The sequence below is a fragment of the Trachypithecus francoisi genome, unplaced genomic scaffold (genome assembly GCF_009764315.1).
Source record: "Trachypithecus francoisi isolate TF-2019V2 unplaced genomic scaffold, Tfra_2.0 Lachesis_group17, whole genome shotgun sequence".
Taxonomy (NCBI): Eukaryota; Metazoa; Chordata; class Mammalia; order Primates; family Cercopithecidae; genus Trachypithecus; species Trachypithecus francoisi.
In genome coordinates, this window is record NW_022681462.1 from 42385965 (window position 1) to 42530143 (window position 144179).

At 44.6% G+C, this 144179-nt stretch overlaps 2 long non-coding RNA genes and 1 pseudogene across 2 annotated transcripts; 1 reads left to right on the forward strand and 2 right to left on the reverse strand.

Annotated features, from left to right (window-relative positions):
* The first annotated feature begins 9051 nt into the window (after positions 1-9051).
* Positions 9052-74414, forward strand: LOC117062216. Its single transcript, XR_004428260.1, has 2 exons — positions 9052-9383; positions 74103-74414. It is a non-coding gene; the product is annotated as an uncharacterized LOC117062216 (long non-coding RNA).
* On the reverse strand, positions 9201-13215 carry LOC117062220. The gene is made up of 2 exons (XR_004428263.1): positions 12614-13215; positions 9201-10101 (listed from the first exon to the last, which is right to left on the reverse strand). It is a non-coding gene; the product is annotated as an uncharacterized LOC117062220 (long non-coding RNA).
* A 45728-nt stretch (positions 74415-120142) lies between the features above and the next one.
* LOC117062207 lies at positions 120143-122600 on the reverse strand (annotated as a pseudogene).
* Positions 122601-144179: the final 21579 nt, after the last annotated feature.

Consider the following 144179-nt stretch of genomic DNA (forward strand, 5'->3'; position numbering starts at 1 on the left):
TCTGGTTCCTTCTGGCTGTAACTCTGAGGTCTCTGTTTTACTGCTGGCTGTTAGCTGGGGGTTGCTCTTAGTGCTTAAAGACCTCCCGAAATCCTGACCCAGGACCACAGGACCCTTTCCTGCTTTGAATCTCTGACTTCCTCTTCTGCTTTCAGCCAGAGAAAACACTCTGCAATTTTTTTTTTTTTGAGACAAGGTCTCATTCTGTCACCCATGCTGGAGTGCAATGGCATGATCACAGCTCACTGCAGCCTCTCTGAGTAGCTCGGACTACAGGCATGGACCACCATGTCTGGCTAAATTTTTAATTTTTTTCTGTAGGTAAGGTCTCACCATGTTGCCCTAGCTGGTCTTGAGTTCCTAGATTCAAGTGATTCTCCCGCCTCAGCCTCCCAAAGAGTTGGGATTTCAGGTGTGAGCCACCACACCTGGCCAATGACTTGCTTTTAAAGGGCTCACCTGACTGGGTCAGGCCCACTCATCTATTCTCCTTATTTTGTGGTCAATTAACTTGGACTTTATTGTACTTACAAAATCCCCTCACAGTATTACCTATTACTAGTGTTTGACTGAAAAAGCAGAGACAGGAATCTTGGGGAAGCATCTTTAGAATTCTGCCCACTGCACTGAGGTTCAGAGAAGTTAGGTGATTTTTCCAAGGTCATACAACCAGCAGTGGAAGCCAGATTCAAACCAAGGTATTCTGGCCCCCAGAGCCTGTGACCTTAAATAATACCCTAAAGTGTGACGAGAATCCAGTGCTGCCTTGGAAATCGTGCTGGGCAGATTTTCTGACAATCTGATGTAGTCATGCAGGTGAGATGCACTGGGTTACTCTGTTCATAAGGACTGGAACTATCCATGGTGCCTTGTCTACTCACTCCCATCGCTTCCGATGTAACTGAAGACAGATATGACCAAAGAAGTCAGGACTCTGCTTTTCAATGGATTGAACCCACGGATGCTGCACCATTTTCCACGAGTCAGCAGCATCATTTCCAGGTTTTTGCTGCCCCCAGAACTTGGTTACCCCTCAAATCCTTTCATCATCAGCGTGAGTGAAATCAATGTGACCCCCATTAACAAGAATATTATTATTGTGCACATGAGAATTAAGCCCAAAATGCAATCTGTGCTCACTCAGGTTTTGTGATGGATGGATGCAGTAGTATGCTGGCAGTGACTTGTTCTGGGTTTTGGAACTGATTTACTCATCTCTACCCAACTCACTTTCAGTGAGAGCATGCTGGTAGTTTACAATTGGCAATTGAGGGAGAATTTACACTAGAGAAATCAGCAAACACTAGAAATTAGGGTTTGCTTTATTCATCTATATTTGGAGAAGTGATTGTTAAACATTTGCCAGCACACCTCTGGATAGATGGATGGTAGATGGAAGTGGTGAGAGCCAAGAGAGTTCAGGGATTCCAGCTTTCATAACCAGAAGCATGGACATTCTTGGGATGCTTAAGGGGGTGTGGAGGGAGGACCCCCAGCATCAGCCCAGGAGAATGAGTCTTGTGAGCTGGGAGATGAAGTCTCTAAAGAAGTGAGAAGGGAGGCGGTTTGAGCTGGGAATCTTGGCAAATAGCCCTAGGCCAGAGGCAGAGGGAAGGAGAAAAAAGAACCATCAGGGCCAGGAAGATCAGTGGAAAATTGGAGGCCTTACAGAAAGCGAGTGGCTTGCTTGAGCAGAATGATGCCTCATGAGTTTCTTAAAAAGGAAAAGGTAGGGGTAAGGGGCTGTTTATCTGTTAATACTTCAACCCACTCTCAGCACCCAAATAATAGGGTGGGTGCTTCAAATCTTGGTAGCTATATATATAAGAATACTTGTAGGAGTTGTTTAATTTGGGACCTTATAAAGACAATAGAATGGCTTATTGAGAATCACTAAACCAACACCCTGTAATGAAAATACTTTTTAGCTCATATAGATCAAGACACCAAACTTGACTATATAAATAGAGAGATATACCATGTTCATAGATTGGAAGACTTAACATAGTGAAGAAGTAGATTCTACCCAAATTCATTGATAGATTTACTGCAATTCCTTTCAAAATCCAAGGGGGGACATTTTGTAGACACAAATGAGCTGACACTAGAATTCATATAGAAAAAAAAAAAAACAAGAATAGCCAAAATAATTTTGAAAAAAGAAGAATAAAGTTGGAGAAATCATACGATCTGATTTTAAGATTTGACATATAGCTGTAGTAATCAAGACTGTGGTATTGGGAAAGGAATAGACTGGTAGATTAATGGAACAGAATTGAAAGTCCAAATATAAATACACATAACATGGTCAAGTGGTTATTTTTGGTTTTTTTAGACAGAGTCTCACTCTGTTGCCCAGGCTGGAGTGCAGTGGCACGATCTTGGCTCACTGTAACCTCCCTCTTCCAAGTTCAGGCAATTCTCTTTCCTCAGCCTCCCGAGTAGCTGGGACTACAGGTGTGCACCACCACGCCTGGCTAATTTTTTCTATTTTAGTAGAGATGGGATTTCACCATGTTGCCCAGGCTGGTCTCGAACTCCTGACCTCAGGTGATCTGCCTGCCTTGGCCTCCGAAAGTGCTAGAATTACAGGTGTGAGCCACCATGCCCAGCCAGCCAAGTGATTTTTTTACAAAGTCCTGAAAGCAATTCAATGGAGGAAAGATAGACTTTTCAACAAATGGTATTTTATTGGATATCCTCAGTCAGAAAACTCCTCAATCTAAACCTCACATATTGTGAAAAATTAACTTAGAATTGCCAATATGCCTAAATATAAAATGTAAAAGTCTAAAACTTTTAGAATAAAAAATCTTCATTACTAGGGTTAGGCAAATATTCCTTAGAAGACCTAAAGCACTATCCATAAAAGAAAGATAACATCAATTGGATTTCATCAAAATATTTTATTCTGCAAAAGATATTGTTAAAGAGGATGAAAAGACCAGATATAGACTGGGAGAAAATATTTGCAAATTACGTATTTGATCTAAAAAGTTGTACCTAGAATGTATAAAGGTGGTTCTAAACTCAACAGTAAGAAAACAAAGAATCCTATTAAAAAGTGGAGAAAAGAATGGTATAGACACTTTGCCAAAGATACACAGATGGCAAATGAGCACATGAAAAGATGTTCAGCAGCATTAGTCATTATGGACATGCAAATTAAAGCTATGTGGAGATACCACGACTCACACGTTAGAGCAGCTAAACTAAAAATACTGACAATACCAGCAGGGGAAAGGATGAGGATCAACTGGTCTCTCATGCATACATTGCTGGCGGAACTACAAAATGGATTGTATGGTCACTTTGGAGAAAGTTTGACAGTTTCTTATAAGGGTAAACATACAGTCACCCAGTAGTAGTACATTAACTATTTACTTTAGACAAAAGAAAAACTTACATCCATACAAAAATGTGTACACAAATGTTTACAGCAGTTGTGTTTGTCATAGCCAATGTGGAAAACAAAACAAATTTCCCTCAACATGTGAATGGATAAACAACCTGTGGTATATCCATACAATGGACTAGTTCTCAGAAATCAAAATAAATACAATCCCACAATATCACCAAAGGGGACTTCAGTTTTGTCTGTAATGTTTTAAGGTTTTTAGTAGACAATTTTCATGTTCTATTTGTTGTTGAATTTTTAAAATTGATGTTTCTTTTATTACAAAGTATGAAAACTACAAGAGCATACCTCCCTGCCTGGTCAATGTTCTGTCATGTAGACAGACTCTCCTTCACCAAGCCCAAACCCTCTCCTTGAGCAGTAGGTTCTAGCCTTCTATCTACTCCACCAAATTCATTCTCACTCTCTCTTGCAACATCAATTTTTCTCTTTCTACTAAATTATTTCTATCAATAAGTACACAGATGGGCTGTTGTTTTTCCCATCTTAACAAATAAGGAAATCTCTCTCGACCTCATTTCCCCCTCCAGCTATAGCCTTATTTCTAGAAAGCAGCGTCTGTTCTGTCTTCATTTTCTTTCCCCTTTTTCTCCTTACTCAGTTCAGAGCTTCACCCCCATTTCCCCAACAATTCCTTTTTTTTTTTTTTTTTTTGCCAAATCCACAGATGCTCTTCTGTCTTCACCTTACATGGCCTTTCAGCAGTGATTATGCAGGTGATCAGTCTCTCCTCCTTAAAACACCTTCTTCACTTGCCCTTGAAGGTTCTACACTCTCCAGGCTTCCCTCCCACCTCACCAGCCCTTACTTCCCCACTCCCATCTTTGCTGGCTCCTCCTCACTCCCCGACCTCTTAAAGCTGCAGGGCCCCAAGGCTCAGTTCCTGCTTTCTTTTTCTACATTCATTTCTGTGGTGAATTCATGCAATTTCCTTACTTTACAGACTATATTACATCCAATTTAAGATGCACTCAATTATAAGATGCACCAGTTCCGGTAAGGAAGAAAGAAGCACTGCCAATCAAACTCTTTTATTTATTTATTTTTTTTGATATGATGTCTTGCTCGGTAGCCCAGGCCGGAGTGCAGTGACACAATCTCGGGTCACTGTGACCTCCACCTCCCAGGTTCAAGCGATTCTCCTGCTTCAGCCTCCCCAGTAGCTGGGATTACAGATACTCACCACCATGCCCTGCTAATATTTGTATTTTTAGTACAGACGGGGTTTCATCATGTTGGCCAGGCTGATCTCGAACACCTGACCTCGTGATCCACCCACCTCGGCTTCCCAAAGTGCTGAGATTATAGGCGTGAGCCACTGAGCCCGGCTGCCAATCAAACTCTTACATCCTGTCATCCCAATTTCAGATGTCTCTTTGTTCTCAGAGTCCCTCAACTGCTCTGGAGAGAGTGATGCTGCTTCTCCTTCCCAGCACCCCTCTGGGAAGGGGAACAGGGTTCACACCCTTCCTTCTATCCTTTTTCTTCTAACTCTCTTCAGCACCCAGCCTGTGCAATCCTTATGTGAACTTGGGATGGTATCGCCTGTTACTACACCTAGCTTTGCCACATATGGTTGTACACATACATACACTTGTATGAATTTACTCCATTAGGTTGTGCAGTATATAATCTGTACAACTATACATTGTTGCCTGACTTCACCCATTCTTCCAAGGCTTTTTATTTTTCTCTTTATAATACTGTCTTAGTTCATTTTTTGTTGCTATAACTGAACACCTGAGGCTGACTAGTTTATAAAGAAGAGAAATTTATTTATTTATTTATTTATTTATTTTTGAGGCGGAGTCTCGCTCTGTCGCCCAGACTGGAGTGCAGTGGCGCAATCTCCGCTCACTGCAAGCTCCGCCTCCCGGGTTCACGCCATTCTCCTGCCTCAGCCTCCCGAGTAGCTGGGACTACAGGCGCCCGCCACCTCGCCCGGCTAGTTTTTTGTATTTTTAGTAGAGACGGGGTTTCACCATGCTAGCCAGGATGGTCTCGATCTCCTGACCTCGTGATCCGCCCGTCTCGGCCTCCCAAAGTGCTGGGATTACAGGCTTGAGCCACCGCGCCCGGCGGAGAAGAGAAATTTATTTTTTAACAATTCTGGAGTCTCGGAAGTCCAAGGTTGAGGGGTTGCAACTGATAAGGGGCTTCTTATTGGTGCGGACTCTCTGCAGAGTCCTGAGATGGCTCAGGGCATCAAACAGTGAGAGGACCCACTAGAGACGGCCAAAGTGGCTTTCATATGAGACCCACTTTTGTGATAACCCATTAATCCGTTAATGTATGAATGGGTCCATTCATGAGAGCAGAGCCCTCATGACCCAATCATCTCCCAAAGGCCCCACCTCTCAATATTTCTGCATTGGGAACCAAGTTTCCAACACATGAACTTTTGAGGAACACATTTAAACCACAGCAAATACTTTGTCCTGGACTTTTGAAACTTTAGAGCAAGAAGGAGACTCTTTAGTTCTGTGCATTCTTCCCTGTTATTTCTTCCCTGAGGCAATCACTGTGGCCTTGAGCTTTTTGCTCCAGTTGGGCACCCCTGAGCTTACCACTGTGGCTAGAAAAAAACGTGCCCTAACTGACATAGGCCTGGGAGCCCATCTGGAGCCATTCACAGTGGCAAGGGGTGGCCCTTGTTTTGCTTAACTGACGAGAACACTCCCCTGGCTATGAGGGTGGAGTCCATCTTAACCAAATGTCAAGGTTGCTACCAGTGGGGGAGGGATGGAATGAATGTGGGGGTATCCATTGGGTCTGCTCCACAGGTTCAAAGGCAGGGATGGTGTTACTGGGATGAAAGAGACTTGAGCCTGTGTTTAGGTCCACAGACAGGAAGCGATTAAAGATGTTGGAGGGAAAGAGCCTAAATTTGGTTAGAAGCAAAATCCCAGAGAACAAATGAGGTGTAGCGGGGAGGGTCTAGATTTGAAATGAAGGCATGAAACTTCTCCTAGATGGAGGATGATGAAAAGACCTGCTATGAAGGTCTAAGTGAAGGAAGCGATGTGAGAGCCTCTGACGGTCTTGTGTCCTCCAGGTAGGAGCAGCACAGCTGGAGTTATTGGCAGTGTGGGCAGCTTCATGGTACTTTCTGGGAAGTGTCCAATGTGTAATTTTAATTGACTCTTTTCATTAAATAGAATTGATATTATTTTAAGAGATTGATCACTTGAAAATTAGGATTTTGATTCACTTCTCAAATGAAGAGAAAGTGCCTTTGCCTCATGTATGTCTGCAGAGTTTGGAAGAATACATCATGAGCTCAGGGAATGTGTGTGCAAAGATGTTTAAAAAGTCACTTGTAGGAATTTGCCTGGCTTGGTGCTTAGGAATGTGAACTCTGAAGCCAGGAGGACTGGGCTCACATCCAGGCTTTGCAACCTTGGGCAGGCTCCTGAACTCCTCTGTTTCGTTGCTAAAAAATGGGCAAGATATCACTGTATGTTTGGTGTAGACCTACTAGAAGGATCAGAAGACTTAATATTTGTGTGTGTTTTGGAGAGTTACTGGCACATATTAGATAGTTTTACTGCAAATCATCATTATTTATAATAATTCTATGACATGGTGGATTGTACATTGTCTTTAGAAATGAAATTTGTTTTGTTTTCCTAATTTCGTGAAACCTACATTTTTCCAGGGCTATTTTCGTTGGGGAAAGAGCATGCAGATGTTCAGTGTTTTCAATGTAGCGGTGTTTAAAATGTCATCATTGTTTCCTTTCTGGTGGGATATTCAGAGCCAGCTTAAAGAGAATCTACTCCAGAAAGTTCCATATTAGCAATTATGTGGGGGCTGGTGCTCATATGCCTTAATGAATGATTTATTTATTAGTATGTTGGGAATGGCTTCCCCCTTCTCACACTAGCATCTTTTCCCCACTTTCCGGCCCATTTCCAAATGAGAAGGGCTGAAGTCAATCAGGAATTAAGATTTAGCATTTCTGGGATTATCTTCGAATGAGACACTGCACTGGGGGGACACAGTTTCACTCATCCTCCATGGTGGCAGTCCAAATTGCTGCTTCGGGAGCAGGCCTGGCTGTGTCTAAGGCCTCAGAATGTTCCAGAAGTCTCCCGTAACAGTGCCATTGTGGAAGAAACCACTTCTAATGTGGCAGGAAGGTGTGGCCCTGCTTGGAGCCCATGTTTTCTAACTATTTCACGTTTCTTTCATTCATCCCTGGTGTTATTTGTTGAAATTAATTTTTGTTTTCAGTTCTCCCAGGAATTAACGAGTTAACTTAATAAAAGTCTTCATAAAGAAGGTAAAGGCTGGCTTTCCACATAGAGAACAAACATAACCACCCACATCTCTGCAGAGATCCTGGTCAATGCATTCTTCTAGTGGGGCTGCCACACGCTTGGGGCCTCAGACAAGCCCCTTGTGGATGAGAGGGACTGGGCTGAAGACTGTCTCTGGGGCTGTGCCTCCTCCCTGTTCTCCACTCTCCCCCTAAAGGAAATGCACTGCAATGAATTGCACAATAAAGGCACTCCTAAATTCTGGAAAACCAGCAGGCTTTGAACTCTCCTGGGGGAAAGAACCATAAAAAACAAAACTGCAAGGAATGAGACTATTTTGCCAAATGGCCAATATGCTACAACTTTCATAGGGAACTCACCGCACTTGGTATTGCCTGATGGAAAAAAATGCCCTGAATTTCCCGATAAAAGATCTGAGATGTGGCAAAGGAATAAGCATTTTTTCCCTAAGACAAATCTAGCTGTAAATGGAAACTGGGTCTCATGCCTCCAACAAAATATTATTTCCTTATTTACTCTAAACCTTTAGGAGTATCAGAATATAGCCTACATAGCATCAGGTACAAAGCCAAAAAAGGCTTCAAGGGCACCATTGTTCATCCATGACCTTGACTATGTCACCCCCCAGAAACCTTGAGTTGGGCAAATGTGATCACAGCAGCCTTTGCTGGCTTCTTGAGCAGCTGCTAAGGATCACATGGATTCTGCTCACACCCAGTGCTTCTCATAATTTAAAAATGCTTGAAGCTGTGGGAGGCTGCCTGGCCCTCTGCATTATTCAAAAGAAAACCAGGAGGCAGCGACAATTCTTGATTCTTGCAGATAAACATTTTCCAACAACTATTAAGAGGTAGATTGCTCTACCTTCATTTAATTCCTTGGTGGTTTACTATTGGGATCTAGCATATTCTTGAAGTCTGAAAGATGGATAGAAAAGATGTAAGTCGTGTAAAGTTAAAAACTGGGCACCAACCCCCCTTACAGACAGCTTTGAAGAGATGATGATTTTAGATCCTGTGAATTGTTGTGTCAGAGGAACATATGCAGAAGAAAACAGGCACCAAAATGGTTATTACCAGAACAAAGTAAACCTGAACACCTAGAAGAATAAGAAAATATGTCATCCTTCTCTCCACTCTGAACTGCCTTGAAAAGAGCAAGAATTTCATACATGAGCCTGTAGCACATTACAAAATCTTAGTATGTATTTGAAATTCAAATGCACACAAAGTTCATGCATTTTATTTTCCAGTTGTTCTCAAGACTCCTAAATAAAGCATTTCCCCTGTGTGGGCGACCCCTGGGTCCCATGTGGGGTCAGTGTTTGGGTCTCTCTGAGAGGATCAGGAAGGCTGCCCTTCCAGGAAGGGCTGCAGGGACCCTGGGAACCGGACCAGTCCAGCTCACAAGTATGAAGAGAATGTCGGGAGAGGAAGTGGTGGCTATGAGTCAGCATGAGTCATCTCGTTCCAATGAGAATGAAGGCTGAGGTGTGCGCCTTTTTTTTTTTTCCTTCTTAGTCGTGTGTACATCATTGGGAATGGAGGGAAATAAATGACTGGATGGTCGCCACTTTTTAAGTTTCAAATTGACATTCTAGGCAAGCGGTGCCTGAGCCCGTGCGTGTCTTCAGATGTTCACAGCACAGTTCCTGGGAAGGTGGAGCCACCAGCCTCTCCCTGGTGAGTATGTTTCTGTCATTTTTAGGGTCGCTTCTGCAGTTTGCCTTGGAGTCTGGGCTGTGGGAAACGCTGCTGCGTCCTGGCAGGGACACTGCGTTTCTTTCAGACTTTGAAGATCTGTCGTTTTAGAAAAGTGGCTGCCTCTGCCCCCAGCCCTGTGGTTACTGTCCTGTGGTGTGACTGTCAGGAGGTGTTTCTCGGTCCTTCATTGCGAGAATGTAGATGCCGGTTGCACATTCTGTTGTCTTGGAAGAAACTGCAGTGCTTGGCTGGAAAATAAGCTGCTCGGGATTCCTCTGAGAAGCCAGAGTGAAGCTCAGAGATGGAAGTGGGTCTACTTGTGCTAAGCCAGGGTTGCTGAGGTTGGGTGAGCTTCCGCTTCTCAGAGGTGGAGGAGAGGCAGCTCCTGAGCCATTTCTGGCCTCGTGGTCGGAGCTGCCCAATTTCGGTGCAAGAAATACCAAAGAGGCAGAACTTTGGCTGCCTTCTCTAAAAGCATATGAATGATTGCAGGAGCTTATTTTGCGTCCTTTCCTTTTCCTTAACGTTGAAAGTCACAAACTGTAGTAAAATCAGGAAGAACATAAAAATGCTGGGGGCTAGCGCTGGGGGTGGGGGACTGGGGAGGACTGAGAAGGGGGCACTCAGTCTTTGAGGCCTGACTTGATCTTGATAGGTATTTCTCAGGCTGTTAGTATTCCGATGAACCTTAGCTTTACTGTCAAGTAAAATACAGGAAACATTTTTTTAAATGTTGTTCTAGTTACTGTAAATGAAACGGTTAAAATGTCATAAATACCTTATGATAAACATTTTTTCAAATTTGCTTAAAAAGCAACACATCAGTAGGCAGGGTATGACAGGGAGATTTTTCAGTACAGTCATTTGAGTGTGTGGGCTTCCTGGGTTAATAATGAGTCAGCACCCAATTTCTAAAATTGGAGCAGCTAAGAGAATGTTCAATCTGCCCCTTAGCACAGCACAGTGGCTGGCCGGCCCCCCGTAGGAAGGCTTGGCTGGTGGATATTTGGTTAAAATTGACTTAGGATGCCCCTCCTTGTGTAAGTGACCAGCTCCCAGCTTGGGTCCCAGCTCCTCTGGGCTACTGCTGAGAGACCCCCTCTGCTAAGGGATCTGTCTCCAAGGCAGGAGTTAACACATTTGGCTTCCAACCTTTGGCTAATGTTGACGATTTTTAGGTTGTCTTGAGGGAGCAGGTTGAACATAGTTCTGAAATGAAAAATCTAGTGTTTATTAAGGCTAGGGGAGCTGAGGGCTGAGGCTGCATCTGGAGCCTTGAGATGTTCCGCTTGCACGTCACCTCGCCGAGGGATTGGGTGGGAGAGTTGGTCACCGAGTGAACTTCAAAGTTGGCGCTCTGCATGTGACGTGTAGCGTGGGAAGATTAAGTCAGCTTAAAATGAGAGAACAAGATCCCAAGGAAGAAAACCTCCCCAGAACCTTACTCTTTTATAGATAAAAGAAGATACATATTGAGAAAATTAAAAAAAAATGAAATTGTTGGGCTGCAAACCAGCAGCTCTAGGACCAGATGCAGCCCTGGTGAAGGCATCCCCCACCAGATTCTGTTTGGCCTGCTCAGGATTTTTTTTTTTTTTGGTGTTGAGATAACTGTGGGTGGGGTCCATGCTCTCCGGATCTCAGGCGCTGCCACACCCTGATGCCACAAAGCTTGGAGAGTGCAATTACAGGGAGGCTCAGAAGCCAGGCTAAGGGCCTGCCAGCCTTGTGGGGCTGCTGTGTGGTCCCCATGGTTTAGCATCTGCCAGGCCCCCAGAACAGGGCCTGGATGGAGAAGGAACTCCATCAACACTAACTCTGCTAGACTCTCTTATTAATTTGCCCTCTGAAGGCACTTGGGCTTGTGGTCCTTGAGTTAGCTCCACGGCTTTTTCAAGAAAGATCCTGCAGTTCCAACGTGAGCAGTGGTTGTTTCCAAGGCTAACAATCCCGTGCCAACTAGGAGCCTCCACAAGTCAGGTGCCAGGCATTTCTAAGCCGGGGGAGCAACCCCGCTTGTCTGTCTGAGTGAGTCCTCTCAGGGTGAGACCCTGTCTCCTTGTAAGCACTTGGAGACGTGCCACCTTCATGGAGACGGGAGCCAGTAAAAGGCAAACTGCCTTAGACAGCGCTTCCGTGCGGTGTGGACACCAACATTCGCTCATCCTTGTTTCAGAGAAGGTGCCGGGTCCCAGACATGTGCTTATCACTGGGTCCCACTCCCTTCAATCCTTTAAAGGGTTTTGAGGTGGCTGATTTTTATCCCATACATTGATCATGTTTTTTCATGCAGAATTTGGGCAGTTGTCTGGACATTAGGAGTTGAGTCATCTCCTACCCACGAGAAACAAGCCTGTGGGAGGACTGATATTATCACTTCTGTCATCAAGAAATAAGGCCGTGGGCATCCTGAATATATAGCATGTATTAATCGAACTGCAAAAATGAAATGCAGCCCGTGATGACTGCTGGAAGTTGGCCAATGTCCTGTTGTCATGGTGCCCTCAGCCTAGGGACTGGCCTGTGGCTCACTGGACCTGTCTCCCACTCTCCACCTCTCATCAGCACCTGGACCTGGTGCACCTGGTCTACCTCATGTCCAGCATTTTCCACAGTACCTGACTGCTGTCCCCACCCCTTGTTGTTGTGTGGTGAACTTGTCACTATATTGGCAAGTTACTTAATTCCTTGGTGTCCCGCCTTCCTCATTGTAAAATGCAAATAGTCATAGCACGAATGTCATGAGTTCTCGTGAAGATTTTATGATTAGCACACACGTTACAAGGGGACATGATAACTGTTATGTACATACCCATTCATTCAGAAATATAACAGAAAGCTTAGTGTCTCCATCTGGGTCCCTCTGCCCCATGGGAATCCATAAAGAATTGATTCTCATCCCCCGGAAATAAGATCCCTCTTACGTCATCAATTACATGGCACGTTCTGCATTTACAGGACATTGATTTATTAGGTAAATGGGGAATCCTCCTTGGTTCTTTCTAGGAAAACCTGGGGTTTTAGATATCGTCATCATCATCATCATCATCATCATCATCATGGTCATCATCACTGACATCTCACAATAAGAACTCCCATTGTATTCAGCCCTAACGGTATGGTAGCAACTTTACGGTATTCCCTTTACCCTCTCCCCACCCCAATATCCATCCTGGAAGATGGGAAGGATGATCGTTTTGTTGACTCACTCAAGGCGGTGGGACTCTCCAGCAGGCATCAGGCATAGCATCTACTTCAAAGAACGCGTCGGCGGCAACAGGGGAGCCCCTTGCACTCACTCAGGCAGGAAAATCAGGAAAAGCAGCAGCTCTGCAGGGCTTTGTGTGTAATCCAACCAGACTGATGCCACAGGCCAGGAAACCGAGGACGGTTGGCTTCAGACCTACCCTGGAGTGGAAGCAGCTGGATTCTGTCCTCACACTTCCTGTCTAAAGCCAGCTAGAGTGAATTTCTAGTCATCTAGATTCGGGTTATTTGGAAATCATCGCAGTATCTGGAGATGACTCATATTGAAAAAAATTAAATAAGATACACTTAAAACTTAACCCAGGGTGAACATAACATGGCCTTTCCTTGTCAATTCTGAAGAAGATCTTTCAGGTTTGTGCAGTGCCTTAGAAGCCAGATGCTCTCTTCCATTCTGCCAGGGTCCTAAAGAAGTACTACGGTGCCCTTTTGATCACTCTGCCTTGATCACTCTGTCCCGTCACTCTGCTGTTTCACCTGTCAGTGAAATACCTGGTATCGGCCTGTGAACATGAAGCACTGAATGCTTTACACGTCTCCATCTGGATTGTTTAGGCTTTGAATGCCGAGAATTATCTGCACTTTGTTGGTCAATCGTAGTTGGTGCTAATTTGTGGGGAGTTTTTCCTGCAACTTACCCTTGTGCCATAATCCAGAGGATCTCCCTCTGCCCCCAGTGCTGTAGGCTAGGCAGATACGGGCCTGGCTCAGGGCTGTTGGGCAAGGATTGGACTCTCTATAGGTTCTGGAGGGTTCTGGTTAGATCACAGAGCTCAGGCAAGGAAAAGACAATAATAGATCAGAAGGAAGTTGGGCCATCAGGAAGGATGAGTGGGCAGGATGCTTGGTGGTGTGAGAGGATTCCTTCTGATTAAAAAAATAGATGTTATTGCACTTTGTGTAATCAGAAAAGCTAAGGGTGACAGCAGATCTTATCCATTGTGGTTTTCCTGCTTATCTTTTGCTTTTAGGAGTGATTACCCTGCGAGTGAGGGCTTCTGCTACAGGGTCTTGTAGCTCTTCTCTTCATCCTGCCCTTTAAAAAATTTATCAGACTAAAAATCACAGGAATTTTAATGATGGCAGAAAATGTATTATTTTGGCTGTTCTCACTGGACAAATAACTTACAGAGTGTGAGACGGATGTGTAAGTTTCTATCAATTCAACTAGGTACAAGCGAAAATGTGTAAAATAGCAAGGGTTCCAAAAAGAGTCAGGCTTAATTTCTCTTGCACAGAAAAAGGATTCTGTTGCTCTTTCTGTCCCGTCCTCAAACAGGAAACAGGTTGTCTGGGACAAGGGTCAACAGGCAGCCTGTTCATCCATCTGCCTACTCTGCCATCTTATGGATATCCAAGTTATCTTATGCTTCAAGAAGGCTGCTGGAGCTCCTGCCATCACTTCTGCATTCCAGACAGAAGGGAGGAAGGAAGTGGTGGGCAAAAGGCAAAGCCTCTTAGATGTCAGACTCCTCTGCAGGCCTTTCCTTGAATTCCCAGCTAACACTTTCACCCTAGTCTTTTACTGGCCACCCTATCTGTAAAGCAGCTGGAGGAGAAAGATGGAGGAGTGAGGCAAGGCCCTGAGATGATGCAGAGCAAGGGGCACACAAGGGGGGCTCAGGTCCAAGGTGAAATGGCAGCAAGCACCCTTCCTCCAAAACCCACCGCCTCCTTATGAATCCCTTTGGCCTTGATTATGCCAGTAGATAATGGGTATGTGACAGTTTCAGCTTCTCTGGACTTTGATCAGGTTGAATTATGTGAATAGGCTCCATGTCCTTGGAGATGAACTTGTTCTAAAAATTCTAAGCAACCCAGCCATTTGGCTCTTTGCTGGAAAGTAGCCTGACTTTTGAAGCCAAGTCTGGACAGTTTCCTTGCTGCACCTTAGGACTCAAAGGGCATGGTCCTGACTCAGAAAGAGCTGGCTTTGAGGGAAGAGGTGAGTCATGAACCCAGACACAGCCGAGATTCCTGGTGCCAGTCTCCTGGGGGGAATTTATGATGGCCTTACATAATTGGGCTTATATATGTTTCACTAGAAAGACAAAAATAGGAGTGAATTGTCTGCCAATTCACTACGACCTCCTTGGGGTCTAAGAGCCAGGCTGATGGTTCAAAGCTGGGATCCTCTATGTATTAACAGTGTGATCCTTAACCCCTCTTTGTCCCAATTCCACATCTGAACGATGGGGATGAGAATGGTAGACTCTGCCATATATGGTTCTGAGGACTAAGTGAGGCCACATATGCAAAGGATCCGGAACAGTGCCTGGCCCCAAGTCAGCCCTCAGTCAACATAGCAGTGTTTGGATTGTCCTTATTACTTTATCGGATGCATGATAAATACTGGTTAAATGCATGAATGAAAAGAAATCCTACCTGATTTTAATACAAAAATCAAACAAGTGACTTCCATCCCTTTGAATACCCTCCTCTAAGTTGTTCAAAGTCCTTGAAGCTACCATCTCCTTGGTACCCTTCCTGATGCCTCTGGTGTGGGCAATGTGGTTACTTCAACAAATAGACCCTGGTTACAGAGAAGCCAAGTGATCTGTCCGCAGGCCCACTCACAGGACAGAGTACTATACAATATGAGTCTGGTTGTCTTCAGAACTCTGTTGTAGAGACTTTAGTATGCATTCTCTTTTGCTTCCTCTGTTGTCAACCACAACCCTGTATTGTTAGGGACAACAGTGTGCCTGGTTAAAAAACGGTATTTCCTAGTCTCCTTTACAGATATGGTGGCCAATGAAAGATGTAGGCTGAAAGGGTTAGCTGGGGATTCTAGAAAGTTCTCTAAAGGAGCCTGACATCTAGTAGGTTTAGCCTTTTGCACCTGAATTCCCTCCTTCCCCCATCTGGAATGCAGACGTGATGGCTGGAACTCCAGCAGCCTTCATGAAGCCATAACACAACATGGAGGAAGGAAACTAGTGCTAAGGATGGCAGAGCAGGCAGATGGTCACAGGTCTTTGAGTGACCAGCTATTTTGCCTGGATATTTGACTATTTTTGGAGCCGGACGCAGACGGAGGTGGGAAAATTATTCCTGCTGACATTCAATCTGTAGGAGTATTTGTCAGTGTCAGGGTCACCTCTGTGTGGAGCTGCCTTTCAGGTCTCTGGTATAAGGGGCAGGGGTCATGGCCTTATGGTGACACCCAGGGACCCCAGTTGCTGTGGTCTTTGCAGACTACTTTCTTATGAAAAAGCAGAATGTGACTGCCCTGGCAGAAAGATAAATGTCGTTCAGGCTGATTCATTATTATACATTCATTTTCATTTATTTGTGGTTTTCCTCTGATTTTAAAAAGAAATCAAAATTAAAACACTTTTCAGGCCCCTAACAGTATCATGGGCCCCATGCACTGTGCCCAGTGTGCCCAATGGGCATGTAGGTCCCAGGAGGGCAGAGAGCAATCGCAGAAAGACTTGCCCTGGCCAACATAGGCTGGTCTGTCTAGGGGCAGCTTCGGAATTTTGGATTACCCAGAGCTGCACGGCAGGAAATGTGGACCTAACTCTTGCCTCTGAGGAAGGCAGGCAGGCTTGGTTTCATGTACTGTTGGTGAGCCCGGCATCCTCAATGCTCACTCGAGCTTTGGAAATGACAAGCAGGATTTTCAGAACAGGATTATCTGTCCTGTCCCTGTTTTAATTTCAGCCTCCTTATTCCCCCTTTTAATTTCAGCCTCCTTATTCCCCCTGTAATAATGTGCTACACTGCCTCAATGTATTTGTTTAGTGGGTATGAATTCCAGTCTATAATGCTAAGGTATCAAATATGTGACATAACTTTACTCTAGAAATCTCTAAATTATGTGAAATCTGCTCCTAGCTCACCCTGCCCTACCTCACCCTTTCTACCTGGTTACTGGAAGATTAAAATTCTGTCATTATTGAGGATCCTTGCTTGTCACAATGCTCCAGATGTCCTCAAGCAATCTTGGGCTTAGGTGATGCCAGGAAACCTAGGCGGGAGTTCCATTGTCTGCGGTGGCTGCTACCATTGCAACTTCGACACCTGGAGCCTCAGTGTGTGGGGAGCTCTGGGAGCTGCTCAGGGCCTGCTCCAGCTGGGGTGGTCCCCACACCTCTCTTGATCTGTCCTCTAACCACAGGCTCTGCTGCTGGAAATGTGTCTCTGCTCTCCTGGCCATGGTGTGAGCTCCCAGTCTCAGCAAATGCACCCAGCAATGTCTGATGGGGCACCCTCTGTGGGCCTTGTCCTGCTTGCTGCTAGCTGCTGCTGGGCCTCACCCAGCCCGGGCCTCCTGCCTCAATCTGAAGGCCAAGAGACAGTGACAGCAGAGGAGACAGAAACAGAAAACTCTCTGAGGAGCCAGGGAAGTCACAAGGTGGTTTCTCAAACTCTCTAGTGCAGCACACGGATAGAACCTCCTGCAGGGATGGAAAAGCTCTGTATCTGTGCTGGTCAATGCAGTGGCCACAAGCCACATGTGGCTACTAAGCAACTGAAATGTGGCTACTGTGACTAGGAACTGGATTGAAAGTTTTATCTAATTTCAATTAATTTTAATTTAAATGCCCACAACTGCATGTGGCATGTAGCTACCAGGTTGGACAGCACACATGAGGAACACAGACTCCTGATCGGGGAGCCTGGGAAGATGAGCCGTCACTCTGATGAGGTGGAGGGCCTGAATTGAGCCCTGCAGTGGCACTAGGCAGGTCTTCAGAGGGGTTGGTGACCCCTCCGAGGTGCATAGCCCCTGGGCCAGGAGCAGTGGCTAGTCAGGTTGGGGTTCCTGGCCTCTGCCACGAGTGGCCACTAGTGGAAACCTCAATGTCTCCACCTCCAGTGGGCTCTCAGGCCTCACATGCCCATGCCAGGGTAGGGGACCTGTCAAGGAGGATGCCCTGGCACCCAGAGCACCTCTGCTGTTTGTCCTGACAGTTCCCTTGGGCTGGGGACCCCAGGTGCAGGGCACGTGCAGCCAGATTGTCCAGTCTTGTGGTATTTGTGCATGAACTTTCCTGCGTGGGGATAGACAGCCTTACCATTCCAGGAACTATTAATAGTTAGACTGGCATACATAAGCCTCAGGCTTGGTTCTTGTTAGTGTCCTACAAATCTCCCAAACTTTACTCTTTTGGCTTTTTAAGGGAGAGGCATTACACTACGTTCAGGCACAATTGACAAGAAACATACAAGCTGTGAGGAGATGAGCAGACCCAGGGCCCCAGGCCTGAGCCTCTTTTCTCTCCCATGCCCTGCCTGCTCAAGTTACTCTGAGCACAAATGATGTCCTTCTGTGTGTGGGATCACAGACTGTAACGCGGGCCATCCCTCCCCTGAAGTCACCCCTCAAGTTCCCCACATGATTTTACTCTTGGCTACTCCCCAGTTGGCTGCAGTTTGCTGGGCCATGTGACCTTGGAGGGGCTCAGAAGGCACAAGGATGAAGCCACCGCCAGGGCTGAGCCTCAGCTCAGCCAGCTACTTACTGCATGCATGGCAACTGCATGCATTAACACCTACTGACCTCAGTTTCCTCACCCGTAAACTAGGAATAGAGAACAATTACCACAGAGAGTTGTTTGGAGGATGCAAAGAGTTCTTGCACGAAATATTCTTAGGAAAGTGCTGCACATAGTAGGTATTCAATAGCATTAGCTATTTGGATTGGAATTAGTGGCTTTTTGCCATTTACTCCTGACCATAGGAGCTGTTCTCTGGGTCCTAGCTCTCCATGCCAGCAATGATCTCTCTCCTCCAACTCCGGCATTGGAGGAGTACCACAATCCTGCCTCCGGGTTGCATTTGCTGACACCCAGGAGCAGCATTAGGTGTGGGTTCAATTGTCCATCTGTTTAGTTATTTATTCGTTATTCAATGAATGTTAATTGAGACCAGTCAGGGCAGGTGAGAAGCAGTGCGGTTGTGAGGAGGGCTGTTAGTGGGGGAGATGCTGCTGCTGGTGTGCTTTCCTGTATGAATATAGCAGCTAGTGCACAGTCATGAAGAGGGAATCAGGGACACCATGGGGATGTTAAAAACTCCTGCTGATGTGGAATCAGAATCCCTAGGCCAGTCCTGCCTTCCTCTTGCTTAGCTGTGTGGCCATGATGGAGGTTCCTCTTTGATCCTCTGTGATACATGGGCGAGGTGACCCACAGTGGTGGATGCCCAATCATCCAGCATGAAGTCATCATTACTAAGACACCTTTATTTGGAGTCACGATTATCAGTGTGAAGGACACTTCCCACCTTAGAAGCCCCTTTCTATGAGCCCTCAGAGGGCTATCTAATCCATAAGCCCTTTGCCTCCCACAGAGGCAGCCCAGCGCATCACTGCAAAGCGCTAGCTGAGAAGATGTTCTATAAATTATCCAAAGTCTATTCTCTGGCACATCCATGGTTTGGACCTAGCTCTGCCCCCGAAGTCATATAAGCATAGCCGTGATGGGAAGGATGGTGATAACTCAACATGCCCATTCATATTCATTGAGCATGTATTCTGTCCCAGAAACTGCTGAATTACTGTGTGAGCCCCAGCTCCTTCCATACCAAAGCCCTTCCGACTGCATGGACCTCACTACTTGTGTTCAAGCTCTTCCTTCTTCTCATGGTTCCTGGAAAGATTCTTTATGTGCTGAGGTGTTCAGCTACCCTTGACCTTGTGCTGCCTTCCACAGCATCTACTTGGCAACTTTCCAATGTCCCTCTTCACGTGGGCACAGTGACCTCCCTTGTCTGGTTTTTGGCAACCATACCCATCTGTTGGACCCGGGCACTGTGCTCGAAGTCAGCTGACCTCCCTGTGTCTCTGTGTGGGAATGTGCTGCAAAGTCACATCTCTCTCTCTCTCTCTGTATGTATGTGTGTGTGTATATATATATATCTTTTAGAGACAAGATCTCAGTCTGTCACTCAGACTGGAGTACAGTGAAGCAATCGTAGCTCACTGCAGCCTTGAACTTCTGAGCTCAAGTGACCCTTGACTTCAGCCTCCTGAAGAGCTGGGGACTACAGGCATGTGGCACCATGCCTGGCTAATTTAAAAATATTTTTTGGTAGAGACGGAGATCTCACTGTGTTGTCCAGGCTAGTCTCAAACTCTTGTCCTCCAGTGATCCTCCCACCTCTGCCTTTCAAAGTGCTGGGATCATTCTGAATATGAGGTGGTGAGTTTTTCTAAAAACTTTTTTTAACCGAAGTAGAACTTTACATTATCCTTGGTGTTGTCTTTTAGATTTAGCCCATGTATTCTCTAATATAAAACATGAAGCTCCATGTCATCTATAACTTGGAGTGGTATCCCCTTTGCATCTTCACCAGAAGACCACTTGGATCAGTGAAGACCAAGAGCAGAGACCTGTGACATCCACTAGCTATTGTCTTCACTGCTCCCACTATCCCAGTGCTCTCGGACACCGCATTGAACATGAATAGCTCCCCTTGCTGCACAAGTTTCACTGATGGGGGTAAAGGGAGTTATAAAATGTATCATATGATCGAATATGTGATAGTGATCCCACAGACGAATGGAGCGGGTGGGGATGATTTAGACAAGCTCAGCCAGGCTTCTCCTGATGGATGCCCATCCTTCTCTGTTGTTCTCTCTTTACTGCATCCTCAAGCACGGAGAACTTTTGGCGAGGTTAGCTAACTTCAGGGCAGCTGTGAGTTAGATACCAGCTGTAAGTTACCTCCAACATCCAGAGCATGTAAACGCTCGACTGTCAATGATTGTAATTTTCATTGTTTATACATAGTCACATCCTCAGTTTGTGGGGTGCATGCATTTGATTCAATTCAGATATGCCTTTCAAGCTGGCCCTGCTGAGCCGGGCCTGACAGGCACATGGCTCATCTCATCTGCATATGACGGTCTCTTTGAAGTCACCAGAAGTGCCTGCTCAGAGTCATGCGCAGGAGAGAAGAGGTAAGACACAGAATGAGTACAGACTGCCACCCAGCCGCAGGAGAGGTGACTGCACACCAGAGGTTCCTGGTAAGGAGGTGACTCACCCGCCGACTGTCTCACCTGTCCAAAGTGTGTGTCGCCTGCTCTGTGTTCACCCACTGGGTTCATCAGAGGGGCACTTGGACAAAACAGGAATGCCACTGGAGAGGGGAACAAATGCTGCCCCCAAGTCCTTCCCTGCCCTTTAGACTAACGCAGCCACTGTCAGCACATCCTCACCCCCACCTGCCCTCAGCTTGCCAGAATTATCAGAATCTCTCCATTCTAATTTCAACCATTCTCTGTGAAAATGAAAAGGTGGTGGTAGGCAATGGACACCCTATTGAAACAGAAACTGTTCTTCATATGTAAGAAAATAGTCCCAGAGTAATCTGGGAGTAATCTGAGCAAACTGATTCAAAGGATTATTACAATTTCTTAGTCTTCTACTGCTGCAAAAGTGGCACTCTTTGATTCTTATGTTTGAGGTTCTAATTGCGGGACTCAGGAGAGATCAGTCATGCTGCTTACACTGTGTGTAGTGAATCCATGTTATTCTGAAGGGCCTCCTGGAAGCAGTCGGGATTAGAGACTGTATGTCTTTTAACATGATCATTCCCATCCTATGGGGGTTGGGCACTCTTAACTCATGTTGCAGATGAGTAAACTGAGGCTTTTGAGATTTGAGGGTGCACAGCTTGAGGTAGAGGTGGAATTCCCAGCTTCATCCGAGAAACTATGAATCTCCAACAGCTTGCACACATCCAGGTCTGCTGGATCCTACTTTCTAAGACCACTTGCAGATTAGGAGACTTCAAACAAACAAATTCTTTCCAAGGGAGGGCATCTTTCTTTGTAACCCCTACCCTGGCAATTCTCCATGGCCTCCGGGAATCCAGCCGGAAGCTCTGCGATGAGTCCTGGGGAACTCTTTTGCCCAGGCAGGTGTTGTAGGTACTCATCTGGAAAAAGGCGCTCATGACAGGTGGTGCCAACCTTCCACAGGTGCTTTTCAGCATCTCTTGAGATGAGGATACAGAATTTCTCTTTCACCCTGTAAATGTGGTAAATGAGGGAATGGAATTGCCAGCTTTAATTTTTCTGAATAGGATTCAAAAATGAAACTGAATGAAAAGGTATCCAGTGAAAAACACACCCCCATCCCCATCTCCCATCCAGTTCCCTCCACAACCCTTTTCTTAGTTTCTTATATGTCTTTTCCGAGTTTCTTTATGCAAATATGGTATAAACAAAAAAGAATGGGCCTTTTTCTTTTCTTCCTTTTTTTCCACAAAATCTATCAAAATGGGCTTTTTTGTTGTTGTTGTTGTTTCATTTTGTTTGAGACAGGGTCTCACTCTGTCACCCAGGCTGGAGTGCAGTGGCACGATCACGGTTCACTGCAGCCTCGACCTCCCCAGGCTCAGGTGATCCTCCTCTCTCAGCCTTCTGAGTTGCTGGGACTACAAGCATGCACCATCATGCATGGCTAATTTTTCTGTTTTTTGTAGGGACAGGGTTTTGCTGTGTTGCCCAGGCTGGTGTCAATCTCCCGGACACAAGCAATCTGCCTGCCTCAGCCTCACCATGTTTTTTTTTTTAATGTTAAACCTCTTTTTGTGTTGAGAGGCCTGGCTTGTGTGTTTGAGCTCAGCTGCCTACCTTTGCAGCTGTAAATGTCAGGGCTCCAGGAGGGCTGGCTGGGTCTCTCCTCCTCCCCTGTAGGGTGAGTGGGGCCCTGAGCTTATCCAGGCATCCGCAGGGGAAGTGTGGATGGATGGATGGATGGGCAGGCCCTGGCCTTTAGGGAATGCACTGTGTGTGGTCTTCCAGCCCCAGCAAAGTCCCAGGGGGCCCGAGCGGGAAGTTGCCATCCTCAGGGGGTCTGAGTGGGGAGTCGCCATCCTCAGGGTCAGCTGTGGTTTCTGGTTTCGAATTGAGCTCCCGGGGGCGGAGACTCCATTCCCCGGGGGACAATCTGATAGCCAGAAATGAGAGCAGTGACTTGGACGCTGTGTAATTCAGGAGGGTCCCAGTCCCTCAGAGTCACCTGGACACCAGATTGTATTTACAAAACAGATGGATGAGGAAATGGAAATTGGGTCTTCAAAAGAATTAATCTCAGATTTTATTTATTTATTTTTAAACTATTGATTTTTCCCAAAGACCCTTTCCAGGTCAAGAATTGTTTTAAAAACCAGCCTAGCGAAGGCAAATGCTGTCTGTGGCAGCAGGCACCGCAAGGAGCTGAGGCTGACTTATGTTACTCCTCTGGGCTAGGTGCGCCTCTAAGGAGTTCACACACTTTAACCCCCTTTGTGACCCTACATGCTCATCCGCATTTCTTAGACGGGAAGCAGAGCCAGCTCACAAGTCGGGGAGCCACAGTTCCAGCCCAGGTGTCACTGGGCCCTGCCCTCCCCAGCCAGCAACTCAGGAGCACACAGCACCCCACGCGCGTGCAGGGGACAGCTGTCCTCACAGAAGCAGCCCCAGGGCCTACAGGACTTCCTGGGGTTTACTCTCAGAGCACCCATGAGGTTAGAATCAGAAAGCCTGGGAGTCAGGAGACCCAGGGCAGCTGGAGGTCTTCGCTGAGGCACAGCAGCCCCGTCTAGAGGCCTCCCTGAGAGGCACTTCCTGAGGAGTCAGGTGGATTTTGAGCTGCTTTTAAAACAACCTTCTCCTTAGCATAGACACTGACACTGAAGGGAAAGAAAGCAAATGGTCCATTCTTAGTGGGAAGGCAACTTGCTTTCAGGGCAATGAGTTTCGGGGAAGAGGACTGGTAGAAGACACGACTAAGAAAGTGAGTAGGAGTCCAGACGTGTGTGAATCATCCTTTAGGGCCTCCATGTGTGTGACGGGTTGACTTGTGTCTTCCAACATTCACATGTGGATGTCCTCGCCCCTGGCAGCTCAGAAAGTGACCTTATTTGGAAACAGTGCCGTTGCCGATGTAATTAGTTCAAATGAGGTCATGCTGGAGTTGGGTGGGCCCCTCATCCCATACCACTGGTGTCCTTATAAGAAGGGGAAATTTCAAGACAGACTCACACACAGGGAGTACACCATGTGAAGACTGGAGTTACACAGCTACACCACCAGAAGCTGAGACAGACGCTGGAACACAGCCTTCCCTTTGGAGGCAGCCTGGTCCGGCGGGCACGGTGATCTCAGACTTCCAGCTTTCAGAACCGTGAGACAATATTTTATTGTTTAAGCCACTTATTTTTTGGTACTTTCTTACAGCAGCCCTAGCAGATGCTAATCCAGCGTGCATTCTGACAGAGGGGGAAGGGGGCTCCTCAAGTCCCAGGTCTAGCTTGGTGTGGTTCAGCTACTCGAGAGACATCTGCTGCTAATGGATGAGCAATCAACCTGGATGCAGGAAATCATTTTTTATTTGGGTGAATACAATATTCTCATTTTGTTTTAACTTTTCCTAAAAGTTAAATCAAGGTTCAAAAGAAAATAGAGATTCAAAGAAAAATTTTTGGTCTTTACATGTGCTAAAAAGAAAAAACAGAAAGAAAGACTCATTTCATCTTTATATGGATGTGATCCATGCTCTGGTGGGCTACCGAGTGTCTCTCTCTGCGGGTCCCTGTACTCCGTGTGAGGTTGGCGGCCAAGCCACGGTTCCCACATGAGCAGGACAGCAGTCTCACCTCACACCGAGAACCTTGCCCGAACATGGAACTTTCACCCACGTTGCCATTTTCCCTCTCCCTTTCCCTCCTTTGAGGTTCACACTCGTCTCTCCAAATTAAAATTTACAAAGAGAGGAGATGGAGGCTCCCAAGTGACCACGAAGTCACATTTTATGTGAGACCTTTTTGCCTCATTTGCTAGTTATTGAACAAAGGTGACTCTGAACCTAGCAGAAGCACGGGTTCAACACACAGTTCAGAAAAACAGGAACCATCAATTCGTAAGAACTTAAAGAAAAAAATAGTTTAAAGAACTGAGAAGTTGCCACATTATAGTGAAAGAATGTCGGGTTTTGGAAATGACAAAAACGAGCAATCTTCACCTCGAAAATCCGGTGGAGTCAGTTACACAAGACATAACCGCACACAAACATGGCATTTCTGATAATATAATGGCATTTACAGTCAAGAAGCTTCTTTCAGAGTATTTCATGGAAAGTTATTTTAGTAGCAAGGGTAGCCTTCAGCAGTGAGTATTCGTCAAGAGAGTGAAACCTTGACTTCAAAGTCAAGAGGCGGAGGAGTGAGGACTCAGATCTGGAGGCGACCTGCAGGGCGGGTGCCCACACACAGGTGCCCCAGCTGTGGACATCCCACATGCACAGGAGTGGGCCAAAGAGAGGCCCATGGATCCCTGCCCACCTCTGAAATGTGAGCAGGCAGCTGGGGGGCATTCGGACTCCAGCCGGGACACCCTCGTGGCCGGGCAGGGGATGCAGGCACCACGGGTCACAGTAGTTTGCTACAAGTGTCAGCTTTTAAAATTTTAAATAATCCTCTTATTGTAAAATTGAGGACATTATTTTAAGCAACGCAAAAACCATGTAAAAAAATGTCTGTGGGATGTGAATAGTATGTTTCTTTAAGGTAATGTCTGAAGAAAACATAAAAGCCCCAGGTGAAAGACGCCCTGGAAGCAGAGGTGCCCCTGAGGGTTGGTTGCCCCAGGACAGAGAAGGGCTTTGCTGGTGCCCAGGTGGCAGTGCCTGTCTTGATGCCAGGTGCAGGGGTGTAGAAGAAAAGGCAAAGAAGAAAATAAAACTCACCGCCGACATTCCCGCCACTAGAGCTGCCCACTGTTCCCAGTCAGGCCTATTTCCTCCCAGTCCTGTCCTCTGTGTGTATTTGATAATTGCATAAATCATCTCTCCCGTAATTAATCTCCTTTAAAATTTGGAATAATATAGTTCGTAGAATAATATAATAATCATGCAGAATCATTTAGAATAATGTTATTTAGAATAATTTTTGTAGTCATGCCACTTTGCAGTCATTCATAACTCAGAAGGACTCTGTGTTTGGAAGGTGTATTTAAAATGTGCCCTCTTTGCTGAAGAGTTAGTTTTATGGTAAAAATCCAATAACATTGTAGCTAAGCACTGAAAAAAAGTAAAGGATTAAGCTCAGCCTCCAGAAATACTGATTTTATATATATTTGCTCTGGGGAAGATTGGTTTAAAAAGACCTACAGCCTGTTAATAACTCTTTTATCAATTGCCGCCTCATAATTTTTGCCCTTTTTCCCCCTCCCTCCCTCCTTTATTCCCTCTGTCTCTTCCTTTTCCCCTCCCTCCCTCCTTTCCTTCCTTTCTTCCTTCTCCCTTTCTTCCTTTTATTCATTGTTGTTCTGGGGGAACTTTTCTAATGTTGTGGATTTTAAGCCTTTGATAAATATACTGCAACTACTGTCTCTCAGCCCGTCTTAACTTTCTTTACTGTGTCATTTATGTTACGGAACTATTTCACTTTTAGGTAGTTATTATTTTCCTTTTAACACCAAGGTTTTGTCTTGCTTAGAAAATCTGTTCCTACCCCTAGATTCCAAAAATATCCTCACATTTTTTTCTTCTGATACCTAATAATTTTATTTTTAAAGTTTAAAATGTCAAAACAAGTAGAACTTATTTTTGTTTATAATTTGAAGTAAGGGGGTTCCATTTTATCCTAAACGTGTAGCAAATTTTCCCAGACTATTTATTAAGTCATCCACTTTTTTCCTGCTGAAATTATGATATTTAAGCTGATACGTTTTATGTGTTGAGGAGGTGTCACATGGGCAGTTTCCAGTTGGAATGTGGGATTAGGTAGAGCTTTGACACGACGTCTGTGTCTTTCTGACTCCCATGTGACTTCAGGGCAAAGAGGTAGAGGAATGGAGCTCAGAGCTTTTAGAGAATATGGGCCAGAAACAGGAAGGAGTCAGGGCCTGATAATGGGAACTAGCGGACAGTAAACACACTGGAGGGCCATTGGAGCCAGAGCAGCTGAGAGACTTCAGGAGGTGAGTTTCAGAGAGCCTCAGCATAAATGGATCCAGGGCGTGGTCAGCTCAAGGAAAGACAGACAACCAGACCTGAGCACAGGCCAGGCCAGGCCAGGCATTTTAGTATCTGCATATTGAGAAAGTTTGACCTTGAGTGTGAAATGTAGACAAGCAACCCAAATAAAAAATAGGCCTGATTGGGGCCAAAACTAAACCAGATTGATGAAAATAATCTCAAGAGTAGGAATGGACACAACCTACAAGAAGGAGACTGAACCCACCAAGAGTGGAGCTTGAGAAAAACCAAACGATTAGAGGCTGCCAAGTCGGCCCAAACCCCAAGGGTGTGGGAATTTGGGAGGGCACCGAGGGCTGGACTGAGAACCTCTTCTCAAAGAAGTCTTCCCAGGACACTGTACTTCTGTCTTGCCACCTTGCAGGCCTTACAGTGAGACCATGAGGTCCCTGGCACTCTCCCTGCTGGACCCGTGGCCGATGTCGATGTCCACTGGGTCGGCCTCACAGGCATGCGTGCTGTGCAGTCGCTTAGGGCCTCCCCTGTGAGAAGGGCCGGGCTTGGTTTAATGCCCTGCTTTTACCATCTGAAAATTCCTAATGGTTTTTGAACAAGGGCTGCACATGTTCATTTTGTACCAGTTTATAATTACATCATTAAAAACTCTGTGCTTTTCCTTTTTATTAAAAATAAGAATGTCCGAAATTACCCCTTTAAAACGGTAGAACAAGAAGGCATTAAACTCTTAATATTTCAGGTCAAATTTGACACTGTCCCTGGACATGCAGGTCTGGGTATCAGTGGGTCTTAACCCCTTTCCTGCTGAGTCCAGAAGATGCTTCTAGTCACCTAACATAGGTCTCTAGGGGACGATGAGATTCTGACCCCATGGAGCCTCCAGCCCCATGGCTTACTGTGCTTGGGCTGTGTTCTCTGGCCTGGAAGGGTCCACAGAGAAGGCAGGCTGCCAGCAGGAGGCCTGCCTGCTCCACCAGACTGATGACACTTATTCCACTTGGTTCCCAGAACTAAGAGACCAGGGACCCTGAAGGACTAGTTGCAGGAGAACTTTCTGTCTTAATTTAAGGCATGCTCTGTGGAGTGGGGCTGTTGGGCAGCCTTTCCAATTTATTCACCCATCCCCAGGATCCCTTGGGATTGAGAAACCGAGTTTCTCCGGGATTCTTCTCTCACCACCCATATCCTGCAACCTTAGGGTCCTCCCTGTACTGGGTATCAGCCTGGTCTCAGCATTCAGGGACTCAGAGAGAACAATCAGAGGTGCATTTCTATCACTATGAGGATCCTTGACCTTCTTCCTTGACCTTGACCTTCTATCCTTGATCTTGCATTTCTTTAAGTTGCTTTTAAGCCACATTTCGTAAATCAGGACCTGCTGTTACATAAAGCAGTGGTGGAGAGTTCCAGGCTCCCATGAGGACCTTAGGCTCAGGCCAACAATGCAAAGAAGCACCCTACTTGGGGGAAACTTGCTGTCCAGTTGTAAAGAAAGCACCAGGGGGCCATGACGCCCATCCCACCGATGTTCCCTCCCAAACTCTCCTAAACCCACAGCTCCCAAACAAGTTCTGGATTGCACTGATCAGGCTCCAGCCAGGGTGAGCCCACTGAGGTCAGAGCTTGCAGAATCTGGGAACTCAACCAACATGATGGCTTCAGAGATGAAACAGCCAGCACATCCAGCTGTAGTTACCCCGTAAGGAGCAGAAAGTTTGTTATCACTTCCTCTCTACTGTTTTTATGTTCAGATGACCAGTAGGTCAGTTGCTCATACTGTGGTGATGCCTGTAAAGGGAGCACTGGAGGTCAGGGGGTGCCAGTGAGTGGTGGAGACCATTATAAATACTATGTCCCCAAAGGGTGTGCAGTCAAATAAATATAGCATGGGTAAAACCAGGTTGACCTAAGAGAAACATCTTTTTCTAAAAATCTGCAAGACTTCTCAGAGCCTTTGGTCATGCATTTTAAATATCCAAATATGTGTTTTGAAAATATGTGAAATAGCGTAACATTTGCGGTATATGTTAAATGTAGATGATGGTGGAACTTTCTATTTTTTCTTAGAGAATTTCATGGGACCAGAGTTCCAAAAAAACACAAATGTTTTGAGGACAAAACCTATGAATATTGTAGAAGATTAGAAGCAATACATTACTATAGGCAGAAGATAAATGACATTGGATTGAAATTTTTAAAATGGGAAAATAATTACAAATGGAGGAGTGGCATCGTCAGAGGCAGAGTGCAGGTGCCTGTGGCACATCTGGATTCACTGGCTCAGGCAAGCTGCGGTGGAGCAGGAGGCTGGGGACGTGTGTATAGAGTCCCAACTGTCAGATCACAGTGTTGGATTGGGTCTTTCGCCTGCAGGGCTGTGTGTGTGTGTGTGTGTGTGTGTGTGTGTCTGTGCACACGTGTGTATGTGCTGCTTAAAGGTTTCTGAGCAAAGGATGGAATGATGAATGTGCAGCTTTAGAATAATGACTTGGTGGGAAGAATTGAAGTGAAGAAACACTGGAGATTTGTAGCCCTCCTAGAAGTCACTTTCAGCATGGATCTTGGTGTGGCCTGGAAGGAAAGGACCCGGCTTGTGGGAGGCAGCAGCAGAATGGACACATGAGAGCTGCAATCAAGACAGACGTGGCAGGGTGAAGAACTGGGCTGAATTGTGAAACTCTAGGCTGCCCATATCACACTGACATTTTGAAAACTCAGAACAGATGGCAACACCTGGGCCCCTGCCTGGGCAGATGGGCCAGAAAAACGTGACACATGTGAGGGAGGGTGGGCATGGGGTGGCACCAGTTTCTCTCGCCCAAGCATTAAGAGTGTTACAGAGTAGAAATATTATTACAGAATTAGTGAAGCACCTCTGGGGGACTCCCCTTCCTTCTCCCAAGTATATGTTGGCTAAGTAGCCACCAAAAACAAATGGAGACACCTGCATGCTCTTGCAGCCACTGCAGTGCGGCCAGCTCCTCTGCTGGGCTGTACACATGGCGATCGTGTAAGTGACCAGGGCCAACGTCTCTGGAAGCCATGGAGAAACAGGTGGCCCAGCCAGGCACCTTCATTGCCCATGATGGACAAGCTTGCCATCGCTGGTCAATAGCTGCAATCCCAGATAGTATTAGGCAATATATAATTAATAAAGAATATTCCAGTTGATCTGGTTGTTTTAAAACAAGGAAATTTCTTGCTATTTGGAACCCATAAAATCCACTACTCCCTGAATTGTATGTCCTGAAATCTCACAAATTTGCATGCTGACACAGTTAATAAAGGAACAGGAGATAATTTAAACAGCCCTGTGGTTTGGAAGTCACAGGTTCTGCTGCTTCATGTTCATGCATGAGACTAAGAGCCTTTGAAGAAGATCACTTCCTAGACGAAGGCTTTATGTCTGGATTAAATGCAGCTCCTCCAGATCATCTCCAAAGGAGATTCAGCCAGCTTCTGTTCTCTCTACTATCCCTGTCTTCTTGCCTCATCCCATGCACATATTTATATGTGTTCATATTTATGCACGGACATGCTCTAGTGTGCCCTCTAGTGCAGAAATTTTATGCATGAAACTTTAACCCCTCTTGCATCAAGGCATACAAGCAGAACAGATGAGTGGAAAGATTTTAGGGCTTGGAAGGGCAAACATGATAGTCACTGTACGTTATAAAGAATACCAAATGACAGTGTGCTTTGGAATATACCACTAGGAATGTTTCTGCATTGCAATTAGAAAGTAATGATATTGAAATGAAGTGAAACAAAAATCACAGGTATATAATTCAGCACTGAATTGATGAGGACACAGAGGTGAACTAGAAAGGCATCCCAGTGGAAACCACTTACAGTCCCAAAAAAGTAAGATCTAAGCAATGGGAGTATAAAAAAGGAAGGCAAATTGATGAGGATGGCTTGCGGTGATGTGACCTGGAGTTCAGGGAGGGACAGGGACTTGCCTTGGACTCACCATGGGTGCTCATGAAGGAGGCAGCATTTGGACAAAGCCCTGAGAGGCAGGTGGATTTGGATGTGCAGTGGTGGTCCAGGTGTGTGGAGTAGGGGTCAGCATGTACAAAGGCATGGAGGTGGGCAAACTGAGGCTGAGAGCACAAGAGGTTCTCTGTGTGTCTTCTGGCTGGCCAATGAGCACATGGAGGTAAAGGTACACAACTCGGTGAGAGACAGGAGTTTGTGTGGATCAGGCCTGCTGTGACATAAATATGCAAATGATGTGGTCCCTCGTGGTAGCACCCTCAGGATGACGCACTCTTCTACCAAGGTTGACGTTGCTCAAAACACGGCTGAAAATTTTGGCGGGGGGGTGTACCCTGGGAGCACATTTAGAAGCCACAGTGGAAAAAGCCCTCATTGCTTCAGCTTTGAGTCATCCGGGCTCTCCCACCTGGCTCATTTCACCTGACAGTTTCTAAAACTTCTCACAAGGAATTTGTCAGTTTATTACACATCCATAGAATGCCCTGAAGAGCTATTCCAAAAGAAGAGCTTGAAAGTCAAACACTAAGCAGAAAAACGGTGACTTCCAAACTACAGGGTTTATTCGAATTATCAACCTAGTCCTTTATTAACAACTTCAAGGTGCAAATTTGTGAGATTCCAGATGGGCAGTTCAATGAGCAGCTGGATTTTGCTGGTTCCCAAGCAAGGAAAATTCCCTTGTTTTAAAGAGCCAGATCCATTTGGAATAGTCTTTCTTCCCCACATATTACGGCATGAACATGACTCTAAAGTACCTGCTCAGGGTCTTTCTTTCTGTGACGGTGGGCACTGTTCCCCACTGTCATCGGCTTGTCACAACGCTCAGTGTGCATTCCGTTGCTTCTCTCCATAACGCCTCTCAGCTAACTCTGCTGTTTCTGTGCTCCTGGGTTGTTAACATTCGAGTCTTGGCTCTATACCATTTTCCTTATCTTTTAGGATTCCACTGGGAGGACATCACTAAGTTTTGTGAAATCAGACTTCATGTGTTGGCTGAGATCATGGGGGTTGAGTGTTCTCTGAGCCCTTGCAGGCTGGGGGAAGACAGAAAACCTGGACACCTTGCAATCATTTGCAATAAAGTGGAAAGACTAAAGTAGTTTTGATTTGTGCATTAGTCTGTTTGGACTACTATAACGAAATACTACTTGGTGGCTTAAACAACAGAAATTTCTTTTCTTACAGTCCTGGAGGCTGGAAGTGCAAGAGGAAGGTGTCAGCAAGATCGTTATTTTTCTGAGGGCTCTCTCCTTGGCTTGTGGACGGCAGCCTTCTCCTCGCACAGTCTTTTCTGTGTACGTGCTCATGTCTGTGTCCTGATTCCCTTTTCCTAGTAGGACCAGTCAAATTGGATTAGGGCCTAAACTAATTACCTCGTTTTACTTTACCTCTTTAAAGGCTGTATGGCCAAATACAGTCACATTCTGAGGTGCTAGAGGTTAAGATTTCAACATATGAATTTGAGGGGGGACACAGTTCAGCCCACAACATTTGTTTTTTGTAATACATTTAAAAGACCCATTTCTGGGCTGGACTCAGTGGCTCATGCCTGTAATCCCAGCACTTTGGGAGGCCGAGGTGGGAGGATCACTTGAACCCAGGAGTTTGAGACCAGCCTGGGCCACATAGCAAGACCCTATCTATATAAAAAAAATACACACACAAAAAAACTTGACCAGATATGGTGGTGCACACCCATAGCCCTAGCTACTTGAGGGCCTGAGGTGGGAGGGTCACTTGAACTCAGAAGTCTGAAGTTACAGTGAGCTATGATCATGCCACTGCCCTCCAGCCTGGGCAACAGAGTAAGACTATGTTACTTAAAAATAACCAAGTAAAATAAAAAGACCCACTTCCATTTATTTCACCCATGGAGAAATTGTGCAGCAAGTGGTTAGGTGAAATGTGAAATGTCTGACCGATTATTGTCATCATGCTCGATTATAGAGACACAGTATGCTCCCCTTTGCATTCTTCATTGCTGATCCTGTGCTTTACATCTGGTGGCTACAAAAATTTAGTATTTTGCTAGCAGGTACATCAAATCTATTTCTCATTTCAAACATTACACTTTTTGTTTTCAACGATTCTGACCCGTAGTCAACAATTGCAAGTACGTGGAAATGTGATTCTCCTGCTTTTGGGAACAAGGGAGCTCCCAGTTTTCAGGGCAGGATCCGACATTCCCATCATAAGGGTGGCCTTACCTGTCTGTTCCTCTGGCACCTCAGTCAGAGCCCTTGGAGTTGGCTAGGCCAGTTTTGGCCCTCCTCATTGAGACCTAGTCATTCTGTAGACACACTTCATCCTCCCACGCTTGGGCTTCTGGTTCAACCTGTGGCTCTCTCAGTATCACCAGAAGATATCCATCTGGCCCACCTTCTATGATTTTTTTTCCCATGTACCTTTCTGACTAAATTGTATACGATCATTCTCCAAAGGGTTGGCTGTCTTTGGTGGTATTTTGGCCTGAGTTCTGCCTTGGATTTATGTTTTTTGTGTATATATATATATTTTTTTGAGATGGAGTCTCACTCTGTTGCCCAGTCTCTAGTGCAGTGGTGTGATCTAGACTCACTGTAACCTCCGCCTCCTGGGTTCAAGCCATTGTCCTGTGTCAGCCTCTGGAGTAGCTGGGATTACAGGCATGCACCGTCATGCCTGGCTAATTTTTGTATTTTCAGTAGAGATGGGGTTTCACCATGTTGCCCAGGTTGGTCTCGAACTCCTGACCTCAGGTGATCCACTTGCCTCGGCCTCCCAAAGTGCTGGGATTACAGGCGTGAGCCAACGCACCCAGCCTTATTTCATAATTTTTGATTGTAATTTCACCCACATGTTTTATTCGTGTGAAATTTACTAAGATGAGACCAAGTAGAGATAAAAACTATCTAAATGAACAACTTAGGTCTCTCTTTCAGACTTTTTTTTTGGTTTTATGGTCTTAAATACAACCCACTTGGCCTTTACCCTGAGACCACCGGTTCTTTTGTCTCTGGAGTCCCAGAGATCAGGGTTTGAACTAGCCCACCACTTACTGGTCGTGTAACTTTGGGCAATTCAGTTTGCATCCCTAAGCCTCAACGTCTTCATCTGTAGGATGGAGGTAACCATAATGCCTGTCTCAGAGGCTGCTGCTAGTGTTAACTGTGGGACACAACACAGAATGAGGCACACACGAGGTGTGCAGAAAATGTCAGCTTCGTTTTTTACTCTTCTGCACTTGCTGTAGCATTCTGCAAAGCTATTATTCCTTTCCTAGACTCATGCCCAAAGTTACAGAGGACCCAGCAACCATCGCCTGCAGCCCCTGGAAACCTCTTGACTCTTCTGTGATGTCCCCAGTGATGCAGCAGCCCCAGCCTTCTTCTGATGGCTTGAACAGTTGGTCTTCATCGAACAGTTCTGTATTGGAAACTTGCCAACCTCCATCCACATTCCAACCTCCATCTGCATCCCTTGGTACAAAATGGTTCAATCTGTCTACCTCCTTTCACATTCCACCAAGATATTCAAGGCCCAGGGTTCCTTTGACCACCTCACACCTAACAAGTTCCCTCACTGTCTCTCACTCTCCCCTGAATATTCTAAGCTGCCTCTGTCCTGCTAAAACTGTAGACCTGAGAACAAAGTAAGGTGCTTTGGGTGAGGCTTGATCAGCATAGAGCAGTAAGGAGCCACCTCCTCCCACCCTATAAGACCCTATTAGTGCACCTTGGAGCCCTTTGCTTGGCTGGTGGCTACATTACACTTCTGCTAATGATGGAATTCCATAACATTGTTCCCCATTAATTTCTGCTACAAAACACGAAAGTCTTAGCCAGGTGTGGTGGTGCCCACCTATTGTCCCGATTAGGCAGGAGTCTGAGGTGAGAGGATCGCTGAGCCAGGGAGGCAGAGGTTGCAGTGAGCCAAGATGGCGCCATTGTACTCCAACCTGGGTGACAGAGGGAGACCCTGTCTCAAAAACAAAACAAAAACAAAAATAAAAACAAAGCAAAACACACACATATATAACTCTCATATTTTACACTTATGAAGTTAGGTGGGTTTTTTGTTGTTGTTGTTGTTTGTTTGTTTGGCTTCATTTTTTGTACCCAAAAGTACATAACCTACTACTACCTACCTTTATTTTTTTTTGAGATGGAGTCTTCCTCTGTCACCCAGGCTGGAGTGCAATGGCGTGATCTCGGCTCACTGCAACCTCCGCCTCCCAGGTTCAAGTGATTCTCCTGCCTCAGCCTCCCGAGTAGCTGGGATTACAGGCACCTGTCACCACATCCGGCTAGTTTTGTATTTTTAGTAGAGACGGGATTTGACCATGTTGGCCAGGCTGGTTTTGAACTCTTGACCTCAGGTGATCCCCCCACCTCAGCCTCCCAAAGTGCTGGGATTACAGGCGTGAGCCACCACTGTGCCTGGCCCCTTACCTAAGGTTTTTCTAAAGCATGTTTTTGGCAATCTATCTTAGAATCTTGTCAAAGGTAAATACAAGGTTCAGGGTTTATGGAGTCACCCTCTAGCCCTTTAAGGCCACCAGAATTGCTGGTGTCTTACGGACTCCTGAGAAGGTCGTGGCGGTGATTCTTACAGATCAGGTCCTGGCTGCTGGGCTGCAGGTCACTGGGCAGAAACAGAACTCAGTTCTCATCACCTGGATGCCGTTTCATACTCTCCACCCTCTCCTGGGCTTCAGCTGCCCCACACAATGTCAGTCTCTTTGTGATTGTTAGTTTTATGTGCCAACTTTGCTAGGGCATGGTACCCAGATATTTGGTCAAATGTTATCCTGGATGTTTCTGTGAAGGCACTTTTTAGCAGATTAACATTTAAATCAGTAGATTTTGGCAAAGCAGAGTCATTGCCTTCCATAATGTGGGTGGGCCTCATCCAATCAGTTGAAGGCCTTAATAGAAAATCACAAACCTCCCCAAAGAAGATTGAATTCTGTCAGCTGACCCGAACTGCAACAGGGACTCCTGGGGTCTCAGCCTGCCGGCCTGCCCTGTGGAGTCTGGACTTGCCAGCCCTTACCACTGTGGGAACCTAATCTTTAAACAACTCAACCTCCCACCTCCTTCCTCTCACGCACACACACCCAGTTGATTCTGTTTCTCTGGAGAACCCCGACTAACAGCCTCCTTCTCAGTATTAATGTTTTTTTTTTTTCTTCTTGGACAGAAAATATGGATAAAATAGAAGTCCAGAAGTTCTGTTTTCTCTCACAACCAAATTCTTCTGTTTCTCTTTTAACCCATTTGGATTTGTGAGTCCCGGAGCGTGCTCTGCCAGGGCTCTGTTGAGTTCCATAGTGCATTGAGCACCACTATGTGGGAGGCACTGGCTCCCAACAGGCAGTGGGCACCTTTTCCCTAATGAACTGTCTTCCCAGGTTTCACTCAAGCCCTTTCTATCAGACTTCTACCATGCGGCTCTGTCAATTTCTTTAAGCATCTCTCCCTTCCTCCTGACTGTCCTGGCCAAGAAACTCCCTTAATCTCTAATATCTAAAAACATGAAGCCAATTGCATCATTAGATCTGCAGTATATATAAATAACATTTACTTACAAGAATATTTGTAGAGAAATGTACGTAAACGTACTTACACACATTTCTATAAATACATTTAAATTCCTAAAGACTTGTTTGAGCAATTTAAAAAAATGCTCCAGTTTAACTTCCTATTACAATTAGGAATTTGGGGCAGGGGGCAAAATTGCCTAGTCTACTCACAGTGACAGCAATTAGAACCTGCTGCGGAGTCAGAGGAACTGCGTGACAACGCCTGGCTGTTGACGCTGGACTGGGTTCAGAGCTCTCCAGTGGCCACTGAGAAGTAGGAGAGTGTTTCCTGCACAATCCTGATTTCTTGGGGGAGGAGGTACTATTGCACACTGCTGGGCGGAGCCTCTGAAACCTGGACCAGGTCTCCTCCCATGCTTCCTCTCCTTGAGGCAGCCTCACCTCTCCCCAGCACACCCCTCTGTAGCCTCCCTCTGACTCACCTCTCTGTGTCTGTTTCTCCCCAACTTGAAGTCCCATCACCTAGGCCTCTCTCCTTTTTCCTAGGTGGCTGGCAGTTGCTCTTTCCTTGGTTTTCTCTAATTCAATCTCTTTCCCACCCTTCGAACCTGCCACAGTCACCTTTGACATCCGCAGAATCCACCCTCCTTGGAAGGGATGAGGAAGGGGATTTATGTAACTTAATTTGATTTGTGATGTTTCAAATGGTATTTTTTTCTGGGAATAATTGGCATTGGATTCTGAACTATCTTTCCTGTCGCAAAGAATGAAATCCCTTCTAGGTGATGGGGCTCGATCTTTCTCTGTTGCAATAGCAGCGATGTCCAAAACAATCAGAGGCATTTTCTACCGTACCTGAGCCATTCCGTGGTTTCGACCTCTGCTCCAGACTACCCCGGGTTATCCAGATAGGTTAATGCAAGTCCTTAGAAAGGTGTTTCCCACCTTGAGAGTGGGTTGTTGGCTAGGTGTGGGGGGAGCTGTTTGTCTACACCTCAGAAACGCTCACAGCAGTAGGTTCTAGGCAGAGTCCCTGGGTCTCCCTCCCTGGGGGGCTCTGAGACTAGCAGAACTGATGGCCTCATAAATGGAAGCACAGGTACGCAAAATTTCATAGGAGTTGGTGGGCAGACCCACTCCTGTTCCCACCAGGGATGCGGGGGACCCTTCTCCCTTCCCCACGTCAGCCCAGGGCTACAGAACAGCAATCTTGAAGCTCCTCAGGAGGCAAGGAACGGAACGGAGAGGACAAGAGTGCCTGCAGAGTGGGAAGGAGACACAAATTCTCAGGTATTTATCCAGGGTAAGGGCAAGGGCAAGGGCTTTTCTGCAGTCCAGGACATTAGAGAGAGTCCTGAACCAAGAACTCCATCTTCTGCCCCGATATCAGCTGTTTTTATTGACTGAGCTGTTGGAGAACATAGTTTTGGGGTGCGGAAACAGTGAGATCCGTAATCCCACATCCCTGAACCCAGCAGATGTTTCCACACAGACCAGAAAGGACTGGGTGTGTACGGCAGGGAAAGGAAAGCCATTCTTGAGTAAATGGTGTTCAAAGGTTAGGCAACATGTGTATACGGTGTTCTCCTGTAGACATAATGATGTACAAGGGTCAGAAGCAATTGCTTTCATCGGGCAAGTTACTTAACCTCTCTAAAGCTTTGGTTTTTTATGATCTATAAATGGAGACAGATCCTATCTCATGGCTCTGCACGTCATGCAACGATAGTGGAGTGCTCAGGCGACTGCCTGGCAGGTAATTAGCAGACAGCCCGGGTGTACTTTAGCTGTTCAAGTTTCCTCAACTAAATCGCCTATGAGTTTGCACAGAATCCCTTGCAAAGAAATATGTTCTTGTTGTTGACTTACATTTGAGTTGGTTGGTCTTACAGTTAAGGCGGAGGACATCACGCTTAATAAGGGCCATTTTAAGTGGAGTGACAAGTCACTGAGTGAGTTGTTGGCATTGTTTACTTCTTATTCAGGGCTTTCCGAGAAGGGACGGTGTGTCTGTAGTTTTTATCTTATGAAGGTTTCCCAACTGCAGTTTAGTTTGCTATTATCTTAAGGGCCATTTATAAATGGACTAGCTTGTCTTTGCACTCAGGGTAATTCACAGAGTTATCAGTAATTTCATTGCAGCTGTGAGCTTTACACAAACCTTGCAATCCGCCTTGAAAAATGAAACTGAGTATAAGTGGGGACCAAGGAAGAATGTTTTTGAGGGAAATAGAAATTACCATCCTAAAAATGGTTCCTTCTCTGTGTCTGCTGATAGAAACCCTTGACCTCTTTAGAAACAAGGGCAAAATTATTCACTACAATGATCTGAATCTCATAAATAAAATAATGATTATAGCCGAATGGAATTATTCAGGTCTAAATTAATAACCCTAACTAATTTATTTACCATGACAGTAAAGGAAAGCATAGCTTTGTGCACCCCATCCCACACCCCCCACCCCCTACAAATTTTACTAACACTGTTTCTGGGTTCGGAATATTTTTGTCTGAGTCGGTACCTCAAATCACTTGAGTTAAACTGCAAATAAATCACACATAATGCAGATAAAATGACTGCATGCCCTAATTTCTAGAACGTGACCTGAATGTGAACTAGACATTCATTTTCTTAAACCCCATGAGACCCAGGGATTCTTGACATGTGTAGCGAGGATTGAAGAGGCCCGAGGCTGTCTGTCCACTCTCCGTGGGCCTGGCTCCCCTTGGACCAAATCGAATGCATGGGAACACACCCCTCAGTTGTCTTTTTCCTTCGGTTTATATAATTCCTGGCATGTGCCTTTCAACGCTTCATTTATGTTAGAAGTTTGGTATTAGCCTCAGGGCTTTACTCTTGACACCGCTACTAATTCTCTACTTTATATTCGTGATTGCCCTTCTGAAAGGAGAATCTTGTTTCAAAATTGCACCTGGGCATTTTAAAGTAAATAGGATGCAAATCCTTAGTTGGCCTCTTGTGTACATTAACTTCAGAGTGAAGAATGAATATGTAAGACAGTGGTGGGGGATGGGGAGTTGAGCAAGGAAAATAATTTGCATAATGGTGTTTGCTGCCTGGTGAAACTGAAACCCAGCCTGTGTGGGTGGGGCCTTGTTTCCTAACGTCAGCGCTGCTGCCCACGAAGGCCTGCACCAGCGCACGGTGCCCTCTGGCCGCCCACAGAGGCCGGTGTCTGGCCAGGGGCAGGGGCTGGGGGCAGCAAGTGTGAAACCAGCTGAAGCACCTGCAGCTCAGGCGGGCTGCAGACTCCCTGCTCTCCCCTTGTGAAAAAAGCACACATTGTCTTCTTCCTGCGCATATGAATCTCTCAGTGGGGTCTCATTTTCTGTGACATGGCAAACCTCAAAAAAATGGAAGTAGATCGTTTCTGAAGAGCTTAGCTAGGCACGGTAGCTCACGCCTGTAATCCCAGCACTTTGGAAGGTCGAAGTGGGATGATTGCTTGAGCTTAGGAGTTCGAGACCAGCCTGGGCAGCATAGTGAGATCTCATCTCCACACACACATGCGTGTACACACACACGCGCGTGCACACACACGCGCGTGCACACACACACACACAAATTAGCCAGGTGTGGTGGCATGGTAATTCCAGCTACTCTGGGGACTGAGGTTGGGAGGATGGTTTGAACCCGGGAGGTAGAGGTTGCAGTGAGCTGTGATGGCACTGCTGCCTTCCAACCTGGGTGACACATTGAGATCTTGTCTCAAAAAAAAAATAAATAAACAAAAAATAAAAAATAAAGAGCTTCTGATTTCCATCCCCCACCGAGAGTCATTTTCTGAGTCAGCTGGAGTGTTTCAGAGCCTAACACCTGAGGGATAGTGCAGAGATGGTGCCCAGTTACAGGGGACGGCTCAGTTCTGAATGTCACAAGGGACACTCCATGGACCACCACCTTTTCTCTGCTTGCTCTGTACCCCTAAAGTACTACAAGGCGTTTTCGGTTAGTAATAATTTGAATACTATGTGATCTTGTATCTTCTACTGTGTTTGGGTAGCTAATGTCTCTAAGTAGCAAGACGATTTATTTTTTCTGGACAATACCAGGACTATATGCTGATATAGGACTGACTTGCTCTGAGGATCAGATTTTCCACTGTAAAATATATACTCCTTATAGGGTTGTAAGAGCGGAAGCCCTTCATAGCCATGTTTCTTTTTGCTCTTTCTTCAGCCAGCAGTTGGCCTGGATCTTTGCTGGTAGACAGAGGGGAATGTTCTCCTTGAGGAGTGGTTCCCTCCCTGGCAACCTCAGATCCCACCATGTTGGCAGGGGTGCTGAAACCCACCTGCCTGTCAGCCTCTGTAAATAACAAAAATCACAAGTGACTCTAGCATTTATGTATTCTATGATATTGGAACTCTTGTGATGTAAATAATACAAATCCTTTTACATGCATAAGTCAATTTATACTATGTTTTATCTTTAATTACCAGATAATGAAAACATAACTACTCTCAGGGAGTGTGGGGGATGGTGACTCGGGCTAAGTTGAGACTCACAGCCTGGAGGTTGGCTTTGGTGCTGGCTGAGAGAGCCGCAAGGAGATGGCATATGCTGCCAATGAAGGTGCTCTCCAGGAATTTTCAGTTAGAAGTTTTGATCATTGTTCATTTGGCCTCAGGATGAACATCATGGTACTGCTTTTCATTCTCTATAATTAGTATACTTTTCACAGTCAACTTTGCATTTGAAAGTATTTATTTTATAGGAAACACTGCAAAGCAGATAATTAGCACATGTGCAAATCTATTTGGCATTTGTGGGGTGTTTGCCCTGGAAACCTATGGATGAAGCTCAAAGACGTCATCCATAGGATGAGGAGCTGGGGAGTTTCATTCAGTTAACTTAAAAGTTTTAATTGGTCTGTGTTACTCTTCTAGTTTCATATTTTTTAAGGCCCTAAGGTGAGTAAGTTACATTTTAAAATAAGGAGGAAAAGCCAGTTTTAAAAGTAGAATTGAGCCATTGCATGTGTTTTTTCCCACAAACATTAGCTGTGTGATTATTATGTCCTAGGCACCTAAGGAATAGTGCCCTTGTCCTTGGGAAGTTCACAGTTTGGAAGGGCAGATAGTTGGGAAAGGTATTGTGAATAGTAACACTCGTGTTTCCCGGGGGCCAAAAAAGTTCCAGCTTCTGGGCCAGGTTAATTATCTGAATTATCTTATTTCATCCTCACATTGTGAGCCAGATGCCCCCAATGCCCTTCAGTGACTTTTTGGGGGGCTTTGAGGAAAAATGAGGCCCAGAGAGGTTATGTAATTTGTCCAAAGTCACACAGTAGGTAGATTTAAAGTCAAACAGATCCCAAAGTGCACACTTCTAATTACCATGCCACTAAACCAGACTCTGAACAAAGCACTTTGGGAGCACAGAGAAGACCTCTGAGGGTCTGTCTGTGTGAGTCTAGGGCATATTCAAAGTTAAGAGCTGATGTTTAGCTCAGCAGGAAAGGGCTGGGGCATAGTGTTGGATGCACATATCAGGTGGCATTTATTGCTGATGATAGTAAAAGAAAAGTGTAAAATAGGATAATTTGTTCACATTTCAAGATGCATTAAGTTTTTGTTTTGTTTTTGGTTTTTTGTTTTGTTTTGTTTTGTTTTTTTGAGACAGAGAGTCTTGCTCGGTCTCCTAGGCTGGAGTGCAGTGGCGCAATCTTTAGCTCACTGCAACCTTCGCCTCTCGGGTTCAAGCGATTCTCGTGCCTCAGCCTCCCAAATAGCTGGGACTACAGGCGTGTACAACCACGTCTGGCTAATTTTTGTATTTTTGGTAGAGATGGGGTTTTACCATATCAGCCAGTCTGGTCTTGAACTCCTGACCTCAAGTGATCCGCTCACCTCAGTCTCCCAAAGTGCTGGGATTACAGGCGTGAGCCACTGTGCCCGGCCTCAAGATGCAGTAAGTTTTAAAGACCCCTGGTTATTTTTTGTCCTCTGAGATCTCATTCCAATGTGACATGGTTAACATCAGTGAGGATGGCATTCCTGTCCCACACAGTAAAATGTCACTTCTCACACACGTAACTCTGGGCATAAAGCTAGTAAAAATATAAGACCTAGAAGAATATAACATCATGGTATGCTGACTGGGAATTTCACTTACTGACACTAGAAAGGTTTTGCATTTCAGAACACAATAAAATAGGTAATATTTATCTGAAAGACACAGACAAGTGGTGGAGGAGCTAGACACCCCCAGTGCCTTTTGGTGGCTTTTACCAGAGAGAAAGCAGAAAAGGAGAAACGTGTTTTATCCCATGAGAAGGAAATATTGGCTTGATGCCTACCATGCCCAGCCTTGCATTAGATCATCCAGATAGCTGTTCCCTGGAGAAGTTCACAGGGTGGTCAAGATAGCATGGGGAGGAGGTAATATGCTTGGGGGCAGTCCAGGAGGGACTGAGGGAGGGTAAGCCAGTAGGGGGCGCCACAGAAAGGGAATGAGGATGTGCCTTGAAAGATTGACTAGATGGAGGAAAGCATCAGAGGCTGCCCAGCAGAGGGAGGGGCTGGGGCTGGGGTGGGCAAGGAGAAAGTCATGCCATCTTCCTGTGTGAACAGTGGAGTTTTGTCTAGGGAGGGCAGAGGCCATGTTTTATCCATCTTTGTCCCCTTCTATGTCGCTTTTTCTCCTCCCATCCCCATTCCCTGGTTCATATTGGGACTTGTTAAGGGCTGAATTGTGTCCCATCCCAAATTCGTATGGTGCCACCCCAACTCCAGTACCTTGGAATGTGACCATATTTGGAGAAAGAATCTCCGAAGAGGAAGGTAAAATGAGGTCATATGGGTAGTCTGTAATTCAGTATGACTGGTGTCCTTATAAAAGGAGATTAAGATACAGACCCATGTGACAACACAGCAAGTAGGCGGTCGTCTACAAGCCAAGGAGAGAGGGAGGCCTCAGAAGAAACCAGCCTGCCACAACTTGGTCTCAGACTTCCAGCCGTCAGAGCTGTGAGGCAATACATTTCTGTTGTCAGTCTCTAATACTTGGTAATAGTAGCTCAAGCAAACTAATAAACCAGTGCTCAACATACTTTTGCTGAATAAAAGCACAAAGAGATTTGTGAGAGGAGGGAAACGTTGCATACTTAGGGTGGGAGCAAACCACAGAGGTCTTTCTCAGCCTGGGCAAAGAATGTCAACTCTGTGTTGGTGCCAGTAGGGAGCTCTGTGGGTCCCTGAGCAGGAAAATTCCATGGCTTAAGCAATGTTTCAGGAAGTCTGGGATGTTAGGCTCTGGAGCTCTGAGCAAGTGAGATGGGGCTGGGAGCCACAAGAAGGCTTGACTGGGGCTAGTGATAACCAATGGGCACTGGAAACATGGAGGGGGAATCTTTCCTCCCTTTTATGTCAGGATTCTCTCCTAGAGGAGCAGATGAGGACCTCTGATGGACCAGGAAATTGGAATTCTGCCTGGGAAGCAAGCCCATGGAGGCCCTGATCTGCTTGGACAGAGAGCAGCTCCCTTTACCTGTAAAATGAGAGTGAATGAGCTGGTGTCTAAGGAATTCAGAATCCACACCCATGGAGTTCCACAGGATATGTGGGATTTTAGGGGGACCAGGGTGTCCCCAGTGCAAGAAGGAGGCTTCCACCAAGGGGCTGCTGTACTGCAGATAACCCCCAGGGGTATGAAAAGAGGCTGAACTGGAGGCCCTCCATAGTCAGAATCCATCCATTGACCCAGGATGCCAGGAAGGGGTAGGCCCATGGGTAGCAGAGGCTCAATGAACTCCCTGGCCTGACTTGGCCACCAGGTTTCTTCAGCTCTTCAGCTGCTGCCCGTAGGAAGCTAGCTGGCATTCCTTCCCTGGCCCTTAGCTTGCATGGATCAGGGTTTCACATTAAATTCTAAGCCCAATGACATGGCTCTTTTTATTTTAACTCAGTGCTGCACAATGATGAATGAATGAATGAAAGATCAGGGCAAATGAAATGTCAAACCTCAGCAGTTGCCCTTATAGTTAGAGGTGTTTCTGTGAAGCAAATCAAAGCTCACAGTATCAAGAACTTTTTCAAAAAGTACACTTTGATCAAAGTTGGATGTTATTTCTAAGTGCATCAGGGTGAACACCTCTTAAAACCCCTTATTATGTATGCTGAGCTATTCTGAACCTCAGTGAGAAATCAGTAATGTCAAGAAACCTATACATAATTATTTGTTATAACATAAAAATCCAGAGCTCTTCAAGCATTATTCTACCCTAGTTGGTCAGATTCTGCAGGAAAGAACACTGAGTCTGAAGCAAAATAAATTCCTTGAGTTGAAGAAATTTGTTTCTCATAAAAAAGCTGAATGAGAAATAATGTTGAAAATGGAGGGAGGCCTAATGATGATATTATGCAGTCTTTTGTCATTAGTTAGTCTTCTGTGTTTCAATCATTTAATCTGGTTTTCTTTCTGGGTGCTTTAACTTCCACTTTAATTTTCTTTATAATTGTTGTGCAATTATAAAAGAGAATTCAAGGGACCGGCCTTGACAGCCTGGGGTAATATCACTGGGAGTAGGTTCTCTCAGTGTGCTAAGGAGCAGAGGCACTAAGAGAGCTGCATGTCACTCCATTTTTTTGGATCTTTTGGTATATACATTTCTGTGACTTTAGTCAAATGGGGTGGACTGTTGCATAATACTGAGGGCTATATGAAGGAGGAGTCGTCTACACTTGTAAAAACCTTCTTTAGGGGTGGTGGGTAGTACATAATTGCAGAGGCATTTCTGATTTAATTAAGTGTTTTTTGTTTAAAAGTGACGGAAAACTCAATTCAAAGTGGTTTAAGCAAAATCCAGAGTTTTACCGTCTCATGCAAGTGAACAATCTAGGAAAAGGCTGGCATAGATACAGCTAAAATGAAGTCAAGATGTTTCAGCTCTCTCTTCTCCTGGCCCAATTTCTAATGCACTGACCCCATTCTCAAATAAACTCAGCCCTCATGATCCCAAGGTGGCTGACATTGGTCCTTTCAGGTCCAAACCAGCAGGAAAAAACTTCGTCACAGCATTCCTGTAAAAGTGCTGAGGTTCACCCTGATTGGACCAGCCGAGATCACATGCCTATCCATGAGCCAATCACAGTGTATAAAAGACTGTGACGTACTCATTAATTTACCCGCCATTATCTCCACTCCTGTATTGAGGGTGGAGTTATGAAGCTTGCTAATGGGATAGTAGGGAAGCAAGCCAGATAGATGTCCGCTGGGTTTTACTCAGAGACATAGGTGACCCACTAAATTTAAGCATATTGGTGCTCAAAGGAGGCATTTGTTGACTTGCAAGTAACCACCTCTCACTTATTTGTCACACTAGCTCTTCCTTTTGTAAGCTGCCTGGGAGAGGGATCTCAGTGGCTTTCAAGATCACGCCTTGCAAATTAGGCATCATGCCCCTCATTCCATCCCCCGTGTGAGATGGTGGCAGAACAGTTCCTATTCAGACACCCGCCCTCATGCCTCTTCCCCCGTCCTCCTAGCAACCCTAGCTCCTGGTTCGGAGCATCTGACTCCTTCCTTATCAGCACAGGGAGTTGCTTTTTGTTTGTTTGTGTTTGAGAAAGACTTCTTATTTCGTGCATGCACATTTCCTTTCTGTGAAGCAGACTCGGGAGCTTTTCCTTTCTGACTTATTCTGTGCATCCTATCAGTGAAGTGAGTGAAGTCAGTGAGTGGCTTCAAAAAAATTTTTTTTTTTTGAGACGGAGTTTTGCTTTTGTTGCCCAGGCTGGAGTGCAGTGGCGCCATCTCGCCTCACTGCAACCTCCGCCTCCCAGGTTCCAGCGATTCTCCTGCCTCAGCCTCCCGAGTAGCTGGGACTATACGCACGCGCCACTATGCCCAGCTAATGTTTAGTATTTTTAGTAGAGAGGGGGTTTTACCATGTTGGCCAGGCTGGTCTCAAACTCCTGACCTCAGGTGATCCTCCCACCTCGGCCTCCCAAAGTGCTGGCATTACAAGCATGAGCCTCCGCTCCCAGCGTTTTTTTGTTTGTTTGTTTTTTGACAGAGTCTTGCTCTGTCACCCAGGCTGGAGTGTAATGGCGCGATCTCGGCTCACTGCAACCTCCGCCTCCTGGGTTCAAGCCATTCTCCTGCCTCAGCCTCCCAAGTAGCTGGGATTATAGTCCCCCACCACCATGCCCAGCTAATTTTTTTGTATTTTTAGTAGAGACTGGGTTTTGCCATGTTGGCCAAGCTGATCTCGAACCCCTCACCTCAGGGGATCCACCCACCTTGGCCTCCCAAAGTGTTGGGATTACAGGTGTGAGCCACCACTCCTGGCCCAAAAATATTTTCTGATGCTGATAAAATGTTTTGTCTACTCTTATGCCCATTTTATCTGATGCTGATAAAATGTTTTGTCTACTCTTAAGCAATTCCTCCCTTAGCAGAAGTTAAAGGTTCAAGGTTCATCTATGTTTGCCAGTCAGGAATGCCACAGGGCCAGCCTAAGTGTCCATGAGTAGATGAGTGGATAAAGAAATGCGGCACACACACATATATACACAATGGAATACTATTCAGCTTCTAAAATGAGGAAATCCTGACATTTGCAACAACATGGATGAACCTGGAAGACATTATGGTCGGTGAAATAAATTAGGCACAGAAAGACAAATAACACATGATCTCACTTATATGTGGAATAGAAAAAAGTTGAACTTACAGAAGTAGAGAGTCGAATGGTGGTTACCAGGCATTGGTGGATATAGGGTAATGGGGAGATACTGTTCAAAGGATACAAAAGTTCAGATAGATAGGTGAAATAAGCTTAAGAGATCTACTGTATAACATGTGACTCTAGTTAATAGCAATGTATTGTATTCTGAAATTGAGAGTAAATTTTAATTGTCTTCATCAAAAAGATAAGTATGTGTGAATTAGCTCAATTGAGCCATTCCTTAATGCTTATTTCCAAACATCATGTTACACAGTAAATGTGATAGAGTTTTTGTCAATTAAAAAAATCACCAAAAAATAAATAGTGAATTCCACAGAGGCATTCTCTCCAGGAAGGGTCCCCTTCCTAGATTTGACTACTGATTAGGGTTGATCAACGCCCTTTGGTAAAACAAAACCAACCCAACATTTCTTCATCTCCCATGTCCAAGACATATGCAGTGAGTTCTCAGTGATTACTACCAGCACACAAGTGATGGCTGCTTTATTATTTGATGACCTTTGTTGTTTGTTGTGATTGTTCTGTTCACTTTTAGTCCCTCACAGCACTTTCAGCCATTTAGAAAGACAGTATTTGTTCTGCTAGGGCATTTGCAATCTGTTTCTGATTAGCTAAACTGGTCCTGACCAGTGCTAAGTTCGCATTTCAGCTTTGATTTATGCCTTCTCTATCTGCAGATATGTTTCTTGTTACCCTATACAAGAGGAGGCCTCTTCTTATTTTCATGTGAACGAGGTAATAGGCATCAGGAATAATTAGACCAGGCCATATGCACCAAAGTCATAGGAGACTGAGATATGGAAAGTAAATAATAACAAGACTCCTGATTACTAAGGCATAGAAAAAAATCTTAGGCCATTCCCCAAGTTGATAATCCCCAAGTTGATAATCTAGGCATCCTTCTCAAGTAAGGAAAACATGACATTAGAACTACTCAAAATAAATGAGACTCAGTGGTATTTTTAATCATAGATTTAAAAAAAAAAAAAAAAAAAAGCAAGTGTTCAGTCCTAGGGAACTATGCCAAGGCCCAGCCCTTTGATTCACAAGTATCCACAAAAACAGACCGTACAGGCTGCTTTCAAGAGAAAATGTGGCCATCAAGGGCAACAGTGGAAGCTCTATGACCACTCATTCATTCCATCTCATTGGCCCTGAGACTTTCGAAAAGTAGGCAGAGAAGGAGCCCAAAGAACAACATGGCAGGCAGGTTAAGGAAGAAAAGCAGAGTTCACAGACGTCACTAACAATTTCGTAATGACCTCATGACTTAGCTGGAAGGATTCCAGTGAAGGCGTCACCAGCTCTTTGTCCACCTCTTAGGCTGGGAACCTCAAAGGCCGCCCACACCTTGACCACATACTTTCTTCCTTTTCTTACACAACCAAGCTCTGCACCAAACATCAGGGGGACATTTGCATTTTCATTGTATTCATGCGTATTTCTAGCAAAATACACATTCTTACTGATGTTGACTTGTACTGTGTAGCAAGGAATACTGTCATACAGCTGTGCAGAAAACACGCCCCCTTGCTTATTTTTTTTAAATTAATTATATATAATTCTTATAAAATAACAGATTCCGTTTATTTCTTCTTGACCTCTGCCATCAGAGACATTTGAAGGTCTGAGGTGGGTTCAATCAAAAAACATAACGCACTTGACAAGTTGTTGTATGTGTGCATTGTGAATAGATTGTGAATAGGCCTTAACAGTGTATTCATTTGTTTTCTTTTCTCCCATTTATACAGACTTTTGTTCTGCTCTTAGATAAAATACTAATAAACAGGAAGTTGAAAAAAAATGTGGTGCAATTGTTCTGAATCTTGTTTTTCTTGCAACGCTTTATGGGCCACACCACACCAACCTATTCAAAACCGTCCCTGTAGGTGGTGGTGTTAATAAAGAAATGAGGCGGCCCAGGGCTGCCTGCCTGAGCCTCTCTGCAGCTGCTCACCTCCTGCTGAGGCCTCTGCCTTCAGAGCTCGTGGGACCTGCTCACACGTTCCAGTAGTTTCCTCTTTATTTGTCCTGAACCAAGTTGTAGAATTTAAAGGAGGTGAAGTAAGGCGATTTCTATGGAAAATATGTTTTTCTTCTTTACTCCTCATGCTGAGTGCATAAGAATTTATTATTTCCCCTGAATGTTCAAAGTGGTGTGTGTGTGTGTAAAGGAACCAGGAGCAAACAATCTTAATAGGAATGTGTGATCTTGTGTTTATCTTTAGCACCCTAAGTTAGCTACAACCCGGGACTGTTGCCATTTGAACAAGTTGTTAAGAAAATCTGCCATGTTTTGCTCTTTTTTAAAAGGAATGACTGTAATAACCATAGCAACACTTACTCAGTTTTGTGATCCACTCCAAGATTATGGGAGCAAGAACAGATACTCCTGAAAGCAACCCTCACCTCCTCCCCAGCCCCCTGCCCTCAGCAAGTCCTGGCCTGTGTGAACTGAAGGGTTTGGGAGCTCTGGACTCTAGGAGTGCCCAGAAGCTAGAAAGACTGGGGTGTACTAGTTATTGAGGGGCAGTTGTCAGTGGCAGTGTGGGGCAGCCCCAGTTGTTATTCAAGGCACTGCATTGCTTTTTTGTCTCCTCTGTAAGCGTCCTGCCTCTGTGCCAGGGCTTGCAGAAGTAGGCCTGGACTTATGCCCCCCTACCCAACCAAGGCTTTGCCTTTTGCCCCCCACTGTGGTGCCACCTACTTGGGTTTCCCACAGTTGGTGGTGCCAGGCAGGAAGCAGGAGGGCAGGTTGCAGGAAGGGAGAGCAGAGGAAACAGAAGGTGCTTAGGAGGGAGTTGGGCAGGCTCTGTCCCCAGCAGATCCAAGGGTCCCTGACAAAGAGAACACCTCACCTCCGCCCCTCCCCGGAGGCACACAGAATGCCCCCTCCCACCACGTCTAGGCTGTTAATTCACACCCACCCAGGCCGCCCCCAGGATCCCCAGACTTGTGCCAGTCAAGTCTGGCCTGTGGCTGTGACACCTGCATTTCCCCAGATGGTTGCCTGGCCTAGGCTGGTCCTTATATCTGCTTTGTTTTTATGTTGATTACTAAGTGAAGCACAGTGTTAAATATGGGAAGAAAAGGCTAGAGATGCAGTCATGGGAGTGTGAGGCAGGATGGAATAAGTGGGAGAAAGTCCAGGGCTGAATATGTGGACCCTGCTCTGGGGATCTGACTGGCTCAAGCTCCCAGGCCATTAAACAAAGTTGCTAATGTCAAAAAAAAAAAAAAAAAAAAAAGGGAGAGAATAAACAAATCTGTCCTCTGTTTTTCCACACCTGGAGAAAAGTAAACCTTTTGGGCATCATAGGCTTTCACCAATTAGACATCCGGGAAAGGCTTTTCTGGGCTTAGCCCTTTTGGAGAAGCATGAGGGTAGATGTAAGTGTGTGAACCTTCACCCAATTCTGGAGAAGGATTCCAGAGCGAAAGAGGTTTCCATGCTGAGTCTTGTGTTTCAGCGATCTTCCATGGCATAGCTGCAAAGAAACCTGAATTGCCCAGGGTTAGCCACCTTTCCTTTAGACAGTGAGACATGTGTTTCATGAACACATTACACATTTTAGGGTTGTCTATGGAGGTATCAGCACTCTCATGACTATTTTTAACATTTTATTCTCTGTTCAGGGTCAAGAACTTCATCCACCTAAGTCAGCTCCTGTCACTACATGGAATGTTCTAGCAGTGAAATGTGAACTTAAGATATTTGGATTAAAACCCCAAAGTTAAGTCAGGTTTAAATATTCTGCAAGAAGCAGTGAGCTCCTTTTGTCTATTTGGGCACAGTTTTCGTGAATTATTTAGGCTTTTCTTAAATGTCTGAGCTCCGTGGTTAGACAGCAGATAAGTTATTTTTCCCTTTAATGCTGAGGCATTTTCACTGATTTCAGTCTTACTCATTAGAAAATGCTGTGCTCACCCACAGCTGCCAGGGTTTCTAGAACACAACACCCTACCTTCTCCTGTAGACATTTTAGTCCGTCCTCACTCCTCCACTGTGGCTTTCACAGTCAAATGTGAGTTGACCAGCAGTCATTTGTGAGCTGTGAGCGGTATTTTTGGAACTTACCCACCCCCAACCCCCCAGAGTCCTGTGGAGGTCACGCCCGTGGGTTCTGCCATCGGGACAGGAAAGTTTGGACATTACTACCAAAAAAAATGCAACGTGACTAAGCACCATTTAAAATAGCCTTTCTTATTCTCTTGTAAAATTGTAGGGATTTCCATGACAGATGTCGTTTTAGTCATTTTAAAACTTCAGCGCGTTGAGCCTCATCGGCATATTTTTATTTTTGACACTTCATATTTTAGAGTGAATTGAAAACTAATTTGATCCGTTTCAATTTGGAACATCCCTCAAGGTCATTTTACCAGCATTTAGGCCAATGTTGATCATGCTTTCATTTTAAACGTAGTTATTTTCTCTCTGTGAAGTGATTACTCCTTGCTTGGTGTGTGGTCTGGTGACTTGTTAATTTCAAAAACAAAATAAAACAAAATTCTACGATGTAAGCGGGTTTAGACGTGGAGCCTGGCCCGGTGTGGCCAGGCTGTGGCTTTGCCCATCACAACGGCTGCCTTTGCCTCAAATAGCTTGAGGCTGGCACCTGGTCAATGTTTGCTTTTGTCCAAAAGAAGGAAACAGTAGAGGACTTGGGTGGTGTAATTTTAGAACTTCAGTATTGGGTTGTCAGCTTGAAAGATCCATTCTCTTCTGTAAATATAGATACATATTCACTCCTCCAACCTTTCCCTCCACACAATTAAGAAACCCTACAATTAATTATGCCAAATCAAGATTTGCTTTTCTGTATGATTTTTTTTCCCTTTTCCCTAGGAAGTCTGTAATGAATTTTCTTGTTTATTATAATATTTTATGCTTTTATACATACTTACATATTGTATATTCTTATAGCATATATATGTATGTATGCAAACTTTCTGAGGCTTCTAAAAAAGAGAAATAACATCAGTTAATTAACCTCAATTTCTTTTCAATATCAAATGTGTAACAATAACCCCAAAAGGAGAGGTTCCAGAAATCAAAACAAGTTGACATTTGCCCATTCTGAATTAAAATGCAGCATTTGACTTTCATACTGTTTTGGCTGTCAAGTCTTAGTTTTTTCACACTATCAGATATTTTCAGATCAAAGGTAAATATGATTTAGAATTATGTTTCAAATTAGAACTGTCATATGCCTCCACACACATTTTGCTGATATACTTACAAACTAGCAAACAATGCTCTTTAATCAACAATTCATAATCTGGGTCAGTGATTTTTATCTCCATATTTGCTTATACTGTATGCCATCAATATTTTATATTGGCTTGCCTATGACTTAATATTTTATATAAGCTGATCTATGAAATTCATATTTCACATTTGCTTGGCTATGAAATTATTTTTTTGTGATGCTGCAGTTCACCTTGTGGCATACAAGTTGAGAAAATTAGCAAGCTGCATGTAGTTCCTTATTGTACAAAAACAAATGACACATGGTCTCTTTATCACTTGCTTTGTATTTACAGATACGTTTTAAAAATAAAACTTGCCTTTTCTATTAACATGGAAAACTCCCCACCCCACTCCCATTCTTGTTGATTCTTTTTTAGTTTTAAACAACAAATAATCAACTTCAGTCATCTCATTTTTCAGGGGAATTACTCATTGTATTTTCTACCTACAGTCACCGGGGACTGATGTTGGGATCTGTGATCAGTTTCCTGTTGTTACGCATAGCTTTTCTCAGTGGTGAGAGAGAGATCATGTACTGAGTACACACGGAGGGTTGAGATAGCAGCCTGGTTTATCTTACTTCTGATATGACTTTTAAAATATTGGTTTTAAAAGTTTGTCTTTTAGTATACCAAAATAGTATGTCCCTGATGCTTCTCACCGCATGCAATCCCTGCACAAATGCTTTCTATGCAATTAGATTTGGGGGCTCAACTTCCATTTTTTCAGTCTGTGAAAACATTCATCATGCCAACGGCCCTGGAGAGGGCCACTCTGTTTTAGTGCAATTTACATGTGTCAGGACAGGACAGAAAAGGGACAGCATATTAAAAAGAAAATAAAACTGTAATATGTTCAATCCTTGTCATGCTGAGGATGTTTGTAAATATAAAAAAAAAAATTGTATGGATTCCACGTCCATGAGATAACTGGAGTGGTTAGATTCACAGAGAAAGAAATTAGAGTAGTGGTTACTAGTGGCTGGGGGCAAAGGGGAATGAGGAGTTATTGTTTAATGGGAACAGAGTTTCTGTTTGGGAAGATGAAAAAGCTCTGGAGATGGATGGTGGTGATAGCTACATAACAGTGAGTGTACTTAATGCAACTGAAGAGTACACTTAAAAATGGTTAAAATAGTAAATTTTATGCTATGCCTATTTTAGCACAATAAAAGAATACACATTCATGGAAACAGGGCATTTAAATCATTATGCATAATAAAGTGATAAGCTAGTTGTGATTTGCAAAGAATTATAGAAATTATAGGGAGAAACAGAGTCTCAAGAGCCACCCTGGTGTCCAGAGCTCCTGTTTTACAGATTCAGGAGTGGAGGCCCAAAGAACATGTGCTTTCTTAATGACAAGAACCCAGACAGCAGGACCCCCACACAGGGCTCTTTGCTGACCCTTTGCTGCCTTCCTCCCTCCCTTAGAGGGGCCATTCTTTATTCTGAGTAAACGTGCCGCTGATTAGATGGGCTTCATGATAAAGACCTGCAGTAAGGACGTTTTAATCCTTTAATCTAGACGGTTCACGAGTTCCCCTGGTGTGTCTCTGGGGCAGGCTCCCAGATCACAGACTGGTTCCACCATGCCCCGTGACCTCAGAGTGCCATTAGATGGGAGGCCTTTATTTCAGGGGAAAATCATGTTTGAAACTGAGAGGGTCCCCAGCAGTTTGCAGCAACACTGGCTGCTCAAAAGGACAGCACGAGGCTTTTCACAGCATGTAGACACCATGGTTTTAGGAGAGCTTTGAGCTTGGGAGGGTCTACTTGTGCTTTTGCAACCTTAGTTTAGATTTCATTTGCATCTACTATTTGTAAGTGCACCATTTTTCTAAGGGAAGTATATATGTGAGAATGATCTACACATGATATTTGTAGATGGCTCACAAAACACGTCAGTAGCCATTCTATGGCCTTGGAGTATCATTTCCCACACCTTTTCTATGATCTGTCTTTATTTTTGACTCTAATATGTATCCCTTATCATACAAAAAGTTATTGAGCCATATTTGATATATTTTAAAACTTCCACCCCAGTGGAATTAACACTCATTATATTTAATTCCACACAAACTTTCGTCCCAGTTGTAGACCATTTACCTACTTCCTGACAGCAAACACTACACCGGTGTGAGGTTTTATTTTAACACATTTGTGCCCATTTTCAGCATTAATAATCGTGTGTGGAAGTGGCAGTAAAATGAAGATGTCACCTGAGCATGGAACCACAAATCCCTGAACGTGTGATGGCATCTCAGTGAAACAAAAGCATGACATACTTTTTCTTTCCAAATGAGGCAGTGCCACAACTAAAAAAGCCAGTTTGCCTTTCGCTTTCTAAAATACATCTTGCTGGAGAAAACAGTTATCAAATCCCATCCACTGCCCACGTAAAATAAATACCATTCAGAAAAGCATGGCGTGAATGGCCATACTTCTGATGAGTTTATAATTGTAGATTGCATACGATCCCAATGTGAAGCCTGAAATACGACATTCAACGTCAGGCTTATTCCAGGCTATTGCTGTGGCTACCTTTGTAATTCAACCAGCAGGGCGTTTTAGGCTGAAGTATATTTCCCCTAAGCTGATAAGAATTTTCCTGATCCAAGGCTCCTTCTGGAATTGAACACACACGTTCAGTTGGGGACACCTAGATGGAAGAAAGAGAAAGAGGAGAACCCGAAGTGAAGGAAAAGTCACCAAGAAAAGTTTAGTGAAAAAAAAAAAAAAAGGCTCTCAAGAATTAAGAATGTTGAATTGCTTGAGTGGAGCTTGGGCAGGAAAAAGACCATAACTCTCACACACGTGAAGGTTACTGATACCCAGGAGGTAAAAGAAGTATTTAACATGCTATAAAGAAGGGTAACCAGAGTAATGGGGCGAAACCAAGGGAGGACGTCCTGGAATGTAATATTAGAAATAAACTTCCAGGCCGGGCGCGGTGGCTCAAGCCTGTAATCCCAGCACTTTGGGAGGCCGAGACGGGCGGATCACGAGGTCAGGAGATCGAGATCATCCCGGCTAACACGGTGAAACCCCGTCTCTACTAAAAAATACAAAAATCTAGCCGGGCGAGGTGGCGGGCGCCTGTAGTCCCAGCTGCTCGGGAGGCTGAGGCAGGAGAATGGCGTAAACCCGGGAGGCGGAGCTTGCAGTGAGCCGAGATCCGGCACAGCACTCCAGTCTGGGCGACAGAGCGAGACTCTGTCTCAAAAAAAAAAAAAAAAAAAAAAAAAAAAGAAATAAACTTCCAAACAGGGAAGTGTCCATCCAAGTGTGAAATGGGTTTATCAGAAACAAGCTGCATGCCAGTTTCATTGACATTGCAGAGAAGGTTAGAATAAAAAGCTAATGAACAGAAAGAAGAAAGAGGCAAACAGGGTGTGTGTTAAGAGTGGTGGAATATGAAGGATGGTGCATTTGTCCAGGCTGGAGCTGCTGGCCTGAGCAATGGTGGTGGGGTTTTTTTACAGAGCATCTTCTGAGCACCAGGAGAGTGCTGGAAGCTGAGTTTGACACCAGCAAGACCTGCCCTGAATCGCGGACTGCTGGATGTCCGGAAGTTCCCTACATGTATGTTCCTGAAGTTGGACTTTTTGTCACCTTGGGACTATGGCTTCCCAAACTTGGCAGTCAGTGTCCCGGCAAAAGCCCTATTACTGCGAGGTAGTGTTTATGGAGTCACAGCTAAGAATTGCAGAGAAAATCATAATGGGGCATTTTTTTTAAACAAACAAACAAACAAACAAACTTTTTTTGACTTTGCAAATAAATTGCAGAATTATCACCATTGTTGAAATATTTTCCATTAAAGCTAGAGTTTATTAAAAGTGCCTGGAAGGATGCCCCCTGCTGCCTCCCTGAGTCATCGCTTTGGATTTGTTCTTTCTTCAGAGGCAGAGGTTTATTTCCATAGCAGGGGTTTCCAGTGTTGTGCTTGGTGTCCTGCAATAAGTCTTCCTGGCTTCGTGTCCTGACCTGCTTTTAAAACAGTCCTCCACTGTGTTAGGTAGGCAAAGCGATACTTTTCAGGGTTTTTTTTTTTTTTTTTTTTTGAGACAAAGAGTCTCGCTCTGTCGCCCAGGCTGGAGTGCAGTGATGCGATCTCAGCTCACTGCCACTTCTGCCTCCTGGGTTCAAACAATTCTAGTGCCTCAGTCTCCCGAGTAGCTAGGACCACAGGTACGCACCACCACACTCGACTAAATTGTTTTTTGTATTTTTGGTAGAAACGGGGTTTCACCATGTTGGCCAGGCTGGTCTCAAATTCCTGACCTCAGGTGATCCACCCCTCTCGGCCTCCCAAAATGCTGGGATTACAGGCGTGAGCCACTGTGCTGGGCCCAAAATGAAACTATTATAACAAGGTAAGAGCAACTTTTCCCAGAGTTAAAGGACGGTGCTCCATGGAATAGTGAAAGTCTGAGACCAAAGCACCTTTTCCCTTTAATTTCTCCAATTGCTTTTAAAATATTCTATGCAGTCAGCATCTGAGTCCAAAGGGAGGCTGTGTCTTCCCCCAGGGTCTCTCTGAATGAGGTCAGTTTCTATGTTAACTTTTACCCTTTCTTTTTCGTCTCATTCCAAACCATTTCTCCTCTTGTCATCTTTTTCCTCTTCCTTTTCCTTCTTATTTCTCCTGTTGCCTTTTTTCTACCTTTTTATATTTTTGCCAATATACATAAAATTGCTTTTTTAAAAAAAATCAAAGACAGGATTTTTATATTTTTTTTCTTAAAAAACAGTATGAAGGGCTGGGCTCATGCCTGTCATCCCAGCACTTTGGGAGGCCAAGACGGGCAGATCACGAGCTCAGGAGTTCAAGACCAGCCTGGCCAACAGAGTGAAACCCCGTCTCTACTAAAAACACAAAAATTAGCTGGGCATGGTGGCGCACACCTGTAGTCCCAGGTACTCGGGAGGCTGAAGCATGAGAATCGCTTGAACCTGGGAGGCGGAAGTTGCAGTGAGCCGATATTGCAGCACTGCACTCTAGTTTGGGGCAAAAGAGCGAGACTTCATCTCAAAAAAAAAAAAAAAAAAAAAAAGAAGTTAAACAATGAAACCACCCATAATATATTAGTCTTCAGAAAGAAAAGAAAACCAAGGTAAGAAGCAAATAACAGAAGTACAACTTTTATTTTTCTAATTGTGGACTGACTCCAAGAGGATTCTGCCCCCCACTCCCCTGGTGGGTGATAGGCATCCTGCTGGCGGTATGTAAAGGAATGGAAAGCTACAGTCACCTGGGGAGTCCAAGAGGGGCTGCTGCAGGGAGCCCACCTACCCCACTTTCCCCATGACCACAGCCGCCCACTCCCTCAAAGTGGGACTTCAGGCCAATCAGGAGAAGATCTCAGGCAAGGAGAAACAGTCCATCCCATCCGGGAGCTCGCTGGGAGAATCTTGTAGGCTACACGCTAATGAGATAGGCCTGTCGCCAAAGGTCACCTCCGCACTGCTTTGGCCAGAAATGAGGCCTGAAATCCTGCTATTAGAGTTGCACGCACACAGGAGCCTCCTCTGGGAGTTCTGTTAACCACTGGTCTGGGAGAAGCGATGGCACAGATGGCCTCCCCGGTCTTTCCAGGGCAGAGCGGTGGGGGCGGAAAGGAAAGAAAGTGCTGAGTAGTTCAGGAGAGGGGGTGAGCATGGGGTTGGGGGGCAGCCTGGGGACACTACGACCCCACCCTGGCCTGGTGGGAGCTAGAGGAACAGGGAGAGTAAGTCTAAAGTAGGCTAGACTCAGGAAAGGGAAAGAAAACTCTGCGTGTCTTTTTTTCTTTCCTTCTTTTCCTGCCACACGTAGTCTTGTGCTCTCTCAGGGCTGGTTCTACTAGTGCAGTGATGCTACGCGGGAGGGGCCCAGGGACCTGATAACAGGTGGGCGTGTGTTAAATAGCAGCTCAACCAATGAATGAATGAATTTGCCTCTCCTACCTTTCCGGACAGTTTTGAAGTTTAGGTGAAACCATATGTATAAAAGCTCCTGTGAACTGGGAGATACTTTGCAATCCCAAAGTAGGTAAAAATAAAACCAGTAATACTTTTATAAAATCATAATTAATAATAATAAGGCTATTGGAAACATCAATCTAATACACTTTTTTTTCTATGAAAGACTCATTGGATTCTTTCCTTGGCATGAAAGCCCTGCTTCCCCCAACACAGGCAGGCTCCCTCTGGCACAGGGTGATTGCATCGTAGACCTGACCCAGCGTGATAGAGAAGCGGTTCTTTCTGAGTTACCAATGGCCATCCATCTTTCAGCAAGCGTGCCTTCCCATTTTCCTTGCTCTACCCATGAGAATTTTCAGCAGAACTTAGGTGCCAGACATGTTCTACTCTCGATTGTGAAGATTATACACACTCTCACCTTCTGAGATAAATGTTATTAAATTGGATAAACAACATTGTGTAGTTTTGCTTTTCTGTTTTATCTCAAGATCCTGCTGACATGGCTAACAGGGCAACCTGTGAAAAGATTTTTATTCGTGTCTACATCAGGGTGAAAGACTTCATCCTGGTGTGTACTAATTACTCAGATAGTGGTATGAATAAATGAAGGAATGCGTTGACAAACGAATATGCAAGGTGATTCCGGAAAGGCGCACCTCCTGGGATAAATATGGTGACAGTGGTGAGTCTGCTGTAGGTCTACTAAGGTCTTGCTCTTAGCAGAGATCCAAACACCCAATGTTGAAGACAGTTCCTCTTTGCTTTAGAAAGCTTTGTGCACAGGAGAGGGCAAACTGCATCTTAAAAACTGAGAGTCCAATAAATGCATGCCAAGGTCCAGGGTGCTCCAGGCAGGGTGCTTGGTGCCAGAGAGACAGAGTGAACTGAGCTGGCCGTGGCATCTGTCCTGGAGAAGTCACACTCCAATCAGGAAGGCAGGAAAGTGGACCAGACCTACAGCCTCTGGGGAAGGGTGTCCATAAGCTGCGAGGTGGTAGACTCTAATGGCAGAGAAGGTGTGGTAAGAAGGCAAGGACATCTGCAATCCTTCTCTAACTCTTGACTTATTGTTATCTGCTGCAGGTTAACCACCCCTCTGTTACCTTCCTTCTCTCTAACGAGGATATTAAGAGTAGTTGCCTCAGAAGGTTGAACAAATTTGGTAATTTACAGAATGTGTAGTTGTCCCTTGGTATCCATGGGGACTTGGTTCTAAGATCTCTTATGGATATCAAACTCCAAGGATGCTCAAGTTTCTGAAAGAAAATGGCGTAATATTTGCCTGTGACCTACACAGATCCTCTCGTGTACTTTAAATAATCTCTAGATTATTTGTAATGTCTAATACAATGTAAATACTGTGTAAATACTTATTATGATATTTTTATTTTATTTTTGTTGTTTTATTATTATTTTTAAATATTTCAATCCATAGTGGATTGAATCCAGTAATGTGGAACCCGCAGATATAGAGGCCAAAATACCTCAATGAGTGGCAGTTCCAGCATTGCCCATCTCCCTGCACCAATCTCTGCCAACCTCGGAACTGTGGTTCAGTCCCAAGCTAGAGAGTTGGTTCACGCCATCCATCCCACCACCATGATCCCATTCGGCAGATGCTCACCCAGCATCAACTCTGAACCAAACACTGTTCTGGGCAGGGGCAAAGGTGAGAAGCATAGACCTTGGCCCTGCCCTCCCCTCCTCAGGAGCCCAGCAGGGCCATTCTCCACAGGTGGGACTCCACTGCCCAAGAGAAACCTGAGGCACGAGGCCTGTGTGTTGCTCAGTGACCAGGTCCATCCTCCCAGTGCCAGGGAAAAGGAGGTGCCCCTCAAACTACAAAGTAACCCTTGGACTTCTCTTTTACCTGGGGTGGTGGCAGCTGGAGAGAACCCCGCTTGCTCATCTCCACCAGTTCCCAGTCCCTGCAACCAGCAGTGGCCAGCCTCTGGCCACCCCCATGAAAGCACATAAAAGGGTTGGGGGATGCCGCAACCCCAGAATTGAGGTGAGCTGGAGTTTGAGGACATAGGTTGCTTTTCACTTATCTCTGACAAGAACCATATTACAGATCATTGGTACAACAACGATTTCATGCTTCTAATTGAATACTGATGAAAAATTGGCAATGGTTTCTCAGTTACTTCTTGGAAATAAATTGTGGGTAAATAACATCTGCTTAAAGCTTGGAAACCCAGTTTCCTTTGGTTTGTGTTTTTAAATGCTTTGACGATGCGGTTTGCCTTTTTACTCCAAGAAAAAAAAATACAATTAAATAGAGGCTGACAACTAGGTGAGATCCACAGCCAAGCTATTCTAAGAGCCTGAAGTCACCCTGGACACCCAGGTTGATGACAAAGGGCAGAAATTCAGTATGGAAATAGGATCCACTCCAAATGCACCATCTCCGACATTATGATGAAGAGAATATGTATTTCATGACAGGGCAAATGTTGCCATCCTTCTGAGGGAAAATGTAAATGAGGATGCTTTTAGGGATGATTTCTATGTTGTCGCTAAACTGAGACATTTGTGCCTGCTGGTGCCAAGTGAAGATTGCTGTTGCTGTTGTTGTCTTGCAATGATTAGGGTTCATTCCCTAGCAACAGGCAGCAGCAGAAAGGAAGCTTTGCAGGCAGAGTCACCGAATAAACGCAGTGGGAACGGTATCAACAACAAACCAGCGATGAAGGGAGGGGCATGTGGGGCATACCACATCGCCTCTCTGGCTTTCGTCTGCACCTGGGACCAGAGGCAGGTGGGAAGGAGACCTTGACGATGTGGGAAGTCCCTTTGATTTGCTGCAATGGAGGAGTTCACATTTTACTGTGCAGTCTAGCATTGCCCATTCTGGATTAGCTCCATCAGACACGCTTTTGTGCTTTATTGTACTTCTTTCTTTATTTGTCCTCCTCGAAACTGATCCTTAATGCCATTTTGCTGATCAACTGTCCCTGGGACTTTGGTGTGCTGGCTCAGAACCCCAGTCTAGTCTTCAAAGGAGCTGACAGAATGGGGTGTCTCAGCATGGAGGACCCAGAAGCAGAGCTCTCTGGTGCTTTGGGGGAGAGTGAAGCCCTTCATTCCACTCCTCCTTGCGGACGAGCTTTCCTGGTATTCATGCACTGCTTTTTGTAACGTCTCAAATGAAGGCCACAGCTCAGGCAAGTAGAAGAGAGCTCCTAAGAAATGAAGTCTGGTTGCCTTTGAATTTATAAAATAATCAAAATTGCTATTTCCTGCTAAGAAGACAGGTACAGAACAGGTGACAGGTCACAGTCATTACTGTCCCCTGCTTGTTCCCTGGGCTCCTGGCCTTCCACCTTTTCTAGCTACTGTTTGAACCCTGGTTGGGGACTTCCTCTGGCCTGGCTCTCCTGGGCTTGAATGGCAACCTATATTGACAGATTTCATGCCACAGTTCTTTTTCAAACACGATGATTAACAATGGAATAATTGGGCTTGGGAAGAAGGCCTTTTTAAGCAAACTATGGAAAATAATTGATGAGTAGTGCAGTTTTATAAAACTTTTTTTTTCTATTATCCTTTAAAAACGATGTTGCTAACTGCACATCACACTGCATTCACATCCCAGGACTAATACCCCTTGACCTCTGCCACATGAATTAAGGTAGAAGAAGGGTCATAAGTAACAAAGTTTTGAAGTTGAATGAATCTTTTTTTCCTGTAACTTTACTGACCATTTCCCTTTCTGTTTGAGAGATCTGCGCGGTCCTGTGCATGAGGTTCTGTGGTTCAGGTGTGTTATTGGCTACAGAATGCTGATTTCACTTGGGTCTGTTCTGGTTTGTCCTAATTTCTCTTTTAGAGCTTAATTATAATTTCCAACAAATTAGGCAAGATAGAAAGTGATATTTTCATCATAGATGGAGTGAATGGATGACTAAACATTCACCAGATGTCATTCTTGTAACAGTTAAATGGTAGTGATTCATGTCTCCATCTCTTGATAAAATATAAAGTATTAAATCTTGATTGCTAAACACACTGACAAAACGACTGAACCATGTTCCTGGTTGAAGATACCTGATGGTCGACGTTTATCTGGGATCTTTTGCTCCTGCTTTGGTATGACTTCTATCAAGATAGCTTTCAACGAGGTAGAACGTTTGCTTTCACTCTGGGTTTTCCTTGGTTTCGACAATTTTTAAGTGTTAACTGAAGGAAATCCCGTCTTGTCAGAATGTTCTTTTCAATACAAATTGCAGTGAAGTAACGGGCTAGAAAGATGTGGATCCTTCTTGATTCCAGGAAGCACACGCCTGTCGGCGACTCTCTCTGCCTGGCCTGTGTTCACTGCGGTATTTTTGCCTCTGTCACCATCCTTGGGACTAGGTGCAAAAATAGGCTTACGTTCCATGTGTCACCCACCGCTTCACTTCCTTTTTGATAGATCATGCGTAAGGAGGTGAGAGGACATGGGAAGGATTGCTATGAAGTAAATAGCAGTTAAATCTTTTCAGCCAGGGGTGGTGGCTCACGTCTGTAATCCCAGTACTTTGGGAGGCTGAGGCGGGTGGATCACCTAAGGTCAGGAGTGTGAGACCACCCTAGCCAACGTGGTGAAACTCCGTCTGTACTAAAAAATACAAAAATTAGCCAGGCATGGTGGTGGATGCCTGTAATCCCCGCTACTCAGGAGGCTGAGACAGGAGAATTGCTTGAACCTGGGAGGCAGAGGTTGCAGTGAGCTGAGATCGTGCTATTGCACTCCAGCCTGGGTGACAGAGTGAGACTCTGTCTCAAAAAAAAAAAAAAGAGTTAAATCTTTTCAGATTTCTAGGCTGGAAATCAACAGAACAAGATCTGCTAGCAGAAGTTGTTATATCTCAACGAAGTATAGACTGGAGATGAATCTGACAACCTGTGACATCTTTAAATGTCAAACCCACCGCACATCACAGATGACATCGTACCTAATGATCAAACTCCCTTTAAAATATACTTCATGTAAATACATTTTTGCGAAACCACAAGCTGTTTCTCTCAGTTTTGTTTTCAGCTGGCTTTGATAAGGAGATTGGTTGGCAGCCTACAGCTAATTAAGCAGCTTTCAAGCCAACATCAATGAAAGGTTTTAGGTGACTATCAGAATTACACTCCACTCTTCATGGTCCACGGGTATCCACTATGCCTTTTAATTGTGCCAACAGACCCTGTCAGAAGAGAATGATTTCACACTAATTCGAGTTTACAACCAAAATCATCCTGTTTTCAGTGGTGTAGATCCAGTGTCTGCATCTGTCTTATCAACTCACAATAGCATTAGAACAGGGGGCTGGATTTATGCTCTGAGAAATGCAATTTGCCTTTCTAAGCTCACTTATATATATTTGTATCTGACATATTGTAAATTTCTTAAACTTGTTACACATTTAGTTTTATAACTAGAAATCAATTTTATTTATTTATTTATTTATTTATTTAGTGGAAAACAGAAAATGAAGTGCAAGAGACCCTCATTTCTGGGACAAGAATTCTGAGTTTCTTGGCTTCTTTCATTCTTGTCTGACCTCCCCCCCACCCCCACTCACCCACCCAGTTGCAGTTATTTCTAGATTTTGGTAAATTATTCATTGCTTTAAAAAGAGAAAAGGCTCGATTTTCTAACTCTACAGTTGAGCTAGCCCTAACCTCTAAAGCCAGATTGCTTTAACAAAATTGTCATCATTTTATACATGACAGATTGGCTTCAAATAAAATGGTAAATGGGAGAAAAACTATATTTTGCTTACACTTAGGAATGCCTGTAAACATAACAGAGTTTTAAAAAAAATCTTGGTGTTTTAACAAATGCATATTGTGAAAAAGAGGAAGAATAAATTAGCTGGTTGCCTGTGAAGTAATTGTACTAAAACCATTCATTTTTAATATATGAGTATTCACATTTTGATTCATATACTTGCAAAAGAAAAGTGGGAATTTTTTCCTTAATGCTTTGACTATGTAAGGAAAGCTTTTGTGCTGTGCCACTCTGCTTTTAAGAAATTCCAGAGGTACAGATACAATCGAGGGTGAACTTGAATTTGTTCCGTGGGCACGGCCTTTTCTGTTGTGGTAAAACAAAGTTAAAATGACAACGGTTCTGAAGAAAGTGCTTCAAGACCATGTCCTGTTTCACTCTTTCCAGATGACTAAAATCACCCTCATTTCCCAAGTCTTACATCGGGGGAAGAGGATATGTGGTTTAAAAGAGTGGCAAATACTAGTTAAGGTCAGCCTTTTTCTGAATGTGAACATTCAGTTTTGCTGCATGAAGATAGGGGCAGGTATTGTAGAGTAAAATTCTCCTACAGAAAATGTCTGAAAGTAACAAATTAGGTGATTACCACAGTCTCCTTATCCACTGTCATCTTTAGTCGTCGTGCTTGTTTTCAAGGCTGTTTCGTGTGTTTGTTTTTAAATGCTGCTGTCTTACATAAGTCAGGCTACTTGCTTTAAAGTACCAGAAGAGTCCTATAACATTGAAAAAATTGAAATCCAAAAAAAAATGAAGTATGAATTCTGAGTCACATGTTTTAGATATGGTGTTAAACAACATAACACATTATCTTGAATGGAAGATGCTACTACCTTGATGTCATCAGTTCAGCTTGACCAGAAGCAATGCCGACCTTTCACTGAGAATCTTTTAAACTGACCCCAAATGTCCCTATTCTTCTCAATGATTTAAAATGTCCTGTGCTAACTCTTCTATCAGTCAATATATGTTTTTCAGTGTTCTTACTTAGTGGTGTTATTTGCTTTTAGTTCTTTTCTCTGTTTATTTGCTGGTTTATGTTTTATGAAGAAATCCACTTTCAGAAGAAATAATGACTTATTTTCTGTGGGTGTTTCCTTTCTTCACTACTTTAAGAATTTTAAGTATAAATAAATTGTGAGAATACATATGTGTGTAAGGAGTGTGGGGAAGAGTTAACTAATTTTTAAATTGAAATGAGGGAAATACTGGACTGACTCTACTGGTGTTTTTCAGAGTGTTCCTCAATTTAACAAAGCAAAGCACTGAGTTGTATTTCTTTCTAATATAGATGTTTAAAAACATCTTCTAAATGTAAGTAGCAAGGACTAATGCTCAAAGTATTGTCTGAAAAATCTAGAAATATCTGCATGCTGTTATGAACAATTCTGTCTCTTTATGGAGAGTTGTTTAGGCTTTTTAGAAACTCATTAATTTGATTGTAAGCGCCTCACTGTTATCAGGAAAAGAAGCTTTAGAAAATGGTTTCAGAATGTGTCATTTTCTCCTTGTTTTAATCTGAGACAGTGTGTGGGCATGCTGGTATTTTAAAAGGCTAAAAATGTTGTACATATTGCTGTGTCTTCAAATATGAGGGAAGATTACAAACAGAAGTTTTCTTCAAGCCTCTGTCTGAAATTCTGCTTTTCTTCTCAGTAGTAATTCTTAAATTTTTACGGAGGGATCTTTCATTCTTTTTTTTCATTTTCAATTGGTTGTTGTAATTCAGCAAAACAAATGTTTTAAAAGCCAAGTCAGCTTTCTATCATTTTGATCTTAATATTTAATGGTTTATAAAATAAAACCCTGTGTTTTAATTTTAACTGGTTTCATTTTTTTTTATGAAATGATTTGCGGTATTAGACTGTCATTTGGTTTCAATATTAATATATAACATGAACTACGTGGGTGTCACTTATTTTCAGTAGTAAATAACTGCTTAACTGATTACTTTACTTTAACATAGTTCTACTGTTCTTCTGGAGCCTCGTGATCTGCATCTTCAGACAATATTTGGTGTGTGTTTTTGCAAAATAGCATTTACATACTGTGTCATTAAAAACAGGTTTCATGGTGTCATGGTGGTCGGAATCAGGGAATGTCGTGTAGTTGGTTTCAAAATCCATCAGTAGGTTAATCATTAATTATTCTTTTTCCAGGAAAAAACTGATGAGGTTGTTTCAGAATTTGAATTTACTAGAGTTCCTTTTTTTTGCATTTAAAAAACAGTTTGCATTTTAACCTTAAAGTGGGTTAATTTGGTAAGAAAAGTTATCTTTTCTGTTTGTATTGTGGCTTGTTCATTTTCTCATAAACTGTATTTGGTAGCTAAAATGTTGAAAGCAGTTTGGGAACAAAATGTCTGCTCAAACCATGACAAAATTGGCCACAATTTGCCGATTGGGCTGATAACAAAAGCCAGCAACACAAAATAGGTAGAAAAACAGTTTGTTCGGTGATGTGAGACCACTGAAGCTCTTTTTTGCATGTTTTTTTTTTTTTCATTCTGATGCTTATGTTGTGATGGAAATACATGAAGTCTCTGCTTACCATAGTTTCTGATTAACTATTTCATCTGCGGATTTCTTTTACAACTTCAGAAAACAAGCTGCCCACCGGCCATCTGAGAAAAATTTGGAATAAGAGCCAGCTCTGCACTTAAACCTTTTGTTTTCTCCAGACTCCACTTGGTTGTAGATGTCCCAAAGCTCATATTTTGATCGTTTAAAGCAGCATTTAAATTCCATTTTCCCCACCACCCCAATCTTCAACATTGAATTGTATGGCTGTTACTACACTTTTGCAAGTGTCAAACAAAAATTTGAGTTTGCAGTTTAAAAGAAAAGTTCTCTTCCTGGACATATAGTTGACAAAAATGTCAACAGCTAAAAGTACATATTGGCTCTCATATTATCTTCACAGACTGTAAGCAACTATTAATGTTTTACATGAGACAATACATTTTTTTTCAAACGATAGAACGAGATAACAGCCTCCTCTCTCTTGCCTCTGCTGTTGTAACTTCTCATACCTTGTGTTGCCTCTGTGTGTGTGATGGTGTTATTTTTTTTTTTTTAGTCTTAAAAATCAGATACTCCAGGACAATAATTAGGATGAGGTTTATGTTTCTACTTATCTAATCTTTGTTTTCACAAATAAATACAAATAACTCAAACTGAAACTTGATGGCTTTGGTGATAATATAATAGCAGCCACGGGGAAATTTTCTTCATTTTAATGTTCTTTCACAACCCACATTCAGTTTCGGTAGGAAAATTATTAACCTTTTCAACAGCATGCTGAAATATGGGTTCACAATAGACTCCTGAGTATGATTTGCAGGTTTTGGTTCTATTTTGAGATTTCGGTGTACAGTTTTTCTCTTTTTTTCTCTTTCTTTCGTTCGTTCATTCTCTCATACCAATTGCTTTCTTTGACACCAATCACAATGACTTAAAATCCTTCACTTGATATCTTTTTAATGTGTGCACATTATATAGTGTTTGCATTTATTTTTTATTATGAGAAGGGAGAATTCCTATTTCCTTCTCTCCTACTGATTGGTTCTATGGAAGAGGACATATTCTTTATTCTCACTGTTTTTCTCCACTCTAATCCTCATGTGGAAGTTTTGAGTCCTCCAGCCCCATTTAAAAAAATCCAGCTGAGCCACATTTTCCCGAGGGCACCTGGCTCCATGTCAGGCATCAGATCTGACTCCTGTCTGCCTCCAGTGGCCTCATGTCTGTGTCCATCACCAAAGCAAGTCCCCTGGTTTGGGCTTGCTGTCCTGAAGGTCTGCACAGCCTCAGGCTTCCATGGGAGGCCTAGGTGACGGTGTCTCCATAGCTGACTGCTGCTGGGGCTGCAGGTCTGGAAGGGCTATTGGAGGGAGGTGATCATGATCTTGTTACTGTGGCTACTTCACCTGAAACACACACGAGGGCAGGACCTGGGGCCAGAGAGGCCGGTGAGTAGGAGGATCTCGGATAACAGTTTCTGTTTTAGGCGTCCCCTTCTCCAAGTCTGGCTGGGACAGCCACACCTGCAGGGAGGGCCCTGATGGGGGTCGTGGTCCTGCCCCACATCTGGCAAGCCTGTGCCTCATGTATTCACAGTCATCTTTTTTGTTTGATCCCCATCTATCCTAAGTCCCCACCCCCACTCAGTGCCCTACCCTACCTGTTCCCACCATCCCTGCAAAGTTGAATATGGAAACTGAGAAACACATATTTTATCTGTAACAAATGTGGACATTTCCAGTATTGTAGCCTGGGGTTTTTTTTTTCTTCTTCTTCTGCTTCTCATACTTCCTGTATGAGGTTAGTTTTTTTTTTTTTTAATGATAAACAAACTATTTTTTTTTCAACTTTCTTGGGAGGCCTGGGTGTCTAGTGCCTCCTGCCTGCGTTGTTGTGAGCCTTTTGCTGGTGCTGTCTACCTGGGCACAGATGTCGGTGTGAGCAGAGCCTGAAAGTGGGAGTGGGGGATGTGGTGTTTTGCACCCACCTCTCCTCCCCAGGGTTGCAGTGAGGAGGGTTGAGCTGGTGAAAACATTTCTGTTCTATTTGAAAGAGACTGCAGTAGAATTCATGGCTAAGTGTTCTTGCAGGCAAAAGGAACTGAAGGATGGAAGGCAAGGGGGATGGGGCAGGGGTGGAGCATGGCTAGAAGAGATGTTTGATGTTTAGGGAGAGATCACTGGTGCAGATTGAATATCCCACAGCAACATGTGGAACAGGAGATTAAGGGATGAAGCATGCGAACATTTCTCCCCAGGTCACCCCAAAAATGTGTTGAAATTCTGGATGGCTTCTGAGCTGCTTGCTCTTTCCGCCCCTGGTCGAGATCTCAGGAGAGAGCGTCCAGCAAGTAGCTTGGGTACAGTTGACTAAGTGTGAACATCAGTAGCCAGCCACATGGCCAACCCGCAGTCACCCATGGCCCTGCATACAAGAATGTCACTAGGAGCAGATATGACTTGCCACCTGCGGTTGTGTGTATCTGAATCACCTGGGGGCTGTGACAGACACATCCCTAGGACCCAGCCCCAGGGCTTCCTTCTTAGAATATCTGAGCTCTTGAGGCCGGAGAATTTGCATTTCTAACAGCTCTCAGGTAAGGAGATGCTGCCTGTGCAGAGACTCCCATTGAGAACCACAGCCTAGAGCCAGGGTGGTTGAAATACCTGAAAACCATGTCTACTGGAGTCTGCAAATTGTCTCCACTTTTTTCCTAATGTCCCTTTGTGTGCCCTACCACAAACTTAGAATCCACACCAGCCTCTCAGAAGGCCTTTTGCATTTCTCAGTAACTGAACAGCAAGGTTACCTGTCATCTTGACGTTTTACCGTGTCCATCAGACTATAAAGTGGCTGAAATGTTTTTGAGGTTTGGTTCTTTGAAAAATGGGTTTTATTTTACAGACAGTGAAAGGGTGAATCTGTAGTGTATGGTATGACTAGACTGGGAAACAATCTACCAAAGACCGACCCTTGGATTGCTGCCCCTTGACAATTTCCACCTTTACTATAAACTAAGGGAGCTGTCAGAGGTTCTTCCCTATACAGAGCACTCTTGACAGAATTGACACCATCTTAGAAAAAGACTCCATCTTACGTGTCAAAAGGCATCATGCCAACAGGGAACAGATGACCACCTAATCAATAAAGACCACACCCAACCGAATAGGGACATCACCAGCTCTTTTCTACTATCAGTCCTTGCCAGAGGTCTCGGGGCTATAAGAAGAGCAGGATTTCACCAGCTTGGGATGGTCGTGTTAACAGAGCCTTGCTCTGTTGTTGTCGTGATCAGCACCCAGCATCTGTTGCCAAAGACTCTGCCCACATCAAAGACTCTTGATGTCTGTCCGGAACAGGCCAGGGCACTCTCATCCACATTGCTCTCGTTGGATTGGCTCATTAACCCTTTCTTCTATCCCCTTCTGACTCTTTCTTTTTTCAAAGCCACATTTATGCTCTTTTATCCCCTTTCTCTGGATGTTAAATGTTACTGTTTCATGTGGAATGTTTAATATAGCATTTATATATTGATTAAATTAAGGACACTGCTGTGTATGGTTTGCAATATTGACTGACTTGCAGAGTGGCTTGAGCCTGAGTACTCACAGCTCTGATTACCAACTAAACAGGACACACTAAGGAGAATCACTTCCTTGGGAGCTCCATGTAACTTGTGGCTTTTGTGATTGAAATAGCATCAGTAAAAGTCTGACCCTGTGGAAAGACACAAATGTGCATGGACCTGGCTATGTCTGACTTTGTGCTGCTCAGGACACTCTGCACCCAAAAGTGAGCGAGCCTGGAAGACCTCAGGGGGTCAGATGTTTGAAGGGGCTGCTGAGTGTCCTGGCAGGCAGCAGAGCCTCACCATCAGTTCGCTGCATGGAAGGCTGTGTGCCTCTATTTCCCTGCTAGTTTTTGAATTCCCTTGAGCTCCGGTCCTTCCTAGGTAAGAGAGATGATCCCAATAGCACCAACTTGAGAGGGCTGGGGAGTTGTTTGAAGGAAAGTTTGGCTGGGGAGCCGTAGCTGGCCTGTGGTACGTGTTCGGTAAATGGTGGCCAGGAGGACCCGGGTGTGTGTCCTGGGACTGACACACTCTGCTGACGGGGGTATTGAAAGTCCCCACTCAAAGACACAGAATCTTCCTGACCAAGTGTAGGTCGGTAATGATGCGTGGAGCACTTTGCAGAAACTGCTTCTCAGGGGAGGTCCCCTTGAAAAGGTGCTAAGACTGCTCAGAGATACGTGGCTGGAGCTCTAGACGCGGGAGCCTCTGTCAGAGACAAGGGCCGGGGGACTCAAGTACTGCTGCCTGGCTCCCCTGCCCTGACAGCTCTAGCAGCACACGAGTCTGATTTATACAAAGAACCCATCTTATATCTCCCTAAAATTAGTCTATGATAAGCAATATACATTTCCTGAGTGTGCGGTCTAGGTTTTAACATTCTGAAAAATAAAAACAGTGGACTCCTGAGAGCCGAACAGTTTGGCAGTTACTGAGCAGGCTCCATCCTCCTTGGCAATTCTTTTGAAATCTCAAAAAATTGGCTTCCTATAGTGTTAGAATCTGACGTGAGTCAAGATGGACAGGGTGTGAGTTCCTCACTCGTCCCTTTTCTATGCATTGAGGAAGACCTCGGTGCTGCCAATGGGGCAGAGCGAGCTCCAGTGTGTTTTTGCGTGCGGCTGACTGGAAGCTCTGGCTTGGGCTCTCAGCAGTGAGGTATTGGCAGTTCCTTGGATGTCACAGCAAATCGAAGCTTGTGGTCTTCACTTCCTCCTGCCTTGAGACTTACTGCGCAGAAAGTAGAGACTTGAATGGTTCAACTTCAAGGGCAAAACAGCCTGCCTTGGAGGTGGGACTGGGGGTGGGCATCTGTGCCACTGCTTCTCTCCCCTTGTCAGTTTACCATGCCAGCAGCCTTCTGTCTGATTGTCATCAGGAACAGAAAGAGCATGATTTGGGAGCTAGCTGGAGAGCTTCCTGAAGGTTGCCTGAGCTGCATTTTGGGCCCCCGAGGAGGGCTTCTATTCAGGGTGATGTGTGTGAACCTGAGGCCATCTCTCAGATCTGGGGGGGAAGTGAGGTTGTGTACCTACAGTGGGGAGACCTACCTGGGGGCTCCTCAATATTAGACACCTGCAGGAACAGCAGGTCAGCCAAGCCAAGAGTAAGAGTGGTCCTGTCTGTGACTAGAAGCTTCTTCAGGGCTGCCTCACCACTGGGGTGGCACTGGTGGTCTCCACCCACTCCCAGTGTACACTGGCATCTAGGAAGCCATGTGTGATCGGCTCTGAATTAGGGGCAAAACTTTTAGTTCTCAGATGAAGTGTCGTAGGTTTCTTCAGTGATAACTAGACAGCCAGGCCAACGCAGAGCTGATTCATCCTTGCAAAACCTCCCAGACAAGCCAGCTCAGGCCTTGCAGTGGAGAACTGGAATTCAGAGTCTTCTCAGCTTTGGCCAGAAGCCAAAGATAGGAGAGGTAGGAGAGACCCAGGTCCCGGTCCCTGCTGTGTCCTACCCAGAGTGACCTTGGGAAGGTTGCCAACTTCCTTTTTCGGTGAGCTTTGCTTTCTTTACCTGCCAAGTAAAGAGTTGGTTTGATGATCCTTAAGGGTGGCCACCTCTCACTCTGTGACTTTGGCCCAAGGTCCACATGGTTGGGTGTTCCATACTGTAGCCCTCCTGGGCTATTACATTTTGGTTTTTTATCACACTCAGAAGTGGGGGTAACTGGTGAGGGGCACGGGTTGGTAAACCACCTCTCTATTTCAGTGATGAAACTAAAGAAACCAGGTTTCCCCTTCCACCCCTACCGGCCACTGATGCATTACTTAGTTCCTGTTTCTCTTTGCCCACCCAGGAAGGCATTGTGTATGAAATCCTGGGCCCAGATGCTGGACTTTAAGCCACGTTAGAAAATGCTAGCTCATAGGACTCAAAACGGGAAGCTGGCTTTCCCAACAGATTCATCTGGGCAGTTCTCCTCCCAGAATGTGTAGGGATCACGGGGCCAGGTTCTTCAAGACTCAGGAAGCTCGATTTTTCACTGTCACTAGCCAATTAAGGAAAAAACAAATAAGACTGTAGGAGTTTGTATGGATCCATTAACTCACTTGTACAAGACATTGGGAAAGATGCCGGGGTGGGGGGAGGAACAATACAGTTTCAAAAGATAAATAGAGACTGTCACAATCGCCACATGTCCTGGCAGCCAGGGCTACCGGCTCAGGAGAAGCTTTATTCCCTGGCTTGCAGTGCTGCAAGAGACCCTGGGAGGAGGAGAGCTCTGCCAGGCCCTGCGGGCTGGGCAACCCGCCTTCAGCCACATTTCCTAACACCACTCAGCAGAACCATGCCAGCAAAGGCCAGTGTACAAAAAAAAAAATACGGTGTGCCAAAAAAAAAAAAAAAAGTTATGCTCATATATGTTCGGAAGTGCACAATAATTTAAACAGCTTTCTTATTTCTTAACTTCTCTGGGTCTTTTGTGTACTGCTGTATCTTGTGAATGAGTCTCAAGAGGAAGGATGAAGCTTTTCCAAAATCACATCCCCTCATCTCATTTTACAGAAAAATTTGTGCCTAATATTAACCAAAGGAAATGGGGAGCGTCAGGGCCAGTGGGTTTTCATGGTGAACTGAGGGTTGCATCTTGGACAGGTTGTATGTGGAAGGGACGGCAGGGTTCCCAAGGAAGCTTTGCACGGTCATGGGTAGAGCTATCCCTTCTTCATCCATAGTGAATATGGCTGGAAATAGCGGGTAGTCTTGGATTTGACCTCCCTCCCATGAAGTGCTGTCTCCGGTTCGCTCCTGGAAAAACTGCTTTCTCCCCAAAGTGTGTCTGAGCAGCAGATTTAAGCATGAAGTTGGTTTTGTGGGGCTACAGTATGGACTTTAGGAAGATGGTGCCATCTGTATTTCTGATTCTGCCGTCCCTCTGTCTGTCTTTGGAAGTATCCTTTCACGTGTTTGGAAGACCGAGAATGATTTTCTGCAAACAATGAGCCAGACCACGCTGGTCTCAAGCAGCAGAGCAGTCATTAACAGAATCCCAGTCTTTCTAGAGCTGCTCTCAGTCCTGTGCTGTCCTCAGGGACTTTGCTTGGTCAGGGGCCCCACTTCTTATCTACCCTTCCCTCTACCTCACCGAGGCTGCTTGGCCCAGGTTTATCGTGATTATTCCATGTACCTGGGAGGCCATGTCTCCCGGGGAGGCTCAGGACCTCATTGGGCTGGAATTCCACGGGGATCTCTCATTGGGTCTCTTTGGGCCCTTGGAGAGGGGAGTGGAGGGCACCACCTGGGCAAACACCTGTGCCATCCTGTAAGCCCTTGTGTGACTCTTCATCCAAGTCAATGGGGGCATGTAGGGGAAGAGCCTCAGGGTCCATCAGGAGTCAGACTCTGACCAGGAAGTCAGAACTGAGTCAACTTTTCAATAAACACATAGGCTGGCCCCAAACAAAGCAGCAGGCTTTTGGGAACATCTGTCTTTTCAGTCTCTTCTGAATTCTGTTTGTGTGGATACCCCATGTCCTGCACCACTGTTGCCGCCAGCAATGTTTGTTGCTTGTGAATATTTGAATAGATGCTGATAAATTTGATTCTCTGGCTTATTGTGGCATTCATGATATGTCTTTCCCTTTTCAGTCTCCATGTACTAGAGCAACTGTCAGTGTGGTTGGCAGTGACCTGTGTTTTTCATGCATGTTTTTGTTTCAGAATAACTGGGAGATGAAACAGGAAGCTCTATGACACACTTGATCGAATATGACAGACACCGAAAATCAGGACTCAGCCCCCTCCAGCACCTCTACCTGTTGCCCGCTGATCACAGATGGGATGCAGCTGAAAGATTCCCTGGGGCCTGGTTCTGACCGCCCGCTGTGGACTCTGAGGCCTCTGCATTTGCGGGTGGTCTGCCTGTGATATTTTGATCATGGTCTGATCTGGTCGGTTTCCCATTTGTCTGGCCAGTCTCTGTGTGTCTTAATCCCTTGTCCTTCATTAAAAGCAAAACTAAAGAAAACAGAATTGTTTGCTTATTAGCTATCTTTAAGCACTGATTGAAAGGTGTTTGAGGGAACCCTGGCATTACCACACAGTTCATCTGACATCTTTCAATGTGTGTTGGGCTTGACTCTCTCATAACTCAGCCACGCTTGCCTTGCTGCTTCTTATATCTCTCCAGATTGCTGTAGAGTCAGTGTGGGCAGACTGACATTTGAGAGAAACGTTGAGCTTCATTTGGAAACCTCTTTTCACACCCACCCGGATCGTGGCCTATAAACTGTGACCCCAAGATCTCCATTAACCTTGGACTTTCCACTAGAGACATCTACCATTTCTGCTGCCTCCCTCCCCTCACACATCAGTTACTGCTTCACTTATTCATCCCATAAGGATTTCTTGGGGGCCTGCTGTGTGCTGGGTTCTGGAGACAAAACAGTAGGTGGGACCAACTCAGCCCCAGTCACCACCCAGCACCTCTAGCCAAGTCTGAGTGGGCTCTGCTGAAGAAGTGTTGGGCGCACTGCACAGTTCATCATGGTAGATGGCTCCGTCCCATTTCACTTAGATGCCCCGATTTCCTAAATGCTCTCTTGAACTCTGACACTCTGGGACTGGCACCTGAACAGTCTATACAACGGTGAAATATCGAAGCCTTCCTTCTGTGTAATCCCACTATCTTCCCCAACCTCAAGCAGGACAATTTGACCCCCTCCTGAGGACATGGCCAAAGAGGCCATTAGTAGGAGCCTTCCAGAACTTTCTGGCAATCTTCACTTTTTTTTTTTTTTTTTTGAGACGGAGTCTCGCTCTGTCACCCAAGTTGGAGTGCAGTGGCCGGATCTCAGCTCACTGCAAGCTCCGCCTCCCGGGTTCACACCATTCTCCTGCCTCAGCCTCCCGAGTAGCTGGGACTACAGGCGCCTGCCACCTCGCCCGGCTAGTTTTTTGTACTTTAGAGACGGGGTTTCGCCGTGTTAGCCAGGATGGTCTCGATCTCCTTACCTTGTGATCCGCCCGCCTCGGCCTCCCAAAGTGCTGGGATTACAGGCTTGAGCCACCACACCCGGCCAATCTTCACTTTTAAGCTTAGAAACATCCAAGAATAATTTTAAATGACCATGTTTACTGTTTTGTACTTGTTGGAATAGTTTACCAATAGACCATGATGATGACCACAAAAGCCACTACGTGCATGCAGTGTTCATTGCAATGCATATCTAGGTCTCAGCCCAAATGTCCCCTTCTCAGGGAGAATTCCCTGGGCACCATGTCCTGAGGGAACCCTCCTTCCTCCCCACCGTTTCTCTCTATCTTGTGATTTTATTTTATTTTTTTCATAGACTTACCATTATCAGCACTTATTCTGAATGTTCAATTATTATCTGTCTGTCTCTCACTCCACTCCCAAAATTCTGCTCTAGAAAGGCAGATTGTGGTCTGTCTTTATTTCCCAGTCTGTCCCCAGCGTTTGAGATCTGAGCCTCATCAACAACTGTGTGCTGACTGGGTTCATCCTCTCATTACTTCTCAGGCACACTGAGATGCTGAGGAGCCCAGTGCTCTGACCATGTTTGGCAGATAAGGAAACTGATCTGAGTCTGATGAATGGCCTCACTAGGGTGAGGACCCAGGCTTTCCTCTGGGACATCATCCAGCAGAAAAGGTGATCGTGAACTCTCTACTGTCTGGATAGTCAGGTTCTCATCAGAAACCAAACTTTGCCTTGCTGATAAACTTCCTAAAGTTCACGTTATTTGCCCCCATCCTGGAAGATAAGGACCACTGTGTTGTGGAGGGAATTAGCCTCAGCTGGGTGTCTCTGGATGCTACTTTCCCCAGAAGAACACTAAGAAGAGCAGATGAGATGAATACAAATGTTCCAGCTTGCCCTGAGATTCTGCTGGTTCTACCTGGCTAGGTTCTAGCAGAAGAAAAGGAAGTGTACAAGTGTAACATGTGCAAGGGCAGTGTACAGGGGTAACGTGGACATCAGGAACAGTCCTCCTGAGGATGTGGGGAGCCAGGCCCAACTGTGGGTTGGCAGAGTTGCTCACATACACCTAACCCTGGCCCCTCTGGACACACCCTTGCCCAGGTGCAAGGGGCTCCACTGGGAAGAACATCTTCACCCAAGTGATCACTCTTCCTCTGTGTTCTCGAGCAGGATGAAACCACATTCTCTACCCATTTCCCAGTCTCACCCCCAGGATTATTTATGACCTCAAAAAGACGGAAGTCACAGGCGCAGGGAGGACCAGACATAACCCATATGGTGCCTGCAGGATAGTTACTTCACAAGGATATTAGGAGAAAGAGCAAAAGAGAAGTGACCACATAATTCTAGATGGTTAAGGCAATAGTTCTGACCCTGGCCAAACATTAGAACTACCCAGGGGCTATGAAAAATCCAGACACCCAGGATCCGCTTGGACCAATCACATCAGAATCTGGGGAGTGAGGGGGTGTAGACATCAGTATTTTTTACAACTCTGCAGGTCATTTCAATGCATAGCCAAGACTGAGAAACATTGGTCTCTCAATGTACCATCCACTATGGTAGCTGTTAGCCACAGATATCTATGGAACATATAAAATGTGGCTTGTACAACCAAGGGACTGAATTTTTAAACTCCTTTTTATTTTACATTTAAATATCCACATGTGACTTGTGGCTGCCGTATTGGACTGTACAGATACGGAACATGTCTATGAGCACAGGAAGTTCTACTGGCTAGTGTGGTCCAGGGGAACCTGGAGTCCTATGACTGCCAAGTGAAATCCTGCTAAGCCTGAAGGGACTTTAAGGTAATTCTGTCTGTTAACGTCACTAACAAGCCCTCCTGTCTTGGATTTGCTGTATATTTTTCATCTATGTTTCGAGCCAGGGCTTGTGCAGAAGCAAGGGTGACAAACCTTCAAAGCACTGCACTGTAGGACTGAAAAGCATTGAAAATACAGTTATGCACTCAGTGATGTTTCTGCATATACAATAGCTGTCCCATAAGATTATAATGGAGCTGAAAAATTCCTATCACCTAGTAATGTTGCAACTGTCATAATGTTGTAGCACAATGCATTATCTTTTCTATACGAAGACATGTTTAGATGCACATATTCTTACCATTGTGTTACAGTTGCCTACAGTATTTAGTGCACTGAAATGCTATACAAGTTTGTAGCCTAGGAGTAATAGGCCATACCATATAGCCTAGGCATGTAGTACGCTATGCCATCTAGGATTGTGTGAGTACACTCTGTGATATTCGCATTACAACGAAATTGCCTAACGATGCATTTCTCAGACTGTATCCCTCTCATTGGCAATGCATGATTGTATCTGTAAAAATCTAAGGCTCAGACCTAAGTATTTTGGTATTCATTCTAGTGGTTTACTCAGTTTGTATCTATGAAGACCCAGTTCTAGAAAGGAGCTTTCTAAATTATTGTTTAGTTCATGTAATCCAAGAATTTATGAGACTTTTGGAAAAGCAGAGTGATAGAAGTGCCACCTTTCGGAGGTCACAGATTTAGTCAGGTGGCCCAGCAGACTCGACTCGTTGGGGTTAGAGATGGAGAATTAGAACCAAAGCTGAATCACTTTCTGCTTATCACTCATAGACTGCCAGATTTTCTTTTTTTGTTGGAGGGAAAGCACCTTACAACAAATAATAATACTATTTTGAATTTCAGAGCTTTCCCTTTTTCAAAGCGCTTTACCATCTCTGACTTATTTTGTCCTCCCAACAAGGCCGTAAGATAAGGAGGGGAGGGCTTTTTAGAGCCTGTCTAACACCCTAAGACAGAGCTTAATATTGCTGAAAGCATTGAAAAGTACAGGTTTTGTTTTCTCATCCCTGGCCACACTCAAGTACTTAGTGGCATAACTTGAAACAAATTGACATAGATTTTTAATCCTACAGTGGACTGTGTTTTTAATAGACACTAGAGCTTCACATTTGTTCTCTTTGGTTCCATCCCAGGTTTCTAACCCTTGTGCCTACATTTTTGGGAGCCATTTCTTCCTCAGAACTTTGTGTGATCTGCGAATTTGGTAAATATGCCTTCATTTACCATGTCTCCTTCCAAGGTGTTTTTTTTTTTTTTTTTTTGGACGGAGTAGCTCACTGCAACCTCTACCTCCCAGGTTCAAGTGATTCTCCTGCCTCAGCCTCCCGAGTAGCTAGGACTACAGGCACCCGCCACCATGCTCGGCTTATTTTATTTTATTTTTTGTATTATTAGTAGAGACAGGGTTTCACCATGTTAGCCAGGATGGTCTCAATCTCCTGACCTCGTGATCTTCAGCCTCCCAAAGTGCTGGTATTACAGGCGTGAACCACCGTACCCAGCCTCCAAGGTGTTTTTTAAATGGTGAATGGGACAGAACACAGGACAGACCCCCATGGCTCTCCATGAAGAAGGTCCTGTGTCACTCCAAAGGATGTCCCCTGTGTAGAACCAACCACGCCAGGCTGACATTCTCGCTTTTGGGTCCTCAACCTTCTCATGGGTAGAGCTGCAGAGAGTCATTTCAAACCACACTTGACTGTGGGCAGAAAGCACGGAATTGTCTGTCCAACTGGGGACTCAGGAGCAGCCTGGCTGTCTGCAGCAGCTGCAAAGGGAGCAAAGGCAGGCAGGAATTCCATGAGCCAGGAGGTGGCCTTCTTTGGAGATGAGTGTCCTGCCAGTTGCAAGTCCTCCTGGTCACACCATCATCTGGTCCATCTTTTGTATCTTAGATCGGATAGGGTGAGAGGTTTTCAAATGCTTTACTGAAATCAAGACACACTTTCTGGGGCATTCCCCTAATCGACTGTTCTGGTGAAGCTCGTCAAAACAGGAAATGAGGTTAGCATGGAATGACTTTCTCTTAGAGAACTTATGTTGCTTCCTTGAGACCACCACTTTCTTCCCAAAAGCTTGTGAGCCTTGTTTCATGTCTCTTCTGGGTTTTCTCGGAACTTGGAGGAAGTCTGTTCTTCTGTAGTTTTTAGAATCCATTCCCCTGGAAAATGGTGGTGGTATTTGCTTATTCCCAGTCTTCCCGACTCTCTCCTTTTTTCTCCAGTATCTCTAAGATGTTTGCAAGTTTGTCTGAAGTGAGATCTGCACATACTCGAATTACAGCAAGAATGTGATTGAGCCACACGCTCTGTGCCCATGACCAGGCTGACAGGGCCGCATGTGGCCTCCCTGGCATGGGCTTTAGGCAGCTCCTTCCCCTGAGAAGCTGTTGGATCCACATGTTCTCACTTTATCAAAAATGGCAGGAAGAGAAAACTAATCTGGTGGAGATGAAACTTGGTGGGAACACTCCGCTTTCCTCCCCTGCTCCGTGTGTGAGCACTTGGCTCAGAAATGCACTGTGGCTGAGACAGCCCTATCTGGCTTCACCTAAGCCAACCCCCGTGTTGAGTTCTTTAACTCAGTTATCAAAGCAGTGAGGGTTTCAGATCTAGACAAGCTGTATCATGCTTATTTTTGCTGAGGTTTTCTGACAAATGGCTCTACTTGAAATTTCCAGATTTAAATGTCTGTTTTATTAAAACTAAAGTAATTTTGAGTCATATTTGCTTTTATGCAGTAAAAGAGAGTCCATGAGAAGGAATAGCTGGCTTTGCCTCACAAGTGTTTAGAGAGGACTGCTGTCTCCAATGCGAGACCTGGATTACCTTTTGGAGATTCACCTACTTCTCATGATGCTCTTGTTGCTGGAATCATGGTCTGTTACATGCTTTACATGACTTAGCAGGATCTTGAAAGCTGTCCTGAGTGCTCCTGCTGGAATGGGGTAGATTCCAGTTCCCTCTCCCTTAGTCCCGCGTGAACCTCAGCCTCACTCTACTCAGGTCTAGGGTACTTAGTGTGTTCAGTGATGATTGTCTACATAGATGGATTTTAAAATGTGCACCTTTATAATCATCCCAGCTACCACCTAAGGTTCTAGCTTGCTCTGGAGACATTTTTGATGGTTTACAATGTTATTTTCCAGTGTGCATAGGCAGGCCCCAGAGGCAAGGTGATCATCCCTTTGTTTCAGTTAAGAAAACTGAGTTTTAGTGAGGACAATCAATTTTTCCCATATCACAAAAATGGTCATGCGATGCTGCATCCCATATTTAAGTCCAGAGTGGTGAACCTCTCCCTATCCCTCTATTATGCTGCCATTTTATATTTTGTAGATGTGTTAAATCAAATGTCATTCTTCCCTAAAAAGGACTGTGAACGGTAAGCAACAGTTGGGAAGGGTGACACCAGACAACGGCTGAAAACAGGGCGACTGGGAGTTGACTGATGGGTGCTGAGCGTTTGGCACCCCTTCCTGCTGCAGACCCCACTGGAGTCTCCTCAGCAGGGGGCACCGGTGGCCCCCATTGGCCCTGCCTCCTGCCAGGGCTGTGTAAGGATCCACACGGGCTGCGATGAGGGTGGACATTGTTCTGCAAAAACTGCCCACTACTCAAAAGTGATGTTGTAGCCAGGCACGGTGGCTCACACCTGTAATCCCAGAACTTTGGGAGGCTGAGGTGGGTGGATCAAGAGGTCAGGAGTTCAAGACCAGCCTGGCCAATATGGTGAAACCCCGTCTCTACTGAAGATACAAAAAATTAGCCGGGGGTGGTGGCACGCACCTGTAATCCCAACTACTTGGGAGGCTAAGACAGGAGAATCACTTGAACCCAGGAGGTGGAGATTGCAGTGAACTGAGATTGTGCCATTGCACTCCAGCCTGGGTGACGGTGAGACTCTCTCTCGAAAAAATTAAAAAATTAAAAAATTAAATAAAAAAAATTGATGTTGCTGGGTCAAAAAGGGAGAGGCCCCACCCAGACCCCTTAGCACTGGAAACTGCATTTCAGCAAGATCCCAGGGGGCTGTCACAGTTGCTAGCTCTGCTCTTTATGTTCGCCTCAGTTAGGTGCTGAGTACCTATTAGAGGAGTGCATTCGGTCTTTATTCTTCAGAGGAGCTGATCAGAGGGTGGAGACATCAGTCAGGGACTCCTGGACCCCAGGCAGGCCTCCCCGACTCAGCTAATGGGGATGGAGCAGAGGATGGAATGTTTGAGAACCACCAACATGCAGCAAGGAAATGAGTGAGAAATGAGTTCCACCTGCCAGAAGGGACTTTGAGAAGGGAATGCACAAATACCATAAAAAACTATGACTCTTCTACCTCCAGCCCTTGCCACCAACTCCTATCCCATTATTTTTATATCCGAGAGGGTTGATAGGCAGCAGACACACTGACTCTGTAAGCATTGTCCCTGGTCCCTGCAGGCGAGGTGACCATGTACCCGAGTTTGCTCAGGGTGGTCCTGTCCATGCCTATTAGAAATGAGTTCATAATTCCTTTCAGCTCTGCCTTTCGCTCTCAGGCATGACCTCGCTTGACAATGCCTATCTGGTATGGATACCCTCACTTTAGATTACCTTATATCTGCTATTATATTTTCCCAAGAAGTTGCTTTACAAACACTGACTCCTCAACACACGGTCATCTCTAAAAGGAAGGGTGTTTGGCAGTTCCTCGACAGTTCTGGAAAGGCTGCCTTAGTGGAAGCAAAGCCAGCCATGGGGGGGTGAGAACGAAAGTGTGCACTCAAGCATGTGTGTGTTCGGGGTGTGTGGGTATGGGTGTGTGACAAGGTCATATGGGTTCTGTGTACCTTAATGTGTGACACAGGTGTGGGTGCAGAAGAGGACATGGGTTGTCTGGTGCGTGGGTGCCTATATGCACATGGGGTGGTTGTGTGTGTGTGTGAGTGTACATCTATGGTGTGTGTGTATAGCTGTGCATACATGCCTATGTGTTTAGAATGTTTGGTGTGGTATGGTGTGTGGGAATGCATGGGTGAATATAAGTGTGGGTGTCTTGGTGGATGTGTGCACGGATGTAGTATGTGATGTGGCTGGATGTGGGTATGACATGTGTGCAGTATGAGCGTAGGTTTCTGTAGCTTGTGTGTGCATGCAGTATGTATGTTTGTGGTACATGTGCATTGTGTGTGGCTGGGTGTGGGTGTCTATGTTGCATGTGGAGTGAGGTGTTTGTGATGTGTGTGGGTGTGTGCGGTGGGTATATGCTGGTACCTGTGTGCTTATGTGTTGGTGTGTGGAGTGGCTGTAGGTGACACGTGATGCCATGTGTGCCTCCTGAGCTTGTATGTGGTTGTCCCCAGACCTACTGCAGACTCAAGCATGGCTCCATGTGGCACCACCACAGGAGAAGCCTCTGTGCCCTGGGAGCTGGTGGGGAGAAGGGTCTCACTCTTGCCTGTCCCTGGGCATCCACCATGGCTGCACTGGGAAGCCACTGGGTGCAATGGTGTTGCTGTGTGGGTTGGGGCCTCAGGCCCACAGGCAGCAAGCATAGACCAGATCCACCCAGCACCCTGACTGTTGAGGACGGGCCCTGGCTGTGTCTCTGCAGCCCAGCTAGCTCCTGCTGCATAGTCAGGCCTCTGGAGAGATGTTCCCAGGGAGGAATCACTGAATGGATTTCCTTCCTCCTGCCCTGTTTGGATAGGGACCCTTGTGGATGCTTTTGGCTCCAACTTTTGTGTGCAGTGGCTATGACGGAGAAGAAATGAGCTCCCTCTCCAGCCTTCTGGGCTGCTGGCATCCCCTATATGTTTCTTCTTGGGGACACTCTCAATGAGGCCAATTCCGGGCTGCTGGGGGCTTTTCCCTCTGTCACTGAGGGGCCTCCACAGGGATCTGCCTGGCTGCAAGATGCTGATGGGTGGAGGGGTGGCCCACCTGACCTCCAGGAGCAGGAGCTCCCTGCCCACTGCCTGCATGGCCCACCTGACCTCCAGGAGCAGGAGCTCCCAGCCCTGTCCCTCAACTGTTGCCCCTCTGGAAGAACATTGCTCTTGTTAGCTAACAACCAACTGACTTTCCTTGATCTGTCTCACCCTGAGGCAAGAACGACCTAGGTCTGAAGACTGAAGATCAGTGCTGGGGCCCCTCTTGGAAGGCTGAGGAAGTGGAGAAGTGCCCAAGTCTGGTCTGCTTAGCCTTCCACTAGTTGTTGGAGCTCTTTGAGCCTTGGTTTCCAAACCCATAAACTGGGAGAATGACACCTACCCCAGCAGCACGGGGGGACCTTTGCAATAAGGTACGAACCCACTCAGCATGATGCTTGGCACAAAGCACAAAGCCAATAAATGCTGGCTATTATCACTATTATTTTAGTTCAAAGGTTCAAATATTGAGAATGAAATAAATACATCAGGAAGTAGTAGCATTGTGCCATCAGAAAAATACTCTGATGGGGTCCTAGCGATCTTAGTCATGAAAATAAAATATCAGAAGAAAGACAAGATGATCTAGAAAGAAGGGATGCCAGCAGTCTTAGAAAAAACAAAAAACAAAAACAAACAACAAAAACAAAACTGGTGGTGGACAGTGAGACACCAGGAGCAAATACAGGACCAGCCAACCAGACACTGCTTCCTCTCCCTTTGACAGGCAGGACAGGGGCCCACTCCCAAATCTGCAGGGTCAGACGCGATAGATGAACAGTGATTTGCCTGAGTGTAAATACTGTGATGTCTTTCTTTTCTTGAACTTTTAGCCTTGCAGGTAAACAGGGTGCATCCAGAATTGTTTTTCTGAGAACTGACTTTTGAGGAAATAGGGGGAAAAGGGGTTTTTATTAGCTAATTTTTAGTCTTGTGCATGACTCAAAACCTTCTTATTCTGTTTCTTAACTTTGCTTCAGGAGACCCTTGGCCAAAAAATAGCTTTGTTTTTAATTGATGAAAGAAAAATCATTACAATGTGTAAGTATGCCAATTCAAACATGGCAAAACTTTCAAAGACAAAGTGGGGGTGGGGAAATCATTCTGAAGAAGATTTCTGAGACAAGAAAAAGAACCAATCCAAATCCCCATTTGTGTTTTCTAATGAGAAACTCCTCACACGCCTTTTCCCTGCTGACCCTGGTCTCACCTTGACCACCTCGCCCCGTTTTCATCTGTTATAACTTCTGAGATATTGTAATGGAAGTAAAGAGTAAGCTTGAGATACTCTCTCAGCATTCAAGGTACTGCCTTCCTTTCTCCGAGCAGGAGGCTGACATAGCCACCTTTATTTACAAATGCCGTAAATCGACTGTGCAGGATCCTTTCGTGAGAAAGGAGAATAATGGCAGGGAACCATCCCAGCAAAACGAAGACCTGGGCTCCACCGCCAGCTTTTCCCTCGAAGGTCATATTTCACCTTTGCCCTGTAATTTCCTGAACTGTTCAGTGAAGATGTGACTTCTTGGCTTCCAAGCTTCATGGAGGTGTTGTCCAAACACAAGGTCCATAAAGTGCTTTGGAAGGTTTGGAGGAATAAAGAAACTCTCTTGATCCGAAGTTGTGATGGAGTCTCATCAACATTGTAGCTGCTGATGGCGAGTGCTGGAGGGTTCATCAGACCTGAGAGTAACCCCAGCCTTCGAACTACTCTCTCCCCTCACTATTCATTTGTATCTGTTCAGCTGAACGCTGGCAGACCGTCTTTCAAATAACGCTCCTGTTGGAAAGTAAGCTGAGGACATTGAGAATAAATATCTCCAGTCTTCTAAGCTGTATGGCAGTGTTGATGGGACCTCGAAGAAAGTTTCTCCCTGCCATCTTAGAAGAAGGAGGAAGAGGAGAAGGAAGCAGGAAAGATGGAACAAATTGCTGTACCTTTTTAAAAGATGGGATTGAAATAAATCACAAAGAGTGTTAAAACAGGCAGCTCGTGGGAAGCCAATCGCTGACACTCTCAGGCCCCATCCTTTCCTCCTCCTCTTCCTTTCAGAATAAATTAAAGAATGGGCCCAAATCCAAGTTGTGTGTATGGTATCTTTATCTGATTGACCTCGTACTCCTAATAATATCTTATCTTCGCTTGTAAATCATTAGCACCCTTTTCCGTTCTCCCGACATTGTCACTTCTTTAAATGTTATGAACACTCACAGGAGTCCGCTCTGCAGACAGACAAAGCTACTGCGAGGGTCCTCTGTCATTCATTTGGCGATTTGGTCCTGAAGGCCTCAGCTGGCTTCACAACAAAGTGTTTCACACATTCCCATAGCCCTGCAGCAGCCACTTCCCCAAAGCAAACAATCTGAGAGATCAGGTAAACACTGAAGAATGGAAATTTCATTCATTTTCCTACCTGCATCCTCTCTGGTTGACAGAAAATATCAGTCAATGCAAGATTTGTTGAGAGTGGTACATTTGAGGATTTATTTGTAGGCTGTGTTAATATACTTTTGAGAAATTCAGTTGTATCTAATGAATGCTTTTTTTTCTCTTTGATTCATTCCAAACTATTTAAATTGGAAAACTCTGTGCTATTTCAAGATGCACTTTAAAACTCATGTTGCTGTGATGGTGCTTGTTGTCACTGCTTTTTGTTGGTTGGTTCTTGTTTCTACAGGGCCCCTCCTCTTTGGGCTCATGTGGGTACAGATGAGACTCACAGTTCCCTAGCCAGATGATCCACAGAAGTTTTTCAAAGACTGCATGGGTAGTGTTAGTGAACATAGTTCATATATATGGGTGCATGTGTGTGTATTTCTAACCTTGCAAGCTCCTTGCAAAACTACATAAATACTTGTATGTAACTTGTGCTGTACATAGGAACATGCCTTATGAACAAGGTTGATTTTAAAGTATTCCTTCCATGGGTAAATAAGTCTTCCCTGATGATAAATCATCACAGTTACTTTCACCTCCGAAATCCCTTGAGCTCTCCTCTCCCACTCAGCCCCTGTAGAAAAGGGCTCCCTTTATTTACTGCCCTACTTGTTGCAAGTTGGGGGCTATTTCTTTAAGTCTAACTTAATATTTCTTGTATTTAGTTCAAACTGAAAAATTCTCGTGTTTACCGCCGGGTGTGGCAGGGGGAAGCAGTGTCTACTTTAAATCTGTTGCAGCACACGAACTTAAATGACAAAACAAACACAGAAGACTGGAAAGTCAGGGACCCTCTTAAAGAAAAGCTTACAAAATTATAGTGTCCACGTGAGGCACGACTTTCATATCCTTTATCTAAGTGTCACATGATAGGGCGGCAAGTCGATCCCCCCAGAGCCTGGATGATAGAAATATCTGTGGTTTGATATGCGTCAGTGCTTATGACTTTGGCATAAAATGCAATCTCCTTTGTTTCTTCCCCACATTCAAGAAGTGCATCTTTCCATAATATTGAGACTAGAACCTAACATTTATTGAAAATCTATGAGCATATTTTATCAAAAAAAAAGCACTTCCACATACTCAGTAATGGCCCAGTGAGGCAGATAATAGCTTCATCCCATCTCACGATGGTGAAATGAAGATCAGAGGGAACCAGCAACTTACCCAAAATGACCCCCTTAGGAGGTGGCAGAGCCCATACTCAAAGTCGGTTTGTTTAACCAAACTGCTTACAATGTCAACTTAGTTTGCGAAACAGCCCTATGTGGTTGGTGGTATTATCTGCAATTCATCATCAACACACCAGGCCCATGGCAAAGCTAAAAGCAGAGCTAACAGCCAGAGTGACCAGAACTGGGTCTCATCCCTGCTACACCTGTGCCAGAGAGAGAAGATGAGCGCTCCGAAGTGTTTTCACGCACCTGGGGGCCTTCCTGTCCAAGTGCAGTATAAATGGTCTTTGTGCCACATCTTAAAGGAATCCTCTGACAGAAAGGGTTTCCCCTCTGAGTGGTAAGACCCAAGACCGGGCTGAGGCCTCTTCCTTTGCTATGTGAGACCTGAAGGCAAAGTCTGCCTGGACTCACAGAGATCAATGTGGCCTCCGTCTGTCTGTGTGTCATGACAGAAAGGAGGTGGGAAAACTTGGAAAATGGGAACCCTCACTTTCCTGAAATTCCCAGCAGTCAGTTCCAAGAATTGTAACCTTGAAGCACAGGAAAGCAAGACCCTCAGCCGGGAACATGGAAACTTTTGTTGGGAATTCTCTGAGGTCCTAACGAGGTGACACAGTGGTCAGATGTTCCAGGTTCAACATCAAGGCCGGTGGGGGCGGCACTGCACCGGTCACGTCAGGAAGAGCAGTGTAGTCAGAGAGTGTGGCAACCACCGTACGCCTGGTAGACAGCTCATTCCATCTGCCTTGCACATTTTCCTACTTCCGCTGAGCTCAGAATGGGGAAGATCGAGCACGGTCTGCTCTCATCACCCTGAAGACTTTTAAAAAGGCTCTGCATACTCACACAGAAATCGGGAACCTGATCACTGTGGCCTGACAATGTGTTTTGAAAAGGCGGGGGTGGTGAGGGCGCTAGTCTTTCCCTGAAAGTTCCCATCCATTGTTGAGTAAACATCATAAATCTATCGCAGAGAGACAGGCTGCCTGTACTCAAATTACTGCCTGCTACAATTTTAGCTTCAAGTTTTAATGCCCTAAACATGAATAACGTCGTATCCCAACACAGGTCTGATTAATGAGGCAACTTTGCCAACTTCAGGGTCGGAGACTGTGTCCCCACCCCCTTCCTTTTCTTTCCCCCTGTGGCTTAGTAACCATTTCAGCAAATTTCCCCATTAAATATACAAGGCGACTGAGTGCAATAAAAACTAAAGGATATGGCAGATAAACACCAGCGTCTCTCTGGGCAGACCTCACTGGCCAACAGAGCAGACCAGCTCAGGTTTGCTGGGAGGAATCCAGAATGTTCCATCATGAATTCCAGCACAAAAGTCATGCACGCATTGCCATTTGCCGTGGGTCATTTTCAGTCTGTGGATTACACTTACAGGACCGTCTGCTTTTCGAGCTGTCATGCGGTTTATACGTGGAACGTCACTCATGCCCTATTTGCACTTAAGGTGAGCAATGGCTGGCTGAAGGTCATGCTCAGGAGATGACCCAAATTAGAATGTAATGTCCAACCTTAAAAGGAAAGAAGGAAGTTTTATCTTGCGCAGATGTTGTCTGTTCCCCAAATAAGATTGTGTGTCGCGTGAATAATTCCCGAATAGGAGCCCATTTGTTAAGCACTTAATGCACACTGGGCACTGAACAAGAAATGCAGAGGAGTCCCCAGGACTTGCTGAGTCTTCTAGAGACAGCAGAGATGCTTTGCTCACAGGAGCTCATTTTCCGTCCACAACAACCCTGTGCCATCAGTTACATTATCTCCAGGTTTCTCACACGACCAAAGCTGAGGCTTAAAGGGTGGCACAACTTCCCCTGCTCTGGCTCCACATTCAATATTCTTAAGCCATAAAGCATCTCTCTTTCCTCCCCACCCTGTTTCTATTCTCAGTCTCTTCATGAACACACACACACACACCCACACACACCCTTGTCTACACTTGAACCGTAGTCTGGGCCTGTTACATGAACAACACAACTACAGCAGAACCTGGCTTGGTCCAAATTGCAGAGATTTTAAATCTAAATTTCCCATGCTATTGAGACTTTACAGAACCAATCCTTTAGGTGAGTTTTGATTTTCTGTTTAAGCCAGGGTTCAGCAAACATTTTTTCTAAAGGCCAGATAGTAAATATTTTAGGCTTTGCTGGGCTGCATAGTCTCTATCACAACGGCTCAGCTCTGCCATTGCAGCATGAAGCAGCCACAGGTAATACATAGAGGAATGGCAGAAGCTGTGTTTTAATACAACTTTATTTTTAAAAACAGGCAGAGGGCCAGATTTGGCCTCTGGGCCATAGTTTGAAACCCCATAGTTTGAGATCTAAGTCACTAAAATTGTTATCAGTAATCTAGGGTTTAGACATTGGATCTGTCTAATCTATCTGAAGTAAGATTGGGGGCCAGGACCATTGCAGCGAGGCTGTGGAAGTTCACAGCTGCTTAAGAAGCACTGTGATCAGCATTGCTCCTTGCCCCAGATGGACCAGGCCAGCAGTCACAATGTGTGCTCCATGGGGAGAGAGCAATAGGAATTTCGCTAGAAAAGAGTTCTCTGGACTAGTAAGTTAAGAAAACCTTGGGCTATTATTATCATTATTATTATAATATTCCATGATTGCAGGACTTCTCAGGGCTTTCAATATGCTGATGAACATGAATCTTCCTAGATATTCTGGATCTTTAGGAAGGAAAGGTTTGTGTGCAGAGCACGTCTGCACAATATTCTTTAGGAAGACTGATCTGGCTCCTGTCCTAAAGATTCTCATGCTATCTTTTTTTCTACCTCTTTTCTGAACTGTCCCACTTGAGGATACTGGCCTGAACTGCTGCCAGCCATACAATATCCACCCTCAGAGCCATACTGCAGTCCCACTGGGGACTTTGGTGGCCCTGCTCCCTGCAACCCCAGGTACTCAATTTGGAGGGTTGGAGTACAGATTGCTGTGTCGCTTTCCGTCATTTTTATCACCAGCTGCTGACCATGCTTGCTTAAAGGTCTGGTATTTATGGACTCCTAGAATCTCCCAGAACCTCACAAATACCCCTGGGCTCCTGGTTTGAAGGACTAGATGGGAAGCCCCACTCCCTGGGAGAACACAGGCCCAGAGCTTCCTGGAACTGAGGCAGGAGCAGCTTGGTCAGGGAGTGTGAGGACTCTGACAGAAGCACGGGTGTGGGACATTCATGCCTGGAAGGCCCTCATCACCTGAGACCTTGGTGAGGAGGCAGGACTTGGAGAAAAGGAGTCCCTGCTATAGTGGTAAAACCAGCCAGGGTAGGTAGTTTTGTATAAGACTCTTAACTCTATGGAGATTTCTGTTAATTACCTGCAAAATAGAAATGTCTGTCCCAGCAGCCTAGGCTTACACTGTGGAGGGCTAGCTGAGGGCTGTGTGAGAAAGTTTTGCAACCATGGCTGGGCCCAGAAGACTGAGCTATTGCTGGAGGAAAACTCTCAGGGCAATTCAGACCTTTCTGGGCCCTTCTGAGGAGAGAGGCATTGAGGGAAAGTTTGAGATTTGACTTCAGGGACACTGTTCTCTAAGCATATGCCTCAGTCACCAGCACTGAACCCACTCTCAAAAGCTAAGTAGTAGCAATGAAATGCTTAAAAAGTTCTACCCAGACTGCAAAGACCCACAGCAAATAGAGCGCAGTGGCTGGCCTGGGGAGGGCCCCTGGGTCCAGGCAGCAGCCAAGAAGTTCTTGAGCCTTACTTATCACCTTGTAATATTTTACAAGGAGGGCTATGCATTATTTCTCTGATTGAAAGTTACTTTTAAAAACAGACAAAGAGAATCAGGAAAAATGATGTGAAGACTTTAGGCCCAGATCTGTTTCCGTTTCAACAAGATGTGTGAGGATGACAAAAATGTCGTTTGGTTGAGCCGTGGTCATCACCCAGCATTGTTCTTTCACGTGTGTGTGTGTGTGTGTTTCCCTCGGAGTTTCCTAGTAGTCATTACTAAGAAAACTCCTAAACTGACTCAAAACAACAATGACAAAAACAAAAGCAAACAAAAAGACCCAATCACCACAGGTGCCATTCAGGCCCTCTTGTCTGACGGCGTGCTTGTGTTTCTGGATGTACCCGCTTCCTTTTCTCTCTTACTCACCAGGTATCACTGGGAATCCCTCCTTCTTGTTCCGGGACCCTAAAGGAGACATCTGAGTAAGACTCATATGGGTCTTGGGGCAACCCATTTCCAGGAGAGCGTGACCCGCACCCGCAAGCCCCAGGAGGAAGGACCCTTCCCTGCTGAGGCCTGCTCTCCATCCAGGCCAGGGGCCTGGGCCTGAAGCTGGGTTTTGGCCTTTTGGGGGTGCCTCTCTTGTCCAGGAAACACAAGGTCTTTAAGCTGAGCCTGTGGGGAGAGCAACCCATTTCTTAGAGGGACTCAGTCCACAAGGATAACACTAGTCCATCAGGGGACCCTTGTATTTTCATCCTGGAGAGCACAGTCCCCTGTTTCCTTCTGGGACGTAAAAAGGTGCTTCTAATGCTTCATCCACACAACCTCACTTCCCCAGCCTTGATTTGCAAATGGGCCCACAGAGAGGTCCCAGGCCACTACTTGACCCAGGCAGTGAAGGTGAGCGTGGGTCCCCTCACTGCTGTGAGCTGGGCAGAAGAGCAAGCGAAACAGCTAAGAACCAGACAGGCCAGAGTTCAGGCCCGGACTTGCTATGTGACCCAAGGCTACTCACCCAACCTCTCCGAGCCTCAGTTTCCCCATTTAAAGTGGAAACAAGACCAACCCCTGCCTCACGGAATTCTCATGAGGAGGAGTGAAGTGGTGCCCGTGCAGAGCTGCTGCCCAGGGAAGGGGTTTCGGTGCCAGGCCCGACAGCTCGTCAGGGAAGCCCGCTGCCGGCCATCCCGGGGAGACAGTGCCAGATCAGAGGGAAGCTCAGCAAGCCACTTAAAAGGGACCTTGACTCATTTTGTGGTAACCGAATGTGCAGTTCAGGAAGTGCTTCGCAAAAGCGAACTGGGCTCCAGCCGCCCCCTCGTCCCCCTGCCCTCTGCTCAGGATTCACTGTGCCAAGACCCACCTGACACCACCCGATGCATGCCAGCAGGTGGATGGCAGGCCCCATGTGTCCTCGAGCCCACCGAAGGCTGGTGGGTGTCAGCTCTCGGAAAGACAGCCTGACCTTCTGGACTCAAATTCCACCCCTTCCTTTAGTCCAGGTGCTCAACCTCCCTGAGCCTGTTTCCTCCTCTGTAACTGGCACTACCGCATACTAGGGCTGGTGCAAAGCCCTTGGCAGTCAGGTATCATTTAATCCTCACAAGCAGTTCTAAGGGCAAGTACAAAACCTTGCCATTGAAGGATGGGGAAGCTGAGGGCACCTTGAGTTATGCCAGGGCACACGGAGGATGTTTTGGAGCTGGAATTTGAACCTGGGGAATGGCACTCCTGGGCCTTCCCTCCTAACCCCTAATATCTAGAACCTGGATCGTAGACCCAGCTAGTAGGTCTTGGTGGTCCTTCCCTCCTAACCCCTGGTATCTAGAACCTGGATTGTAGACCTAGCTAGTAGGTCTTGGTGGTTCCTCACATGGATGCCAACTTTCATTAACCATGCAGGCTGCTGCTTGGTGGGCAGGTGAGGAAGTGGCCTGAGGATGAAGGAAGCCCAGGACAGGACCCTTTTTGCCTCCCCATGGGATGTCCTGGCTGCCCTGGGGGAATACGTGTGGTATTCTCCACACCCACCTGGACCTCTAGCTCCCCAGAGCCTCTGACTGCATGTTCTGAGGGCAGTGGCATCAGGAACCCCTGGGCGCAGTGTGCAGAGACTGGCCGAGGAGAGATGTAAGGGTTACCTATTAAGGAGGCAAGTCCAGGCAGGGACTAGGGACAGAAGAGGGTGGAGGGAGACCAGAGGGAGGAAGAGGCTGCCCTGGTCATTAGCCCAGATCCCTCCCACCCACTTCTTCCCATCTCCCTGTACTTGCCCCATGGGGGTTCCCAAAGAGAGGGAAGTAGAGGGGGAGAGGAGTATGTAGACACAGGAGAGCGAGTGAACACCCCACCCCACAACAGTGTCCTGAAAAAGGCCCCTCTTCTGTCCCCTGCTTCACAGGCCTTGGGAACAGGGAACTCTGCAGACTGAGTGGCACCATCCCTGCTGGGAAATGAGGGCCTGTCTTAGTTCCTCATTTAAGGCACCCACCCTCATTCCCAAGGCAGTTAAAAGCCCCAAGTTGCCCAACTTGGTCAGGAGAAGCCAGTCCCATCAGTCTCACACACCCAGAACTTGTCTGTCTGGCCGGCCTCTGAGACTGGGCAGGGACCAGCTCTGTGTCCCCGAGCCCACATGTAGAGGAGGAAGCTCTGAAGTTGATAACCCAAGAACCTCTGTTTACCACTAGTCATTGTCAAACTCTGATGTCTTTTGGGACTAAATTTGAAGGACAGTTTTTACTGTTGTAACCAAAAAAGCAAAAGGAAGCAAACAATTAACAGGCCCCCTTCTTTTCGGGACTTTTTTTCTTTGTCAGTAGAAAGCCATTTCAGTAAACAGGAGCTGTTACGAAATGTATCTCACCCCACAGTACGCCTGTAAAGCATCTCCCTTCCCCCACTGCATAACCCATTGTACAAGAAATATTGTGATAGATACCTTTGGATTGAAGCTGGAACAAAATGAGCCATTAGGAAGCATTCCATTTTCACCTGGATTTGTTTCTGCATCTTTTGGAGGATTTCTGCAAACCCACAGCATAGTATGGCATTTCCCATACTCTGTGATAAGAACCTCCAGGATAACATTGGTGACTCTGGGACCATCTGAGCCTTAAGCAGCTTCCACTCTGATCTGGATGTCTCTGATGTGTGCCTGTTCAAGCAATCGATGAGCCAGTCGTGGGCCTCAGACTCATGGGAACTGGGGGAGTACCCAGGTCAACCCTGCTTGCTTTTACGCTTTCCTGTAAAAGCTTCTCCACTCTTTGCCTGGGCAAGCCCGTGCCTAGATCTCCAGTACACACTCCAGCTGCCAGAGGGGATGGGGGTCTCCCTCTTGCATCTGGAACCTATTCAGCCAGCCTGAGATTGAGAAGGGGCTACCTGCTGGAGCTGAGGGTGGGTGAACCCTCCCACCTGGGGCTAGCGAAAGATTGCATCTTGTCCCAAGGCTCTGCTGGACCACGGAGGATTCCCACTATTGTCTTTTTGGGATTTGAGGGAGATGTTCCAGACTGGGAGACTGGGAGAATGTTTCCCAGAAGGAGGTAGAGACTGGGATTCCCGGGATGTGACTCCCCACACACCACGAGGCTGACACAGTTCCTCTCTCTGTCTTCCTGCTTTTCTCATGCAAACAGCACCCCTTTCCCATTGCTGTTCTAACATCCTTGGTAGCTTAAAACAAAACACAAATGTATTCTCTCGCAGTTCCGGAGGCCGGAAGCCTGAAATCTGTTTCAATGGGCTAAAGTCAAGGTGTCGGCAGGGCTCTGGGGAGATCAGCTTCCTTGTCTGTTCCAGCTTTTGGAGGTGGCCAATGTTCCTTGGCTTGTGGATCCTTCCTCCACTTCAAGTCCATCACTCCAGTGTCTGCCCCATCGTCACATGGCTATCCCTTCTTTAAACTTCTTGCCTCCTTCATATAAGGACTCCAGTGGTTACATTAAGGGCCCACTCAGATAATCCAGGACCACTCCCCATCTCAAGATCTTCAACTTAATCACATCTGCAAAGTCCCTTTTGCCATGTAAGGTGATATTCTCAGGTTCCAGGGATTTGTGGATGTCTTTGGGGGCCATTATTCAGACTCAGATAGTTACAGTCAAGACCTACGAGACAGCCTTCTGTATCCCTGAGTGGTATTTGAAGCAGCCTAGCAACAAAAAAAGCCACAAAACCTTGTCAGAAGAGCTGTTTTGGGGGCCACCCCACATTGACCCTTACCGCTGCAGCCCCTGGTTTCCTCTGGCCCCTGCGCTTGTGTGATACCTTGAGAAGGGGTGGATCTGCTTGCCAGTCTACATGGGAGCAAGAGGATGGGTGCTTCCTCTCCTTTCTTGGTACATGCCAGCACAGTCTGTGGCTGGGATGCTGCTCTCTGAGACTTGGGAGCTTACTTGTTCACCTCAGCAATGAACCCCGACCACATTTTGCCATTCCTATTCTCAGCCCCCTAGGCAATCTCGTTCCCAAACTCGATGACCCAGTCTTCCGCATGGCTCAGAGAACTACTGGAACTGTTAGCACAGAGGCCCTCTGCTGGAGTTCACAGATGCAGATTCTGTTGCTTGCACTCCAAATCTGTGATGCAGGATTGCCTGCTATGTGGAATTAATTCAGGACTTGAGGAATCCTTGTAGTGCCACCTTACAAATGGGGTAGTATCTTGAAAACCCAGTCCTGACATCGAGACCTTGGCATCTGTCAAGCAGAAGTGGGCACCTGGGGTGTATTGGGGGAGGGGCAGTGTTGGAGCTGATTTCACCGATTTCTGCCCCTCACTCTCTATTGTGCAACAACAGGCTCTTCTATTCCTTAAGACAGCAGCATTGTTGCCAGGTCCTTCTATTTGCTCATAAAACTCCCATTTACACAGCAGTTTGCAGGACACATCAGATACAAAAATGGTTGTGAGGTTTGGTAGAGGGAGACCACAGCCATAATGAATCCTGGCAGGGTTTTTATTTTGGTTGCATCTCAGAAGCACTTTGCCAAGCAATGTATGTGTGTTGAATGAATGAATGAATGAATAAATGAATGAATGAATGCAGTGGACTGACATGGCTGTATAGAACTGCAGTCACCCTTCACAGAGAAGTCTCTGCAATGCACCTGAAAAGCAATGACCATCTACATGTTCTTCCTTTTCTCGTTACATGTTTTACCCCACAGACCAGAAACTAAACAAAAAGCTCATGTTCCCGAATTCATCTTTTACTTGAGGGTAAAAGCTTGGGGTAGTGAAGTGAATGTTGGTGCCATATCACGTTCAAGCATTTTGGAATTATATAGCTCTAATGTGGACAAGAGCAACAACAAAGAAAAGAGACTCCATCATCAGAATTGATAGGTTAGTAAATTTACAGATAACTCAAAGATATTAAAACAAAAAAACAAAAAACTTTCTAAACTCTCAGTCTTCTTGGGAAGCCGTCTGCTGTCGTTGGGCTAGAGATACCAAGAAGAGCCAAGGCAGCAGATTGTGGTTGAAATTTAACACGATGTGGGGGTGGGTAGGCTGGCGGCACAGGGGCTGCCGTCAGAGATAACACACAGCCTGGAGAACTGGGGTGTAGATCAGTGCATCAGAACCCTTTCCAACGGTCGGGAGAGGAGGCAGCTGCCCTGGGGGCAGGGAGGACCTCTGACCCACAAGTCCTGACCTAGTGGCAGGAGGACCATTACTGGTTTGCTTGCGTGGGTCTGAGACATTTCCGGAGATGTGGGACTTTTAGTGCTAAGACCCAAATAGCCCTGGGGAAACTGGGAGGGTTGCTCCCCCAAGTTTCAACTTGTCTGTAGAATTATCTGGCTCTGAAAGAATGTCACGTGCTTTTATCTTGAATCTAAGGTCACTGGCATGCCCCTCTCATCCACTGGTTATTCTTGGTGGTAAGGTGGTGGGGTGGGTAGAGTGAGGGGAGGGTGAAGGGAGGTTCCTCCTGCCATTCCTTCTTGGAGAAGAGACCAGGGCCTTTCCAGGATTTTGGACTCTGACATAAAAGGAAAACACTTGAAGACCTTCAGGATTTCGTGAGAATAACATAATTTTATTTTAACAATAAGTTTTACTATTTGAGAAAATGCAGACATATTGTTTCTCAGAGCCCATAATGAGTCAGTGTGGAAAACAGCCTTTCTCTGGAGGCAAAATTGCACTGATTAACTTGAATTACAAAGGGAGCATTGCTTACCTTAAGCTAAGACAGCTCAGTGAGACCTGCTGTAGCAATTTTTATTACCAGGATACACCTGGTGCAATTGCGCACATGCACCCTAGAACTTAAAGTATAATAATAATAATAATAATAGGAACATGAAAATCCAGACGTGGAGTGCTTGTGGTCTCCGGCCACTCAGGTCTCTCCTCTTACCTACTCTTACCTCCTCTCAGATCCCATCGCTGATATTTAGATCCTCTAGAAACACATGCGTAGCTCAGCTGCATGTCAGAAGTGCAAAACTATTTAACTTTCATTTTTTTGTGTATATGCCTAAACTCATCTTACACTTAAGGTCCCTGTATTAGTCTGTTTTCACACTGCTAATAAAGACATACCTGAGAATGAGTAATTTATAAAGGAAAGAGGTTTATTGGACTCACAGTTCCACATGGCTGGGGAGGCCTCACAGTCATGGCAGAAGACGAAGGAAGAGTAAAGGGACTTCTTACGTGGCGGCAGGCAAGAGGCATGTACAGGGGAACTCCCCTTCATAAAACCATCAGATCTTGTGAGACTTACTCACTACTACAGGAATGGCACAGGGAAAACCTGCCCCCAAGATTCAGTTACCTTCTACTGGGTCCCTCCTATGACAAATGGGGATTATTACAATTCAAGGTGAGATTTGGGTGGGGACACAGAACCAAACCATATCAACCCCCTTCTGTTGGCAACAAAATATTTCATTTTACTAACTAAAGATTTGTAATCTCCACTGTATTCAAACTTACATTCATGAAGGTTCTAAGTTTCTGATGCTGCTCAAGGATTCCCCACTCCCCTCCTTTCCCAAAATGCAGCCCAGGTGCCAGGAGAAGTGGGTGTGTGTGCCCTGTGGCATTTGGGGAGAAGGGGCTGGCCTCCCACGGAACAGAGCTTCTCCCTCCTGGTCTTCAGGTGCCACCCTCATGGGGTCCCTGCCTAGGTGTCTATGGCTGGGGTTGCTCATGACCTATTCTCACCATAGGCACAGCACTAAGGTCTGTGGCAACTTGCATGTGTCCCCAGATTGGCTGAGAAGTAATTCATTGTATGATTATAGCACAGTTTGTTTAGTCATTCACCTGCTGATGGCCATTTGGGCTATTTCCAATTTTGTAGTACAGTAGTCCCCCTCTCATCCACAGGATAGGTTCCAAGACTCCCCAGTAGATGCCTCAAACTGTGGACAGTACTGACCCTTATATACACTGACTGTGGATAGTATTGACACTGTCCATGGATTTGATAACTGAGAGGGCTACTAAGTGACAAATGGGTGGGAAGTGTATATGGTGTGGAGACACTGGACAGAAGGAGGATTCCTGTCCCTGGTGGAATAAAACAGGACAGCATGAGATTTCATCATGATACTGAGAAGAAGGCACAATTTAAAACTTATGAATTGTTTATTTCTGGAATTTTCCATTTAATATTTTTGGACCATGATTAACCACAGGTAGCGAAAACCATGGAAAACAAAACCGTGGAAAAGCGGGGACTACTGTATCATGAATAAAGCTGATAAGAACAAGTACAGGTCATTTCGTGGACAAGTGTTTTTACTTCTCTTTGGAAAGTAGAAGTATTGCTAGACCATACGTAAGTGGATGTTTAATGTATAAGTAATTACTAAATAGTTTTCCAAAGTGGTGTATGTTCCCACTGACAAAGCATGAGAATTGCTTCATGTCCTCACCTACGTTTTGTACGTTTAGTCTTTATAATTTGAGCTATTCTAGTACATGGGAAATGGCATTTAGTTCTGGTTTTAATTTGCATTTCCCCAATTACTCATTATATTGACTACCTTTGCAAGTGCTTATTGACCATTTGCAAAGTGTCTGTTTTAGACCTTTTATTAGACCTACTTCGAGGCTGTTCTAGGACTCTTTTTATATTTGGCTATGTATTTTTTATTATGGATTTATAGAAATTCTTTATGTATACTTTATACAAGTCCTTTCCCACATAAATATATTGTGAATATTTTCTCCTGGTCTCTGGCATATCTCTTTTTCTTTTTCTTTCTTTCAAAGAGAAGGATTTCATGAAAATAAATTTATTACTAAAATAAATGTATGATTAATGTATGATTAGTGTTCTTTGTATCCTAAGAAATCTTTGCCAAGATAGCAAAGATCTTTTATGCTTTCTTCCACAAATTTTATAGTTTTAGGCTTTTATTTTTAAGTCTATTTTGATAAGTCTAAAAGTGTGCTACTTAATTTTTACATGAAAATTTTAAAGATATTTTATGGTTGTTGATTTCTAGTACCCACTTAGTTAGATAATACACTTTGTATAGCATGACATAGACAACAGGGATAAGCAATAGGCTTTTAAAGCAATAAATCTTTTAAAGAAATTAGAGAAAGACAAAGAGAGTAGTCTTTTACAGTTACACACATATTTTACCTATCCATGGTTGTCAACGTCTTGGTATCTTCTTTCCATTCTCAGTACCCAAGCTTCCATCTGATGTCATTTCTCTTCAATCTGAAGAACTTTCTTTCATATTTCCGGTGACGAATGCTCTCAGCTTCATTTAACTGAGAATGTCTACATTACCTTATTTTTTTGAATGATATATTTTGCTGGACATAGAATTTCAGTATTATTTCGTTATCGTAAAATTTTGTCATCTCTCACCTCATTGCTTCTGATAAAAAAACAGATATGATTTATATCATTGGACCCCATGTATGTAACATGCCTCTGGCTGCTCAAGATTTTTCTTTCTCTTAATTTTTCAACGGTTTGACTGTGTTGTGCCTGTGTGTGTTTGTGTGTGTGTGTGTGTGTGTGTGTTCATCTTCCTTGGAGTGTTTTGAGATCCCTGAGTTTATAAGCTAGTGCTTTTCATCAAATCTAAGACATTTTCAATTATATTTTCTCTCTATTCCTCTTCTGAAATTGCAATTACACATATATTAAACTATGTGATATTATACCAGATGTCACTGATATTCTTTCATTAAAAAATATTTTCTATATGTTCTTAAGATTGGATAGTGTATATTGACCTCTCTGCCAGTTCACTGACCTTTTCTTCTGTTGCCTCCAATCTGATATTAGGCTTATCCACTGAAATTTTCATTTCTGAGTTCTAGAAGTTCTATTTGTTTTTGTTTTTTCTTTTCCCCCAAATTGTTGCTATTTTCTTCCCTGATTTCCTCTCTGTTCCCTCATTATGAAAATATTTTCCTTTATGTCCTTGAACATATTTATAATTGCTACTCAAAAATTCTTGTCTACTAATTCCAACACCTAGAGTACTTTGGAGTTTGTTGCTATTAACTTTTTTTTTCTTTTGAGTATGAGTCACCTTTTTCTGTTTCTTTTCATATTTATAAGTTTTTATTACATACTGTGTTTTGTGGATAATAGATTTAGAGATTCTGGATTGTATTGGTTTCCTTTGGCAACATCAATCTGTTAATTGTGGAATATCACCTTAAAGTTGTAGAAGCTTGGTTTTATACTCTTTAGGGTAGGCCTATTTAGATTTTTCCTTAGTCTTAGGGAAGATCTTTAATCCTGGGGGCATCGTTATTACTCTTAGGTATGACCTCTTCCTAGGATTTTAGTGAAATGCCCAAGATGTTTCCAAACAGCTCTTTTGGAAAAATTGATAGGATTTAAACTCCAAAATCTGTCTCCCAATCATTGAGCAATGGGCAATTGGTTGAAATAATTATTCAGCTTTAAAAACTTTAGGTGTCCTCTAACACCTCAAGCAATAAGATCACAGCTTTCTGCCTGGCGAACTAGAGACAGTCCGTAGAGAAAAACAGGGCAAGCATAAGAATCACGGGTGCAGTTCCTTCTTTCAAAGGTCAAACTTCAGTTTCTCTCTGCCAGTGCTTTCAATTTTTAAAAAATATTTTGGTCAGAGTTTATAAATCTTATCTACAGGAGGATTGGGCCAGTGGAGGATACTCCATCATCATTAAAACTAGAACTTCTCCTATACCCACTTTATGGTTCTTAAAATGTATTCCAAAATTGACTTCCACAAGGATTAGACATTCTCACTTATTTCACAGAAATAAATGAGAGTCCCTGATATCCTTTCCCCTTGGCAGCCAGAATTTCTTAGACCAAATTGCATAGAATACCAGAACCTTAGAGAACAGCAGACCCAGTACTTCTCAGCTCAAGGCTCCTGAATCCCAAAAGGGTTCATGAGGGTAGTATGGAGTCAAATGGCAGCTTCTATAAGTTATAAGCACTATGTATTTCCAAGTATAAAATATACAGTTATTCATAACACGAATCTGCAATGTCATTACTTTCGGTTGGAATTACATTATAGTTTTCCTGAAGACATAGATTTTCTCTTGCTCATCAGAAGCACTGCTTTATAGTAAGTACATTTTTGGTCAACCCCAAATGGCAAGATGTATTATTATTGATAAGTGACGTGTGGTTTTTAGGACATAGGAACCTCAGAAAGAAAGTTTATTAGAAGAATTCTTGGTGGCCGTGGGCAATTTGAGTAGTAATGAGTGTTTCTGGTTGACGAATTTAGATTTAATCATTGGAACTATCTTTGTTTATAAGAGCTGCTATAGCTTTAGCTTCGTTATTTGCTGAGGCCCCAAGAGATAAAAGCACTTGCCTGGAGTGACACAGACTAACACCCCTTGTGGGTTCAGAGATCAGAAACTAAGATCAGACTTTGTTAGGAACACAGCAGCATCTATAACTGTGAAGGACTAATTCTGATACCTACCATGTTTCAGAGACAAAATATAAAAGGTAAACTTAGAGAAAAGCACTTTAGAGAGGCATCCAGAGAGAATGTTGATGATTGGATGGACATGGCCTTTTGAAATGCCTGTGATGTCTGTTCCATTACTTACCCAGGCAAGAATGAACCAATTGGAATTCAGGTGAATGAATTTTGATTGAGCACAGATTCATCATATCTTGCCAGGTTTGTCCTTTATTTGTCTACAATGCTGATGCATGTGGATTCACATCAACTCCATCCACTACACTGACAAAGGCAGATGCTTCCCCACCTTCTGTAATCAGGCAGGAAATGTATGGTATAGGGCAAGCACATAGATGATTTTTTTCTTTATAACTCCTGTAATATCCAGACCAATGTTACATATTCCTTAATATATATTTTCTGCAGCAAAATGTAGATTTATTTCACCATATTTTTCCCCAGAGAAGTCAGCATCCCCATTTGAAGAAGCAATCATAGAAACATGGAGAAATTCATTATAGTCTCAGTGGACATAAATCAACTTTTAATTACCTCTACCTGGAGATGCTTGGCACATTGTGTTGTGTGTGTGAGACTGAATGTGTGTGTGTCTGAGATTGAGTGTGTGTGAGTGTCTGAGAGGGGCGTGTATGTATGTGAGGGTGTGAGGCTGGGTGTATGTGAGATTGTGTGTGAGAGTTATCTACGCATCTCCTCTGTCTCCTCAGAGCCATTTCTTTTCTAATTGTGCTCTCAGACAACCAGCTAGCTAAGTGGGGTCTGGCAAGTCTGAGACACTCATCCTGGGGTTTGCATGAAGCTTGTCTCCAGGAACCCAGGATACAGTTTAGATTTGCTCAGACCCGTCTCAGCAGCCTGGAGTTAGGAGGACCAGATCCTTTGAAAGGTAAAGAAGCTGCTGCATAGGAAACAGAAATGAGTCAATTTCTGGGAAGTTGCTAGAGTTGAAATATTTGTCCCCTCCAAAACATGTGTTGAAACTTAATCCTCAGTATTGAGAGGCAGTGCCTTTAACAGGTAATTGAGTGATGAAGGCTCTTCCCTTATGAATCACAGGGTTATCATAGGAGTGGGACTGATGGCTTCACAAAAGAGGAAGAGAGACCTGAGCTAGCAGGTGAGCATGCTCAGCCCCTTGCCATTTGATGCTCTGTGCTGCCTCAGAGCTCTCTAGAGAGTCTCCACCAGCAAGACAGCCCCACCAGATGTGGCCCCTCCACCTTGGACTTCTTGGCCTCCATAACAGAAAAAATAAATACCCAGTTTCAAGTGTTCTGTTATATTCCACAGAAAAAGACAGGAGTGGAGAGGCTTATAACCCCCAGGATGGCCACAGGCCTATATCCCTTTTATCCTCAGGGACAAACCCTTGTCGACCTGTTTTTCCATCCAGCCAGGCCAGCACTGTAGCAGAGGGAAAACCCAAGGGCCCCACATCCTGGCAATGCAGCCAGGACTAGTGTCCAAAAAGATACGGGGAATGGTGCTGTGACTGCATGCTGTGAGTTGAAACAGCCTGACTGCAGAAGGAGGAGTCAGGAGGGGCTTCCCAGAGGACAAGGCGGGGTGGGGTTCACCCCTAGTGTAGCCGCAGCAGGGGACTAGGGGGCTCTCTCTCCACTGTGAACCTGGTGGTCTTCCCTTCTCTGGGGTCTGGCTCTTCTATTGGGAGAACAAGGTGGGCAGCAGAAGTCACCAAAACCTCCTCCAGTTGTGCAATGCTAACCTTGAGAGCAGGGCCAGGCTGAGACACACACAGAGCCCTCAGCTTCTTGCAGATAAGATGTGAAAAGAGTCTAACTTGTTCCAGGTCCTGTGGCACTGTTAGAAGAGATGGATGTTTCCAGCTGGGGGCTTGCCCTAGTTTATTAGAGACACTATAACAAAACACCTTAGACTGGGTAATTTATAAGTAATGGACATTTGTTTCTCAGTTTTGGAGGCTGGAAGTCCAAGATCAAGGCACAGGCCGATTTGGTGTCTGGTGAGGGCCCACTCTGTGCTTCATAGATGGTGCCCCTTGCTGTGTCCTCACCAGGTGGAAGGGGCAAGCAAGCTCTGCTTCACCTGTTTTATAAGGGCACTAATCCCCTCTAGGAGGCCTCCACCCTCATGACTTAATCATCTTCTAAAGGCCCACCTCTTAATACTATTACACTGGTAGTTGTCTCAACATATAAATTTCGAGGGGACACATTCAGGCCTTGCAGGGCTTTAGATCCCACCACTCCATCTTATCCCCTTTCTTGCGCCTTCTCCCTTCTCCTAAAGCTTGAACTGAAAGATGCTTGATTTTGGCCTCTACTTTGTGCTCATTGCCATTTGTGACAAATGAAGAAATTTTATGTATGGTGAGGACAGCACCAAGGAGCCCCTTAGACTTTAGATCTGTCCATTTGGCTCTGTGGATATCGGTTGTATTTTCTCTATTTTTCTTTGAGCTCTCCAAATAAAAAGATTTGTTAATCTGAATACATTGACCATGTATTCTAGAGGTGTATAGAAACATGTGTGGACTCTGAAGCCAAACTTTCTGGTTTAGTCCTAATTCCAACACATATTAGAAGTGTGACTTGGGCAAGTTACATAAATTCTCTGGGTCTCAGTTTTCTCATCTGTTAAAAAAGACAGTGATACAGCTGGGTGCAGTGGCTCACGCCTGTAATCCCAGCATTTGGGGAGGCTGAGGAGGGCAGATCACTTGAGGTCAGGAGTTCGAGACCAGCCTGGCCAACATGGCAAAACCACGTCTCTAGTAAAAATACAAAAATTAGCCAGGTGTGGTGGTGGGCACCTGTAATCCCAGCTACTCGGGAGGCTGAGGTGCGAGGCGGAGGTTGCAGTGAGCTGAGATGGCCACCACTGCACCCAAGCCTGGATGGCAGAGCAAGACTTCATCTCAAAAAAAAAAAAAAAAGAAAAGAAAAAAGAAAAAAATACAGTTATATAATAGCAAAGAGATGGAATCAACTTAAATACCCATCAATGATAGACTGGATAAAGAAAATGTGTTATATATACACCATGGAATACTATGCAGCCATAAAAAGAATGAGATCATTTCCTTTGCAGGCACACGGATGGAACTGGAGGCCATTATCCTTAGCAAACTAATGTAGCAATAGAAAACCAACTGTCACATGTTCTCACTTATAAGTGGGAACAAAATGATGAAAACATATGGATACATGAGGGGGAACAATACACATTGGGGTCTGTTGGGTGAGTGGGGGATGGAAGGAGGAAGAAGATCAGGAAAAATAACTAATGAGTACTAGGCTTAATACCTGGGTGATAAAATAATCTGTACAACAAACCCCCATGATGTAAGTTTACATATGTACATATGTAACAAACCTGCACATATACCCCTGAACTTAAAACTTAAACAGTGATAGTACCTATCTCATAGTATTGTTCTTGGAATTATGTTAGCCATTATATAATTCTTAAATAGTTCCTGGCATGTAGAAAGTACTGTGTAAGTGACAGCCATCATTGCTTTTGTAATGATTATTTTGCTTCCTTTCTTTTTGTTCATTGCACATTTAAATTTCTAAAAGAGATTCCAATGTCTTTATTAGTAAGGTGAGAGGGAAGCCTGAATTTACCTTCCCCCGCTTCCCAGCTCTGCCCCTCACAGCCCCAGACCTTTGTTTGCTTTGCTTTGCTTGCTGGACCCAAAGACACACAATTCTTGTCCCTGTGCCCAGGAAGGAGTGTTGGGATTCAGGGCAGATATATTTACCACTGTGGTTTGGGTCCCTGTATTGTCTTTTAACTTATAAAATATCTGTATAATTATTTTTCATTACTAGCAACGACATTCCTTTGTTATAACTGCTTTTTTGAAAATGAATATATGCACATCGTAAATAATTTCAAGTGCAACCCCCTCCCCATCCCTTGTCTGATGGCCAGTCTCCCTCCCCTGAGGGCCGACGCCACTGCTTGCCAATTTTGACATAGGCTTGAAACAATGAGTGTCAAGTGACTGGTGTGTTTGATTCCTCCTACTTGTCTTGGCAATCCCAAACAGTTCCAGGAGAAGATTTTTTCTTGGAGGGTGGGTGGCAATGAAATAATAGCAATGGTGGTCAACCTTTATTGAGCAGGAATTGTCTTCCAGGCATCTTTCCAGGAGCTTCGCTTGAGGGATCTTGTGATCTTTGAGATGAGCTACCGAGGTGGCTACTGCTGCGACCTGGGATGGAGATGCCCAGATGGAGGTTCAGAGAACGGAAGTGTCCTTCTAAGGCCTAACTAACAAATAGGGGACTTCCGTCTGCTCCAAGGATATCTAGCTCCAGAGTCCACACTCTTGGAATCTGGAAAACTCCATCAGGACTAATTCAGGAGCATCTTAGAACCAATTTCCCTGAAATTTCCTTTCTACAAACCTAGGAAGGCTTTTCCCCCCCATCTTCCTAGCAAGTTCTTAGCTTTTTATGGAATAAGAAAATGCACAGAGTGGCCTTCATCCTGGACAGGATCCTTTGATGTGAGCCATAAGGCACCTTGGGCTGGGTCGTCTGTGGCCTCTGCAGGTGGCCTCCACATGTCCTTGGGTTTCCCCATCTGCCCAGGCTTTGGTCTTTTTATTTCAAATGCAGGGAAAGAGCAGGCTCACTTGAACCTTCTCCAGAGTTCTTTCTATTACTGAGAGTCCATTTAGCTAAACATGTTTTTAAAAATATTTATTTGCACTGGTGAGCCCACGGCCATGGTGAAAGTGGGGACATAGGTAAGCAAGAGTTCACCCTGCCCCACAGAGCTCACATCCCACAGGAGTAGAACACACAGCAGCCCTAGGAAAGGCACTTCTGGCCTGTCCCTGTCCCTCACCTGCTTTGCACCTGGTTATGTTTCCCTTACTCCCAGTAGCAAGTGCCCCAGGAACCCCGTGGGTGACCTACTCAGTGGTGGGCTGTGCCTGCTTGCAGGAGGAACCAGAAGGCTACTTTGGGCTACTTCTCAGGCATGAGCCAAGGGTCACATTATAAAAGCTATGCCAGATTCCCCATAGATGATCCTCTATCCAAAAATTAGGAACTCTTAAGTCATAAGATGAGTCAAATCTTCCCCCTTAGGACTCAACATAGCTATGTTTTACTGGAAAAAAAGTCACTGGAAAGCACTTTTTATTGTGTTCTAAATCTCTCTTATACCCAAAGAGGTGGTTCAGCCCTGGTCTAAGACACTGCTGACTTACTCTGATTGCCATCTTCAGCATCATCGTGATGATGATGATGATGATGATGATGATGATGATGGTGATATAACAAGATAGTAGCAATAACAAGAGCTACCTCTTCCCAATTGTGAAATTATGTTTATGGATATCTGGGGCTCACTGTTCTCTTTAGGAATGACCCCTAAGGGCTCATGACTCCCAGCCTTCAGTATTGCAGGTAAAGCAGTCACCCCATCTCCAGAAACGTGGGTCTCACCACCACAGTTATAGCTTAGATGTGGCAGAGGGTACTGACTCCGGAAGCCGCCATCATCGCTGACTGTGTCGAATTTGGAAATGGAGACAGAAATGTACACATACTCATGGGCTTTGCAGAGAGGTGATCAAACCTTACTGTTTCTTTTTGGTTGTAAAACCCCGAGGATCCCTCTGCATTTCTTCCCTTCCCACCCCCATTGTTTAAGCCTCCGTTTCTCCTTTGAGCTACCTGGGATTCTGATGGGCAGGATTGCTCTGTAACCGCTAAACTTTGTCCACAACTCAGCCATTTTGTGTCTCTGGTTTGCTTTGGATGGCAGTTTTCCCCTTATCCTGCCCAGATTTTCAGTATCCAACCCTGTTATTTTCTTATTTTCTTCTTTATGACCTGCATTTTTCCAAAGATTGAGAAACAAAAATGTCAAGGTGATAGATGCATATAGATAGGTTGAAAGATGACAGTCAATTTTAATCCTCATTTTGCTTTTCTGTATTTCCAACATTTCTACAATGAACATCTATTGTATTTGTAATCACAAAATAGTCTAATGAGGCCGGGCATGGTGGCTTACGCCTGTAATCCCAGCACTTTGGGAGGGTGAGGCAGATGGATCATGAGGTCAGGAGATCGAGACCATCCTGGCTAACACAGCGAAACCCCGTCTCTACTAAAAATACAAAAAAATTAGCCAGGCGTGGTAGCAGGCGCCTGTAGTCCCAGCTACTCGGGAGGCTGAGGCAGGAGAACGGCATGAACCCAGGAGGCAGAGCTTGCAGTGAGCCAAGATTGTGCCACTGCACTCCAGCCTGGGCAACAGAGCGAGACTCCGTCTCAAAACAAAAACAAAAAAACAAAACAAAACAAAACAAAAAGAAAAATAGTCTAATGAAAAGCAAGTTGGTACCTTGAAGCTGAGTGTTTTGATTGAATGTTGGCTAAGTATCCAGTCTCCCAGAGGTTAGTTAAAAGCTCTTTCTCCAGCCCCATGACCACTGGGGTAACAATTCAGCTCGTCAGGTCATGAAATTTCAGAGGGTTATCTTTGTCCTGAGCCTCAGACCTCTGTGGATCCAACAAGGGCAGGGCTGTCCGACAGTGGAGACTTGACACCCCACTGGCTCCCAGTACTTGGAGCTGCAGTATTTCTTGAGCGCTACTGTGTCGCACTGGGCCTGAGTGCCTGCCCCCATCTTCAGAGACCAGCACCCGGGTCTGGTCGGCTCACCTCACTCAAAGTGGCAGGACCGTCTCTACTGCGTGCATTTTCTGTGTGGTGTGTTTTTCTTTCTTTGATAGCTCATAAAATTCCCCTATCTGTGCTGGGCCTCTTGGTCTTTAGTCTTCAACCTCTGCTGGAGCTGTCCCTATTTCTTTTTAATTATGCCTCTTTTTTTATGGAAGTTTCCTATTGAATTTTTATGACTATATAGAGCTGTGGATAGACTCCAACAAAAATGAAATCTTTATGGAGTAGTCATTTCTCTCCAGGAGCCCCTGATAGATGTTCCTCTGTGGATAGATGTGCATGTATGGTGGGGGCGGGGAAAGTCCCTCTGGTCTTGGCTGCAGCTCGGCAGGATGCGGGACAGGCAGCTGAGTTGCTTATTCCTCAGCATGAGGGCTGCTGGGAGCGTGGGGTGCATCTCAGCTAGAGGGGATGGGGGTGACATCAGATACAGAGAATAAGAAGTAAATCTTCCCTAGGTGCAATTTCTTTGCCTTGGTGTCTGCTGAATTAGCACTGCTCCCTAATCGCAAGCAATCAGGATACATGGCTGTATATGAGTGGAGACATGCCCTGTTACTCCTTATTCAGAACCTTCAAGGCCAGGCACAGTGGCTCATGCATATAATCCCAGCACTTTGGGAGGCCAAGTGGTAGATCGCTTGAGCCCAGGAGTTCAAGACCAGCCTGGGGACAACATAGTGAGACCCATCTTTATATAATATAACAATTAAAAAAAAGAAGAAGAAAAGAAAAGAATCTCCTGCCCAGGTCTGCCAGCTTGCAAAAATGTTATCCTTGGGGCTAATATCCTGTATGAGTTCATTTTCTTGCTGCTGATAAAGACACACCTGAAACTGGGAACAAAAAGAGATTTAATTGGATTTATAGTTCCACATGGCTGGGGAGGCCTCAGAATCATGGCAGGAGATGAAAGGCACTTCTTACATGGCAGCGGCAAGAGAATAGTGAGGAAAAAGCAAAAGTGGAAACCCCTGATAAACTCATTAGATCTCGTGAGACTTATTCACTATCACGAGAATAACACAGGAAAGACCGGCCTCCGTGATTCAATTGCCTCACCCCAGGTACCCCCCACAACACGTGGGAATTCTGGGAGATACAATTCAAGTTGAGACTTGGGTGGCGACACAGCCAAACCATATCACATCCTAAATGACTGTCTGGGGTCACTGGACCGTGGCATGCTTCCCCCTGTGCCAGCTACCAGCTATGTGGTCTGGGAATGGCTTGGGATCCACAAATAGCTCTCCAGGGGGGTCAGGGACCAGAGTTGCTGTTGCAGAGTGTGAGTCCCTATGCCAGGGAGGGAAGGGACAGTCATTCATTTATAAATAGATATTGGGACTCACCCACATTGAGTGCCGGGCCTAGATCAGGGCACCAGGGATTTCTCAGTCATAGTCTCTTGTCCCGTGGAGCTGATGTTTCTGAAGGAGGAAATGGAGAAAACTCAAGTAAGCATGTAAGTGAGTGAGGTGGTTTTAGACTGTGGTGAATGCTGTGGGGCAAACAGGGAGAAATTAAGAGGGCTGCCAAGGGAGGAGGAGGGAGGGGTTCTGCTTTCAACAATGTTCAGGGAAGGCTGCCTGCTGGGGCAGTCCTGGAACTGGGACAAGATGATGAAGGGCTTGCATGCTCAGATCAGGGGCAGAACCTTCCAGGCAGCAGGACCAACTAGTGCAAAGGTCCTGAGGTGGAATGAGTTTGTCAAGTTGAGAAACAGAAAGATGAGCGTGGCTGGGGCAGTGTAAACCACGGGGAGAGTGGAGAGACAGGAGGCTGGGTCAGGCATGGGGGCTTTTCAAGCCTTGCTAACGTATTTTAAATGTCTAAAGACACAATTTTGACTGCTGGACAAAGAATGGACTGTGGAATTGCATTAAAGTCCAGATGTCTAGCTTTGGGAACCACCAGGAAGGCAACACAATGCCCCTGCTCTCAAGGGGATCTAGGGAATGGGAGAAGGTGGGGTTATTGTTTCATCAGGCTGTTTGGATTTAGATCTGTTTTCTTAAGCTGCAAGACCTCCTACAAAACTTGATCCTCACCTAAGTTTGGAGGACAACTGAGAAGTGATAGTTATGTTTTCCTCCCTGCAGAGAATAAACTCTCAGGAAAAGATGGAGCACTGCAGCTCTTACCTATGAATGTTGATGAGGAATGGAGTCTCCTATATGAGTGTGGCAACTGTCTACTCACTGGAAGGAACAGTGATACATATCGTAATAGGGAAGGAAATGAACAGCATCCATTATGTGATGGCGTCTATCCCATGTGTTAGGTCCTGTAACTGACAACTGCCACCCTGAAAAGTATTATTGCATATGAGACTGGAGACCAGAGAGGTTAAGTAAATTGCCCAAGATCACATAGCTGCTAAGAGGCAGAGTTGGGGTTTGGACTCATGTTGGACTGACTCCAATGCCCTTTCATCTGTCACTCGCACCCATAGCCCTAGACAACACCCACATGCCAAGGGCATCTGTGGTCCCCTCTAACAAAAGCTTATGGCTTCTCAGAGAGACTGGAGTCCATGGCTGGGAGAGGCAGGGGCACCCTGGGAGAACCATGTGTCATCAGGGTTCTTTTCAGGCCCTTCCAGCCACCCACCCATGGGTATAAGGCCTACCCCAGGTCTGCAAGAAAAAAACATGCTTGACACTTGAACAAAAATTAGCTCTGAAACGTAGGAATAAAGCTGCAAAACGATAATTAGTAATTTAGATCAATGAAGAATAGGGACTATAAAGGAGAAGAGAGTAGGGGAAGTAGGGAAAAAAAGGAACATAATGTATTTATTACCATGGAATGATACACTTAAAATGGTAAAGATGGTAAATTATATATGTATATTTTACCTCAATAAAAAATGAATTAAATAAAAAAAGAATAAGGAAAACAAACGATCTTATTTTACCTTCATTTATGCTTTCTCTGCCCTGCGTCTCTGCCTGATGCCGACCCCAGTTTCTGACTGATAAGGTTTTCCTTCTGTCTGAAGAGCTTCTGCAAAGCTGTCCTTAGGACAGATCTGCTCACTAGGAATTCCCTCAGTTTTTATTTGAGAAAAATCTTTATTTCTGTCTCACTTTTTTAAAATTAAGCTTTTTTTCTAAAGAAAAATAATTATCTTTTTTTTTTTTTTTTGAGACAGGGTTTCACTCTCCCACCCAGGCTGAAGTTCAGTGGCTCAAACATGGCTCACTGTAGCCTCAACCACACGGGCTTAAGCAATCCTCCCACCTCAGCCTCTCAAGTTGCTGGAACCAGAGGCACACCCCAATACATCAGGCTAATTTTTGTTACTTTTGTAGAGATAGCTTCTTACTATGTTGCCCAGGCTTGTCTCAAGTTTCTGGTCTCAAGTGATCTTCCTGCCTTGGCCTCCCACAGTGCTGGGATTACAGGTGTGAACCACCAGGCCCAGGCCAAAATTAAGTTTTTTAATCTGGAGATCATTGTAAATTCTTCTGCAGTTGTAGGAAATCAGAAAAATATTGTGTGCCCTTTATCCAGTTTCCCCTAAAGATAACATCTTATATGATAGTATAATAGCACAGCCAGAATATTGGCATTGATACACTTTTACTTGTCCTCATTGTGTGTGTGCACCCATGCATGTGTGTTTAGTTCCATGCAATCTTATCCCATATGTAGGGTCTGTGTATCCATCACCACAGGGTTCCTCTTGTTGCCTTTTTATAGCTATACCTCCTATCATCCTCTTCTCCTTCATCTCTGGCAACCAATAACCTGTTCTTCATTTTTATAATGTTGTCATTTCAAGAATAATAGACTCATGGTGTGTATGTCTTTTTTGCTCAGCATAAGTCTCTGGAGATGTATCCACACTGTTGGGCACGTCATTATCCAATGCCCCCTTTCCTTGCTGAGTAGGACTCTATGGAGCAGATGCTCCACAGTTTATGTAATCAGTCACCAACTGCACAGTGAGGCTGGAGAGAATGGGAGGCGAGAGAGGGGAGAGGTAAGGACAGGAAGAGAAAACCCTCTCAAAGACGTCTCAAGATATCTGCAATAAAACCTATACTCTTAAACAAAAACTCTCTTGGTGGACTCTTTTCTTCTTCTGGGAAAAGAGACAACATAAATGAACTCAGATCACCTGCCACACACACATGTGCATACTGACGTGTCCCCTCGTGCGCTCATGAGTACACATTTTTGCACATGCATACACACACACACGCAGACACACACAGACATGCCTATGAAGAGGCCAGCCCTAGTGTGCAGCAGCTGTGAGGCGGCTGTGCCCTTCCTCGCCTAGAGTAGAACATACATTCTTGTGAATATAGGATGTGGCATTTTCTTATGTCGATGTGATGTGAACAGCTCCTGGTCACCAGCCACCTTACCCACTGATGCCTCTTCATGGGTGGGTGAATGAGGGGGACACAGCCATTTATTCCTGGCATCTTGAATTGAACTTGAAATTACTGCCCACTAGAAATAAGGCCTGGGGCATAGAGTCTTATTATTAAAATCTTTTGTGGAACGTCATAGGGCTCCAATCACCCCAAAAACATTGTGTCTATGGGAAGACGCACCTTGAGTTCCACCATACAAATGGATTTGTATCAGTTTAGGTTTCATGTAAGCTGCTCATGGTATCCTAGTGATACATGTTTATAGTAAAATATTTTAGAGGGTAAAGAACAAACACTGCCAGTAATTTTTACTGTACACACATTTTTTCTTTTTTCTTTTCTTTTTTTTTTTTTGAGACGGAGTCTCGCTCTGTCACCCAGGCTGGAGTGCTGTGGCCGGATCTCAGCTCACTGCAAGCTCCGCCTCCTGGGTTCACGCCATTCTCCTGCCTCAGCCTCTGGGGTAGCTGGGACTACAGGCGCCGCCACCTCGCCCGGCTAGTTTTTTGTAATTTTTAGTAGAGGTGGGGTTTCACCGTGTTAGCCAGGATGGTCTCGATCTCCTGTCCTCATGATCCGCCCGTCTCGGCCTCCCAAAGTGCTGGGATTACAGGCTTGAGCCACCGCGCCCGGCCCATTTTTTCTTATAAAAATGTTACTCTATTGCACATAGTGTTTTGAATCATGCCAATTTTTATTTGGCAATTGTATAAAGGCAGAACTTTAAATATCACCCCCAACATTCCATGCCTAAGCCTCAGAACCTACGCTTACAAAGAGCAACCATATTCATGACTATGTATTTAATGCAACATTAGGAAACTAATACAGTAATAACCCACAAGCGTTTTCCATGCCAATGACCTTTTTGCCATCTGGTTTAGTGACTGCAGAGTATCCCATTACATGGGTGTCTCACACTTTGGCAAGCAGCCCTTAAGGATGGACACTAAATCATCATGGGGTTTAATACTCTCATCCACAGAAGTTACTCCCAAGCCAGTGCTCACATATCTTGCTCTCATTACTAGGGCAGAGTGTTCTAAGAATTATCCTCTTATGGGCCACCGCCAGAGTAGACCAGACTCACTGTTTTCATGCCTGCTGGCTCTTGCTGCCTCCATGCCCTGATTTCAAATAACCACTCCATCTATGAGCTAACTGATCTTAGAAAGATACACTTTTAGGGCTGGGCGCAGTGGCTCATACCTATAATCCCAGTACTTTGGGAGGCCAACCTGAGGTCAGGAGTTTGAGACCAGCCTGGCCAAACATGGTAAAATCTCGTCTCTACTATAAATACAAAAACATTAGCTGGGCGTGGTGGTGGGTGCCTGTAATCCCAGCTACTTGGGAGGCTAAGGCAGGAGAATCACTTGAACCTGGGAGGTAGAGGTTGCAGTGAGCCCAGATCGCGCCAGTGCACTCCAGCCTTGGCAAAAAGAGTGAGACCGTCTCACCAAAAAAAAAAAAAAAAGATATACTTTTAAAAAGCATATCCTCCCAATTTCCAATTAAGGCCAATAGAGACCAAATATATCCTCTTTCATAAAACAAAACAAAATAATGGCAAAAATATGTGAATCTACAAAAATATACTAGAACTAATAAGTGAATTTAGAAAGGGTACAAACTGTAAGGTCAATATTTAAAAAGTCAATTGCATTTATATGATTAACAACGAACAATTAGAAAGTGAAATAGAGTGCCATTTATAATAATATCAGAAATATAAAATACTTAGGATAAACCTGTCAAAGGATGGGGAAGACCTGTATACTGAAAACTACAAAGTATTCCTGAGAGGAATTAAATAAAACCCAAATAACATACCACATTCAGGGTCAGAAGAGTATATTGTCAGGATAGTGCTTCTTTTCAAAATTGATACATAGTATTTTGTTTTGTAGAGATTGACAAACTGATCCTAAAATTCAAATGAAAACACAATAGATCTGGAAAAGCCAAACCAATTTTGAAAAAGAAGAAAACGTTGGAGGATTAACATTATGTGATTTCAGATCTTATTATAAAGTCCCAGGAATAGAAAACAATGTGGCATACACATGGACAAATAAATCAATAGAACAAAATATATGTTTTGGAAATAGACCTACATATATATGGACAACTGATTTTCAACAAAGCTGCAAAGATAGCTCTGTGGAAAAAGGAGTACTCTTTGAATAAATGGTTCTGAAACAATTGAATATCCACATGGATGAAAAACTGAACTTGAAATAGTATTTTGCACCCTATATAAAAGTTAACTCAATATTGACTATAGACCTAATTTTAGAAGGTACAGCTATATAAATTCTACAAGAAAATATGGGAGAAAATCCTTGAGACTTTGAGTTAGGCGAGTACATTTTAGATATAAGAGCAAAAGCAAGACACATAAATAAATTGATAAATTGAACTTAATAAAATTTAAGAACTTCCACTTTGTGGTAGAGACACCATTAAGAGGATGAAAAGATAAGCCACAGACTAGGAGAACATTTTGCGAATCACGTATCTGATAACAGACTTGAATCCAGAAAAATTTTAAACCTCTCAAAATCACAGTAAGGAAACAATCCAATTTTATAAATGGAACAAAAAAATTGAACATCTGTTTCACCAAAGAAGATGTATGGATGGAAAATAAGCACAATGCCATTAGTAACTAGGGGAATGCAAAGTTAAACAACAATCAAATACTATTACACATGGATTACAATGTCTAAAGATAAAAATACTGACCACACCAAGTGTTGGTGTGGATGTGAAGGAACTGGAACTCTTATATGTTGCTGATATGAATGGAATGGTATCTCCACTTCGTGGAACAGATAGGCAGTTTCTTAAAAGGTAAACATACATTTACTATATTACTCAGCCATTCCATTCTTAGGTATTTACTCAAGAGAAATGAAAGCATATGTCCACAAAACATTCTTACATGATTGTTAATAGCAGCTTTATTTTCAATCACTTAAAACTGAAAATGATCCAAAAGGTACAGCAACAGATAAATGGACGGAGGCACATCCATATAATGGAGTACTATCAAGTAAAAAGAAGAAGCAGACATCTGGGCAGTGGCTCACACCTGTAATCCCAGAACTTTGGGAGGTTGGGGCAGATCACGTGAACTCAGGAATTTGAGACCAGTCTGGGTAACATGGTGAAACCCCGTCTCTACTAAAAATACAAAAAAATTAGCCAGGCGTGGTGGCACACATCTGTAATCCCAGCTACTGGGAAGGCTGAGGCAGGAGAATTGCTTGAACCCAGGAGTTGGAGGTTGCAGTGAGCTGAGATCATGCCACTGCACTCCAGCCTGGGTAACAGAGAGACTATATCTCAAAAAAAAAAAAAAAAAAAAAAGAAAAGAAAAAGAAAAAAAAATTAGCAGAGTGTGGAGGTGCACATCTGTAGTCCCAGCTACTCAGGAGGCTGAGGTGGGAGGATTGCTTGGGCACAGGAGGTCAAGGTGGCAGTGAGCTGTGATTACATCACTGCACTCCAGATTGGGTGACAGAGTGAGACTCTATCTAAAAAAGAAGGAAAAGAAAGACTATTGATCCATGCAAGGATATGGATGAATCTGAGAGCAATTTTGCTGAGTGAAAGAAAGCAGAGGAAAAAACACACAAGCAGTAACATTTCACTTACATAGAATTTTTAAAAATGCAAACTAACCTATAGTGACAAAAAACAGAACAATGGGAATTTATAGTGTTAAACATATATATTTATTAGAAAAAAAAGATATACAGTCAATCATTTAGGTTTCCATCTTAAGAAACTAAAGAAAGAAGCCTAATTTAATTTAAGCCTAAAGCAAGGAAAATAAGATAAGTAATAAAACAGAACAGAAATTAGTAATAAAATACAACAGAAATTAATAACATTGTAAACAAGAAAACAGCAGAGAAAAATCAATAAAACAAAAGCTGGTTCTTGGAAAAGATCAATAAAATTGATAAACATTTAGTCAGGCCAATGAAGAGAGAAAAGACACACATTACTAACATTAGAAACAAAAGAGAGGGCACCACAACGGATCTCATAGACATCAAAAGGTTAATTAAGTAATACAACAAACAACTTCATGCTCATAAATATAACTAAGGTGAAGTGAAACAGCTCCTTCAAAGACACAAACTATCAAAACTCCCCAAAGGAGAGTAGTCTTATATTCAAAGAGATTGAATAATTTAAAACCTTCCAGAAAAGAGAGCACTATGCCCAGATAGTTTCACTGGTACATTCAACAGAACACTTAAAGAGGAAATAATAACAATTCTCCACAATATCTTCCAAAAAATAGAGGCAGGGGCATTGGTTCCAAACTCATTCTATGAGATCAGTTATCTTAGTCTATTTAGGCTGCTGTAACAACACACCACACAAACTGGGTGGCTCATAAACAATAGAAATTTATTGTTCACAATTCTGAAGGCTGGAAAGTCCATGAGCAAGGCTCTGGCAGGTTTGGTGTCCAGTGAGGGACCACTCTCTGCTTCATAAATGGTTTCTTCTAGTTGTGTCCTCACATGGTGGAGGGGATGAGGAGTCTCTCTTAGGCCTCTTCTATAAGGGCACTTACGTCTCTTCTATAAGGGATCACCGATTCATAAGGGCTCCATGCTCATGATCTAAGTACTTCCCAAAGGCCCCACTTCTTAATACAATCACCTTGGAAGTTAGAATTCCAACATATGAATTTGGGGGAACACGAACATTCAGACCATAGCACAGTATATTACCCTAACACTAAAACCTGGTAAAGACATTTTAAGAAAGGAACAACTACAGACCAGTATCTCTCATAATCATAGACACAAAAAAATCTTTAAAAATATTATTGAATCATATTTAGTAATGTTATATACCATAACCAAGCGGGATTTATTCCATGTATACAAAGCTGGTTTGACATTCAAAGATCAATGTAATTTACCACATCAATAGGCTAAAGAAGATAAATCACACGACTATATCAACTGATACAGAGAAAGTATTTGAAACAAATCAATACCTATCTACAATGAAATCTCTCAGCAAACTAGAAACAGAGGGGATTTCTTCAACTTGATAAAGAACATGTACAAAAAGCCTGTACTAAACATCATACTTATTGGTGAGAGGCTGGGCGCTTTCCCCCTAAAATCAGGAATAAGGCAAGGATGTCCTCTCTCACCACTCCTATTGAACATCATACTGGAAGTCCCAGCTACAGCAATAAGAAAAAGAATTAAAAGAAAGATATACAGACTGGACAAAAAGAAATAAAAATGGTCTTTATTAGTAGACACATTGTCTATGTAGGAAATACCAAATAATCTACACACACACAAAAAGGTGAAAACCTCATTGGAAAAGGTGAGTATAACAAGGGCACAGCATACAAAGAAAATATACCAAAGTCAATTGCTTTTCTATATACAATGAATAATCAGAATTTGAAATGAAAATTACATTACCATTTACAATAGCATCCCCCCAAATCAGTATTTAGTTATACATTTGACACAATCTGTATGGAAACTATGCAAAAAGCTAGACAATAGTGGCAAAATAAAATAATCTAAATAAACGGCAAGACAGTCCCTGCTTATCGATTGGAAGACTTGGTACTGTTAAGATGTGAAGTATTTCTAAGTTAATCAGAGCAATCCAATTCAAAATCCCAGCAGGTTATTTTTTAGATATTGATAAACTGATTATAAAATTCATATAAACAGGCTGGGCGCAGTGGCTCAAGCCTGTAATCCCAGCACTTTGGGAGGCTGAGACGGGCGGATCACGAGATCAGGAGATCGAGACCATCCTGGCTAACACAGTGAAACCCCGTCTCTACTAAAAAATACAAAAAAACTAGCCAGGCGAGATGGTGGGCGCCTGTAGTCCCAGCTACTCAGGAGGCTGAGGCAGGAGAATGGCGTAAACCCGGGAGGCGGAGCTTGCAGTGAGCTGAGATCCGGCCACTGCACTCCAGCCCGGGCGACAGAGCAAGACTCCGTCTCAAAAAAAAAAAAAAAAATTCATGTAAACAAGCAGAAGGCCTAGAACAGCTAACACAATACTGAAGAAGAAGATCAAAGTTGGAGTACTCGGAGTCCTTCATTTCAAGAATTACTATAAAGCTATAATAATCAAGACGGTGTGGTATTGGCAAAAAAAAAAAAAAAAAAGGACATATAAATCAACAAATGGAGAGGCCAGAAATAGACCCACCCACACAATATAATAAACTCACTTTTGATAGAGGCGCAAAGGCAGCTCAATGGAGAAAGTGAAGTCTTTTCATCATGTGGTGCTGGAACAATTGGATGTTCATAGGCTAAATGAATCTGGACACAGAACTTGCAACTTACACAAAAGCTAACTCAAAATGGATCATAAACCTAAATTTAAAACACATATTTATAAAACTTACAGAAGAAAACATAAGAAGAAAATCTATGTGACCTTGGGTTTGCTGAGAAATTTTTAGATACACGACCAAAGGCATGAACCATGAAAGAAAAACAATAGGGAAATTGGACTTTATTAAAATTAAAAACTTCCGCTCTATGAAAGATTCTGTTAAGATAATGAAAACACAAGCTGCAGACTGAGAAGAAATATTTGCAAAACATGAACCAGATAAGAAACTTGTATCCAAAATATTTTAAGAAATCTTAAAAGTCAACAAAAAGAGAATAAGTAATCCAATTGAAAAAAATGAATAAATCTGAACAGACACCTCCAAATCACCACCAAAGATGATATTTGTGTGTGTGTGTATACATGTGACATACACATTTGTACATATATGTGTGTGTATATATATATATATATACACCTTACAAATGGTAAATAAGCATGTGAAACATCATCTGTCATTAAAGAAATGCAAATGAATACAACAGTGAGCTTTCATCACACACCTACTAGAATGGCTAGTATACAAAAAAGCCAACAATACCAATTGCTGTGAGAATTTAGAAGAATAAGAACCCACATTTATTTCTGGTGGGAAGGCAAAATAGTACAGCTACTTTAAAAGATATGTTTGGAAGTTTCTTAAAAAGTTAAACATTATTTTACTGTATGAATCACCAAGCATACTCCTAGATGTTTACCCAACTGGTTGAAAACTACATCCACAAAATACCTGCATGCAAATGTGTGTAGCAACGTTATTCATAATTGCCAAAATCTGGAAAACCAGGATGTCTTTCAGTAGGTGAATAGATTAATAAACTGTAGTATATGCATATAAGGGAATACTATTCAGAGATATAAATAAATGAACTATCAGGCTATGTAAAAACATAGATAAAACTTAAATGCGGCCGGGTGCGGTGGCTCAAGCCTGTAATCCCAGCACTTTGGGAGGCCGAGACGGGCGGATCACGAGGTCAGGAGATCAAGACCATCCTGGCTAACACGGTGAAACCCCGTCTCTACTAAAAAATACAAAAAACTAGCCGGGCGAGGTGGCGGGCGCCTGTAGTCCCAGCTACCCCAGAGGCTGAGGCAGGAGAATGGCATAAACCTGGGAGGCGGAGCTTGCAGTGAGCTGAGATCCCGCCACTGCACTCCAGCCCGGGCGACAGAGAGAGACTCTGTCTCAAAAAAAAAAAAACTTAAATGCATATTGTTTACTGAAAAAAGCTTATCCATTTATATTATGTTTTAGAAAAGGTAGAACTATAGAGATGGTAAATGGATCAGTGGTTTCCAGGGGCCTGGAGAGAGGGAAGAGTAGAGTCGGGAAAGCACATGAGTTTTTTTTTAGAATTGTAAAACTATTGTGTATGATACTGTGGTGGTGAATACACGACACTGCATTTTTCAAAACCCATGGAATTTTACATCACAAAGAGTGAACCTGAACATATGCAAATTTAAAAAAAATAATTAAAGATGTTGAGGGGTTCCAACATGGGATGGTGAATATGACAGAAGACTATCTGTATTACAAATGTATAAAATAATTCCACTGAAGGGGTGGGAGGAAAGCGTGCTGACCAAGTGGCATTGGAAGTGAGTGGAGACTGTAAGACTAAAAACATAAGGAACTGTTCACAACCCTGTATTCTAGTAGATAAAGCTCTTTCCCAAAAGGATGTAAGTTCTGAAGCCACTAGTCACGCACTCTGAAATGTGAAGTCACTGGATGGAGGATGGTGGGAGCCAGGTTTCTCCTTGTTGGAGGGGATGCTACAGACAAGCAAGCAGGGAAGGCTGCAGTGATTCATATGACAGTGGTTAGTGTTGGGGACATCAACATGGAATCGAGTTCAGCTCAAAATAGATGCAAATGGATATGTACAATATACTTACAGATATGGGTTGGTATGTATTTCCTTGTTCTGCCTCCTGACAGGGCCTGAAGAAGTGTCATCCCAGTATCAATGAGCACATCTAGTGTTTACATCTTAGGTTTTAACGTTGTTCTTTTTTCTTTTTTTTTTACTTTGTGTGTAACATTTAATAAGCTCAATCTATATCCAGAATAATTTACATGAAAGAACAATATTTATTTTAACAGCGCTCAGTGGAGTAACCATGGTATCATCAGAGTGCATCCAGAGGAAAAGAGGGAGCAGGGGCCGAAGGAGACGCAATCAACGGCACTCCCACACGTTTACTGTTTGATCTACGCGGCCAGTGACCACATAGGGTGCCGTCTTGTGGAAATCCAAGGAGGTAACAAAGTGTTCACGCATACTGAGGGTCTTCATGCATTGCTTGTTCTTGTGATCCCATAGGCATATGGTCTTGTCATCAGCACAACTCAAAATAAACTTCCCCCAGAACTGAACAGAACTCCACGTACTCAGTTATCATGACCCACGAGGGTCATAAGGCACATGCCAGTACTGACATCCCATATCTTCATAGTCTTGTCTCTGGATCCAGACAGCAAGAATGGCCCAGGTTTACCACTTTTTCTTTTAGTCTCAGAGCCTGTTGCTTCAGAGATGGAAGAATATGAGCTTTCTGGAGCCCAGGAAATGCATTCTACCACATGCTCATGTTCTCGGAGCTCAGCCTTGCATTCCTTTGTTGCTATGACCCATACACACACAGTCTGGTCATTGGAACACCTGGCTATCAGAGTGCCATCTTGATTTGGTTGTACCATACGTACCCATTCTCTGTGTCCTGTGAACGTCTTTACACAGTAGCCAGTTTGCACTTCCCACATTTTTATAGCTTCATCCCTTGAGGCAGACACTGTATGATCTCCCCTGGCCATGATGGCTACTGAGGAAACATTGTGGTCTTGGCTGTGCATGGTTCTGAAGCATTCAAAGTCCCGAAAATCCCAGAGTTTAATGGTCATAGCTGCAGAACAGGAAGCCAGAAGCTTGCCACTGTGGTCGAATGAAATATCCTGTACAGAGTCTGTATGTCCTTCCTTTAAGAGTTCATTCAAAATCTCCAGTCTCATAATCCCACATGTTAATTGTAGCATCCTCTGAAGCAGAGACCATAACACTGAACACAGAATGGAAAAGGACTCGAGTGACTGGACTCCTGTCACCACTCAATGCATATTTTTCTGGCAGAAAATACCCATTTTTTGGGTCTTGTTTCTGACCAAGAGGTCCACCTGACATAAATTCTTCTTTTGCTTAATTTAACTTTGATTCTAATTCCATAACCTTCTTTCGTTATCTAATAACAGATGTCCATTTTTTTCCCAAAACTCCAGCCTACTTTAATTCTTCATTCATATCTAATTCAGCTTCCTTTTTAAAAACTGAATATGCCTCTTCATAGCCATTTGAACGAAGATAATCCGCTATAGCTCGATTGAGTTCATCTCGTCGTCTCTGGGACAGCACCATCTCGGCTTTCAATGTCAAGCTTATCTGACATAGTGGTATGTCCCCCCTTTGGGAAATCAAAAAGCTTTTTGATCCGTGGACTTATAATTTAAATATGCCACTAAGTGTCTTCCACACAGAGGAAAATGATTCTTTTACAAATGAATCCAACTAGTAACCAGAAGATATTCAACAAGTAAGATTCATTCCACTCTCCCGGGCGCCAGACTCTGCCACCGCCCCACCGCTCCAGCTCCGTCTGTCACAGGAGCTGCCCCAACGCCCTGACGTCACAACGCTGCTGCCGCTGCCCCGGCTGTTCTTAACACCATTTAATAAAAGGAACTCAGCCTTCCTGGAGAAATGGCTGATTCTAGGACAGGCGGGGAATGTACAAGATGAGCCTGGAGGAGCATTTTACAGGGCCAGAAAGTGAGAACGTGCTCAGAAGAACAAACAGTAACACACAGGTCAAGGGGACACAGTGACCACTTGAAAAAGCTTTCCATGGCCAAAGCTGGAACAATTTGAGCAACAAAGTAGTATTGGTTTATAAATAACCCAAGTAGAAAAAAAATCTGCGTGACTCCATACTGATTTACATTTATGTATCTATTTAATCATATACATATGAATAAGTAAATGGCAGAGAATAGGCACATCTCCAGAGTGTGGTGGAACTTCAGGTCATTTATGTAATACTCCACCCCCAAGGAGGTGGAGCATAATTCCCCCCACTTTAAGTATGGGCTGCACACAGTGACTTCCTTTCAAAGTGTACAGTGTGGAGAGGGGGCAGGGGGAGAAACTTCACAGTGGAGACGTCCAACAAACACTGCCTCAGTCAGATGATCATGGTCAACATGAAGCGGGATGTCATGTTGATAGTATATGTTCCTGATAGAATGTGATGAAGGTGGCACTTTACTTCTGTGGTCTTCTCCCAATAATCATAGAAGAAAACACCAGGCAAATTCCAATGTTGGGACATTCTACAAAATACTTGACTACTGTTCCTCAAAACTGTCAAGGTCATCAAAAACAAGGAAAGTCTAAGAAATTGTCACAGCCAAGAGAAGCCTAAGGAGATGTAACAACTCAGTGTAACATGGCGTTCTGTGGTGGAAGAAGGATGCTGGGTCAACTAAGGAAATCTGAATGAAGGGTGACTTTAGTTAATATGTATCAACATTGGCCATTAATTGTGACAAAAGCACCTCATTAATGTAAGATAGTAACAACGAGAGAAACTGGGTGTGATATCTAGGGAAACTCTCTGGACTATTCTCAACTTTTCTGGAAATTTAAACCTATTCTAAAATAAAAAGTTTATTTTTGTTTTTAAAGCAATCCCCCTTCTCTCTCTTCCTCTTTCTCCTTTCCCTCTCTTTCCTCATTTCTCCCCTCTTTTCCTTCCTCCTCTTCCTCCTGGCCCCTTCTCTTTTCCTTTAACAATAACAATAATGTATTAGTCCATTCTCACACTGTGATAAAGAACTACCTGCAACTGGGTAAGTGATGAAGAAAAGAGGTTTGATTGACTTGCAGTTCCACAAGCTGTACAGGACGCATAGCTGGGAGATCTCAGGAAACTTGCAATCATGGCGGAAGACGAAGGGGAAGCTAACACATCTTCACGCTGGAGAGAGACAGAGATAAGGGGGAAGTGCTACACACTTTCAGACAGCCAGATCTCGTGAACTCTGTCATGAGAACAGCAAGGGGGAAGTCCACCCCCGTGATTCACTCACCTCCCACCAGGCCTCTCCTCCAACACTGGGAATTGTAATTCAACAAGAGATTTGAGGGGGGACACAGAGCCAAATCACATCAAATAGCATCACACATGTGACCAGTAGGTTGTCGTTTCCAGCTCTCTTCCCTTGCATTATTCTGCAGGAGTCCTGGCCACAATGCAGAGATGGGTGTGGTATTCTTGAATTCACAGTTGGGTCAGGGAGGTGAAATGACCCGCCTAGAAGGTAGCAGAGGTGCTAGCAGTGCCCCCAAGACTCATAGTGAATTTTCCTGGGCCCGCCCATCACCCTGTTATGCCACTTTTCAGTTTCCCTCTGATCACAAATGACTTGGCACACAGTCTAAGTGCCACGCTTTTACTCCAGAATTTGACTTATATTGTCCTATAGGCTGCAGGCACCCTCTTGTTGCTCCTTTCCCTTGAAGAAAATACATCATCTCAAAAGAAGGCAATCAGGAGCTGGCAATGGCACTGGAATCCCTTCCTGGGCACAGAATTGATGCTCACCTGCCCTGTGCCCAGCACTTTTACAAGAAATTTCATTTGGTCAACCCCCCAAATATCATGGAAGGACATTATTGTTATCTCCAGTCTGCAGTCGAGAATGCTGAGACTAGAAAGTGGTTACCACTAAAAGCAAACCTCTCTCTCTTTCCCATTGCCTATCCATTGCCCTGACTCTGGGCTCTGACCCACACCCACTTGCTCAAGGTCCCAGGTAGGAGTTGCCCATTACTTCAAGCATGAGTTCATTCATACCCATCACTATGTGAGACTTGATGTGGCCTCATTAACAAGCAGGTCTCACCTGCCCTGTGCATGTGAATGTGCCTTAGGAAGCTTATCAAACCCCAAAGGAGAAATGACATCCTCTCGGAAAAATACAGTGAGGTGACTGTCCCATTTCCTTTGCTGGCTCTGGACCACAGCTGAGTTCCCACGCACGCACCGTGGCACCCAAGAGTGTGGGCAGAGGCACTTCTGCTGAGTGGGATGAAACATCTTAAGTGCTCTGAGGGTTGAAACTTTGAAGAGGTTGAGATCTGTGAGAGCTGAAGAACCTTTGAATCTCCCTTCAGCTCTCCCTACCCCAACCACAGCCCTTCTCTTGATGTAAAACATGTGTTCAGATAGAAAACAATGAGGCTTACTTCTATGCCAGTAGGACTGTTTGGCTTTAAGCTTCCCCAGTGGTTGAAAACAGCAATCTCTGAGATTTGCCCAAAACTTTAAATGGAAGTCACTCTCATGGGTCACATCCATGGATTTGTGAGATAGGGCAGGAGGCTGTGTCTCTGCCACCCAGCGGTGGGAGTAGGGGTCCTTGCAGCCTGGTTGTATTGGGGGTGAGCTCCTCATCCAGCTGCCCATGAGGATAACCTGCGGAGAAGATCAGATGGAGGTACCTGGACTTATGCAGAGGGGTGTTCAGGTTAAACAGAAATGCCCAGGGGCCAATAGAGGGAACCTTGCAACAAGTGTATGAGTTGGCCCCTCACCCGACACTGGCCACCCAGATGACATCTTCTTGGACATGATGAATGGCCTCACTTCCACCAGAACATCTTCCTGCCAGGCCCTGCTGCTGCTTCCCCAGCTGTGTGGCCTTGGATGAGTAACATGGCCTCTTATTAAAGAAATGGATGAAATACTTTCTAAAGAATCTTCCAATTCTGAAGGTCTGTGACATCTTTTGTCACTGAATTAATAGGAACTCAGCTCCGTATAACGTTCTAGATTTGGTGTATGTTAGGAGACAACCTCTGTTGATGGGCTGACCAAATGTTTGAAGTGGGAAGGATTTGGGGACCAAAACAAGTAACAAGGGGAGATGAACACAAGAAATTCAGGTTGAATTAACCTTCAACAGATATTTACTGAGTAACTTCTACATGTAAGTCACCAAAGTCTGGGAAGGGGAAATGGATAAACATATGATTCTCTCTCTGAAAAGCCTACATTCTAATTAATTAATGTATTAAGTAATGCTGGGTGGAGGAACAATAACCCAGGACTTGTATAAACGATAGCAGACTCTGGGGGAAGAGTAAGGCTAAAAGAGACATTATCCGGGAGGCAATTCTAGAGCAGGTAGATTTCAGGTACAGGACAATCAAAGAAAAGGAGAGCGGCATTCACACATCAAGTCTAATAATACGGCCATATTTTACGGTCCACCTGAGTACTACAGAATTTAGCCCTAGGTACCACCAGGTCCAAAGCTGCTTCTTTAAGCTACACTTTAAGCTCCTGTCACTTAGAAGGGGCTGTCAGGATGCCAGGGATGGTGGCAGGTTCTGCGCGGACTTCCCTGGTCCTAGAGGATGTTGGAGTCACTGGGGTGTGAGGACATTGGAGAGACAGGAATAGCGTTCCACGCTGCCATGAGGAAGTGGAACCTGATGCAAAGCCACAGGGAGGCTGGCATTGATGGGCCAGGAGGAATTCCCACCCAGTGGGAATTGAGGACTACATACCTGGTCAGGGTATAATGCAAAGTGGGCTCCCACCCCTGACATGTGCCTCTTTACCGACATTCTTTGTGACCTTATTCCCCACCTAGGACAGTTAGCACTTTAAGCTCTTGACTGTCATTTATACTTTATTCATGTGAATGGGTTTTTAGTTTTCTCTTGAGAGCAAGTTGGGATACCAGGAAAGTTGACAAGAGTTTGAGTTTCTAAGTTGGCTGGGAAGAGTGATGTCTCCAAATGTAATTTGTAGAGGGTCCCATCAGTTTCCAAAAGAGGAAGTGGGTGTTTGTCTTGCTTTTGAGACATTTTGGGAAACTTAGACACAATATAATTTCTATTGAGAACAAAGTAGCGTTAGGATTTGGCGAAGGAAAACATATTTCCTTCTGTCTGCTAGAGAGATGGTCTGGAGTAGAAAACTTGTGGACTGTGTTTACAGTTGTGGAGTACTACTCTTGGTTCAAAGAATAAAACAGAATCGATGTCTGTGGAACAGAGTTGGAAGGGGCCTCATGGTTGGTTTTCAAGGTAAACTAACCACAGACGTCAGTTTTCCACTCCTCAGCCTTTTTAGCATCTGGGTTCATCTTCCAGGAAGGCCATAACAAAGCTCCACAATCTGGGGGTCTTAACAACTGAAACTGATTGCCTGGAAGTTCTGGAGGCTGAAAGTCCAAGCTTAGCTTGGGCAGCGTGGGTTTCTTCCGAGCGCCATGAGGGAGAATCGTTCGTGCTTCTGGTGTTTGCTGGCAGCCATTGCTGTTCCTTGGCTGACAGAAGCACCACCCCAACCTCTCCCTGCATCTTCACAGGGCACTCTCCCTGTCTGTGTGTATCTGTGTCTGAATTTCCCCCTTTCATAAGGACACCAGTCATGTTGGATTAGGGGCCCACCCTACTCTAGTATAATCTCATCTTAACTAATTACATCTGCAATGGCCCTATTTCCAGATAAGGTCACATCCTGAGGAACTGAGGGTTCAGACTTAAACACATGAATATGGGGGAAGAGACGTATCTCAGCCCATAACCACATTCTTTTTACACAGGAGGTTCAAGTTAGAGAGCCCAACAAATCATGTAGGGAAAGGAGATGAAATCCTCTGGGTCCGTCACTGTTTGAGGAAGCCCTAGACACACGCTGAGCTGTCGTCCCTACTTTGCCAATGCAGACTAAGCTTGTGTCCATGGAAAAGCCCAGTGTGAACTAAGATCACTGGACACCCATCTTGCTGCTGGGGGCCGGGGCCCAAACAGAAATCCCAGGCCTAACCTGAGGTGAGCAGGCTACACCAGGCTGAAGATGGTCCCCTTGATTTGGGTGCACACTCAAATGTGCAAACCACTGCCTACACCACAGAGACCGGTCCAGAGATGTCTGTCCAGAGGGCTGGGCAAAGCGCTATCTTTGAACCAGCTGTCCCCACTCAGGCAAGAGGTGGCTTTGCTGGGCCTCCACTTCCTCCACTGCAAAACAAGGGTGATGCCCTGCCCTGCCAGGCCCACCTAGGGTCAGGTGAAGATCAAATGGGATAACAAGATAGAATGTCTTTTAAAAGACACACACACGATGGTGGCATGGGGGATTGTCCTTTTGACTATCATGCTCTATGCAGCCCTGACTGTTACATGCTAGCTGGCTGTCTCATCTCCTTGAGGTGTCCTGAGTGCCTGCTGGTGGGGATGATTCCAATGACTATAATGTACCTGGCCTTCGCTGTGCCCAGCTTTACATCCACTAGAGGCTCAGGTCATGCTCAATGGCAGCTTGCCTGCTGCAGGCCTGCTCGTCTGCTCAAAGCAGAGGCTGACACGCACCCGGGTTGCATTCCAGAAGTCCTGGCCTGCTTTTTCCACATGGCGAACTTCGAGCAGTGAGCTTGGGAGCAGTCTTTCTGCTGGGCTCTGCCAGGTGAGCCGGCCCACAGGAGTAGGGGGTATCCCAGGCACGCACCTGTGGCTCAGGTTTCTCCCTTGTGGCCCGCTCTCTCCCCACTGCTGTTTTCCAGAGCACCTTCATTCCTGCAAGATTGACAGCTCACTCTTGGTAGGGAACAGAGTGTAGGAAGTGATCTTTTCAACCTTCCCTTGCAGTTCCACCTGCCAAAAGCCCCTCTACCGCTTGCCGTATTTACCCTGGCCGCCAGGCCTCTCTCAGCTGCCCTAAGAAAACAGATTACCGTCCAGAGCAAAGTCCTCGTGTGTTTCCTTTCTGGAGATGAATCAAGTTCTGAAAGAAAGGTTTCCTGTAGCCCATTACACCGTTTTGGTTTGTTTTATCTGTCTCCACCTGTGGAGCAGGGAATTAACCTGCTGCCCAGGGCCAGGCCAGCGAATGCTTGGAAGAAAAGCAAAGCGCACGGGTGTGCGTTTTTTGACAACACACCATGGCCTTGTTCTCCTCAGCACAGCATTGTCCCCATGAGGCCCAGGCCCAAATCTGAATAGGACTCTGTGTAACCTGATCTGTTTTCCTTCTTGGCTATAGTCTCTGTGCCAAATTTAACTGTGGTCTGTATATATAGTGTTGTTGCGGGAGGGTGGGGGTAGAGCAGGGAAGGTGGGGGGAGGGGAGTGTATCCATGCAGTTTTTTTCCTGTCTTCCTTTTTTTGTGCTTGCCTGCTTTGCTCACTGTTTGCTATATATAACTCAACATGACCATCCTCGCATCTCCAGTCATTAACCCTTTAGGGATAACCAATGCACCTCTTCATGCAGGCCCCGAGCATCCTGGCTGGGAAGCGCTGGTGCTGTAGGAGTTAATGCCGGCTCCTGGAAAGAGAACTTCCCCAGAAGTGCTCATGAAGCAATTAGCAGGGCCCCACTCAGATAGTAAAAATATACCCTGGCTTACAAACAAGCAGGGAAGCGCTTCCAAACCAAGAGTCACTGCTGTGCCCCAGGCCTGTGGTGGACGCTCCCTCTTTGAAAGTCTTGTATCTTAGACTTTGCAGAAATGCTACAAAAGCTGGTGATGCAGCAAGGATTTCAGGAGAGACCAAAATCTTTTGTCCAACTGAAATCCTGTCAGGGCTGGGCCTCTCTCAGGAGATGGCAGAAGTGAATCATCCCAAGAGTTGTGGAAAGAGCTACTCATTGTGGGCCTGGGGTGACAGTGACCCATCCTGGGTGAACAGTAGCCTCACTTCACTTTGCTGGAGGAAGGGAGTAGGCTGACAAAATACTCTGGAATCTCCTAAAATTGGATGCCAAAGGGAGCGCCTCACCAGGGGCAGCTTGCCTGGGCTCTTCTTTCAAAGGGTGGAGTGTTGTCTGCCAGGACCTAGGGTCCCCGGGCTCAGGGGATCCTAGTGAAACGGCTTCGGGCTTTACTGTTCATTTTCTCAGAATCATAGAAATGCTGAAAATTACAAAACTGCGGTCTCCCTGCAAGGGACTGAAGATGTCTTGGGTCATCTTAGGCTATACTTAGAATGGAAAATGGGTTGGCTCTGAGGAAACAGGGTATGTGTCCTTCTCCAAGCAGGATGCTGTGAACATTGCCCCATAGGCCCTCCTACCCATCCTCACAGAGCCCTGAAACTCCTGCTCCAGGAACCCTTCCAGTCAGTGGGAAGACCCCACAGATAGGGCCCAGTTTCCCCTGTGAATCAACTCCTTTAGCACTCCCCACTGCCCAGGGCTGGAAGGGTCCAGTGTGCCCAGTGTGGTACTGTTTTCCAGGGCTGGATGCATGTTTGGTCCTCCAGTAGGAACTCTGTTACGGTCCCTGCTTCTCCAGGAGTGATGATGGGGACAGGCATCGCAGAGTGGACACAGGGATCCCGGCCTGAGGGGGCAGTCACTTGTCCAGCACACTTGTACATAAGTTGCCACGGACACAGAGGGTTTTCAGTATGGTAACAATTTGCACAGTCCACATCAGCATCCAGTTAACTTTCTTTTTGCAACCCTCAGCGTGGTTTTAAGAACCTGGAAGTTTATTGCGTAATTGTTTTGCTTATGAAGTTGCACATGATTTCTCAGAAAGATCAATTCAAACCCGCCTTGTCACCCCTCTTGTCACCCAGGCCCCACTTCCTGCTTTGCTGGGGCTGGGGGGTCAGAAGTAACATGGCTAGAGACAGATGTCCATCATCTGTGCTTGTGATGACAAAAGGAGGTAATAGGAGCACAGTCAGACCCTCACTCCTTGGAGCCCTGTTGTGAGCTGCTCATGGCATGCACCATTCTTAGTCCTCACAACAGCTCAGATGGGTAGTAATTATTGGATTCTTTCTCTAAATGGGAAACCAGGGGTTTTAGGTGCCTTATCCATGGACTCTGCCCTCACCTTCCCCACCCAGTGCTTCCCTGTGCCTTGCCGGCTCTATCTGTGAAATGTCTCAAGAGTCCATCCTGTTGTCTCCCATCCTATGTCTCCCATTTGGCCCACAGCCCAGACTCTTACCTGTCCAGACTCCTACGCCACACAGAGCCGGCATGATCTTTGGGAAAGGCACATTGAGCCATGTCCTTCTTCCCCTTGGAACTCAACAGTGGCTTCCTGTCACTGTGAGAACAGAATGCAGCCTCCTCCCTGTGCATGACAAGCATCTCCCTGAGGTCACAGCTGTGGCTCCCTGACTCTGCACTGGTCCAGTCCAGCCTCAAGGCCTTAAATTTGCCACTCCAGACCCCTGGTTTGGATCCTGGACTCTGAATACATTCTGGTCTTTTCCTCAGGGAGGTTGAGGCACTATCCTAGCTTGTGACCTGCTCCCACACCTATTTTCTCAGGGTGGAAGCAGATGCTCCAGCTCCCACACTGGGAGGCTGGTACCATTACCTCCAAGACCCAAAGCCTGCAGGAAGTATACCAGGCCTCACCCAATACCCTGCAGTTCCCTCGCCTGCTCCAAGTGGGAGATGGGTCTTCACGGGTCCCCAAGATGAGGGCCAGTGGCTTTCCTCTTTCACAGGCTACAGTGGGAGTGAGTCTTCCACCACGGGACCTCTGGCCAGATCTCAGGGCTCTGTGGTTGGGGGAAAATAGCTCTCTTTTATGGGGCTTTAGGACATGAACTGATGTGACATGTTTTAGAGACTATCCAGAGAGGATGTGGATCACTTTTTGCTGCTTTAGATGACCTTCTTTAAAATCAATGCATTGACATACTTTCAACACTTAAATTTTCCTATTCTATTATTGCATCATCTCAGAAGAAAAGTCTTTCATAATTAATGGATCTCAGGCTGCGTTAAATATTCAGTGGCTGCCCACACACCACTTAATCTATTGCTTCAAAATAATTGGCTCTCCCTTATCAAGTCTACTAGAATGACTGTCTTAAACCAGTCACGTGGTGGAAGCATCACTGCATTTCTTGCTCAGAAAAATACCCTTTCAAGGGCTTTTCTAGGGGAGATGACCTTCTTTAAAATCAATGCATTGAAATACTTTCAACACTTAAATTTTCCTATTCTATTATTGCATCATCTTAGAAGAAAAGTCTTTCATAATTAATGAATCTCAGGCTGGGTTAAATATTCAGTGGCTGCCCACACACCACTTAATCTATTGCTTCAAAATAATTGGCTCTCACTTATCAAGTCTACTAGAATGACTGTCTTAAACCAATCACGTGGTGGAAGCATCACCGCGTTTCTTGCTCAGAAAAATACTCTTTCAAGGGCTTTTCTAGGGGAGCCCAGAACAGTAGCCAATTCTAGTAGGACCTTTAAGACAAGAACTGGTCTTTTTCCCAGGATATTTGAGCCCCTAAAGGGCAAATAGGGGTCCCTCTATTCAGCTTCCCCTCCGAGTCCCACCAACCTCCCCACTTTGGTTCCATACAGCTTGGATTACTGCCCTACTGGTTCAAAACTGAAAGTTTCAAATAAAAACCAAAAGACAAATGTTAAGTCACATTGAATTGATAATTGAGACAATCCGTCAAGCATATTTTGCTTTCCTGATTTTTCAAAAAAACCCTAGTGTTGCACCTTCCTTGTCATCAGTTTAGTATGTTAACATTTTTTTAATTAAACTTCAGTATCATTGAACAGGTCACAGAGTGTGAGCAATATTGTCTTTGTTCCAAAACTCCAAATGTAATGAAACTGCCATTCACAATTGTTTTCTACTGGGCTGCTTACTTTTAAAAAAAATGATTTTGATGAATAAAAATAGGTGCATTTTCACAGTGGGGGGTCCAGCAGGAATGAAAACCTTACGGATCACAGCCCGGCCCCTGGGGTTGCGGGAGGAGGTGTTGTCAGATGTCAATTTTGGCTGATTGTTTCTGAGGCCATGGGACTGCCATTCCTGTGTCCTGTGGTGTGTTTTATAGACTGATGTCACTTTTTTGAGATAAATTATTAGAGAAATGTTTATAGATGAATTGCATTTCGCAGTGTGCCAGAGTTGAGGAGTCTAATTAAGTTTAGAAGGGATACTGGGATGAGGGTGCTGAGCTGCCGTGCCTGTGGCCTGTGACAGACACCTCCTGCATCAGGAGGCAAGGATCCTGATGGTCAGATGCCCAGTCCCCAACCAGAGGGGGTTCAAAGAAAGTGCAGCCCCTTCCTCCCACCGCTGGGGGCACCAAAGGACCCACAGTGGAGATTGCAAACTATAGCAGGGGCTGTGCTTTGTGCTTGTTTTCAATATCTGAGCTATCATGCAAAACTCTAGTGATTTCTCGTTCTCTACACAAAACCCAGAAGATCTGGGCCACGGTGTGTGCATTTTTTCCCAGGGTCAGTCTGCTACAGCCCCATAACAGCTGCCTAGGGCCCCTCACTCCTGCTCCTGCTGGACCCTGTGGATATTTGAGTCATGACCTTGCCTCAAGGCTTATTTACTTACTGTTTGTTTATTTATTTTTAATATAGGAAGGGTCTTGCTCTGTTGCCCAGGCTGGAGTGCAGTGGCACAATCATAGCTCACTGAAGACTTGAACTCCTGGGCTCAAGTGACGCTCCTGTTAAGGCATATTGAGATGGGAGGAAACATCTTTCTTCCTTTAGAGCATCTAATTATCGGCATGGCCCTGGACAAATTCTCCTAGAACCTGGAGCCTCAATTTGCTCATCTCTGCAAGGCAGGGTGACAATGCAACCTCGTAGCGTGGTTGCGAGTACTACATAGAAAAGATTCCAGAAGGAGCACAGGGCCTCCATTGGGAGCCCCTCAGCCAACACTCTCTCCTTGCTGCCTGCACAACCTCAGGAGACCATGGTGTCCTTTGGGATGGCTGAAAACTGCAAGGAAGACAACTGTGCATTCTCTGTGTGAGCAGTGCGCACACTGTCTTCCTCCTAAATGGCTAGTTGGAGGAGTGAAGACAGACTCACTCAGAAACGGGTGATTTCCTGGCTACAGTCCCCTCTCTGATAACAAAGGCCTGGGCCCAGATTACAGACGAGGCAGGAATTATGTGCTGCAGAAAGGAGGTGGGGACATCTTGAGTTTGTTTGTAGCTAATCTCAAATAGTTCAGGTCTTTTCCATTTGCAGCAAATCTGATTCCCTCAACACATCTGTGGTAAAATGTTATGAGTGCATGCAGAGACCAAGTGTGGAGGGGCTTTTTTTTTTTTCCCACCACCAAATCCATAGTTACCCTCCAAGTTGTAATCTTATCATATTTAACTGGTTCCACATAAACAGATCTATGTATATTTTCAGTAGTTTCAGCTGAAACCTGTTAAGAACAGATGTGCAAATGATTCCCTGGCACTGATCCATTTAAATATTTTTTTTTCCATGAACAATTTTTTCTCTCTCTGTTTCCTTAGAGGGTAGAAAAAATATGAAAGTGGAACCATCATTAAAGTGGATATTACATGCTTCTGGGTTCTCTGCAACCAGTGTTTGCCATTGGTTTTCAAACAGCAATTTGGTACACGAAGCTATGAACACAGAGTATGCATTTGATGGACAGTATTTGCTCTGAGACTGTGTGGCTGGGAGAATGGGCTGAGAGCTCTGTAGCCGCCACCTAAGCCAGGGTCAGCCAGGGTCAGTCTTTCCCTGCTGCTACTGCCAAGCAGCCCCTGAGCAAAGGCTTCAGCAGACCGTCTGCCTCTTTGAGCCTTTAGTTTTTCAGTTGCCAAAAAAAAAAAAGTTCAGGGAGTGGGAGGATAAAGAGCTCCTATAACTCAGCAACAACAACCTGATTAGAAAATGGGCAAAGGACTTAAATAGACATTTCTACAAAGATGATATATATTAATAAATGGCCAAAAAGCATGTGAAAAGGTGACTGGCATCACTAATGATTAGAGAAAAGCAAATAAAAACTAAAATGAGACATCACCTCACACCATTATATCAAGTGCTGGCAAAGTCATGGAGAAATTAGAACGCTTCTCCACTTTTGGTGGGAATACGAAATGCTACAGCCACTGTGGAAAACAGGATGGCAGCTCCTCAAAAAATTAAAAATAGAACTACCATATGACCCAGAAGTTCCACCTCTAGGTGTGTATTTAAAAAATTGAAAGCAAGATCTCAAATAAATATTTGCACACCTTATTCAAATATAGCAGTGTTGTTTACAATATCCAAAAGGTAGAAACAACCGAAGTGTTTACAGATGAATGAATAAACCAAATGTGGTCTACACATGCAGTGGAATATTATTCAACCTTAAAACAGAAGGAAACACTGCTATATGCTACAGTATGGAAGAACCTGGAAGGCTTTATGCTAAGTGACTAAAGCCAGACAAAAAAGGACAAATACAGTGTAGCTCCACTTACATGCGGTACCTAGGGTAGTCCATTGCATACAGACGGAAAGCAGAATGGTGGGCCAGGCACGGTGGCTCACGCCTGTAATCCTAGCACATTGGGAGGCTGAGGCAGGTAGATCACTTGAGGTCAAGAGTTCAAGACCAGCCTGACCAACATAGTGAAACCCCATCTCTACTAAAAATACAAAAATTAGCCAGGTGTGGTAGTGCGCACCTGTAATCCCAGCTACTCGGGAAGCTGAGGTATGAGAATCGCTTGAACCCAGGAGGCAGAAGTTGTGATCAGCTGAGATTGCACCACTGCACTCCAGTCTGGGTGATGGAGACTCTGTCTCAAAAAAGAATGGTGGCTTCCAGGGTCTGGGGAATGGAGAGTTGTTTAATGCATAAGAATTTCAGTTTTGGGGGATGAAATGAGTTTTGGAGATTGGTCACATAACAATGTGAAAGTACATAACACTATTGAACTGTACACTTAAAAAGGCTAAGATTGTTGAAAAGAAGAAAATAGGGGAGAGGGCCTAATTTGTGATACCAACTGCATTGATGGGTAAGGGATTCAGAAGAGAGGTGCACATTTAGCCAGACACTGAGCCTGTTGCCGGTGGGGATTATGCCTAAGAGGAATGAGATAGGAGGGGTTAGGTTTTCCCAGCTTTGAATTGCTTTCTCAAGAACACTCCTCTGTCCACCTTCCCATTGCCTACCTGACAGAGTTCACCTGGCCTTCCAGCTCTCTACCTGTCTGTAGCCATCTGCAGGAATGTCCTCACTGGGTCCCGTGGGCCACGCCCTGTGCTTGTGACTCTGGGGCACAGCACTCTGACCCACTGGCCTGTGTTCCCCTCTGGCTGGAACACAGTGCAAAAGGGACCTGTTCCACCTTCAGTGGCCTCTGAGTAACCCACATGCTCCAGTCTGTAGATTTCTATCTCATTGACTTTGCCCTGGCACTGGGAGTGGGGAAGTGAGGGCTTCAGGTGGGAGTTTGATGGCAGATGAGCCTCAGGAGTTCAATGTCAGCTGGGAGAAGCAAGGCTACTTCCAGTCTCAGTTCTGCCACTGCCTGGCAGTGAGGCTCTGGGCAAACCACTTTGCTTTGTCTCTGGTAAAAGAAGGCTATGGGCAGGATTGGGCTTTATAATTGCTAAAGATTCCAGATCTTTGGGGGGTTCTGTCTTCCTAAATTCTGTCCAGCCTGCTAGCCTCTGCAGGACAGTATCAGGAAAACTTAACATGCCTGTGTTTCGTAGTGAACAGGACATCCAGGGTTGAGAATTACTGCAAACACCGTTATGTTGTCACATGAGCTGGGGCTCCATGGTGATGCACCCTGGGCTCCCAGAACAATGTGAGGCACTGAGATTACCTGCACCTGGGCCTGGGTCAGAATCCTGGTAGAGGGGTCTTTGGCAAGGCAGTCACACCTGCCACCTGACAAGAGAGGACCTCCTTGGGATTGGACTCAGCTGAGCAGCAGGACGCGTGGTGGGCTTGGGAACTTCCTGGGGGCAAAAAGGAGCCACATGTGTCTTAATGAGGAGAAAAGAGCAAAATCAAAGCATTCGTTAACACTTCAAAGAGGATAAAAGAACATGTTCAGTTCACAATTACTGCCTCCCTGACCAGGCAAGTGTATGATGGAGAATCCTGTTACCCTAATTCAAGAGGAAGATGCCAAAGGCTTCTCTTGCTGGATAAGAATTTTTGGGGAGCTCCCTGCCCACGGAGGGCCCGTTTGCCAGATCCCCAGCCGCCTGCAGACCTCTGATCTGTGAGGAGCCGGTTCTAGTGATTCACACTTGTTTGTGAAATCTTGATCTTTGTCAAGCTTTAAAAATATCTCGTCCATATTTTTTCCCAATTATTTTCCTGCCTGCTCTTTTTTTTTTTTTTTTTGAAGTAAACACTCAAAAGCCTTCATTTCTGTAACTAATTCTGGAGTTTACAGAAGCAAAAAATCCATAGGCTCAAAACTCCATTCCTTTATTCACTTGGCTCAGACTGGCTTGGGGCAGTACCTCTGAGCCCAAGCCAGGAGCTGCCAAAAGGGGGTTCCTGTCGGAATCCTGGAGCTCATCCCCCAGACTTGAGACTACTCAGCAAGCGGGCAAGATGTTTCTGTCTGGTCCAGGAAGACGTCAGCCCCGCACTGCCCCTCCCAGATGAAGAGATCAACACGGGACAGGTCAGACTCTCGCATTCCGTCTCCACCTTTGCCAGTCTGCTTCTAGATCCTCTTCATGTACTCATGTTGCTGCCCTCAATTCACTAGATTTTCAGAATCTATTTACATCCGTCCACCACTCTGCTTTCCAAATATTATCACGATCGGCACAGTGGTGTTTCCCCCAAATGACTGGCAGCTCTCTGACCTTTCTTTTCAGCCACAAATGAAAGCAGACTTAAAAGATGTGTGTGCGTGTGTGTGTGCACGCCTGACTAATGGACACATTCCTCATGAGAAACAGGATAAATTACAGAGAATGGCAACGCAATGATTACAGAAAGGTATATGAGGCAGAACCCATTAGTGAGCTGCATTTTGTTCAAAACCGAGATACTGGCAGGCAGAATAACATGCCTTTGTACCAGAACGCATTCAGCTGTAGCAATGACTAATAATGTAGTGAGGATCTGTGCACATTTTCCCCCTTTTGTGCCTATTTTCATAAGTTAATAACTCAAGCATGAAAATTGTTTTAGGCTGAAGACTGGTGGTAAGATCTGGTCAAACTGTGTGGGAAACAACTTTTGTTGTTTTTGTTACTTAATTTAGTTTGGCTGTTTTTAAGTTAGAGGAGTGGAAATGTCAATGGCAATGTGAGTCTTGCAATGTGTTTTTGTTAAGCCCAAGAGCATTTGGGATCGCCTCACACAAAGCACATTTTTAATGACTAGAGATCATAGTTTCTCTTCCTACAGGTGTATGTTCCTATTTGGTACAGGTTGGGATTGTTGGGAAGGGAGGAGGAGATTGAAGCAAAATATTATAAATGACATCATCCTGGGCTTACCCTTCTTCAGCTAGAAAATTCCTATCCCACCAGCAAATCAGCCTGGTGAGCAAACAGCTGCCTTAGACAAATGGGGTTGAGTGTGGGGGTGAAGGCTACTGCAGGATTTTAGTAAATTCTCAGAGCAATGGAAGGAACAGAAATATCATGAATAATTGTCATACCTCTCATTCCTACAGGACTCGGGTTTCGTGAGCATTTTCCTGTCCATGGAATCAGAGAAAGTCTAAGATTTCATATAACTCCTCTTTCTTCTTGACTCTTCTTTTCTTTTTATTGGATCAGAAGACTTCGAAAGACACAGAAAAACACAGAGAATAACATAAATTCCTGTGTAGCCACATTCTAGAAGTAACAACTGTAATATTTTATAATGCTTACTGCAGCTTTTTAAAAAAATATAAAGTAACTGAAGCATTACTGATAAAGATCTCCTTTATCTCACAGACAAGCAAAGTGGATCCACAAAGGCTGCAGTCACCAGCATCTTTTCCATCCTGAATTAACGGCATCCTCAAAAGGACACTATCAGACTGGTAAGACAAGCACTATTGTCCCACTTCACAGATGAAGAGCTTGGGGGCTCTGTGGATGTGTAGGAGAGTCGGCCTCCCATGTTATAGGCCTTTTGCCAAGTTCAGGGGACAGAGCAGAAAACAAAGCCCAAGGAAGCCCTACGCAGACACTATCCCAGCCCAAGGAGCCATGCAGAGAGCTCCTGCCTGGAGGAGAAACAGTTCTCTCCTTGGGCATGTGGCAGAGGCAAACAGGAAATACTTAGGCAGACAGTTCACAGATATGTATGTACTTCATAGGGCACATTTTAATCCATAAATCAATCACGGATCACTGCTAAAGAAAACAAAATATCCTGCCACTAATTTGCCACCCTGTGAGCACGATTGGATGATGTTTATTTTGATTAGGAGATCGCTCCATTTATAAATCTTCAATACATCCTGTCCCCCCAAAACGGCATCCAGACCTTTTGAGGTTTTTTTTTTTTTAAAAAAAAGTGAAATTGGATGAGGGATGAGAGCTGGCCTTCTGTGTGTCCCGGGGTTTCTGGATCTACAGCCTGGTGCCTAGCATCAGTTAAGCCCACGCTGGGGTTGCATCATATCCCGCAAAGCCACGTGCGCTGTGAGGCCAACAGGAGCCCCGCCGGGTCGACCAGCTGGAATCTCAGAGAGCGCTGACTCTAAAAATAGCCGGTTCTGCAGAAGCACGCTGGGCCCAGGGGGCTTCTAGACTGACAGCTCCATTTATCAACTACCTATTGGTTTTAAAATTTGGCGTGTCTTTTCCTCGTTGACTGATTTTGGCTCTAAGAGATTTCGCTGGTCATTTCAGAGTGACTGAAACTCCCCTCTAACAGATCCCGGGAATTGTTTTTAGGAAAGGTAAAAGGCAGGCTTTTCTGTTACAACACAAAGCTGAGCCGGCAGCCTGTCTTTGTCAGGATGTGGGGCTCCAGCGCCCGAGAAGCCCAGCCTCGCCCGCAGTCAAGTTCACAGCGAGGCCGCGCGCTGCCTCGGCTGCGCTGCGCTCCTGGACCCACACCGACCGCACCGCGCGCCGCCAGTGCTTCTCCCACCCCAGCCTAGAAGCTGCCTCCCTCCGCCTATCCCTACAGGGTAAGAAGCCCGAGGAGGCGGAGCGTGGAACTCGACAGTTAAAACATTTAAGAGAGAAAACGTAGTGTCTTGTTGGCCTGAAATCGACTACATAGCCCGGGGTGATCAGGGTCTCCCGACCGGGATGTGTGAGAATTGCTTCCCCTGGGCAACAGGCGATATGTGCTTTAGGAGGAAGATATCTCTTCTCCTGAGCCCCAAAGGGGAGAGCTTCCAAAGACAGAAAACCACAGGGTTCCTGGCACAGAGCTTTCCCTTTATCAGCTAAAACAGAATCTTTCCTGGCCTCAACCTGGCCCCTTCCTCTAACTGTAGGCAGAGAGGCAGACAAAAAAGCACTTGGTGAAATACGGAGTTTTGTTCAATCCTCAACGAACTGTCCAGAGTTGATTGCTGATAGCCGTCGTGCATTCTGCCTTCCTGGTTTTCATTTAATTGGGCACCGTGCTGCCTTTCAAGACACCTTAAAGGAACCAACAAGCAAATCCAAGAGAGCTGGACAGACCACTGAACACACAATAGGCTGTGTCTCATGGCCTTGGTTGTCTGGTGCCTCAAAGAAAACACCAGAAAGATTGTTTCTAAGCTAGAGCCACCCCAGATTGCTTAAAGTGCAAAGCTCACTGCTACTGGGGGTACCCTTGTGAGACACTGGAAAGCTGGTTTTACTGTGGCCCTATGAAGAGGAAGACTGAAATTTAGACAGTAATACCTTTACTGGGCTTGGAAAAGATTTGGTTAATGACAGTCCTGTCATTTCTAAAACCCATTATCACTGTATGAGAGATTCCTTTGAGGTGCATCCTCGACAGTGCTTCCTAAGGTCAGTCTTTTCTCTTGTACTCATTTTAATGGGTGCATAGTGGTATCTTGTTGTGATATTAATGTGCATCTCCCTAGTGACTAATAATGATGAGAAGTTTTTCATACACCTGTTTGTCATTCATAACTCTTCCTTGTGCAATGTCTGTTTAGATATTTTGCCCATTTTAAATTTGGATTGTTTGATTCTTTTATTGAGATTTGGGAGTTCTTTATGTATTCTGGATACAAGTTCCTTTTAGGCATATGATTTGCAAATATTTTCTTCAAGTCTGTAGCTTCTTCTTTCATTTTCTTTTTTTTTTTTTTTATTTATTATACTTTAAGTTCTAGGGTACATGTGCATAACGTTTATATCATGTATAACTCCCCAATGCAATCCCTCCCTCCTCCCCCTCCCCCTGATAGGCCCCAGTGTGTGATGTTCCCCTTCCCGAGTCCAAGTGATCTCATTGTTCAGTTCCCACCTATGAGTGAGAACATGCGGTGTTTGGTTTTCTCTTCTTGTGATAGTTTGCTAAGAATGATGGTTTCCAGCTGCATCCATGTCCCTACAAAGGACGCAAACTCATCCTTTTTGATGGCTGCATAGTATTCCATGGTGTATATGTGCCACATTTTCTTAATCCAGTCTGTCACAGATGGACATTTGGGTTGATTCCAAGTCTTTGCTATTGTGAATAGTGCCGCAATAAACATACGTGTGCATGTGTCTTTGTAGTAGAGTAATTTATAATCCTTTGGTATATACCCAGTAGTGGGATGGCTGGGTCATATGGTACATCTAGTTCTAGATCCTTGAGGAATCGCCATACTGTTTTCCATAATGGTTGAACTAGTTTACAATCCCACCAACAGTGTAAAAGTGTTCCTATTTCTCCACATCCTCTCCAACATCTGTTGTTTCCTGACTTCTTAATGATTGCCATTCTAACTGGTGTGAGATGGTATCTCATTGTGGTTTTGATTTGCATTTCTCTGATGGCGAGTGATGACGAGCATTTTTTCATGTGTCAGTTGGCTGTATGGATGTCTTCTTTTGAGAAATGTCTGTTCATATCCTTTCCCCACTTTTTGATGGGGTTGTTTGTTTTTTTCTTGTATATTTGTTTGAGTTCTTTGTAGATTCTGGATATTAGCCCTTTGTCAGATGAGTAGGTTGCAAAAATTTTTTCCCATTCTGTAGGTTGCCTGTTCACTCTGATGGTAGTTTCTTTTGCTGTGCAAAAGCTCTTTAGTTTAATGAGATCCCATTTGTCAATTTTGGCTTTTGCTGCCGTTGCTTTTGGTGTTTTAGACATGAAGTCCTTGCCCATGCCTATGTCCTGAATGGTACTACCTAGATTTTCTTCTAGGGTTTTTATGGTATTAGGTCTAACATTTAAGTCTCTAATCCATCTTGAATTATTTTCGTATAAGGGGTAAGGAAAGGATCCAGTTTCAGCTTTCTACTTGTGGCTAGCCAATTTTCCCAGCACCATTTATTAAATAGGGAATCCTTTCCCCATTTCTTGTTTTTGTCAGGTTTGTCAAAGATCAGATGGCTGTAGATGTGTGGTATTATTTCTGAGGACTCTGTTCTGTTCCACTGGTCTATTCTCTGTTGTGGTACCAGTACCATGCTGTTTTGGTTACTGTAGCCTTGTAGTATAGTTTGAAGTCAGGTAGCGTGACGCCTCCAGCTTTGTCCTTTTGACCTAGGATTGTCTTGGCAATGCGGGCTCTTTTTTGGTTCCATATGAACTTTAAAGCAGTTTTTTCCAATTCTGTGAAGAAGCTCATTGGTAGCTTGATGGGGATGGCATTGAATCTATAAATAACCTTGGGCAGTATGGCCATTTTCACGATATTGATTCTTCCTATCCATGAGCATGGTATGTTCTTCCATTTGTTTGTGTCCTCTTTGATTTCACTGAGCAGTGGTTTGTAGTTCTCCTTGAAGAGGTCCTTTACATCCCTTGTAAGCTGGATTCCTAGGTATTTTATTCTCTTTGAAGCAATTGTGAATGGAAGTTCATTCCTGACTTGGCTCTCTGCTTGTCTGTTACTGGTGTATAAGAATGCTTGTGATTTTTGCACATTAATTTGTATCCTGAGACTTTGCTGAAGTTGCTTATCAGCTTAAGGAGATTTTGGGCTGAGACGATGGGTTTTTCTAAATATACAATCATGTCATCTGCAAACAGGGACAATTTGACTTCTTCTTTTCCTAACTGGATACCCTTGATTTCTTTCTCTTGCCTGATTGCCCTAGCCAGAACTTCCAACACTATGTTGAATAGGAGTGGTGAGAGAGGGCATCCCTGTCTTGTGCCAGTTTTCAAAGGGAATTTTCCAGTTTTTGCCCATTCAGTATGATATTAGCTGTGGGTTTGTCGTAAATAGTCTTATTATTTTTTGAGGTACGTTCCATCAATACCGAATTATTGAGCGTTTTTAGCATAAGGGCTGTTGAATTTTGTCAAAAGCCTTTTCTGCATCTATTGAGATAATCATGTGGTTCTTGTCTTTGGTTCTGTTTATATGCTGGATTACATTTATTGATTTGCGAATGTTGAACCAGCCTTGCATCCCAGGGATGAAGCCCACTTGATCATGGTGGATAAGCTTTTTGATGTGCTGCTGAATCCGTTTGCCAGTATTTTATTGAGAATTTTTGCATCGATGTTCATCAGGATATTGGTCTAAAATTCTCTTTTTTGTTTGTTCTCTGCCAGGCTTTGGTATCAGGATGATGTTGGCCTCATAAAATGAGTTAGGGAGGATTCCCTCTTTTTCTATTGATTGGAATAGTTTCAGAAGGAATGGTACCAGCTCCTCCTTGTACCTCTGGTAGAATTCAGCTGTGAATCCATCTGGTCCTGGACTTTTTTTTGTGGGTAGGCTATTAATTGTTGCCTCAATTTCAGAGCCTGTATTGGTCTATTCAGGGATTCAACTTCTTCCTGGTTCAGTCTTGGGAGAGTGTAAGTGTCCAGGAAATTATCCATTTCTTCTAGATTTTCTAGTCGATTTGCGTAGAGGCATTTATAGTATTCTCTGATGGTTGTTTGTATTTCTGTGGGGTCGGTGGTGATATCCCCTTTATCATTTTTTATTGCGTCTATTTGATTCCTCTCTCTTTTCTTCTTTATTAGTCTTGCTAGCGGTCTGTCAATTTTGTTGATCTTTTCAAAAAACCAACTCCTGGATTCATTGATTTTTTGGAGGGTTTTTTGTGACTCTATCTCCTTCAGTTCTGCTCTGATCTTAGTTATTTCTTGCCTTCTGCTAGCTTTTGAATGTGTTTGCTCTTGCCTCTCTAGTTCTTTTAATTGTGATGTTAAAGTGTCAATTTTAGATCTTTCCTGCTTTCTCTTGTGGGCATTTAGTGCTATAAATTTCCCTCTACACACTGCTTTAAATGTGTCCCAGAGATTCTGGTATGTTGTATC